Source organism: Rutidosis leptorrhynchoides, chromosome 2 (genome assembly GCF_046630445.1).
Source record: "Rutidosis leptorrhynchoides isolate AG116_Rl617_1_P2 chromosome 2, CSIRO_AGI_Rlap_v1, whole genome shotgun sequence".
NCBI lineage: Eukaryota > Viridiplantae > Streptophyta > Magnoliopsida > Asterales > Asteraceae > Rutidosis > Rutidosis leptorrhynchoides.
In genome coordinates, this window is record NC_092334.1 from 662,706,137 (window position 1) to 662,850,315 (window position 144,179).

At 34.0% G+C, this 144,179-nt stretch overlaps 3 protein-coding genes and 1 pseudogene across 5 annotated transcripts; all 4 read right to left on the reverse strand.

The window, feature by feature from the left end:
• Window positions 1–65,472: 65,472 nt before the first annotated feature.
• On the reverse strand, window positions 65,473–65,886 carry LOC139890219 (uncharacterized). Its single transcript, XM_071873116.1, has one exon. It carries the CDS (start codon window positions 65,884–65,886, stop codon window positions 65,473–65,475), a length of 414 nt encoding a protein of 137 aa, XP_071729217.1.
• Window positions 65,887–74,007: 8,121 nt separating this feature from the next.
• On the reverse strand, window positions 74,008–76,922 carry LOC139890220 (inactive leucine-rich repeat receptor-like serine/threonine-protein kinase At1g60630; annotated as a pseudogene).
• Window positions 76,923–78,306: 1,384 nt separating this feature from the next.
• Window positions 78,307–82,994, reverse strand: LOC139893876 (bifunctional riboflavin kinase/FMN phosphatase-like). 3 transcript variants are annotated; one of them, XM_071877067.1, is made up of 11 exons: window positions 82,871–82,994; window positions 81,996–82,121; window positions 81,470–81,656; window positions 81,159–81,289; window positions 80,972–81,041; window positions 80,785–80,850; window positions 80,217–80,371; window positions 79,986–80,081; window positions 79,274–79,425; window positions 79,098–79,181; window positions 78,313–78,678 (listed from the first exon to the last, which is right to left on the reverse strand). In XM_071877067.1, the coding sequence occupies exons 2-11, from the start codon at window positions 82,060–82,062 to the stop codon at window positions 78,529–78,531; spliced, it is 1,158 nt and encodes a 385-aa protein (XP_071733168.1). In that variant the 5' UTR covers window positions 82,063–82,121; window positions 82,871–82,994; the 3' UTR covers window positions 78,313–78,528. The 3 variants fall into 3 exon arrangements, with proteins under 3 accessions (XP_071733169.1, XP_071733168.1, XP_071733167.1); XM_071877066.1 differs by having other exon boundaries at window positions 78,317–78,678; window positions 82,814–82,970; XM_071877068.1 differs by lacking the exon at window positions 82,871–82,994 and having other exon boundaries at window positions 78,307–78,678; window positions 81,996–82,077.
• Window positions 82,995–107,769: 24,775 nt separating this feature from the next.
• Window positions 107,770–111,368, reverse strand: LOC139890221 (protein FAR1-RELATED SEQUENCE 11-like). The gene is made up of 5 exons (XM_071873117.1): window positions 110,409–111,368; window positions 109,746–110,186; window positions 109,446–109,645; window positions 109,086–109,257; window positions 107,770–107,817 (listed from the first exon to the last, which is right to left on the reverse strand). The coding sequence occupies exons 1-5, from the start codon at window positions 111,366–111,368 to the stop codon at window positions 107,770–107,772; spliced, it is 1,821 nt and encodes a 606-aa protein (XP_071729218.1).
• Window positions 111,369–144,179: the final 32,811 nt, after the last annotated feature.

Below are 144,179 nucleotides of genomic sequence, written 5' to 3' on the forward strand. Positions count from 1 at the left end.
GATGAGTACATGACAAGGTTTTATAGTGATCTTTCAGAGAGATTTAAGTCAAAGAGCAATAAAATTGCTGGTAAGCTTACTACTAATGTGGTGAAATATAAAAGGTTCCCCAGTAACGATGGCGAAAAGACAACGTATATATCAAGGTTATAATAAGGCTACTCCGGATGAAAAGTCGAAGTTGTCTTTTTGGAGCTGTGATAAAATTCGCTATTTTGAAAAGGGATTGTAAAGTTATTTTGGGTAATAATAATGCTAAAGGATCTGACACGGATACGTGTTGAACCTTTGCTTAGGTTCAAGTGTCCTTCGAATGCATATCTATATGCATATATTCTTCGTATGTATTGTGTGATTGGTTCATTCTCTCGATTGTTCCTTAGTTAAGATGTTTTCAAGAATTTTGAAGGGTTTAGATGCAGGTTGTCATTGTCAATATCCGTATAATGAATTCGTCGTGAATCTTGAATGATACGAATATCTTTATGAGTTCTGTGAATGAAAGTGATGTTCTAGTATAGTTTGAATTTAAAGTATGATTTTGAAGGATGTAGGAATTTAAGATTGATGGAACTTCTTAAATCTTGACTTGGATTTTGATCTGTCAAAATCAGAATAATTAAATTGGTATGGAAAATGGTTGTCTTGAATTTTGTGAAATGATGTATATTACTATGAAAGGAGAGAGTATAATTAACGATTGTCGAAACATCATTGAAAATATACAGTGTAACATATTAATGTGAACTTAAGTATTTCTCGGGTATTACCTACCCGTTAAAATAAAATTTCACAAGTAATATTTTGTACAAAAGAATTTTTATTACAGTCTTTATGAAAATATATGTATGTATATTTTCTTCAGATGTAATATGAATTTAATGAGTTAATATTATATTAATCTCATATGGTTTACGGTTGGAACTAGAAATGAATAATCCCTAAAACTTTAGAGATTACATAATCGCCGTGGAAAATTTCTTCAACGTAAATGAAATAATGAATTAATACTTCATCACTCATTATTGTTGGTATCCCTCAGTGCCTGTGGTGCGTATGATGTTGATGCTCGTAATGCGGCTTGTGATGTTGAGGCTTGTGATGTTGTTGGTAATGCTGCTGCTGGTGCTGGTAGTGGTTTGATGTGAGTATAGATGATGAGAATTTGTTTTGTTTTGTATTGTGAAAGAAGATGTTTAAAGTTTCTTGAATAAAAAGAGAGGTCACGAGTTTTATAAAGGGAATGAAATGATGTAGGATGCACTTGCTAATGAAGTTTTGCTTTTCATGACAGTAATTTTTTTTACTAAATAATTCACCATGCAAGATACGGAGTAAAGGTCGGATAGCCTCAATAATATTAGTAATATTATACTCGTTGCGGCATATCCTGGAAAGGAGAGAGAAAATGGTGTTACGAACGGGTTCATCGGTAAGTGCCTCATGTTCTTCACCAAGAGGGCAATGTGGTGGATGGAAGGGATCACCTTCTTCTTATCTCCAATGATTAAGTAGACTACGAACTCATCCCCAATTCATCCAAAATAGATGATGGTTAATTGGTTGATCCATTCCGGTCACACTGCTTTCGGAGCTCGAGTGAAATTCCATATCGGAATTCATAGGACTTGAACTAGTGGAGAGTTCCATTTCGTACGATTGAATAAAGGATTTTTCGATATGAAATGATTTCTGGCTATCGGATGGTATTATAATTACATAGAATATCTATATATATAGAGCAAAAGATTTCATAGATTACGGAGAAATTTACGGAATATGTTAGGCAAAGTTTACAGTAATGAAAACGCTAAGATATGAATTAGAATATACGCTAAAATATGAACTTTGTCTATACACTATTTATGCAATCAATGCAGTAAGATGTGTCTAGACTAGAATGATAAGCATGTAATTTTCTAAGGGTGATAAGCAGATGATTTCCGACTAGAAATGATAAGCAAAACTTTTGACATGCAGTTAAGGTCGAAGTCCAGACTCACTAATGCATCTTAATAACTATCCGTTAGACACACTAATGTAAGACATGGTTCGCTAAGACCACCGCTCTGATACCAACTGAAACGACCCGTCCATATTACTATAAACGCAGTACGTTCTCATTGGTCCCATAGCGAGGTATTTGACCTCTATATGATACGTTTTAGAAAATATTGCATTCGTTTCATAAAAAGCACATCATTATTATACATAATGCATGTTTTAAACAAGTGGGCAATTATTTAAGAAATAATCCCCAAAATACATCGGTTTCCAAATACTACACACGTGACGTAACAGTCGAATATAATACATGACAAAGGTTTTATTAAATGCAACACTTTATTTAAATAAAAGTATGAGACTCCATGCACAGCTTGCTCAGATAATGCAAAGCGGAAGACTTTCTTAAGGACATGAGAATAAACATGCGTAAACAGTTAACACAAAGGTTGGTGAGATATATAGGTTTATCATCGATATAAATATAGACCACAAGATTTCATAGTTATAAATATATGTACACTCGCAAGTGTATAAAAGTATTCTATAAGTTGTTGAGCGCTTCGGTAACCATACTTAACCATTAATGTGGCATATTCCCTTTATTATGAAATCTCCCTACACTGTACCAAGTGTAGTAAAAACGAAATACTATGCAACCGTTTACGATACTAGAGCGAATAGCCCGGTTGGGGTTGTCAAACCTGATAGATCTATCAATAGGATTCGCGTATACATGTTCTTACAACATGTAAATATTAGTTACCAAGCTATTAGGGAAGATATGCAAAGTGGTACAACTCAACGTAGAATATATTTTAAGTACTTGTGTCTATGGCGTAAAACATAAAATGCATGTACTCTCATCCCAAAATATTTGTAGAGTTTAAAAATGGGACTATATACTCACAGTAGTAGAAGTATATTAATAATAAGTTTTCAACTTATTAGAAATATGACCGTCGTCCTTGGATTCACGAACCTATAACAATAATAACGATTCATATAATAATACGACATATGAATAAAATAAAGCAAGTTCATAGAATACTTATATAATAATTTTTAACATTTTATGTTAGTAGTCCATTATTAGTAGTCCTTTGTTAGTAGTCCGAAATAGTCCGAAAAATCCAACAGTCCAATAATCGGTATATATATATATATATATATATATATAATCTTAGAATTACCCCACGACGTATTGTATACGTATTGTCTTTGTATTAACCCAGAGACGTATTGTATACGTATTGTCTTAGAATTAACTAAGACGTATTGTGTACGTATTGTCTTAGGATTTATCAAAACGTATTGTATACTTATTGTGTTAGGACGTACCAAGAATATTATTATACATATATACAATCACAGAATTAACCAAGATTATAATATTTTATTATACTACTGATAACATGTCCAAATATATATAGGATATAGGAAAAGTTAACAAGGATATGGTTAATATAGTTTTTATAATATAAATTTCGTCGATACAACGTTAATTTTAGCAGATATTGTTTTGCTCGCCAAATATTCATTACAACTCCGTTTAAAGTGAATCAAATTGCTATGGATTCATTAAGAAGTAAATTTTACATAACCAATTCGAAAATTTCATCCCAAGTAGTAATTTTTAGAGCTTTACCCTCTTTTTGTGTTGGTAGACAGATTTGGAAAAATCTCGGCATCCACCCAATATATGATTTTTGATAAAATACTTACACTTTGTCTAAAATCATGAAAAAAATACTGGAAGTCTTATTTATATATATTAACATATTTCCAAAGTCTTAGCCTCGAACTCAAAGTCTAAGATAGGTTTTTAATTCCCAACCCAAAACAGCCTGCTTTTTACCGAATGGAGATTAAAGGATATATGTTAAGTTTCAAGGTGTTCTTCATATGTACAAGGTATAAGTTCTTATATTAACTTAATATAACATCATAATACATATAAGTAAGTGTTATTAGAGTTAAGTTAGAAAGATTAGATTAGTTTTTCAAACAAGCTTGGTGTTCACCAAAACAAGTTCTAGTTTTTACAATTTTTATAAGTATAATAAGATAGCAACTATACAAGGAATTGAACAAGGATTTTGAGAAGTATTTTACCTTGATTATGAAGAGGAAATTTGCTGAGATTAAAGTATGATATGAGAGCATTCTAGTGTGTGATTTTAGTTTAAGAAAATGTGGAGTAAAAATGAGTTAAAATGGTCCTTATTTATAAGCTTATAATTTTGGCTTTTAGTGAAAATATCTAAGATAAGTTAAATTGTATTAAGTCATTCATGACATATTAAATTGATTAGGTCATGGATGACATATTACACAAATAATTGCAGATTTCTATTGGTATATACCAATAGTAAATACTTCTAGAAGCAGTGTATAATACGGGTAAAAATACCATATGAATGCGAGTAGAATTCTTTGAGGAAATTGAACAGAAATACGAGTATAGCTATCCTTTATATGTATTGGTATATTATAAAGTGTATTCAATACTTGTAAGGATGTATTTACACTCGTAATACATTATATATAAATACATTTTAACATAAGTTAATTACGTCGTTTAAATAGTAATATATATATTGTTTGAAAACTCTTTAAATTAGTAGTATGAAAATATATATATAATACTTTGTTAATATACTTAATGAGATATTTAATTATCATATTTTCAATTTAAATATATATAAATTCATATATATACACAATAATTAAACAATTAAACAATTAAATCAAGTTACGACGTTCGTGAATCGTCGGAATAAAAGGGTGACCAAAAGCTTGTGTAAAACTCTTTTCGGAGGTTCAAGATTTATTAAAATTCATTGCTTATCAAGTCAGAATTATATAAAGATTAAGTTTATATTTGGTCGGAAATTTCCGGGTCGTCACACAAGGCTTAAATCAAAATGGGGACGAGTTGGGTGAACGACTCGTTAAAGAAGGTTAGTACGTGTAAATAACTTCAAAGTGTGTTTTATGATTGGTGTGATTGTTTTTAATGTACAATAGTTTGGTTTGTATCTTTAACTAATTTGGTAATGGTTGTGGTTGTAAAAACACCGTTGCATTTAGTATTATTTGTGTGGTTTGTTAATGTGTGCAGCTTGATTGAACTTCAAAGACTGACATTAAGTTCAGCAACATTTGATATTATGATACATGTCTAATGCTTATTGCGGAATGAACGATGCTCTTATGCTGGCAGTAAGTTCAGCGGCATCCGTCTACATGTTCCACAATTTACAGGTTAAAAATTTGAAAATTTCTACAATCACCCTATCACTTTGCCCTCTAAATTTAATCCTTTTTCTGATTTCATGCAATCAGGGCCTTGCATGATTTCAAGTGTGGGGTGGGGGATAGAAATTTATCGGGATTTAGTTTTACAACACTTAAGGCTTTTATACTTCAAATTTTAAATTTTTTTCGAGTTGCCTTAGAAGCAAACATGTCCAAGAACCATTTTACATACATTTTGTCCGAAAAAGTCATTTTAAAAGGAATGTTGATTGATGTTTTAAATTATTAATAGCCTTTGAAGTTGCACTATCATTCATTTATTTGAATGAAAATCCTACTAGTTCACTACAACTAGTAGGTCACCTGTACCAAAACGGGTGTAAACCGTGAGAGAGCGGTGATTGCATAGCTTGGTCGGAAATCGGACCTCGTGCCAGATCAAAAACCTAAGGGCGATCTTCATTGTTCAGAACCAGGGCAATGCATGCGCTCGATCACTTTGTATAACCCATAGGAGTAAAGTCTCCCAATCGACACACTTACTGATTTATTTCAGAAGTTGTAGTCCAGACCAGTTGTAGGGTGACGAAAAATCTTGAAAAGTCATTGCTAACATCGACTGGAAATCTACCAGGCCTCAACATCAAACAGGGAAACTGGTAGTCAGACTTATCTCGATGAGGGAGATCTGTCTTGTCAAATGGGGAGTGCACCATGATACACAAAATATCTGTGATTGATCAGATCCTCAGTGGATAACCTCCGAAAAGGTAAAATATCAGCTTTTAAGACTGATGAACCTCAATCTTCATGATTGATTTAATGGATTAGATGATTACCTCATGATTATCGATGATATCCGGGCGTAATGTGTATCCTCTTAAGCACATTATTTTCTTACCGACATCTCGTGATGTTAGGTATTGTGGGAGGGATTGGCTTGACCAATAGCGGGAAACCCGCACTCATTTTTCAAAATTCAGAAAATCCGACAAAATCGAAAAATGTGCCTAGTGTAAAAACTAGCATGATATTTTCAAAACCATAAAACGTTTTCATAAGGTCCTGATTTTTGTAGGATCAAATTTTTCGGATACTTTACTCTAAACTCCCAAAAATGTATATGTGTGTGTGTGTGTGTGTGTTCTCATTGTGTATATAGTGTGAGTGTGATTACAATAAAGGTGTGTTATACTTAAAGCGTGTTTTCATATAGCGTGAGTTTGCATTTCAAAAGAACATATGTGTTTCGTGTGCTTCGCGTAATTTGTGTGATGTGAGTACTCTAAATTGTGTGCGAGTGATAGAATTGCTTGAGGACAAGCAAGAGTTAAGTGTGGGGGATTTTGATATTGCTCAAAATGAACATATTTTTAGTCGCAATATCAACTCGAAACAATAAGTTTTTAATTGTAATTTTGTAATTTTGAATTGTAATTTGTATAAAATAAATAAGAGTGAAGACGGAGTGCGAAAATGAAGATTTATTCAAGAAAATGTCAAAACACAAGAGAGTACAAGTCAACTGAGCATAAGGTACACGTTAACGAAGCTTAAAAATCAGACAAGATCACTATCAAGCCAGCAACCGAACAAAGATATTGGCATTTTCACTTCAGCCACTGATATTTAAATATGCTAATAAGTTAGGCCAATGCTCCCAGTTCTTGTATTTAATTCCAAAGCTAGTCAACACAAAGGACATATAGAATAAACAAATCAAAATGGAGCAGGTTGTTGTCAAGTATTATAATACAAGATGGAAAATAATTGAAGCTAGTTACAAAAAAATAATGAAAAAGGTGAGGCCAGCATGTTTAACTTTTGCTGATATAAGTGAATCTCATTTTCACAATTGGAGAGGAGGGAGCCGAACCTTTTTTTGGGTTTTGCTGTTCGACGCACACAAATAGAAGAAAAGAAGCAGAAGAGACGATAAGGTGGACCAATTTAATTGTTTGTAAGGAATTAATTCTCTGTTGGTTATTGTTCAACAATTATTTTTAGTACTTATATTTTAAATTTTAATTCTCTGTTTATCACATTAGTTAAAATTATGTACTTTGTTAATTTGATTGTTTGTTCAATTAAAATAATTGTTGGGTAATTCCATAATGTTTGTCTAGATTAATAACCAAGGTATTGGATGTAAATTATTGATTGTATGTATTATGTGTGATAGTTTTAAGCTTGAATCAAGAACATGCTTATTGATGTTAAAATCATTTGTATCTAGTTAATTGATATGTTGTTGATAAAGAGAACTCTTGTAGATTTATCATATTGATTTACAATCAACTTGTCTTAGATTGATTGTTTACTAAACCGGACCAAGGGGGTAAATTAGATCCAAACGATTAAACGATATAGGGATGAATTGTATGCAACGAACGTTTGTACAATTGTTAATAACTATGAACATTGAAGTCAATTTTCAAACCTTAGAACTAGCTAAGTTATCCGGTTACAAATACAAGAACTATAGTGAAAAGGGAACCCTTGATCTTGTAATTGTGTTTGCGTGTTTACTAAAGAGAACTCTTGGTGAATCTAATAGGTAACTTACACACATAATCATTCAATCGGGTCTTAATAACAAAAACATACATCCAATACCGAGGGTAAAAGATCTAGATGAAAATTTCGTCTCTTTGATCTAAATCAAATTATCTTACTTGCTTTATTGACAATTGTTTAAAACCAAAAATACCAAAAACATTTCTTTTACTTGTAAACTAGAACTTGTCTTGATTAGCCCATCGTAAAAGGGCAAAACCAAATTATCTTGTACCTTTAGTTTCATTTACTTAGTTAATCATAATATAGTTTCTAATTATAGTTTGACTCATACAACTGTCCTTGGAACGATACACGGACTAAACCATTATCTATACTACTATACGATCGGGTACACTGCCCGTAGTTGTGTAATAGTTCTAATAACCGGTATTTTTCCTAATATAAATTATATACCTGATTCTGCACATCAAGGACCTTTCGGACAGACTTACTACTTGCATACTTTTCATAGCGACTTTTACCGCACATTCACTGTGAGTTATTGCTTCCCTTTTTACTTTACTATTTTTGGGACTGAGAATACATGCGCTTTTTATGTTTTACATACTAGATACGAGTACTTCAACTTTATATATGTGTGGGTGACATAATGGCACAAAGATTCCCCTTAGCTCGGTAATGTTTAACTATTAATTCGTGGGTAAATTAAGAAAAGTCTCATGTATTCACTGGTCGGGTTTTACCCGCGACGGGTAGTATATACCCACGACCCGCCCACGACCCATAGGCGGGTATAAAATTTTACCCGTACCCGTGCCCGCGGGGTAAGATTTAATGTTTTTACCCGCCCGTCGCGGATCGGGTACCTTCAGGTCACGGGTTTTTCTCACCCGTTGCCATCCCTAGTAGACGCGAATATTAGATATGGATCCATAGGGTTTGACATCCCCACTCAGGCTAGTCGCGCTAGCATTCAACGGGTGTTTAATACTTCGTAAACTTACGCACTTGACAGTGTACTTTTAGGGGGTGATATTACTTGTTAAGTTAGTTACCGGGTGCCCACGGATAAGCATATACTTTTCATACTGTTTTGAATACGAAATCTCGTGGTCTACATTACATTACTGATTACAAACAAACTATAGCTCACCAACATTCGTGTTGACTTTTTAAGCATGTATTTCTCAGGTTCTTAGACGTTGTTGCTTCTGCTGTTAGACTTGCTATTAATGTCTTGGTGTTATAGACTTGTTGTTACAGACTCGATGTGTTAGACTTCCGCTGCATTACTTAGAGATGTCTCAATCATAGAACTTTTACTTTGCATTCACAACTTATGTTACATTTGAACAATGGATTTGTAATGACCTTTGTGTCACGTACTTATGTTAATGCTTTCTATTCGTAGAAGCACGTTATCTTTGTAAAACATTTGACGTTGGTAAAGACGTCACCTTTTCATGAATGCAAACCTTATTTTAAAACAGCATGTAGTATTGTACCGTGTAATGGACCTGTTGTTGATGATCCGTACACGTTGATTTTGTACGGGGCGTCTCATTTGGTATCAGAGTATTGGTTGTAGGGAATTAGGTTGCATTAGTATGTCTTGACCGAGTCGAGTAGGATTCACTAATAGGACTAATCTACAACTTGCTCGTTTACTTGTTTCTGCGAAACTGCTGCATGCTACTGTTATATATTACTGCATGTTACTGCTTATTACTACTGCATGCTACTGTTTACCCGATACTACTGCATGACACTACTATCTACTACAGTTTTGTGTACTGCAATAGACTACCTAGGTTCTTGTTGATGCTGTTTGTTGCTACATGTCTTCTATCCGCTGTACCGACTTGGAAAATTTACCTTTCCAAGTTCAGATGTTTTTCTGAACCCTCTTCCCACTCGTCTAACCCTAAGAACTAGTAATGTAATCCACCTGTTACTACCATTCCACAGTTCCAGAGATCGAAACATTACTTCACGCAATCTAGGAAGAGTACCCCTTGGACTATACGCCTACTAAAGTTGATCCTCGGAGGAGGAGATATGTGAGGATTTGTCAGAGTAACCGCACCTCGCCCACCCCCCGAGCTCACCCTAATTAGCCACGTACAACGTATGAACATTAGAAGGTTGTTCAGTTTCCGCAAGTTGACCCTTATCCCATACGCTTTCATGACCGTCGCTTATCTCTTTCATTCTTCACCACTACTCGGCGATCTAACGACATTTCTGGACTTAGGTCCCTAGCACTCTTAGGCATTGGAGAAGTCGGGAAGGCATCTCCTTTCACAAGGTCAGAGTGTCTTCTACTGATGCTCAGCCATACCCAAAGACTTGGGAGTCGCCTCAAGACATATCGTATTACTAATTGCTACACGTACAACTCGACACGAGACCCAGATTGAATTTCTAGAAAGGAACCTAACGACATTACCTGAACCCGGACATTTTGAAGAAATTTCGAGACATTTAGGCATTGATGCATGACTTACGGAACCTACGCACCCACACTGAGAAACCGTGATATTAATTATGTAAATTTTGTTTTGAGATAGCATAGATAAAGCACCGTTAAATGAATTTGAGTAGAACTTGAAGTGATCACGTTACATTGACCATATGGAGTGATATTGGAATGAACGTACGATTTAGTACAATATAATGATACCCGGCCAGCGTGATTATATTGAAGTAAATCATGCAGAAGTTCCAATGTTACTACATAAGGAATATGAAGTGATTAAACGAAAATTTTGGTAGGAACCACTTAAGTATACGCATTATGGTCTGTTAGAGGTAGGGAAAGAATAACCACGTAGGCCAGATACTGTACAAGAAGGGCCTTGATTGCAGAATTGATAACCCGAAAATTTATTATAGATATAGACACTCTGGACACTTAAGGAAAAAGTTCTGAAATAGGAAAAACTTTGGACTTACTTGCGGTAGAGCAATCGTTATCTCAGCTATGGAGACTCACATGGATCCTGATTTTAGTTAGGGTACGTTTCGTCACAACGTTTTATTGTCTCGGAGTTGTTTAATACTAGAGCGATAGAAACCTTATATCTAAGAATCTTAGTGTTATGACTAATAATCCATTAACAACAATGAGAGTTAAGTATTTTATAGGACAAGCTAATGGTAAGCTGGCAGAGATAGAGGAATAATTTAAGGTAGTACCTTAAAATTAACAGGTGGGTCATTTGGAGATGACCTCATGTCAACAAAACTTGGAAGTTTTAAAGTAGTAGTGGAAAGAATTAGTTACCTACGCACAAGCAGATGTTATTTGAGAAGATTGATAGAATTTTTCTCGTTAGTATAATAAGATTTGGTTGGAATTGTGACAACCCGAAAATTTTCGACCAAATTTAAACTTAATCTTTATATGATTTCGATACGATAAGCAAATTCTGTTAATTTGAATCTCAAAAATTTTGAACTATGTTCATGTATTCATTTAACCTCGACCAAATTCTGATGACTCACGAACGATTAATTAAATGGATAGGAATATATATATATATATATATATATATATATATATATATATATATATATATATATATATATATATATATATATATATATATATATGTATATGTATATATATATATTATAACTTGAAAACCTGAACAAAGTATCTAATGTATAATACTTCACATTAAACGTAATTATTTTTAATATATTCATCGACGGAATTAAAAGATAATATCAAACGATTTAATTAAACAGATATTTTGTTAGCAATTATCAATTCCATAATTATTGTGATATCATTATAAGTCTTTATTATGAGGTCCACGTTGATTTGATAAATCGTTTCTTTTAACAATATTCGAAATAAATGGTAAAGTGATCTACAAGTAGGAACAAAGTGTCAAATAACGAAAAATAGACAAAAGTTAGTGGAAAACTGAATATTCGATTGATCTATTTTCAAACGTACAGATTATATATTCTTGAATGATAATATATATGTTTTATAACGTGATAAAATATAATATAAACTTAGATTTAAAATGATTTGTTATAAAGACTTAATATATTATTAAATATATTTTAATATATAACGAGAAGGTAATTTAAAGAAGCAAATGACCAGAACACTCGAACGTACAAGATACACTTTAGGTAATATAGTTATTGGTAATGTAAGTCTATATTTTGACAAAGGTACACGTCGCCAAACGTAAAGTACAAGTTATTAAAACATACGAAGTAACGTTCGAAAATCCAGAACCGGGATATAAGTCAAGTGACAACGTACAAGTAATCGGAACTAAAATTAAAAGTCACCTTTACACGAGAATATAATATAATATATATAATGGATATAAATTATATATATTATATATATAATTATAAAATTATGTCGACGAGCTAGATAACAAAACATGTATGAGCTGGAAATCCATCCCATGCGATCGCATGGGAAATGGTCTTGGAAGCCATGCGATCGCATGGCAGCCTTGTCCAGGACACATCTATAAAGCTCGATCATTTTTCTGCGAATCCATTCATCCCTCTCTCAATCTCTCTGCTCTATATACATACATATATTATTATTATTATTATTATTATTATTATTATTATTATTATTATTATTATTATTATTATTATTAAGATTAATATTATTATTAATCTTATTATTATTATCAGTAGTATAATAATTATTAGTATTATACATAAAATACTACGACGAAGTTATGTCCAAATGATTTCAAAATGATTTTTTTCGAGCGGGAAAGAGCTAAGGAAATTATGAGTTATAGCTAAGGAGGTGATGGGTATTATTCGGGGGTATTGCTCGTGAGATCAAACTAGTGTTTATCATTTTCGTTGCGTCTACGTACTTTCCTGCAATATTGAATCACAATATTGATACGTGAGCATTCATATCTTATCTTTTATATATTAATAGTGTATCCATGTCTAGTGCTCGAGAATATATGTTTATGTATGCTTGTATGCTTTAATTTGGTCGTTAGATAGTTTATGATGAATCACGAATTTGATACATATGCTACTGATATAAAGTATATCATATGCATGTCGTTGAAAAGCTATCGAAAAATTAATAACTTTTCATTTAGAAATCGCGTGATTTCGATGAACGAATTAAAAGATATTGTCAACTGAATTATGTTTGACGTTAATTGAAATTGTGTTTGAAACTGCAAATTAATATTTAAACAACTTGTCTATGAGATTGATAAATTGGATTTTTAGATATTACTAATCGGGTAAATGAATTTCTATATAAGGAACGTCTCATTTTGTTGAACAATTGTCAAAGTTGACTGTCTTATCATGTTTTAAAGCTTTATAAACACTATAATCTGATTTTACAAGTATTGGAAAACTATGTGAAATAATAAAATATTTTCGATTGCCATGATAATTCAAATATAATATAGCTCCTGAAATAAATAATATTTTGAGTTTGATAAACTATAAATTCGTTCAATTATCAAGACTTATACTATGTTAATATAATAAACATGTATAGATTTAAAGATCATATTGGGTCAGGTTGACTTTTGAGATGAATTTTGTTAACTTTTGCATGTCGGTCTCGAGCATTAGGATTGTGATACACTATGACCTGACCTAGCTTGTTAGACATGTATGGACCAACGTTTCTGGATGAAACAACTGAAATCTTATGATCCACCTTTATATACAGATTATGCGCAATATTAAAACTATGAACTCACCAACCTTTGTGTTGACACTTTTAAGCATGTTTATTCTCAGGTTCCTAGAAGTCTTCCGTTGTATGCTTATACGTTATACAAGCTATGTGCATGGAGTCATTCATGCTTTATTCGAGAAAACTTTGCATTCACAAAATCATCACCATGTATCTTATTTTGACTGCATTGTCAACAGATGTAGTATTGTAAACTAGTATTGACGGTGATTGTCTATATGTAGAAATCATCAGATGTCAAAAACCTTGGAATTAGATATTCATTTATGGTGTGCCTTTTCAAAAGAATGCAATGTTTACAAAACGTATCATGTAGAGGTCAGTACCTTACTGTGAAATCGATGAATGATGTATTCGTCCAAATGGATTTGGACGGGTCATCACAGGAATGAACCTTAAGATTAACCTAACACCCATCAATCTGGCAAGCTCAATGCAATAGTTGGAATGGGCTGGCTTTCAAGGATGAAAGCGAAAGTTATTTATAGTGAGAAGATTATTCGTATACCTCGCGAGAATGGTGAGCCATTAATAGTTTACAGGGAGAGATGTAACCCGAAGTTGAACCTTATTAGTTGCATGAAAAAGGGGCGTTTTGCTATTCTGGCGCATGTGAAGAAGTTAGAAACTGGGGAGAAAAGCGTGGATGATGTACGAATTGTGAACGAATTTCCTGACGTCTTTCCAGAAGAATTATCGGGATTACCCCCACCGCGATCAATGGAGTTTCAGATTGATCTAGTGCCAGGAGCTGCACCAGTAGCTCGCGCACCTTATCCACTTGCACCTTCTGAACTGCAAGAGTTCCAGAGTCAACTGCAGGAACTGCTAGACCGTGGATTTATTCGACCGAGTTCATCGCCATGGGGCGCACCTGTTTTATTCGTGAAGAAGAAGGACAGATCTTTCCGCATGTGTATCGATTATCAAGAGCTGAACAAGTTGACAATCAAGAACTGGTATCCCCTTCCCAGGATTGATGATCTATTCGATCCGCTGCAAGGATCCAGCGTTTACTCCAAGATCGATGTGCGGTCAGGTTATCACCAGTTGAGGGAGAAGGAGAGTGATGTACTAAAGACTGCGTTTCGAACTTGTTATGGTCATTATGAATTTCTGGTGATGTCATTCGGTTTAACCAATGCACCTGTCGTGTTCATGGATCTTATGAATCGAGTATGCAAGCCGTACCTAGACAAATTTGTTATCGTATTCATAGACGATATCCTAATCTATTCCAAAAGCGAAAAAGAACATGAGCAACATCTTCGACTCGTGCTTGAACTCTTGAGATAAGAGCAACTCTATGCCAAATTCTCCAAGTGTGAATTTTGGTTGAAGGAAGTCCAATTTTTCGGTCATATTGTGAGCGATCAGGGTATCAAAGTCGATCCTGCAAGGATCGAAGCCATCAGCAAGTGGGAAACCCTCACTACTCCTACTCATATCCACCAATTTTTAGGCCTCGCCAGTTACTATCGTAGATTCATCGAAGGTTTCTCTTTGATTTCGCGTCCTTTGACCGCGTTAAATTACAAGGGGAAGAAGTTCGTTTGGGCAACTGAGCAAGAGTCGGCATTCCAAACCTTGAAGCAGAAGTTAACCACCGCACCTATCTTATCCCTTCCCGAAGGCAGTGATGACTTTGTTGTATATTGGATTGCCTCCCAACAAGGTTTTGGGTGTGTATTGATGCAACGGAAGAAGGTTATTGCTTACGCCTCCCGACAACTAAAGATTCACGAGCGAAACTACACGACTCACGATCTCGAACTTGGAGCCGTCGTCTTTGCGCTCAAACTGTGGAGACACTATCTTTACGGAACCAAGAGTACTATCTTCACCGACCATAAAAGCCTCCAACACATATTTGATCAGAACCAACTGAACATGAGGCAGCGATGGTGGATCAAGACGTTGAACGATTATGATTGTGAACTTCGCTACTATCCTGGAAAGGCAAATGTTGTAGCCGATGCCTTGAGCCGAAAGAAGAGAATGGTACCTCTTCGTGTTCGTGCCTTGAACGTCACCATTCACACGAATCTCAATAGCCAAATCCGGGTAGCCCAAGATGAGGCTCTCAAGGAGGAGAATATTTCTCAAGAACGTTTGAACATTCTCGTCTCTCGATTCGAGGTTAAGGAAACTGGACTCCGATATTTCGCCGGAAGAATTTGGGTGCCTAGTTATGGGGATTTACGAAGCCTTATTCTAGACGAAGCCCACAAGTTAAGGTATTCAATTCATCCAGGAGCTGGTAAGATGTACCATGATCTCAAGGAGCAATATTGGTGGCCAAACCTTAAGAAGGATGTTGCTACTTACGTTAGAAAGTGTTTAACTAGTTATAAGATCAAAGCCGAACATCAGAGGCCATCCGGGTAACTTCAGCAACCTGATATCCCACAATGGAAGTGGGAAGGAATAACGATGGACTTCATCATGAAGCTACCGAAAACGGTAGGCGGTTACGATACCATCTGGGTTATTATTGACCGCCTTACCAAATCTGCTCACTTCCTAGCTGTAGTGACCCGAAATTTTCCATGTTATATATATTAAATGAAATTGTTATTTACATGATTAAGTGTTTCCAACATGTTAAGCAATCAAACTTGTTAATACTTGATTAATTGAAATAGGTTTCATATAGACAATTGACCACCCAAGTTAACCGGTGATTCACGAACGTTAAAACTTGTAAAAACTATATGATGACATATATATGATTATATATATAGTTAACATGATATTATGATAAGTAAGTATCTCATTAGGTATTTTAACAATGAGTTATATACATAAAATTGAGTTTATTGAATTAAGAAACTCGAAACGGTATATATAACGATTATCGTTATAACAACGTCTTACTAAATACATATGAATCATATTAAGATATTGATACACTATGTTTAATCAATGAAAATGATAAGTAAACATGTCATTAAGTGTATTAACAATGAACTACATATGTAAAAACAAGACTACTAACTTAATGATTTCGAAACGAGACATATATGTAACGATTATCGTTGTAACAACATTTAACTGTATATATATCATACTAAGATATATTAATATATCATGATATCATGATAATGTAATAATTTAATATCTTATTAGATATAATAAACATTCAGTTAACAACATTTAACATGATCGTTAACTTAAAGGTTTCAAATCAACATTTACATGTAACGACTAACGATGACTTAACGACTCAGTTAAAATGTATATACATGTAGTATTTTAATATGTATTCATACACTTTTGAAAGACTTCAAGAAACTTATCAAAATACTTATACTTAACAAAAATGCTTACAATTACATCCTCGTTCAGTTTCATCAACAATTCTACTCATATGCACCCGTATTCGTACTCGTACAATACACAGTTTTTAGATGTATGTACTATTGGTATATAAACTCCAATGATCAGCTCTTAGCAGCCTATGTGAGTCACCTAACACATGTGAGAACCATCATTTGGCAACTAGCATGAAATATCTCATAAAATTACAAAAATATTAGTAATCATTCATGACTTATTTACATGTAAACAAAATTACACATCCTTTATATCTAATCCATATACCAACGACCAAAAACACCTACAAACAATTTCATTCTTCAATTTTATTCATCTAATTGATCTCTCTCAAGTTCTATCTTCAAGTTCTAAGTGTTCTTCATAAATTCTATAAGTTCTAGTTTCATAAAATCAAGAATACTTCCAAGTTTGCTAGCTTACTTCCAATCTTGTAAAGTGATCATCCAACCTCAAGAAATCTTTATTATTTACAGTAAGATATCTTTCTAATACAAGGTAATACTCATATTCAAACTTTGATTCAATTTCTATAACTATAACAATCTTATTTTGAGTGGAAATCTTACTTGAACTTGTTTTCGTGTCATGATTCTGCTTCAAGAACTTTCAAGCCATCCAAGGATCCTTTGAAGCTAGATCTATTTTTATCATTTCCAGTAGGTTTATCCACAAAACCTGAGGTAGTAATAATGTTCCTAACATCATTCGATTCATATATATAAAACTACCTTATTCGAAGGTTTAAACTTGAAATCACTAGAACATAGTTTAGTTAATTCTAAACTTATTCGCAAACAAAAGTTAATCCTTATAACTTGAATTTTAAAATCAACTAAGCACATGTTCTATATCTATATGATATGCTAACTTAATGATTTAAAACCTGGAAACACGAAAAACACCGTAAAACTGGACATACGCCGTCGTAGTAACACCGCGGGCTGTTTTGGGTTTGATAATTAAAAACTATGATAAACTTTGATTTATAAGTTGTTCTTCTAGAAAAATGATTTTTCTTATGAACATGAAACTATATCCAAAAATCATGATTAAACTCAAAGTGGAAGTATGCTTTTCAAAATGGTCATCAAGACGTTGTTCTTTCGACTGAAATGACTACCTCTTACAAAAATGACTTGTAACTTATATTTCCTACTATAAACCTATACTTTTTCTCTTTAGATTCATAAAATAGAGTTCAATATGAAACCATAGCAATTTGATTCACTCAAAACGGATTTAAAACGAAGAAGTTATGGGTAAAACAAGATTGGATATTTTTTGATTATTGTAGCTACGGGAAATATTGTAACAATTCTATACAAATCATATCCTAGCTAACTTATATTGTATTATACATGTATTCTAATATATTATGTAATCTTGGAATACCATAGACACGTATGCAAATGTTTTGACATATCATATCGACCCATCTATATATATTATTTGGAACAACCATAGACACTCTATATGCAGTAATGTTGGAGTTAGCTATACAGGGTTGAGGTTGATTCCAAAAATATATATACTTTAAGTTGTGATCTAGCCTGAGACGTGTATACACTGGGTCATGGATTGATTCAAGATAATATATATCAATTTATTTCTGTACATTTAACTATGGACAACTAGTTGCAGGTTACTAACGAGGGCAGCTGACTTAATAAACTTAAAATATTAAAATGTATTAAAAGTGTTGTAAATATATTTTGAACATACTTTGATATATATGTACATATTTGTTATAGGTTCGTGAATCGACCAGTGGCCAAGTCTTACTTCTCGACGAAGTAAAAATCTGTGAAAGTGAGTTATAGTCCCACTTTTAAAATCTAATATTTTGGGATGAGAATACATGCAGTTTTATAAATGTTTTATGAAATAGACACAAGTAAATGAAACTACATTATATGGGTGAATGATCGAAGCCGAATATGCCCCTTTTGCTTGGTAACCTAAGAATTAGTAAACCGATCTACTAATTGACGTGAATCCTAAAGATAGATCTATTGGGCCTAACGAACCCCATCCAAAGTACCGGATGCTTTAGTACTTCGAATTCGTTTTTATCATGTCCGAAAGATTTCCCGAAATGATAGGGGATATTCTTATATGCATCTTGTTAATATCGGTTACCAGGTGTTCACCATATGAATGATTTTTATCTCTATATATGGGATGTATATTATGAAATCTTGTGGTCTATTATTATGATTTGATAATATATAGGTTAAACCTATTACTCACCAACATTTTTGTTGACGTTTTAAGCATGTTTATTCTCAGGTGATTATTAAGAGCTTCCGCTGTTGCATACTAAAATAAGGAAAAGATTTGGAGTCCATGCTTGTATGATATTATGTAAAAACTGCATTCAAGAAACTTATTTTTGATGTAATATATTCTTATTGTAAACCATTATGTAATGGTCGTGTGTAAACGATATATTTTAGATTATCATTATTTGATAATCTACGTAATGCTTTTTAAACCTTTATAGATAAAATAAAGGTTATGGTTGTTTTAAAAATGAATGCCGTCTTTGAAAAACGTCTCATATAGAGATCAAAACCTCACGACAAAATCAATTAATATGTAACGTTTATAATCAATATGAACGGGACATTTCAGTTGGTATCCGAGCGTTGGCCTTAGAGAACTAGAAATTTGCATTAGTGTGTCTTATCGAGTATGTTAGGATACATTAGTGATTCTGGACTTCGACCGTGTTTTCTTTAAAAACGATTGCTTGACACTTTTGTTGGAACCTATATATTATTAACATGTAAATATTATGTGGTATATTAACCTCTTAATGTGTTTGATATTGTGTGATAGATGTCTACCACTAGTACAAATTCTATCGACTCACCTAATAATAATGAAGAGTCGAATATACTTTGGGAAGATTCACAAATTCTCGGAGAGGAACCGGAAGAAGAGGAACCAGAAGAGGAGGAACCGGAAGAGGAGGAACCGGAAGAAGAAGAGGTTCCGGAGGAAGAAATATTGATACCTATTATAAATCGATTAAATAAAAGAAAATCCTCAACCAACGGACCAAAGTTAATAATGGTCAATGGTGTTTCCGTCGAGGAAGCAAAATATAGGGAAGATTACCAATTTTCGGATGAATCGGATCCCGATGAGGATTCCGATGATGTTATAGAAATTACCTCGACCCAATTTAATAAAGCGAAAGAAAATAATAAGTGAAAAGGTATAAAAATAGAGAAACCCGATTCCAACCCCGATGAACTTTATATGTATCGGCAACATCCGTATTTCCTAAAATGTAACAGTGACCCGGGAACCTCTAAACCACCAGGTTTTCCTAAACCATTGTGGGAAACGACGGCTCGTATTAGAGGAACACCATATATTCCTAGAAAATTAGGAAAACGAACCAAGTCCAAAGAAGAAGAAACCAGTGATTCAGATTAGAGGGTTGTAATCATGTTATATATTATATGTATTGTAGTGTGCTTGTACTTTTATGTTCTATGTAAAAATTGCTTGTATTGTTTGTTAATTATCTTTTATGAATCTAATCCTTGTCTATTTTATAGTATAAAAACAAAATGGACGTTAAGGGTAGACAACTGAATATTTTAGAAGATCTACCAGAGGATATGATTGAGGAAATCTTGTCTAGAGTCGGTAAGAATTCATCAGCACAATTAATTATGGCAAAATTAACATGTCAAATATTTGAAAGACTTTCCAGAAATGCCTTAGTTTATAAAAGGCTTTCCTTTTATAGGAGGGGTATCTCACATTGGGGAGACCGTAAGTTACGCCGTGTTTTCTTTAAAGCGTTAAATGCGGGGAACCCAAATGCAATTTTACGCTACGGGTTAAGAACCTATTTTGACTCAACATATCCCAACATAGGATTTCATGAATTAGAAATAGCTTCTAACATGCAACATAAAGAAGCATGTTATGCTTACGGGTTAGTGATGTTCGCTTCTTACCAAAGTGAGAAAAAGAACATCGGATTGCAACTTTTAAATAAAACCTTCCCACAAGTGACGGATTCAGTAGTTGGGGTAAGAAACAAGGTTTTTAGATTATTATGGGGCTGTTGTACATTATGAAACCCTCGTCCTTTTGACGACATTACAACATGCTGCCTAGCCAATGGTCATAACGGTTATTTTCCACAAGACCAAGGATGGGAAGTCTTCTTATTAAAACCAGAATGCATGACTTGTTTCTGGACTTATGAACTACGTGTCTTTATTTCCTTTGCTAAACAACTTGCGTATTAACTAGGTTTATCTTCAAAAACTGTCCTGTATCAAAGTGTACTATATTTCATGTTATATGTAATATAGCGAAGTTGTAAGTTTGAAGAATATTTGTATGTGATATATTATTATAATTAATTTTTGTGATATATTATTATAATTAATTTTTCATATGGAATTGTAGCAGTTGAATTGTATATTAGCTACTAAGTATGAACTTAACGGGTAGGTAGTACCCGAATTTAAACTTATAAAACGCTAATATGAACAAAAAGCTTTTATAAATGAGTTCATATTATGCTACGAAATACAATTGACTACTCTTAATATTCTGTATGATTAACTCGATTTAGTTGGCTATTTTGAAGGAAATGGCACCGACTACTCGACACACCATGAATATGAGCGAAGAGGAATTTCGTATCTTTCTTGCTGCAAACATAGCCGTAGTACAGGCTGCGCTACATACCAAAAATAACTCTGAATCTAGCAATGCAGCTAATGGCATAAGAAATCATGTAGGATGCTCCTACAAAGAATTCACTGCCTGCAAACCTTTGGAATTTGATGGAACCGAAGGACCAATTGGATTGAAACGGTGGACCGAGAAAGTCGAATCGGTGTTTTCCATAAGTAAGTGAACTGAAGAGGAAAAAGTTAAGTACGCTACGCCTACCTTCACAGGTACTGCGTTAACGTGGTGGAACACCTATCTTGAATAGGTAGGATAAAATGCTGCTTACGCACTACCGTGGTCGGCATTCAAGCAATTGATGAACGAGCAGTACTGTAGTGACCCGAAATTTTCCATGTTTATATATATTAAATGAAATTAATATTTACATGATTAAGTGTTTCCAACATGTTAAGCAATCAAATATGTTAAGACTTGATTAATTGAAATAGGTTTCATATAGACAATTGACCACCCAAGTTGACCGGTGATTCACGAATGTTAAAACTTGTAAAAACTATATGATGACATATATATGATTATATATATAGTTAACATGATATTATGATAAGTAAGTATCTCATTAGGTATTTTAACAATGAGTTATATACATAAAATTATGTTTATTGAATTAAGAAACTCGAAACGATATATATAACGATTATCGTTATAACAAAATCTTACTAATTACATATGAATCATATTAAGATATTGATACACTATGTTTAATCATGATAAATGATAAGTAAACATGTCATTATGTATATTAACAATGAACTACATATGTAAAAACAAGACTACTAACTTAAGGATTTCTAAACGAGACATATATGTAACGATTATCGTTGTAACGACATTTAAATGTATATATATATCATATTAAGATATATTAATATATCATAATATCATGATAATATAATAATTTAACATCTCATTAGATATAATAAACATTGAGTTAACAACATTTAACAAGATCGTTAACTTAAAGGTTTCAAATCACCATTTACATGTAACGACTAACGATGACTTAACGACTCAGTTAAAATGTATATACATGTAGTGTTTTAATATGTATTCATACACTTTTTAAAGACTTCAATACACTTATCAAAATACTTCTACTTAACAAAAATACTTACAATTACATCCTCGTTCAGTTTCATCAACAATTCTACTCGTATGCACCCGTATTCGTACTTGTACAATACACAGCTTTTAGATGTATGTACTATTGGTATATACACTCCAATGATCAGCTCTTAGCAGCCCATGTGAGTCACCTAACATATGTGGGAACCATCATTTGGCAACTAGCATGAAATATCTCATAAAATTACAAAAATATGAGTAGTCATTCATGACTTATTTACATGAAAACAAAATTACACATCCTTTATATCTAATCCATATACCAACGACCAAAAACACCTACAAACACTTTCATTCTTCAATTTTATTCATCTAAGTGATCTCTCTCAAGTTCTATCTTCAAGTTCTAAGTGTTCTTCATAAATTCTATAAGTTCTAGTTTCATAAAATCAAGAATACTTCCAAGTTTGCTAGCTTACTTCCAATCTTGTAAAGTGATCATCCAACTTCAAGAAATCTTTTTTATTTACAGTAAACTATCTTTCTAATACAAGGTAATACTCATATTCAAACTTTGATTCAATTTCTATAACTATAACAATCTTATTTCGAGTGGAAATCTTACTTGAACTTGTTTTCGTGTCATGATTCTGCTTCAAGAACTTTCAAGCCATCCAAGGATCCTTTGAAGCTAGATCTATTTTTCTCATTTCCAGTAGGTTTATCCACAAAACCTGAGGTAGTAATGATGTTCATAACATCATTCGATTCATATATATAAAACTATCTTATTCGAAGGTTTAAACTTGAAATAACTAGAACATAGTTCAGTTAATTCTAAACTTGTTCGCAAACAAAAGTTAATCCTTCTAACTTGACTTTTAAAATCAACTAAACACATGTTCTATATCTATATGATATGCTAACTTAATGATTTAAAACCGAAAAACACGAAAAACACGAAAAACACCGTAAAACCGGATATAAGCCGTTGTAGTAACACCGCGGGCTGTTTTGGGTTAGTTAATTAAAAACTATGATAAACTTTGATTTAAAAGTTTTTCTTCTGGGAAAATGATTTTTCTTATGAACATGAAACTATATCCAAAAATCATGGTTAAACTCAAAGTGGAAGTATGTTTTCCAAAATGGTCATCTAGACGTCGTTTTTTCGACTGAAATGACTACCTTTACAAAAATGACTTGTAACCTGTAATTCTGACTATAAACTTATACGTTTTCTGTATAGATTCATAAACTTAAGTTCAATATGAAACCATAGCAATTGGATTCACTCAAAACGGATTTAAAACGAAGAAGTTATGGGTAAAACAAGATTGGTTATTTTTGCTTGTTGTAGCTACGTGAAAATTGGTAACAAATCTATATTAATCATATCCTAGCTAACTTATATTGTATTATACATGTATTCTAATATATTATGTAATCTTGGGATACCATAGACACGTATGCAAATGTTTTGACATATCATATCGACCCATCTATATATATTATTTGGAATAACCATAGACACTCTATATGTAGTAATGTTGGAGTTAGCTATACAGGGTTGAGGTTGATTCCAAATATATATATAGTTTGAGTTGTGATCTAGCCTGAGACGTGTATACACTGGGTCGTGGATTGATTCAAGATAATATATATCGATTTATTTATGTACATCTAATTATGGACAACTAGTTGTAGGTTACTAACAAGGACAGCTGACTTAATAAACTTAAAATAGTAAAACGTATTAAAAATATTGTAAATATATTTTGAACATACTTTGATATATATGTACATATTTTTTATAGGTTCGTGAATCGACCAGTGGCCAAGTCTTACTTCCCGATGAAGTAAAAATCTGTGAAAGTCAGTTATAGTCCCACTTTTAAAATCTAATATTTTGGGATGAGAATTCATGCAGTTTTATAAATGTTTTACGAAATAGACACAAGTAAATGAAACTAGATTATATGGGTGAATGATCGAATCCGAATATGCCCCTTTTGCTTGGTAGCCTAAGAATTAGTAAATCGATCTACTAATTGACACGAATCTTAAAGATAGATCTATTGGGCCTAACGAACCCCATCCAAAGTACCGGATGCTTTAGTACTTCGAATTCGGTTTTATCATGTCCGAAGGATTTCCCGAAATGATAAGGGATATTCTTATATGCATCTTGTTAATGTCGGTTACCAGGTGTTCACCATATTAATGATTTTTATCTCTATGTATGGGATGTATATTGAAATATGAAATCTTGTGGTCTATTATTATGATTTGATAATATATAGGTTAAACCTATAACTCACCAACATTTTTGTTGACGTTTTAAGCATGTTTATTCTCAGGTGATTATTAAGAGCTTTTGCTGTTACATACTAAAATAAGAACAAGATTTGGAGTCCATGCTTGTATGATATTATGTAAAAACTGCATTCAATAAACTTATTTTTGATGTAATATATTCTTATTGTAAACCATTATGTAATGGTCGTGTGTAAACGGTATATTTTAGATTATCATTATTTGATAATCTACGCAATGCTTTTTAAACCTTTATAGATAAAATAAAAGTTATGGTTGTTTTAAAAATGAATGCAGTCTTTGAAAAACGTCTCATATAGAGGTCAAAACCTCGCGACGAAATCAATTAATATGGAACGTTTATAATCAATATGAACGGGACATTTCAGTTGGTATCCGAGCGTTGGTCTTAGAGAACCAGAAAATTGCATTAGTGTGTCTTACCGAGTTTGTTAGGATGCATTAGTGAGTCTGGACTTCAACCATGTTTTTTCTTCAAAAACGATTGCTTAACATTTTTTGTTGTTGGAAACTATATATTTTTAACATGTAAATATTATGTGATATATTAATCTCTTAACGTGTTTGATATTGTGTGATAGATGTCTACCTCTAGTACAAATCCCATTGATTCACCTAATAATAATGAAGAGTCGAATATATTTTGGGAAGATTCACAAATTCCCGAAGAGAAACCGGAAGAGGAGGAACCGGAAGAGGAGGAACCGGAAGAAGAGGAACCAGAAGAGGATGAATCAGAAGAGGAGGAACTAGAAGAAGAAGAGGTTCTGGAGGAAGAAATATTGATACCTATAGTAAATCGATTAAATAAAAGAAAATCCTCAACCAACGGACCAAAGTTAATAATGGTCAATGGTGTTTCCGCCGAGGAAGCAAAATATTGGGAAGATTACCAATTTTCCGATGAATCGGATCCCGATGAGGATTACGATGATGTTATAGAAATTACCTCGACCCAATTTAATAAAACGAAAGAAAATAATAAGGGAAAAGGTATAAAAATAGAGAAACCCGATTCCAACCCCGATGAACTTTATATGTATCGACAACATCCGTATTTCCAAAAATGTAACAATGACCCGGGAACCTCTAAACCACCAGGTTTTTCTAAACCATTATGGAAAACGACGGCTCGTATTAGAGGAACACCATATATTCCTAGAAAATTAGGAAAACGAACCAAGTACGAAGAAGAAGAAACCAGTGATTCAGATTAGAAGGTTGCAATCATGTTGTGTATTATATGTATTGTAGTGTGCTTGTACTTTTATCTTCTATGTAAAAATTGCTTGTATTGTTTGTTAATTATCTTTTGCGAATCTAATCCTTGTCTATTTTACAGTATAAAAACAAAATGGACGTTAAGGGTAGACAACCGAATATTTTAGAAGACCTACCAGAGAATATGATTGAGGAAATCTTGTCTAGAGTCAGTCAGAATTCATCAGCACATTTAGTTATGGTGAAATTAACTTGTCAAACATTTGAAAGACTTTCCAGAAATGCCTTAGTTTTTAAAAGGCTTTCCTTTGATAGGTGGGGTATATCTGTAACAGACAGAAACCCGGGCTAGTTGTAAGTTGTCTATCTTACCCTTAGGGTTTGTGCTTAGTCTTAAGTGCTTTTATTTTAATTATTTTATTAGTGTTTTATTATAATTGTGTTGTGACCAGTTTGTGACAAGGGTCCCAGAACAGGTTTGTTTATTTTATTTGGACCTCGTTTGGGCTACCTAATCTTGTGCGAAAGATTTTAAATAACTGGTAAATACCCGTGTGTGATGGGGTATGGGATTTTAACCCCAAATAAGTGTCTAAGAGCTGCTCATTTATCTCATATCCACCTTCTCTCTAAAAACACCCCGTACCTAACTTTCACCTCATTGAAAACCCTAATTTGATTTTGTGAGCGTTTGGATTAATTGAAGTTAGCAATCGATTCCTTGTGTTCTTGTGATCATCTTAAGGTAAGTATTACAAAGATTTATGTATTAATCTTGTTGGAAATTGGGTTTTGGGTGTAAATGGGTTTTTGATGAATTTTGAACTTGAATCTTCATATTATGTGTTTGTATGTGTTAATTGATGTTAGAAATAGGTTGTATATATGTTTAGTAGCTTCCATGTGCTTAAAATTTGATCAAAATCGCTCAAAAATTGAGTTTTTGGGGAAAAATGTTTGAAATCAGCGTTTTTTGTTCGAAACCCAGTTGCTACAGTACCTGAATTGCTACAGTGTCACTATTTGCTACAGTACCGAGTTGCTACAATGTCACTATTTGCTACATTGTTCGGTATTTGCTACAGTGCTACTATTGCTACAGTACCGAGTTGCTACAGTGTCACTATTTGCTACAGTACCGAGTTGCTACAGTGTCACTATTTGCTACAGCCCCGAGTTGCTACAGTGCCACTATTTGCTACAGTACCTTTTATGAAATTGAAACGGACGTAACTTTCAAAACGTAACTCCGTTTTTGATGAATAAACTATCGTTAGAATCGTAATAAAGAATAATTTTTAATGGTGAACTTTTAAGAAACTAGATCAAACTATTTTTGGGCCGAAAAAGGAGTTTTAGTGTATATGTCGTGTTTTGCACGCACCTGTATGCCATTATTGAGTGGAGTCATGATGTAGACTCATAAAATATGAATATATGGTGTTATGACCTAGTTAATCGTATGAAATGATTATATTATTTATTGGATATGTATATTAACTTTGTTTGTGTTGTTCTCAGGTTATAAGGACAAGGAGGAAGCTCAGAAATAATAACTGAGCAGTTGGTGGTAATTGATGAGTGGGTCTATCTCCGGATAGAGTTTAAGTAGCATATCATGCTACTGTGGTTGACTCTTTTACCATGCATAGTGTAGAAATTGTCATGTTAGAATAATATAGTATGCCTGATGTTGTATGTGATTTATGTGTACACTGTGTGAATGGCACCAGTCGGGCTTAGGGAGACTGGGGACTCGAGACCGTGCCTAGGAGAGGTTAGAGTCCGTATGAGATCAACCGTGCCTAGGGGAGGTTGGGTCCATAGGCTACTGATTGTGGAGTATAGTGTGAATGATGCATCCCCTGTATCTGGATAACTATACTGTGAATTGAGTAGCAGGGACTATCGGTAGACTAAAGTCCGATCAGCTAGGAGTCGTGTGCTCGTACAAGCCGCCGATCCTCGTATTGTCTTATTGTATGCTAGTTGGTAGTAGCATGTGTTGTTGTTAGTATATAGCTTGTGTGTGACTTAAGCTATATCTGTTAGATAGATTCCATTCACTTAGCGGTGCGCTAATCCCCCACATATTCTTCCCTTGCAGGTTTAGGTACTGCTAGTCGGGATGGGTGCTGTTGCAGAAGACATGTTTGACAACCCAACTATGATGTGGACTTTTGTATAAATAATGTTTTGTGATAACGTAACACTGTGGTGTAAACTTAAACTTAATTACTCAGATTAATGTAATGACACGACTAATAGTGTGTTTGTTAATAAAGTCTTCCGCTGTGTATTTAAAAAAAAAATGGCCGGTGTTACAATATCACATTGGGGACACCGTAAGTTACGCCGTGTTTTCTTTAAACCGTTAAATGCGGGGAACCCAAATGCAATTTTACGCTACGGGTTAAGAACTTATTTTGACTCAACATATCCCAACATAGGATTTCGTGAATTAGAAAGAGCTTCTAACATGCAACATAAAGAAGCATGTTATGCTTACGGGTTAGTGATGTTCACTTCTTACCAAAGTGAGTAAAAGAACATTGGATTGCAACTTTTAAATAAAACCTTCCCACAAGTGACGGATTCAGTAGTTGGGGTGAGAAACAAGGTTTTTAGATTATTACGGGGCTGTTGGACATTACGAAACCCTCGTCCTTTTGACGACATTACAACATGCTTCCTAGCCAATGGTCATAACGGTTATTTTCCACAAGACCAAGAATGGGAAGTCATCTTAGTAAAACCAGAATGCATGACTTGTTTCTGGACTTATGAATTACGTGTCTTTATTTCCTTTGCTGAACAACTTGCGTATTAACTAGATTTATCTTCAAAACTGTCCTGTATCAAAGTGTACTATATTTCCTGTTATATGTAATATAGCGATGTTGTAAGTTTTGAAGAATATTTATATGTGATATATTATTATAATCAGATTTTCATATGGAATTGTAGTAGTTGAATTGTATATTAGCTACTAAGTATGAACTTAACGGGTAGGTAGTACCCGAATTTAAACTTATAAAACGCTAATATGAAGAAAAAGCTTTTATAAATGAGTTCATATTATGCTACGAAATACTATTGACTACTCTTAATATTCTGTATGATTAACTCGATTCAGTTGGCTATTTTGAAGGAAATGGCACCGACTACTCGATACACCATGAATATGAGAGAAGAGGAATTTCCTACCTTTCTTGCTGCAAATATAGCCGCAGTACAGGCTGCGCTACATACCAACAATAACTCTGAATCTAGCAATGCAGCTAACGGCGCAAGAAATCGTGTAGGATGCTCCTACAAAGAATTCACTGCCTGCAAACCTTTGGAATTTGATGGAACCGAAGGACCAATTGGATTGAAACGGTGGACCGAGAAAGTCGAATCGGTGTTTGCCATAAGTAAGTGTACTGAAGAGGACAAAGTTAAGTACGCTACGCATACCTTCATAGGTACAGCGTTAACGTGGTGGAACACCTATCTTGAACAGGTAGGACAAAATGCTGCTTACGCACTACCGTGGTCGGCATTCAAGCAATTGATGAACGAGCAGTACCGTCCTAGAAACGAAGTCAATAAACTCAAGGCAGAACTTAGAGAGTTAAGAACACAAGAGTTCGACGTTACCACATATGAATGACGATTCACAGAGTTGTGCCTATTGTGTCCGGGAGCATTCGAAGATGAAGAAGAGAAGATCAACGCGTTTGTAAAAGGGTTACCAGTAAGGATTCAAGAAGACGTGAGTTCACACAAGCCCGCTTCTATACAGAAGGCAAGTCGAATGGCTCATAAACTCATAAATCAGATTGAGGGAAGAATTAAAGAGCAGGCGGCCGAAGAAGCCAACACGAAACAACTCAAGAGGAAGTGGGAGGAAAACGGTGACAAGAGTCACCAGTACAACAACAACAACAACAACAACAATTACAACCACAATCGCAACAACTATCCCAACAACCGCAACAACAATCGCAACAATAACCGCAATCCTAACAATAACTACAACAAACATCCCAACAACAACAACAGCTACAACAACCGTTTCAACAACAATAACAATCCCAACAACAGCCTCAATAACAACAACGGCAACAAAAACCAAAAACAGCCATGTCATAGGTGTGAAGAAAATCATCAGGGGTTTTGCACGATATTTTGCAACAGGTTTAAAAGAAATGGTCATAGCGCGACAAAGTGTGAGGTCTATGAACCAAAGTTTAACAGAACTAAAGGAACAAATAATGTCGGAACAAGTAATGCCGAAACGAATAGTGTCGGAGCAAGTAATACCAACGCTGTTTGTTATAAATGTGGAAAACTGGGCCACATTATTAGAAATTGCCCGAATCAAGGGAATACTAATGGGCAGGGCCGTGGAAGAGTTTTCAATATTAATGCGGCAGAAGCACAGGAAGACCCAGAGCTTGTTACGGGTACGTTTCTTATTGACGATAAATCTGCTTATGTTTTATTTGATTCGGTGCGGATAGAAGCTATATGAGTAGAGAATTTTGTGCTAAATTAAGTTCCCCATTGACGCCTTTAGATAGTAAATTTTTACTCGAATTAGCAAACGGTAAATTAATTTCAGCAGATAATATATGTCGGGAGAGAGAAATTAAACTGGGGGATAAAACGTTTAAAATTGATTTAATACCAGTCGAGTTAGGGAGTTTTGATGTAATAATTGGCATGGAATGGTTGAAAAAGGTGAGAGCAGAGGTCGTTTTTTACAAAAATGCGATTCGCATTATGCGTGAAAAAAGAAAACCTTTAATGGTGTACGGAGAAAAGAACAACGCGAAATTAAATCTTATTAGTAGTTTGAAGGCGCAAAAACTAATAAGAAAAGGTTGTTACGTCATTCTAGCACACATCGAGGAAGTTAAACCTGAAGAAAAGAACATCAGTGATGTTCCCGTCGCAAAAGAATTTCCCGATGTATTTTCGAAAGAATTACCGGGATTACCCCCACATCGATCCGTTGAATTTCAAATAGACCTTGTACCAGGAGCTGCACCAATAGCTCGTGCTCTATACAGACTCGCACCCAACAAAATGAAGGAATTACAAAGTCAGTTACAGGAACTTTTAGAGCATGGTTTCATTCGACCAAGCACATCACCATGGGGAGCTCCTGTTTTGTTTGTTAAGAAGAAAGATGGTACATTCAGGTTGTGTATCGACTACCGAGATTTGAACAAACTTACCATCAAGAACCGCTACCCACTACCGAGAATCGACGACTTATTTGATCAACTACAAGGCTCGTCTGTTTATTCGAAGATCGATTTACATTCTGGATATCATCAAATGCAGGTGAAGGAGGATGATATTCCAAAGACTGCTTTTAGGACGCGTTACGGTCATTACGAGTTTATGGTTATGCCGTTTGGATTGACTAACACACCAGCTGTGTTCATGGACCTCATGAACCGAGTGTGTGGGCCATATCTTGACAAGTTTGTCATTATTTTCATCGATGACATACTTATTTACTCGAAGAATGATCAAGAGCACGAAGAACATTTGAGAAAAGTTCTAGAGTTGCTGAGAAAAGAAAAACTGTACGCTAAGTTTTCAAAGTGTGCATTTTAGTTGGAAGAAGTTCAATTCCTCGGTCACATAGTGAACAAAGTAGGTATTCAGGTGGATCTAGCAAAGATTGAAACCGTTGAAAAGTAGGAAACCCCGAAAACTCCGAAACACATACGCCAGTTTTTAGGACTAGCTGGTTACTACAGAAGGTTCATCCAAGACTTTTCCAGAATAGCAAAACCCTTGACTGCATTAACGCATAAAGGGAAGAAATTTGAATGGAAAGATGAACAAGAGAAAGCGTTTCAATTGGTAAAGAAAAAGTTAACTACGGCACCTATATTGTCATTACCTGAAGGGAATAATGATTTTGTGATATATTGTGACGCCTCAAACTAAGGTCTCGGTTGTGCATTAATGCAGTGAACAAAAGTAATTGCTTATGCGTCTAGACAATTGAAGATTCACGAATAGAATTATACGACGCATGATTTGGAATTAGGCGCGGTTGTTTTTGCATTAAAGACTTGGAGGCACTACTTATATGGGGTCAAAAGTATTATATATACCGACCACAAAAGTATTCAACACATATTTAATCAGAAACAACTGAATATAAGGCAGCGTAGGTGGATTGAATTGTTGAATGATTATGACTTTGAGATTCGTTACCACCCGGGAAAGGCAAATGTGGTAGCCGACGCCTTGAGCAGAAAGGACATAGAACCTATTCGAGTAAAAGCTATGAATATAATGATTCACACTAACCTTACTACTCAAATAAAGGAGGCGCAACAAGGAGTTTTAAAAGAGGGAAATTTAAAGGATGAAATACCCAAAGGATCGGAGAAGCATCTTAATATTCAGGAAGATGGAACCCGGTATAGGGCTGAAAGAATTTGGGTACCAAAATTTGGAGATATGAGAGAAATGGTACTTAGAGAAGCTCATAAAACTAGATACTCAATACATCCTGGAACGGGAAAGATGTACAAGGATCTCAAGAAACATTTTTGGTGGCCAGGTATGAAAGCCGATGTTGCTAAATACGTAGGGGAATGTTTGACGTGTTCTAAGGTCAAAGCGGAGCATCAGAAACCATCAGGTCTACTTCAACAACCCGAAATCCCGGAATGGAAATGGGAAAACATTACCATGGATTTTATCACTAAATTGCTAAGGACTGCGAGTGGTTTTGATACTATTTGGGTAATAGTTGATCGTCTCACCAAATCAGCACACTTCCTGCCAATAAGAGAAGATGACAAGATGGAGAAGTTAGCACGACTGTATTTGAAGGAAGTCATCTCCAGACATGGAATACCAATCTCTATTATCTCTGATAGGGATGGCAGATTTATTTCAAAATTCTGGCAGACATTACAGCAAGCATTAGGAACTCGTCTAGACATGAGTACTGCCTATCATCCACAAACTGATGGGCAGAGTGAAAGGACGATACAAACGCTTGAAGACATGCTACAAGCATGTGTTATTGATTTCGGAAACAGTTGGGATCGACATCTACCGTTAGCATAATTTTCCTACAACAACAGCTACCATTCAAGCATTGAGATGGCGCCGTTTGAAGCACTTTATAGTAGAAAGTGCAGGACTCCGATTTGTTGGAGTGAAGTGGGGGATAGACAGATTACGGGTCCGGAGATAATATAAGAAACTACCGAGAAGATCATCCAAATTCAACAACGGTTGAAAACCGCCCAAAGTCGACAAAAGAGCTACGCCGATATTAAAAGAAAAGATATAGAATTTGAAATTGGAGAGATGGTCATGCTTAAGGTTGCACCTTGGAAAGGCGTTGTTCGATTTGGTAAACGAGGGAAATTAAATCCAAGGTATATTGGACCATTCAAGATTATTGATCGTGTCGGACCTGTAGCTTACCGACTTGAGTTACCTCAATAACTTGCGGCTGTACATAACACTTTCCACGTCTCGAATTTGAAGAAATGTTTTGCTAAAGAAGATCTCACTATTCCATTAGATGAAATCCAAATCAACGAAAAACTTCAATTCATCGAAGAACCCGTCGAAATAATGGATCGTGAGATTAAAAGACTTAAACAAAACAAGATACCAATTGTTAAGGTTCGATGGAATGCTCGTAGAGGACTCGAGTTCACCTGGGAACAAGAAGATCAGATGAAGAAGAAATACCCGCACTTATTTCCAGAAGATACGTTAACACCTCCAACTGCTTAAAATTTCGGGACGAAATTTATTTAACGGGTAGGTACTGTAGTGACCCGAACTTTTCCATTTTTATATATATTAAATAAAATTGATATTTACATGATTAAGTGTTTCCAACATGTTAAGCAATCAAACTTGTTAAGTCTTGATTAATTGAAATAGGTTTCATATAGATAATTGACCACCCAAGTTGACCGGTGATTCACGAACGTTAAAACTTGTAAAAACTATATGATGACATATATATGATTATATATATAGTTAACATGATATTATGATAAGTAAGTATCTCATTAGGTATTTTAACAATGAGTTATATACATAAAATTGTGTTTATTGAATTAAGAAACTCGAAACGATATATATAACGATTATCGTTATAACAACGTCTTACTAATTACATATGAATCATATTAAGATATTGTTACACTATGTTTAATCATGATAAATGATAAGTAAACATATCATTAAGTATATTAACAATGAACTACATATGTAAAAACAAGACTACTAACTTAAGGATTTCGAAACGAGACATATATGTAACGAGTATCGTTGTAACGACATTTAATTGTATATAGATCATATTAAGATATATTAATACATCATAATATCATGATAATGTAATAATTTAACATCTCTTTAGATATAATAAACAATGGGTTAACAACATTTAACAAGATCGTTAACCTAAAGGTTTCAAAACAACACTTACATGTAACGACTAACGATGACTTAACGACTCAGTTAAAATGTATATATATGTAGTGTTTTAATATGTATTCATACACTTTTGAAAGACTTCAAGACACTTATCAAATTACTTCTACTTAACAAAAATGCTTACAATTACATCCTCATTCATTTTCATCAACAATTCTACTCGTATGCACTCGTATTCGTACTCGTGCAATACCCAGCTTCTAAATATATTTACTATTGGTATATACACTCAAATGATCAACTCTTAGCAGCCCTTGTGAGTCACCTAACACATGTGGGAACCATCATTTGGCAACTAGCATGAAATATCTCATAAAATTACAAAAATATTAGTAATCATTCATGACGTATTTACAAGTAAACAAAATTACACATCCTTTATATCTAATCCATATACCAACGACCAAAAACACCTACAAACACTTTCATTCTTCAATTTTCTTCATCTAATTGATCTCTCTCAAGTTCTATCTTCAAGTTCTAAGTGTTCTTCATAAATTCTATAAGTTCTAGTTTCATAAAATCAAGAATACTTCCAAGTTTGCTAGCTTACTTCCAATCTTGTAAGGTGATCATCCAACCTCAAGAAATCTTTCTTATTTACAGTAAGATATCTTTCTAATAAAAGGTAATACTCATATTCAAACTTTGATTCAATTTCTATAACTATAACAATCTTATTTCGAGTGGAAATCTTACTTGAACTTGTTTTCGTGTCATGATTCTGCTTCAAGAACTTTCAAGCCATCCAAGGATCCTTTTAAGCTAGATCTATTTTTCTCATTTCCAGTAGGTTTACCTACTAAAATTAAGGTAGTAATGATGTTCATAACATCATTCGATTCATACATATAAAACTATCTTATTCGAAGATTTAAACTTGTAATCACTAGAACATAGTTTAGTTAATTCTAAACTTGTTCGCAAATAAAGTTAATCCTACTAAATTGACTTTTAAAATCAACTAAACACATGTTCTATATCTATATGATATGCTAACTTAATGATATGCTAACTTAATGATATACGCCATCGTAGTAACACCGCGGGCTGTTTTGGGTTAGTTAATTAAAAACTATGATAACCTTTGATTTAAAAGTTGTTCTTCTGGGAAAATGATTTTTCTTATGAACATGAAACTATATCCAAAAATCATGGTTAAACTCAAAGTGGAAGTATGTTTTCCAAAATGGTCATCTAGACGTCGTTCTTTCGACTGAAATGACTACCTTTACAAAAATGACTTGTAACCTGTATTTCTGACTGTAAACTTATACTTTTTCTGTTTATATTCATAAACTTAATTCAATATGAAACCATAGCAACTTGAAACACTCAAAACGGATTTAAAACGAAGAAGTTATGGATAAAACAAGATTGGATAATTTTTCCTGTTGTAGCTACGTGAAAATTGGTAACAAATCTATATTAATCATATCCTAGCTAACTCATATTATATTATACTTGTATTCTTATATATTATGTAATCTTGGGATACCATAGACACGAATACAATGTTTTGACATATCATATCGACCCATCTATATATATATTTCGGAACAACCATAGACACTCTATATGCAGTAATGTTGGAGTTAGCTATACAGGTATGAGGTTGATTCCAAAATATTATATATACTTTGAGTTATGATCTAGCCCGAGGCTTGTATACACGAGGTCGTGGATTTATTCAAGATAATATATATTGCTTTATTTTCTGTATATCTAACTGTGGACAACTAGTTGTAGGTTACTAACGAGGACAGCTGACTTAATAAACTTAAAACAGCAAATCGTATTAAAAATATTGTAAATATATTTTGAACATACTTTGATATATATGTACATATTTGTTATAGGTTCGTGAATCGACCAGTGGCCAAGTCTTACTTCCCGACGAAGTAAAAATCTGTGAAAGTGAGTTATAGTCCCACTTTTAAAATCTAATATTTTGGGATGAAAATACATGCAGTTTTATAAATGTTTTACAAAATAGACACAAGTAAATGAAACTACATTCTATGGCTGGATTATTAAACCGAATATGCCCCTTTTTAGTCTGGTAATCTAAGAATTAGGGAACAGACACCCTAATTGACGCGAATCCTAAAGATAGATCTATTGGGCCCAACGAGCCCCATCCAAAGTACCGGATGCTTTAGTACTTCGAATTCATCATGTCCGAAGGGAGTCCCGGAATGATAGGGGATATTCTATATGCATCTTGTTAAGGTCGGTTACCAGGTGTTCACCATATGAATGATTTTTATCTCTATGTATGGGATGTATATTGAAATATGAAATCTTGTGGTCTATTATTACGATTTGATAAATATAGGTTAAACCTATAACTCACCAACATTTTTGTTGACGTTTAAAGCATGTTTATTCTCAGGTGATTATTAAGAGCTTCCACTGTTGCATGCTATTATATGGACAATATTTGGTGTCAGCATGCTTGTATAATATTGTTTAAAACTGCATTCGAGATTTATTTTGTTGTAACATATTAATATTTGTAAACCAATATGTATTGGTAGTGTGTAAGGGTGGTATTTGTTAGATTATCATTTCTGGATAATCTAAGTGGTGTCTTGTTAACCTTGTCGATAAAATAAAGGTTATGGTTTATTTTAAAAACGAATGCAGTCTTTGAAAAATGTCTCATATAGAGGTCAAAACCTCGCAACGAAATCAATTAATATGAACGTTTATAATCAATATGAAAGGGACATTTCAGTTGGTATCCGAGCGTTGGTCTTGGAGAACCAGAATTTTTATATTAGTGTGTCTTACCGAGTTTGTTAGGATGCATTAGTGAGTCTGGACTTCGATCGTGTTTTTCTTCAAAAAAAAAACGATTGCTTAACTTTTTTGTTGGAAACTATATATTATTAACATGTAAATATTATGTGATATATTAATCTCTTAACATGTTTGATATTGTGTGATAGATGTCTACCTCTAGTACAAGTCCCATCGACTCACCTAATAATAATGAAGAGTCGAATATACTTTGGGAAGATTCACAAATTCCCGAAGAGGAACCGGAAGAAGAGGAACCGGAAGAAGAGGAACCAGAAGAAGAGGAACCAGAAGAAGAAGAGGTTTCGGAGGAAGAAATATTGATACCTACAGTAAATCGGTTTAATAAAAGAAAAACCTCAACCAACGGACCAAAGTCAATAATGGTCAATGGTGTTTCCGCCGAGGAAGCAAAATATTGGGAAGATTACCAATTTTCTGATGAATCGTATCCCGATGAGGATTCCGATGATGTTATAGAAATTACCTCAACCCAATTTAATAAAGCAAAAGAAAATAATAAAGGAAAAGGTATAAAAATAGAGAAACCTGATTCCAACCCCGATGAACTTTATATGTATCGGCAATGTCCGTATTTCCTAAAATGTAACAATAACTCGGGAACCTCTAAACCACCAGGTTTTTCTAAACCATTGTGGAAAACGACAGCTCGTATTAGGGGAGCATCATATATCCCTAGGAAATTAGCAAAACGAACCAAGTCCGAAGAAGAAGAAACGAGTGAGTCGGATTAAAGAGTTGTAATCATGTTGTGTAATATATGTAATATAGTGTGCTTGTGCTTTTTTGATAAATGTAAAATTGCTTGTATTGTTTGTTAATTATATTTTATGAATCTAACCCTCGTCTATTTTTACAGTATAAAAACACAAAAGGGACGTTAAGGGTAAACAACCGAATATTTTAGAAGACCTACCAGAGGATATGATTGATGAAATCTTGTCTAGAGTCGGTCAGAATTCATCAGCACAATTAGTTATGGTGAAATTAACTTGTCAAACATTTGAAAGACTTTCCAGAAATGCCTTAGTTTATAAAAGGCTTTCCTTTGATAGGTGGGGTATATCACATTGGGGAGACTGTAAGTTACGCCGTGTTTTCTTTAAAACGTTAAATACGGGGAACCCAAATGCAATTTTTCGCTACGGGTTAAGAACCTATTTTGACTCAACATATCCCAACATAGGATTTCATGAATTAGAAAGAGCTTCTAACATGCAACATAAAGAAGCATGTTATGCTTACGGGTTAGTGATGTTCGCTTCTCACCAAAGTGAGAAAAAGAACATCGGATTACAACTATTAAATGAAACATTCCCACAAGTGACGGACTCAGTAGTTGGGGTAAGAAACAAGGTTTTTAGATTGCTACGAGGCTGTTGGGCATTACGAAACCCTCGTCCTTTTGACGACATTACAACATGCTGCCTAGCCAATGGTCATAACGGTTACTTTCCACAAGATCAAGGATGGGAAGTCGTTTTAGTAAAACCAGAATGCATGACCTGTTTCTGGACTTATGAATTACGTGTCTTTATTGCCTTTGCTGAACAACTTGCGTATTAATTAGAATTACCTTTATAGCTGCCGTGTAGCAAGTTATTATGTGCTATATTTCATCATATATGTATAATAGTGGTATTGTATGTTTGTAAAATATTGTATAAAAGTTTGAACGCGAAATATTATTGTAATAAGTTTTTCATATAGAATCGTAGTAGTTGAATTTTATAATAGCTACTAAGTATGAACTTAACGGGTAGGTACTACCCGAATTAAAACTATAAAATGCTAATATGAAGAAAAACCTTTTATAAATAAGTTCATATTATGCTACGCAATACTATTGACTACTCTTAAATTCTATATGATTAACTCAATTCTTTTGAGCTATTTTTTGAAGGAAATGGCACCGGCGACTCGTCAAAATTTGAACATGTGCGAGGAAGACTTCCGTGTTTTCCTTGCAGCAAACATAGCCGCAGTACAGGCTGCGATGCAAAATAACAATAAATCTAGATCTAGCAGTGGAACTAATTCCACAAGAAATCGTGTAGGATGCTCCTACAAAGAATTCACTGCCTGCAAACCCTTGAAATTTGATGGAACCGAAGGAACAATTGGATTGAAACGGTGGAGCGAGAAGGTCGAATCGATGTTTGCTATAAGTAAGTGTACTGAAGAGGACAAAGTTAAGTACGCTACGCATACCTTCACAGGTACTGCGTTAACGTGGTGGAACACCTATCTTGAACAGGTAGGACAAAATGCTGCTTACGCACTACCGTTGTCGGCATTCAAGCAATTGATGAACGAGCAGTACTGTCCTAGAAATGAAGTCAATAAGCTCAAGGTAGAACTTAGAGAGTTACGAACACAAGGATTCGACATTACCACATATGAACGACGATTCACAGAGTTGTGCCTATTGTGTCCGGGAGCGTTCGAAGATGAAGAAGAGAAGATCAACGCGTTTGTAAAAGGGTTACCAGTAAGGATTCAAGAAGATGTGAGTTCACATGAGCCCGCTTCCATACAGAAGGCAAGTCGAATGGCTCATAAACACATAAATCAGATTGAGGGGAGAATTAAAGAACATGCGGCCGAAGAAGCCAACACGAAACAACTCAAGAGGAAGTGGGAGGAAAACGGTGACAAGAGTCGCCAGTACAACAACAATAACAATTACAACCACAACAGCAACAACAATCGCAACAATAACCGCAATCCTAACAATAACTACAACAAACGTCCCAACAACAAAAACAACTACAACAACCGTTTCAACAATAATAACAATCCCAACAACAACCTCAATAACAACAAACAACAGAAACAACCATGCTTCAGGTGTGCAGAGTACCTTCCGAATGTGTTTTGCACAACAGTTTGCACAAAGTTTAAGAGAAGTGGTCATGGCGCGGCAAAATGTGAGATTTATGGACCAAAGAACAACAAAAATAAAGAAACAAATAAGGTCGGAACAAATAATGTCGACGTAGTTTGTTATAAATGTGGAAAATTGGGCCACATTATTAGAAATTGCCCAAACCAAGGGAATACTAATGGGCAAGGCCGCAGAAGAGTTTTCAATATTAATGCGGCAGAAGCGCAGGAAGACCCGGAGCTTGTTACGGGTACGTTTCTTATTGAAAATACATCTGCTTATCTTTTATTTGATTCGGGTGCTGATAGAAGCTATATGAGTAGAGATTTTTGTGCTAAATTAAGTTGCCCATTGACGCCTTTGGATAGTAAATTTTTACTCGAATTAGCAAACGGTAAATTAATTTCAGCAGATAATATATGTCGGGATAGAGAAGTTAAACTGGGGGATGAAACGTTTAAAATTGATTTAATACCAGTCGAGTTAGGGAGTTTTGATGTAATAATTGGCATGGACTGATTGAAAAAGGTGAGAGTAAAGGTCGTTTGTTACAAAAATGTGATTCGCATTATGCGTGAAAAGGGAAAAGCTTTAATGGTGTACGGAGAAAAGAACAATGCGAAATTAAATCTTATTAGTAGTTTGAAGGCGCAAAAACTAATAAGAAAAGGTTGTTACGTCATTCTAGCACACATCAAGGAAGTTAAACCTGAAGAAAAGAACATCAGTGATGTTCCCGTCGCAAAAGAATTTCCCGATGTATTTCTGAAAGAATTACCGGGATTACCCCCACATCGATCCGTTGAATTTCTAATAGATCTTGTACCAGGAGCTGCACCAATAGCTCGTGCTCCATACAGACCCGCACCCAGCGAAATGAAAGAATTACAAAGTCAGTTACAAGAACTTTTAGAGCGTGGTTTCATTCGACCAAATACATCACCATGGGGAGCTCCTGTTTTGTTTGTCAAGAAGAAGGATGGTACATTTAGGTTGTGTATCGACTACAGAGAGTTGAACAAACTTACCATCAAGAACCGCTACCCACTACCGAGAATCGACGACTTATTTGATCAACTACAAGGCTCGTCGGTTTATTCGAAGATTGATTTACGTTCTGGGCATCATCAAATGCGGGTGAAGGAGGATGATATTCCAAAGACGGCTTTTAGGACGCATTATGGTCATTACGAGTTTATGGTTATGCAGTTTGTGTTGACCAACGCACCAGTTGTGTTCATGGACCTCATGAACCGAGTGTGTGGACCATACTTTGACAAGTTTGTCATTGTTTTCATCGATGACATACTTATTTACTTAAAGAATGACTAAGAGCATGAAGAACATTTGAGAAAAGTGCTAGAGTTGTTAAGGAATGAAAAACTGTACGCTAAGATTTCAAAGTGTGCATTTTGGTTGGAAGAAGTTCAATTTCTCGGTCCCATAGTGAACAAAGAAGGTATTCAGGTGGATCCAGCAAAGATTGAAACCGTTGAAAAGTGGAAAACCCTGAAAACTCCGAAGCATATACGCCAATTTTTAGGACTGGCTGGTTACTACAGAAGGTTCATCCAAGACTTTTCCAGAATAGCAAAACCCTTGATTGCATTAACGCATAAAGGGAAGAAATTTGAATGGAAAGATGAACAAGAAAAAGCGTTTCAATTGTTAAAGAAAAAGTTAACTACGGCACCTATATTGTCATTACCTGAAAGGAATGATGATTTTGTGATATATTGTGACGCCTCAAGCAAGGTCTCGGTTGTGTATTAATGCAACGAACGAAAGTAATTGCTTATGCGTCTAGACAATTGAAGATTCACGAGCAGAATTATACGACGCATGATTTGGAATTAGGCGCGGTTGTTTTTGCATTAAAGACTTGGAGGCACTACTTATATGGGGTCAAAAGTATTATATATACCGACCATAAAAGTCTTCAACACATATTTAATCAGAAACAACTGAACATGAGGCAGCGCAGGTGGATTGAATTGTTGAATGATTACGACTTTGAGATTCGTTATCACCCGGGGAAGGAAAATGTGGTAGCCAACGCCTTGAGCAGAAAGTACAGAGAACCCATTCGAGTAAAAGCTATGAATATGATGATTCACAATAACCTTACTACTCAAGTAAAGGAGGCGCAACAAGGAGTTTTAAAAGAAGGAAATTTAAAGGATGAAATACCCAAAGGATCGGAGAAGCATCTTAATATTTGGGAAGACGGAACCCGGTATAGGGTTAAAAGAATTTGGGTACCAAAATTTGGAGATATGAGAGAAATGGTACTTAGAGAAGCTCATAAAACCAGATGCTCAATACATCCTGGAACGGGGAAGATGTACAAGGATCTCAAGAAACATTTTTGGTGGCCGGGTATGAAAGTCGATGTTGCTAAATATGTAGGAGAATGTTTGACGTGTTCTAAGGTCAAAGCTGAGCATCAGAAACCATCAGGTCTACTTCAACAACCCGAAATCCCGGAATGGAAATGGGAAACATTACCATGGATTGCATCACTAAATTGCCAAGGACTGCAAGTGGTTTTGATACTATTTGGGTAATAGTTAATCGTCTCACCAAATCAGCACACTTCCTGCCAATAAGAGAAGATGACAAAATGAAGAAGTTAGCACGACTGTATTTGAAGGAAGTCGTCTCTAGACATGAAATACCAATCTCTATTATCTCTGATAGGGATGGAAGATTTATTTCAAGATTCTGGCAGACATTACAGCAAACATTAGGAACTCGTCTAGACATGAGTACTGCCTATCATCCACAAACTGATGGACAGAGCGAAAGGATGATACAAACGCTTGAAGACATGCTACGAGCATGTGTTATTGATTACGGAAACAGTTGGGATCGACATCTACCATTAGCAGAATTTTCCTACAACAACAGCTACCATTCAAGTATTGAGATGACACCGTTTGAAGCACTTTATGGTAGAAAGTGCAGGTCTCCGATTTGTTGGAGTGAAGTGGGGGATAGACAGATTATGGGTCCGGAGATAATACAAGAAACTACCGAGAAGATCATCCAAATTCAACAACGGTTGAAAACCGCCCAAAGTCGACAAAAGAGCTACGCTGACATTAAAAGAAAAGATATAGAATTTGAAATTGGAGAGATGGTCATGCTTAAAGTTGTACCTTGGAAAGGCGTTGTTCGATTTGGTAAAAGAGGGAAATTAAATCCAAGGTATATTGGACCATTCAAGATTATTGATCGTGTCGGACCAATAGCTTACCGACTTGAGTTACCTCAACAACTCACGGCTGTACATAACACTTTCCACGTCTCGAATTTGAAGAAATGTTTTGCTAAAGAAGATCTCAATATTCCGTTAGACGAAATCCAAATCAACGAAAAACTTCAATTCATCGAAGAACCCGTCGAAATAATGGACCGTGAGGTTAAAAGACTTAAGCAAAACAAGATACCAATTGTTAAGGTTCGATGGAATGCTCATAGAGGACCCGAGTTCACCTGGGAACGAGAAGATCAGATGAAGAAGAAATACCCGCACTTATTTCCAGAAGATACGTCAACACCTCCAACTGCTTAAAATTTTGGGACGAAATTTATTTAACGGGTAGGTACTGTAGTGACCTGAAATTTTCCATGTTTATATATATTAAATGAAATTGTTATTTACATAATTAAGTGTTTCCAACATGTTAAGCAATCAAACTTGTTAAGACTTGATTAATTGAAATAGGTTTCATATAGACAATTGACCACCCAAGTTGACCGGTGATTCACGAATGTTAAAACTTGTAAAAACTATATGATGTCATATATATGGATATATATATATATAGTTAACATGGTATTATGATAAGTAAACATATCATTAAGTATATTAACAATGAACTACATATGTAAAAACAAGACTACTAACTTAAGGATTTCGAAACGAGACATATATGTAACGATTATCGTTGTAACGACATTTAATTGTATATATATCATATTAAGATATATTAATACATCATAATATCATGATAATGTAATAATTTAACATCTCTTTGGATATAATAAACAATGGGTTAACAACATTTAACAAGATCGTTAACCTAAAGGTTTCAAAACAACACTTACATGTAACGACTAACGATGAATTAACAACTCAGTTAAAATGTATATATATGTAGTGTTTTAATATGTATTCATACACTTTTGAAAGACTTCAAGACACTTATCAAATTACTTCTACTTAACAAAAATGCTTACAATTACATCCTCATTCATTTTCATCAACAATTCTACTCGTATACACTCGTATTCGTACACGTACAATACCCAGCTTCTAAATGTATTTACTATTGGTATATACACTCCAATAATCAGCTCTTATAAGCCCTTGTGAGTCACCTAACACATGTGGGAACCATCATTTGGCAACTAGCATGAAATATCTCATAAAATTACAAAAATATTAGTAATCATTCATGACTTATTTACAAGTAAACAAAATTACACATCCTTTATATCTAATCCATATACCAACGACCAAAAACACCTACAAACACTTTAATTCTTCAATTTTCTTCATCTAATTAATCTCTCTCAAGTTCTAAGTGTTCTTCATAAATTCTATAAGTTCTAGTTTCATAAAATCAAGAATACTTCCAAGTTTGCTAGCTTACTTCTAATCTTGTAAATTGATCATCCAACCTCAAGAAATCTTTCTTATTTACAGTAAGATATATTTCTAATATAAGGTAATACTCATATTCAAACTTTAATTCAATTTCTATAACTATAACAATCTTATTTCGAGTGGAAATCTTACTTGAACTTATTTTCTTGTCATGATTCTGCTTCAAGAACTTTCAAGCCATCCAAGGATCCTTTGAAGCTAGATCTATTTTTCTCATTTCCAGTAGGTTTATCCAAGGAACTTGAGGTAGTAATGATGTTCATAACATCATTCGATTCATACATATAAAACTATCTTATTCGAAGATTTAAACTTGTAATCACTAGAACATAGTTTAGTTAATTCTAAACTTGTTCGCAAATAAAGTTAATACTTCTAACTTGACTTTTAAAATCAATTAAACACATGTTCTATATCTATATGATATGCTAACTTAATGATTTAAAACCTGGAAACACGAAAAACACCGTAAAACTGGATATACGCCGTCGTAGTAACACCGCGGGCTGTTTTGGGTTAGTTAATTAAAAACTATGATAAATTTTGATTTAAAAGTTGTTCTTCTGGGAAAATGATTTTTCTCATGAACATGAAACTATATCCAAAAATCATGGTTAAACTCAAAGTGGAAGTATGTTTTCCAAAATGGTCATCTAGATGTTGTTCTTTCGACTGAAATGACTACCTTTACAAAAATGACTTGTAACCTGTATTTCTGACTATAAACTTATACTTTTTATGTTTAGATTCATAAACTTAAGTTCAATATGAAATCATAGAAACTTGAAACACTCAAAACGGATTTAAAACGAAGAAGTTATGGGTAAAACAAGATTGGATAATTTTTCTTGTTGTAGCTACGTGAAATTTGTAAAAAATCTATATTAATCATATCCTAGCTAACTCATATTGTATTATACATGTATTTTAATATATTATGTAATATTGGGATACCATAGACACGAATACAATGTTTTGACATATCATATCGACCCATCTATATATATATTTCGGAACAACCATAGACACTCTATATGCAGTAATGTTGGAGTTAGCTATACAGGGTTGAGGTTGATTCCAAAATATTATATATACTTTGAGTTGTGATCTAGCCTGAGGCTTGTATACACGAGGTCGTGGATTAATTCAAGATAATATATATTGCTTTATTTTTTGTACATCTAACTGTGGACAACTAGTTGTAGGTTACTAACGAGGACAGCTGACTTAATAAACTTAAAACAGCAAAACGTATTAAAAATATTGTAAATATATTTTGAACATACTTTGATATATATGTACATATTTGTTATAGGTTCGTGAATCGACCAGTGGCCAAGTCTTACTTCCCGACGAAGTAAAAATCTGTGAAAGTGAGTTATAATCCCACTTTTAAAATCTAATATTTTGGGATGAGAATACATGCAGTTTTATAGATGTTTTACAAAATAGACACAAGTAAATGAAACTACATTCTATGGCTGGATTATTAAACCGAATATGCCCCCTTTTTAGTCTGGTAATCTAAGAATTAGGGAACAGACACCCTAATTGACGCGAATCCTAAAGATAGATCTATTGGGCCCAACGAGCCCCATCCAAAGTATTGGATGCTTTAGTACTTCGAATTCATCATGTCCGAAGGGAGTCCCGGAATGATAGGGGATATTCTATATGCATCTTGTTAAGGTCGGTTACCAGGTGTTTACCATATGAATGATTTTTATCTCTATGTATGGGATGTATATTGAAATATGAAATCTTGTGGTCTATTATTATGATTTGATAAATATAGGTTAAACCTATAACTCACCAATATTTTTGTTGACGTTTAAAGCATGTTTATTCTCAGGTGATTATTAAGAGCTTCCACTGCATGCTATTATATGGACAAGATTTAGTGTCAGCATGCTTGTATAATATTGTTTAAAACTGCATTCGAGATTTATTTTGTTGTAACATATTAATATTTGTAAACCAATATGTATTGATAGTGTGTAAGTGTGATATTTGTTAGATTATCATTTCTGGATAATCTAAGTGGTGTCTTGTTAACCTTGTCGATAAAATAAAGGTTATCGTTTGTTTTAAAAACGAATGCAGTCTTTGAAAAACGTCTCATATAGAGGTCAAAACCTCGCAACGAAATCAATTAATATGGAACGTTTATAATCAATATGAACGGGACATTTCAAATATGAGTTGATAAATAGAGTTTTATCATCATTGAGTAATATGGATAAAACAATTCGATTAATCGAAGAGTACGAGTGAAGCTATCACAAAAGATTGAGATAGAGATTTAACTTTTGACGTAGTCACGGTGAATTTTCAGAAATCAAGGAATTTAAAGAAAATCTTCGAAATCTAAAAGATTTGATTCTTCGGCGAGTAAGGAAATTAAGATCTCTATAATTAAATACGGTGATCTGCCTCGATTACTCTGTCTGATATTTCCAATATAAATTAAACTCTTCCGTTCCATTATTCTCACCATTCCTATACTTTCTTTCTTAGTTCATACATCCAAAAGATGGTGAAAATGCTTAATCCCGTTCTAATCCTTGATATTTTTCTAATTATCATTTCTTTCATCCTTCTTTTCAATCTTTCACCAGAAAATTCGTTTACTTCTACTATTACCTTGGGGTGATACTATCGTGTCTTTATATTGCTATTCGTATTAATATCCACGGTTTGAAACCGCCATGTTGTTATTGGGCTTTATATTTTCTCTTATAATTTGGAGCTCTTTTTTTATATTATTCTATTCTCGACCCCTAGTAAAACGAGTAATGGTCCAGAATTCGTAGGTATGAAGTTTTGAATTATCATAATATGCAAAGTAGAAAGAAAAGGTAGTAGCTCGATTTGATTTGTTAAATTACCAGAATATCCAGAAAAGACCGAATCATCAAGAAAATATTTTCTTGATATTTTTGAGGTTAAATAGAATACAAGAGCCGTGTAACATGGCACATGATGATGTTATGATCTGTGAATCATCACGTTCCATTTAGAATCTCAACACGACTTACTGTAATATAATTACGTTGATCAAATTGTCATTATATTATACTAACTCATGCTTCAGTTCCCAACGTTACTTCAAAAACATTCATAATTTAAACTCTAAAGTTTACAGAATATAGAAACTAAACAGTTTCCTTTATGATGTAACACTGATAGTGCGAAGGGATAAATGATTTCAGATAAGAATAGTTATGAAAATATCTTTAGAATTATCAAAGATATTTATAATGAAAGATTTAATGATATCTTAGAATATCTAAGATCAGAGGATGATGAAGAATATTATCCGCAAGGGTTTTAGAGTAAGGAGAAAGGTATTCGTTAATGACTTCAGCAGATACTAAATCATTTGAATTCTTTGAAGGCAGGTTTATTCTTTGTGATTTATCCACAGTCTCCTTCATAGTTTCGCATAATCTGCTTTTCGGTACTAAATTTTCTATTGAGCATTTCCAACACTCCATTCTTTATCATCATACTTTTGACTGTTAAGGTCGTTTATAGTTTTTGCTGCTTCATCAGCATTTTTAACCTTCAGAGTATTAATCCGCAGACTGGGTGCTTATCAGAGTTTCAGAATGGAAGATCATAATTCTAAGAGATAAATATTATATGCATACATATAATCTGTTGAAGTAAAAACGCTGCTAGATTTCAAAATACTGATTGCTAATTCCCGGTAATTGGTATGGCAATTCTCGTTATAAGATACAGATGAATATATGATAGGGTTTCGATAAAGATAATGATTTTTCGAAAAGTTAAGGATCAACTAAATTGTTGGTAAGTTTACTGCTAATGTAGTGGGACATAAACGGTCTCCGGTAACGATGATGAAGGGGTAATCTTTATAATAAGGTTTATTCAAATGAAAAATTGAAGTTGATTTGCTGGAGCTGTGACAAAATTGGCTAATTTGAAAAAGAATTGCAATGCTATTTTCGGTAATAACAATGCCAAAGGAGTTAGCACAGATACGTGTTAAACGTTTACTCAGGTTCTGAGTGTTTTTCAGGTGCATGACTATATGCATAAATCTTTTTTTTCCGTAGATGAGGTGCGGTTGGTTCATCATCTCGATTGAGGTGTTTTCAAGAATCATGAAAGGTTTGAACGCAGATTGTAATCGTCAAGATACAAATGAGGTTTAAGATGAAACCAAAGAATTGTATAGTTTCATATGTTATAATCAATATTTTAATTCATTTTAATTGTCCAATGTTATTAGTCCACAGTCGATAGTCCACAGTTGACAGTCCAATAATTCATATATAGTTTAACATATAATATTCGAATTAATTAATACGTATCGTGACCCGTGTACATGTCTCAGACTCGATCACAACTCAAAGTATATATATTATTTGAGAATCAACCTCAACCCTGTATAGCTAACTCAAGCATTAATGCATATAAAGTGTCTATGGTTATTCCAAATAATATATATATATATATATATATATATATATATATATATATATATATATATATATATATATATATATATATATATATATATATATATATATATATATATATATATATATGCGTCGATATGATATGTCAAAACCTTGTATACGTGTCCCGATTAAAGTGCGTAAAATAAATAACAGAAATTAAATGACGACAGATAAAATTGCGAGAATATAAATTGCGATAAATAAATTGCGATAAATAAAATGTAATCAGTTAGCTAGGAACAGTTAGCGTGGATTCTTAACAAATTTCTTCTCATAGTTAAATCATTTGTTTCTAACAAATTTTATTTTGTCAAATGTTTTCTTCATTATGCCACTTGTTGAATTCTGATAAGTCAAAATCCAAATATAAAATTGAATGAAAATGGTTATTCTGTGGTGAACAGATTCGTATATATGTGGGTGTAAGTAGGATAGTAAATGACCGTTGAATCAGATTCAAAGAATGTACAGTGTAACTTATTAATGTGAAATCTAAATATTTCTCGGGTATTACCTACCCTTTAAAATATTTTCACCATTAACAGTTTGTACAAAAAAAATTTTTTATTACAATCTTTATGAAAATATACTTGCATATATATTTTCTTCAGATGAAATCATGGATTTAATGAGTTAATATGATATTAATCTCATTTGCTTTTCGGTTTGAGCTAGAATAAGTAATCTCTAAAACTATTAGGAACCACATATTCTTCGCAGAATATTTCTTCAATGAAGTTATGGATCAATACTTCATCGTTCATTGTTGTTGGTACTCCTTGATATCTATGGTGCGTATGATGTTGATGTTCGAAGTATAGATTGTGATGTCGAGGCATGTGAGATGCGGATGTTGCTGTTGGTGGTGGTACTGTTGGTGCCAGTGATGTTGCTGAAGCTGGTACGTTTTGCACCATATTTTTTCAAGGCTACAACTCGGGTGCGAAGCTCGTTAATTTATTACTCCGGGATGATTTTCGGTAGGAACGAGCGAATGAATAAGGTTTTGAATATGAGATAGTATATAATCGTGACGAGTTAAACAGAAAATGAGGCTGAAAATGGTATTACGAACAGGTTCGCCGGTAAGCGCTTCAGGTTCTTCGCCAAGAGGTGAATTCGGTTGGTGGAAGGGATCACCTTCGTCTTGCCTCCAATGATTAATTAGGCTACGAACCCATCAGATGAATTGGGGATGGCTGATTCATTCTGGTGACATTGCTTCTGAAGCTTAGGTGAACAGCTGTCGGGTTCCGTAGAACTTGAACTAGTGACGAGCTCCATTTCGTACGATAGAGTAAAGGATTTTTTGATATGAAATGATTTTCGAATATTGGATGATATTCTAACTACATAGAATATCGATATATATAGTACTAAAGATTTCGTATACTACGGAGGAATTTACGGCATATGTCAGGCAAGTCTACAGTAACAGATGCGCTAAGATATGAATTATCATATACGCTAAGATATGAATTTTGTCTATACACTATTCATGCAGTCAATGCAGTAAAACGTGTCTAGACTAAGAATGATAAACAGGTAATTTTTTACACAAAATGATAAGCAAAACTTTTGACATGCAGACACGGTCGAAGTCCAGACTCACTAATGCATCTAAACAACTATCAGTTAGACACACTAATGCAAGACCTGGTTCGCTAAGACCACCGCTCTGATACCACATGAGACGACCCGTCCTAATCCATAAGGACGAATACAATAACATATGATTACATTGCGAGGTATTGGACCTCTATATGATACATTTTACAAACATTGCATTCGTTTTTAAAAGACAAACTTTCATTACATCAAAAGTTGACAGCCATGCATACCATTTCATAATATATCAAACTATTAATGACTTAATAATATTCTTGATGAACTCAACGACTCGAATGCAACGTCTTTTGAAATATGTCATGAATGACTCCAAGTAATATCTCTAAAATGAGCAAATGCACAGCGAAAGATTTCTTTCATACCTGATAATAAACATGCTTTAAAGTGTCAACCAAAAGGTTGGTGAGTTCATTAGTTTATCGTAATCATTCATTTTCATCAATTTAATAGACCACAAGATTTTTATTTCCATTTCTCATAAATATCATGCATGCAAAAATTATTCCTATGGATTGAACACCAGGTAACCGACATTAACAAGATGCATATAAGAATATCCCCTATCATTCCGGGACATCCATCGGACATGATAAAACAACATCGAAGTACTAAAGCATCCGCAACCATGGATGAGGTTTGTTAGGCCCAATAGATCTACCTTTAGGATTCGCGTCAATTAGTAGATCGGTTTACTAATTCTTAGGCTACCAAGCAAAAAGGGGCATATTCGGCTTCGATCATTCAACCATAGTATGTAGTTTCAATTACTTGTGTCTATTTCGTCAAACATTTATAAAAAACAGCGCATGTATTCTCAGTCCCAAAAATATATATTGCAAAAGCATTTAAAAAGGGAGCAAATGAAACTCACGATACTATATTTTGTAGTAAAAATACATATGACGACATTGAACAAGTGCAGGGTTGGTCTCGGATTCACGAACCTATATCATTTGTTTATTTATTAATATACATAATTGTAATCGAACAAATATAAATTTATTTGTTATATCCTTTTTATATTAATAATATAAATATATGTTTCATGTATTCATTTTGTATATAAAGATATTAATTTTTGTTATGTAATATCTATTAAATATATCCTTATATATATATATATATATATATATATATATATATATATATATATATATATATATATATATATATATATATATATATATATATATATATATATATATATATATATATATATATATATATATTATTTGTTTGTTAAAAATAGTAATACTATCATAATTTTAAAAATGACAAAAATAATAATAAGGTTAATACTTGATATTACTAATAAGGGTAATAATGTTAATAATAATTCTATAAATGATAATAATAGTGATATTAATAATAATACTTGTGAAAATATTAATTTTATTATTAATGATAGTTATAATACTGATTTTAGTATTTTACATAATAATACTCGTGATAATACAAATAATAATACTTATGTTAATATTAACAGTTCCATTATTTAATAAAAGGTGCTAATACTAATATTTACGAAAATGATAATAATTTATATTATAAACCTATCCATGATAATAATATTATAGTTTTGAATTTAACAAATATATCATAGTTACTACTTATAATAATAATAATAATAATAATAATAATAATAATAATAATAATAATAATAATAATAATAGATATAATAATAGATATAATACTTATAATTATAATGTTAACAACAATTATGGTACTTATAATAATAACTATAATACTAATTATAATATTAATTCTAACAATAAAAATAATCATAATGATAACAATATTAATAATGATAATAGTGATATTACTTATAACTATGATAGTACTAGTAATAATTATAATACCAATGTTAATTATAATTCTAATAATAATCATGACAATAATAATAATAATGATAATAATAATAATAATAATAATAATAATAATAATAATAATAATAATAATAATAATAATAATAATAATAATAATAATAATAATAATAATAATAATAATAATAATAATAATAGATGTAAAATAAGAATGTATACCCTCAAAGCTTTTCTAAAAAGAATGCCCCAGACGAGGCTCGAACCTCCGACCTCTCGTTAACCAGACAACACCCAAGACGACTCCTCCATTCTCGTTTTTCTGATTTAATATCTAAATCAAATATATTTACTTATGTTTTCCGTTTCATCATCATCTTCATCAATGAACTAACATCATCATTCATCCTAATACCCATCTAACTTGTACAGATTATTATTATGATCATAACACCATCATCATCAGTATAATTAACGTCATAAAATACCAACATCTAAACTCCAAATAACCATGAAGCCCATTAATATTTAGAATAGCCCAATATCATAGTTCATCTTAAAAGTTCAAAATGATTAAGTCTCTAATTATGTTGTTGGGTTTTGTGGTACAGCTCGATCAATCACAGGGAGACATCAACAAACGTAGCAACACTTGAACAGTTAAATCATCACCTTCGACATCTTGCTGCAACATTATCATCATCGATTTTCATCAGTTTCCTTACCATCAATTACCATCGAGCATAACTATCTTAATTATTATCATGATTATCACTATTATCATCCCCATTTATAATCATAATCATTCATTATTAACAAACCTCATCGTCATATCTTTTATAATCATCTCATCATGATTATCGTTATTGTTATTACGCCTCATAAACATTATCATCAACGTTTATTATCATCATTTACATAATTCTTAGTCATAATACTTAGTTTAAGAACAATTACATGTGTTGGGTGGGAGCTTCGTTCGAACACAGGAACCAGCAAACATCTCCATCGAATAACTTGGTTATGGAATTTGTTCTTGGCTCATCAAAAGCCCAAATGATCAAAAGTCCCGACTATCAAAATAATTGGCCTAAGATAAATAGATGGTTGAGTGTGATCTGGTATCATTCGGCCTAAAAAATAAGGCAGCCACCAAAAGTTTCATGAGTTGGAAAGTAACAGCAAGAAAGAAGGAAAAAATAATAATAAAAGAAACGAGATAGGAAGGTGTGCGTGTATTATTGTCCTTGACTGGCTCCACCGAAATCAATTAACAATAATATTAGATCACCAAGTTGCATAATTAGGTATCCCTTTTGGTACTTGTCGGCTAAAGAGAGAAAAAAATAATATAGAAAAATGCAACACCTTTGTCATTTTTATCCCATTTCATTCTCATCATGAATGTAAACAGAAACTAGGTAACAGTCGGACATAAGCTGCATGTAGCAGTATAAACAGTTTCATAGCAACTTGTTGTGGTTGGCTAAGGTGGTGATGAAGATTGTTTGTACGAAAGTAGTAGTATGCTTAACTGAAACAGAAAGATATATGTAATATCAGAAGGAGGTAGAAGCAGATACATACTTTTTGTATTGGTGGTTAAGCAGCAATGGTGAAAGGCAAAGGTGATGGAAAGTGGTGACTTGTGGTGGGTGTTGTTTATTTCGGTGGTTCATAGTTGCAGGACAGATAGCATACGAGCAACAGCAAAAATGGGTTTTGTTTGAAGATGGCAATGGTGGTGAGTTTAGTGGTGGTTTCGATGGTGTTTGAGGGTGGCGTATGGTGGTGTTCATGACAAAGATGGTGCTTGAGGTGGTGGTGGTGTGATGATTGGAAAAAGTGGCCGGGTTGTTGATCATGGTGTCGGGTTTTATGTGGTTATTTTTATATCTAGTATGTAATGTAATATGTATATGTATAGAGAAGATGATGATTGAGAGGGTGTGGGTTGTGTGATTATTGAAAACAGAAACTCTGAAAGTAATATTGTTTCATTTGGTGTATGTAAGTATAAAAGAGTTGGTGAGTGATTGACAATCAAAAACAGTAAGTTCAATTAAGCACAGTGTATCTCGATGTGCATGAATCTGACTTAATATAATTGTGAGGGAACATATGAAAGCAACTAGTAACAATATATGATAGCAGCCCTTATAAATTGACATAATTCGTCGACATATATACTAGCATACTATTTCGTACTCCGTTGTTAATTAGTGGCGGATATAATTAATCAGAAGAATCCCAAATTTTTATTTTAATTATATTTATTCATTCTAGTCATTATGGTGAAAAATTGGGTCATTAATTTATTAAATAAAATTTACATCAAATGTCCCTCTCGATTCAGGGTAAAATATAAAAAGTGTTAAAACTCAACAAATAGTTCCTAAATACATTTTTAATAAGCCTAAAATTTATAGAACTCATTTTCGTATCACCTTTTATTTTAAAATTACATAAGTTTGAATTTAACTTGCTTAATATCAATCAGATCATCAAACGAGTATTACAGTCATTTCATATTTATTTTTAATATACTTTTTATATATAGATATATTTTAAATAATAATTATTATAATATCCTATTTTTATTTTATTAATTTTTTTAATAACAACAACATTTAATACTACCAATTATATTTCGAATTATTATTTATATATACATACACACATATTTATTTACAATTAATTGTTCGTGAATCGTCGAGAGCAGTCGAAGGTCAATTGAATATATGAAACAGTTCAAACTTTTTGAGACTCAACCTTACAGACTTTGCTTATCGTGTCGGAATCATATAAAGATTAAGTTTAAATTTGGTCGGAATTTCCGGGTCGTCACAGTAGAGAGGTGATCATCGCAACGTGCGATTGAGCATCCTTCTTGATTAAGACACATAATTAAAGAAGAAAATGTATAAGTAGACATCAAGCTCAACTTAAACAAATGACCTTTGTTTATTTTGTAGGTTCTTCGGTCACTATGCTAGCATTACGACATATAAATCAAACTAGGGTTTCCTTGTAGGAAGCTTCATGGCTAAGACCACTTGTAGTGTGAGTGGCGTTTCTTAATCATGTTTTTGCTTTTTGCACTTTTTGATGAGTAGGACATGTTGTTTTTTTAGTGGAGTGGTGGTGGTGTTAGTTTTTGGTGTTTCTTTCCGAGTGAATGCTGAGGTGATATTTTATTTTTCTTTTTTCTGTTTTATTTATTTGTTTTATCTTATTTATATTTTTTAATAAATAAAAATAATAAGAATAATAATATCATTTTTTTTAAATGACAAACTTCTATTTTTTAAATTGACCAACGACTATATTTTTTTTTTCCTATAAATACTCCATTTCACCAACTTCAATTCACACTTCACATTTTCTACAAATTCTAAACTTCTAAAACTCTCTCAATTGTTCAAAATGAGTCTGTTGAATGTTGGTTTACAAGTTAATCGGGAAGTGATGAATTATCAATCTTGCTGGCAACGAGAGTATTTCATTGATGTGCGCGAGTATGACTTATCGAAGTTGATTGAGTTTCTTAAGGAAAACCTACCTTTGTTTTTCAAACATGTTTGGTATTTCAAAAAACTCAATGTTCCCGCCTCGTGTAACAACCCAACATTGATTTACCAAAAACACGACACAAAAAAAAAAAAATTCTGTGACTGCCCATCTGGACGGCGTCCAGAAATCGGGATGGCGTCCAGCCTTTACAACTGGGACGGCGTCCCAATGAACTAAAAAGTACTGATCAGTTTTTGTTTACACGCGAGCGAAAAACTCGCTCCCCGACACTTTTCAACGAAACCATTTTCACAATATGACATATTAAGTAAAACTAAGATATTGCCACCATAAAAACAAGTTTTACAACCCCGGGCTCACAATGACCCGTTTTACAAATAAAGTAGCAGTTTCGACCCATTTATCTCTTTAGACGGATTAGAACTCTACAACCCAACCCGATACCAAGAGCATAATCCCGACGACTACCAAAACCCCCATCCGCGTCCAATTATCCGAAAGCTACCCCATCAAGCCCAACCGCTCCTGCACGTCTAGTCTAACAACTAGCTAGCATCAATAACACAATACCTGTAAAAAGGTAAACAACGAGAGGGGTAAGCCGAGGCTTAGTGAATGCAATAATTATACACATACATATATAATATACCTACTTGCAAACACTTACTCACATACCGCATACATGCTAGCAACACAATTAGCTTATCATCACAATTACAAGCTATAACCTCCAATAATCAAGCTAGCATAACAAAAGCATATATAATATGAACAAATATAATATGCTTAAGCTACAACACAAATAACCATGGTTAACCAATAGTACAAGGGAACGGCGCTCGCGAAAACGCCATCGGTGTTCATAACATCCGTTAGGGCACTTAACACCTCGCACCACTAACCCCTAAGGTGGCACCTTAACACCTCGGCACATCACCCCGAGTGGCATCTTAACACCTCGATGCAACACTCATTATTTTACGGAGTGGTGTCTTAACACCTCGACACTACACTCCTAGGTGGCATCTTAACACCACGATGCTACACCCGAGTGGCATCTTAACACCTCGATGCTACACTCTTCACGTGAAACGTGGTGTCTTAACACCTCGACACTACACATTTCACGCTACAACAAATAGATACATTATATACCTACGCATATAATTATTCCACTCACCTCGAATTGCCCGCACAAGTCATAAACGTAAATCGCCTCCAAAAGCAACCGAGCAAACCTTTTACCTATAATACGCATATAGATATACAAACAATCAACATACATTCTCTACGAGAGAATTCGACTTCAACACCCTTAACCAAGGGTTTACACCTATCACCACAAACCGCCCATTTAGACACATAAAGTGGACTTCACCAATTACCACTACGGGTGGTAATTCCGACCCATCCAACAAGTACAATTTAATCAAAATTGCTTATCATCCAATTAATCCAAAATTAAAGTCATTACCAAATTTGATCCATCTAAGTCAACCCATTTTGACATAAGTCCCAAAAACATCTTTAATCACTAACGGCTAGTGACTAACTTTCCAAAATACCATTTAACACTTGAATCAAACATTTATATACTTGGTTCATCAAATCTTGACCCATAACTTAGTTTGACACCGAATCAAGCTTACTTGACCCAAAATACCCATTCGACCCATTTTGCCCTAGATTAGGGTTTACACCCAAAAATCAAGTCAACACAAGTGTTCTAAGGTTTAACTAACACATGCAAGGTCCAAACTAACGATTCCATCAATTGAAACCCTAAGTCACCAATTCGGGTTTACATACATGAATCTTCCCCAAAAACCCCCAAACTTCACAATAAATGGGTAATAACTCTAACTAGCACAAACTTTAACTCAAACAATAATCTTAACAAAGAAATTCGGATTTAGAGCTTACCAACACTACCACCACGTAGCCGTGAACGAGGTGAACAACTTTAACTCTTGAGACCCGACCCAAATCACACTTCTTCTTCTCCAAATCCCCAACTCTCTCTCGCTAGAACCTCTCTCTCTCTCACTAGGGTTTGATGAGAGTGTTTGAGAAGGTGAAATGGGGATAAGAATGAGAGTGGATCAGTTTTAATGGCTCAAAACCGACACCCAAGTGAAAAGACTCAAATACCCTCTTTTAAAACCTTTAAAATACAGCTGCTGGCCTGTCAGGCACTTTGGACGGCGTCCAAAATGGCCGGACGGCGTCCCACCCTTCATTCTTGGACGGCGTCCAAAAAGCTTGGACGGCGTCCTAACCTTCATTGTTGGACGGCGTCCCAAAATCTGGACGGAGTCCCAATGAACTGAGTCTGAAACTGAACTTGTTTTGGTCGTAACTTTCAAACCGTAACTCCGTTTTCGACGAATCAAATATCGTTGGAAACGTAATGAGATTTACTATCCAATGGTAAGGTTTTAGAACATCAACTCCAACTTTATTTGGGGTCCAAATATACACTTACATGCCTCGTATTTCGAATGACGCTCGAAATAACGTGTAACTGAAAAACGGGTGTTACAACTCTCCCCCACTTAAATTGGATCACGTCCTCGTGATCCGCACAAACACTAAAAGTTAAGCACTTCTCCCACGAACATTTCCGCTTCCAACGCGGAGTCACACAAGTAGTAAACTCATCCGAATCCTCGCTTCGTGCACTAACGCATCATAATAAAACAACCGTACTTCACAATCGTCCTAAAAGAAGGACAATTCACCGGCAACCATCGTCGTCACACCTCACGATTCCTACAAAACACAACAAAGCCCGTCATCCATAACTATATCGCCCTATGCGATCTTCTAAATTCACTACGCTGCGAACCAAGTCTTACATTAATCCAAATCGAGAAGGATTCATGCTTCCTTAAAATTTCGTACTCATTCGGTTCATAACCGTACTACTCGACCGATCATTCCTGAATATTCTTTAGGCCAAGAACCAAACTCCCTCCGGCTCTACACCGGATCATTCCTTCAACGAAAAAAATTTTAATAACCCCGCAATAACACTTAAGAAGCACTACTTTCCCGCCGATCGATCCACACACGACTATACGTCACTGGATTAATCCAGGACGACAATAATACACCACGAATTAGACGAAACATCAACACATCGTCATAGGGTTTCTCCTCTGAACCATACAATACGGCTTCCTAGTACTAGCATAGAAGCTATTCGTATACCAAAATCCCGTCAACGGCGAATCATCATCACAAAATTTCCGCAATTCGTCACACGACTCACAAAAATATTCACCACGCCGGGTGAACTTTCCTACCTAGACCGTCCGTTAAGGATGGTCTCAACATTTCAATGCAACTAACAGTCGCATCACTAAGGAGCACACTCTCGCAGACAAACAACATCTGCATGTCTCGATGTGAGACAGTCAAAATCGACACTCTCCGCCTCACATTCGTCCATAAAGTGGAATAATCCACTAACAATCTCCACGATTGCGTTTCCCGACAGGGAAAATACGTTATTCGCCACGATATCGAACTCATTCTCATTCAATTATACAGTCCGGGTTTCATGACAACCCAGATTTTTTCACTACGGGAGCACTCGCAACGACACTTCATTCTCTCACTCCGGGATCTCAAACTTCACATTTGGTCTCATACCGCACATTGGTACTACACGACCACCTTACATAGTAAGTCTTACACTTCCTTCGATCCCATCATCACAATCTTCACGCATAACATTCCAGAGTTGTAACTCACAATCGTAAAGCACGATCTCGAGTCGACATTAGCAACCCATCACTCTTCCTCGTTAGGAACTCTGAATACCTATTGAGGCTTAGCACGGTACGCTCCGACATTTCACTATACATAACACCACTGGAGTTTTCCTCGGGCAACAGTAAAAACTCCCCCACTTAGGATTTATCTCCCTATTCTCACCGCCAAGATGATAACATCCCGCGGAATTGTAATTCCACGTCACACCTGACCATTCTCACCGTTGGTCATAAATATCAATTCACCGCCAATTCGCTTTAGGCTTTCAGAGCCAACATGCACAATCACTTGAGACGTCATACACGCGATGAATTCGCACCTTCATACCACAATTCACAACTAACTACCTTAATCGTTCGAAAAGCAAACTCCACCAAAGTCTTACATATGCCTCTAAGCCTAGGCATATGTCACGCCGCTTACTTAGTCGTGATTCTCAGTCGAGATCACCCGACCATCCACTTGACGAATCGTTATCAACAATTGCTCACTCTCATGGAGAAGAGTGACCAATTCTGACACCATAATTGCGTCCACCACAATGTCAACACTTCATCAAAACCCTTCGGACTAACCGACCATTAAGTCCGTCACCGGCTCACCGGTCATCTTTACCCGTCTATCACTTGAGAGCAACAAGATTTGCTCACCCGTCACTTCATAAGAAGTATTCATCACAATGCTCTTAAACTTCGACTTTTGCAACCGTCGAATTACCATCACCCGTCGATCACTATTATAATCTCCGATGCTTCCAAGGGTATCTCACGGGCACCCTAAGCACAAAGTGATCACACCACTATCGGAGTTGAACATCACACTAGCAGGTATACGAAGGCACCTGACGCAGTGTCATGCAGACTCCCACCACAATCAAATGAATTTTAGAAAATCGATCTTTAGGTTCCATACACCCGATGTCACCCATCTCTCTATAATAATGACCCGAAGTCATACCTACCCGACAACCTTACGATTTATTGTCTTATCGAAAGTTCCTAGCGATCACACGTTACCCGCAGTTTCCACAAGGCCAAACGGTATAGCCTAATGAGGCCCTTCATCTAACACAAGGAGATGCTCGGGGATACCAAGTCTTACACCCTTCTACATCTCGATAAAACCACTACTACAAGGGATATTCCATTAGGAATGTTACCCTATAATCTACAACACTAACGCAATCAACATTACACGGGTCCCACTCCCATGAGTTTAACGACCCGAAGACTCCTCGATTCGCCAATTCCAAGGCGACTCACAACAAGAATCCTAACACGATTCTCTAACCACACACTCTACCGAGTGTAACTCAAAACTACAATCATTAGACTTGTCGCATTCCATTACGGAATTCAAGTCCTCATCGCACACACGCAAGTGTAAATCGGTCATCTTAGTTACGATGGGTAACTAAAACCAATTACAATCTCAATAATGCACCCACTACTTAGGGTGGCTAAGCACGCACCAAACTTGTGAGTTGGCTCACTCACTTAACTAACCGAATCCATCGTAACACTTCACGACTCGCAACGAACCCGATGCGACTACAAGCACATCACCCGAGACAACTATCACTTAAGAACCAATAAAGATTCCTCATTTATCCCGAATCTACCCCAACCATGCCACGTTTCCTCCGTTCGGTACTCGTCATGTCATGCTTGATGTCAAGATACACTTTCGTAATAATGGTGATCGGTCACTATTACAAATGCGTACCTTACCATTTCCACATGGTCACGCAAAGTACTTTACCCGGACTGACGCAACATTCACACAAAATAACACGCGATAACTCCTAGTACCCGAATGACCAAAGTCCTTACCGTGAACTTGATCACTCAAAACCGCCAAACATACGAATCTCCCCAATAGATTCATCCCTAGGATACCGCACAAAAGATACATGTATATATACACCTATATACAACATAATAATAAATATACCCAAGTACACCGCAATAACAAGTCATCCTACAGCCTAGGTGACTATCACTAAAACAACGTCCCCGTTCGCCTACTTACCTTAGGCACTAGCAATCTAAGGCACTAATTTACACGCGAAATAAGGCCCCACATAATCCCACATTGGACAAGCACTAGTCCTAGTTAGTCACCTACTCTAAGGCACTAACAAATCTCAATCCGACCCGTACTCCTACAAGCCCCGCAAATAACGCACAATCGCCAATAAGTCTAAGACTAGGCACATATCCCAAGGTCACCTAATTCCCTTAGACTATGCTCTGATACCACTTGTAACAACCCAACATTGATTTACCAAAAACACGACACAAAAAAAAAAGATTTCTGTGACTGCCCATCTGGACGGCGTCCAGAAATCGGGACGGCGTCCAAGGATTTGGGACGGCGTCCCAATGAACTAAAAAGTACTGATCAGTTTTTGTTTACACGCGAGCGAAAAACTCGCTCCCCGACACTTTTCAACGAAACCATTTTCACAATATGACATATTAAGTAAAACTAAGATATTGCCACCATAAAAACAAGTTTTACAACCCCAGGCTCACAATGACCCGTTTTACAAATAAAGTAGCAGTTTCGACCCATTTATCTCTTTAGACGGATTAGAACTCTACAACCCAACCCGATACCAAGAGCATAATCCCGGGGACTACCAAAACCCCCATCCGCGTCCAATTATCCGAAAGCTACCCCATCAAGCCCAACCGCTCCTGCACGTCTAGTCTAACAACTAGCTAGCATCAATAACACAATACCTGTAAAAAGGTAAACAACGAGAGGGGTAAGCCGAGGCTTAGTGAATGCAATAATTATACACATACATATATAATATACCTACTTGCAAACACTTACTCACATACCGCATACATGCTAGCAACACAATTAGCTTATCATCACAATTACAAGCTATAACCTCCAATAATCAAGCTAGCATAACAAAAGCATATATAATATGAACAAATATAATATGCTTACGCTACAACACAAATAACCATGGTTAACCAATAGTACAAGGGAACGGCGCTCGCGAAAACGCCATCGGTGTTCATAACATCCGTTAGGGCACTTAACACCTCGCACCACTAACCCCTAGGGTGGCACCTTAACACCTCGGCACATCACCCCGAGTGGCATCTTAACACCTCGATGCAACACTCATTATTTTACGGAGTGGTGTCTTAACACCTCGACACTACACTCCTAGGTGGCATCTTAACACCTCGATGCTACACCCGAGTGGCATCTTAACACCTCGATGCTACACTCTTCACGTGAAACGTGGTGTCTTAACACCTCGACACTACACATTTCACGCTACAACAAATAGATACAATATATACCTACGCATATAATTATTCCACTCACCTCGAATTGCCCGCACAAGTCATAAACGTAAATCGCCTCCAAAAGCAACCGAGCAAACCTTTTACCTATAATACGCATATAGATATACAAACAATCAACATACATTCTCTACGAGAGAATTCGACTTCAACACCCTTAACCAAGGGTTTACACCTATCACCACAAACCGCCCATTTAGACACATAAAGTGGACTTCACCAATTACCACTACGGGTGGTAATTCCGACCCATCCAACAAGTACAATTTAATCAAAATTGCTTATCATCCAATTAATCCAAAATTAAAGTCATTACCAAATTTGACCCATCTAAGTCAACCCATTTTGACATAAGTCCCAAAAACATCTTTAATCACTAACGGCTAGTGACTAACTTTCCAAAATACCATTTAACACTTGAATCAAACATTTATATACTTGGTTCATCAAATCTTGACCCATAACTTAGTTTGACACCGAATCAAGCTTACTTGACCCAAAATACCCATTCGACCCATTTTGCCCTAGATTAGGGTTTACACCCAAAAATCAAGTCAACACAAGTGTTCTAAGGTTTAACTAACACATGCAAGGTCCAAACTAATGATTCCATCAATTGAAACCCTAAGTCACCAATTCGGGTTTACATACATGAATCTTCCCCAAAAACCCCCAAACTTCACAATAAATGGGTAATAACTCTAACTAGCACAAACTTTAACTCAAACAATAATCTTAACAAAGAAATTCGGATTTAGAGCTTACCAACACTACCACCACGTAGCCGTGAACGAGGTGAACAACTTTAACTCTTGAGACCCGACCCGAATCACACTTCTTCTTCTCCAAATCCCCAACTCTCTCTCGCTAGAACCTCTCTCTCTCACTAGGGTTTGATGAGAGTGTTTGAGAAGGTGAAATGGGGATAAGAATGAGAGTGGATCAGTTTTAATGGCTCAAAACCGACACCCAAGTGAAAAGACTCAAATACCCTCTTTTAAAACCTTTAAAATACAGCTGCTGGCCTGTCAGGCACTTTGGACGGCGTCCAAAATGGCCGGACGGCGTCCCACCCTTCATTCTTGGACGGCGTTCAAAAAGCTTGGACGGCGTCCTAACCTTCATTGTTGGACGGCGTCCCAAAATCTGGACGGAGTCCCAATGTACTGAGTCTGAAACTGAACTTGTTTTGGTCGTAACTTTCAAACCGTAACTCCGTTTTCGACGAATCAAATATCGTTGGAAACGTAATGAGATTTACTATCCAATGGTAAGGTTTTAGAATATCACCTCCAACTTTATTTGGGATCCAAATATACACTTACATGCCTCGTATTTCGAATGACGCTCGAAATAACGTGTAACTGAAAAACGGGTGTTACACCTCGCTACTTGAAGATGACCACGATTGGTTTGCTTTGGTAGGCGAGCCTTGGTACGTTATGAAACACTTAAGCTTTATATCGAATATAGGGATGAAAGCGAAAATATTGTTGACAGTGATCAAGAAGTTGTACCTGAATCTCCAAAAGGGTTTCAACAATACGATCTTCGCGATTATGAAGATTGAACAACGTGTATGTTGAAGATATCCGTTAGGAATTAATGTAATCATTTTAGGAACTATGTTGTTGTTCTGTGTAGTAAATAATGTAATCGTTTAGGAATTAATGCAATAAACGGCTGTATTTTAAGTAAGGAATCACAATATAAAAAAAAAGTGCATCAATTTAAATGACTAAAACATTAAAATTACACAATTTAAATACAAAAATACATAACAAATTATTCATTATTATTAGCGGTACGAAAGTAAGGTGATAAGTTCCAAACGTGTTCGGTTAAATCTGCCTCCAACTGTTTGTGAACTTGCATAACTCTTATTTCCACAACCCTTGCATCTCGATCTCTCAAATTCCTTTCTAACCGTTGTGGTGGGTTCCTTTGTATCATTCTTTCTTCTCTCCGTCCAATCACAAAACCGTTGTTTTCTTGAATCATGTTATGTAACACAATACAAGCATACACATGTATTCTAATTTTATTGAAGTCTATAGATCTCGTCAGAGTTTTTAACATTGCAAATCTACCCTGTACTACTCCAAATGTACGCTCAATATCTTTCATTGCACTTTCTTGAAACTGTTTAAATTTTTTACGTGGTTCGTCAGTTGGATTATTGGGCGCTTTAACCAACATAGCTCAATCTAGGTATATACCATCACCTAGGTAATACCCTCTATCGTAGTGACGCCTGTTTACATCAAATGATAAAGGTGGAGCAGTTCCATCTTTTATAGTGTTGGACAATGGTGAAAAATTTAAAACGTTAATGCTGTTGTTCAAACCTGCCATACCAAAAAATGCGTGTCATATCCACAAATCTTGTGAGGCGACTGCTTTAAGCATATCAGACGGACCTTTTTGATCACCTCATGTGTATTGTCCTTGCTAAGCAACAAGACAATTCTTCCACTCCCAATGCATACAATCAATACTATCATGCATACCCGGTAAATCATGGTTTTGTGTGTGAAAATTATAAAGTCTAGCAATATCTTCGGTAGTTGGTTTTCGCAAATACTGTCTAGCAAACAAATGAAATACGCATTGACAAAAGTTTTCAAGACATAAGGCAGTCGTTTTCTCACCAATTTTTATAAAAATCGTCAAACAAATCGGGTGTAGTTCCATACACCATTTGACGTATGGACGTTGTACACTTTTAGAAAATCGTCAAACTTTGACAGCCGGTTGCATCAGGATGATCGGAAAATACATAAAATAATCAGGAATATCGGTACTAATCAAGGTTGCAAAAGACGTGAGACGGGGTCGAGACGGTCAAGTCCTAAAAAGGTCGAGACGTTCGAGACGGGGTCGAGGCGGGGGTCGAGACGGACGTTGACCAAAGTTGACTTTTAAATATATAAGTATAAAAATGCATATATGTATACATATTTTAAAGCTAAAAACTTTAATTAATTAATTTGTACCCATAATTGCTATCGCTGTTAATTTAATACAAAAAATTCAAACTAAAATACGATATATTTTACCGATTTTCTGACTTTTCTGAATTTTGACCGACTTTGACCCGATTTTTTTTCAACTTTGACCCGAATTTTGACCGTTGACCGTCATATTAGTCGGTTTTCTTCGAGACGGGACGGACTAGTCACCAAACCGTCGAGACAGGCGTCGAGACGGCTCGAGACGGGGTGTTTTGCAACAATGGGTACTATTAAAGTTAGATATACCTTCGACAATTAAGAGAAATAACTGACGACTCATTCGGAAACGTCTCTTAATTTTTTTTTTCCGGATACACCGGTGAACCCGCAAAATAATCATTGTATAACCTTATAGCCTCATCTTCACGATCCCTAGGAATATAAACCCGAGTTCGAGGGACTCGCGAACTACTAGCCTCTCCATCGACTTCTTTTTTCGTTAAACTATTAACAAAACTAATAATTTTTTCATCATCGGAATCATCAATAAGAAACTCGAGCATCTTGAATGCTTTATCCATTGTAAACAAATTAAAATTGTATGTTGTATGTAATTTGATAAGAAAATAAGAATGAAAGTAGGATTTGTATGTATAAAATTAAAATAGATTGGTAATATATATATATAGAAAAATAAAAACTGAATTTTTTTTTATTTTTTTTTTTATGTTCAACGGCTACAATGGTGCCAACCACCTAGACTAGGACACGTGGAAGAAAGACCCGTTTGTTGCCTCGTTTCATTCGAACGGGTGCTCCACAAACGCCTTCAAGAGACGCAACATTACGGTTGGGTGTGACGTTTCTTGAGCTCCACGTGTGCGAGCTGAGGCGTTTTTTGCAACTGTTACAAATGGTCTAATGGTTGGTCCTCATCCCTTACCATAAGGACCAACCATCTACTTAAGTATGCTTTTGCCATCGCTCGTTCAATATCAACACATCCTCATGTGGACGTGTATTTTTGTGGACGTGTATTTTTGCTTCTTTTCACTTTAATTTTTTTTTGACAAAAGTTAGAAATATAAATTGGTATATAATAATTAGTATATAACTTGATATTTAATTAGTTAGTCCATAATTAGTATTTTAATTGAGATTCATTGTATAAATTGTTGATGAGTAACACGTATCACGGCATTTACAGTAAGTTCCAATTAGTAAGTCCTAGAATGTCATGTCTACTTAAATCCTAGAAATATCACCTTAAAAATAAAAAAAAAGAGCAAGTCCTAGAATATCTCCAAAAGCAGTGAAAATGGAATTCCGGGTTCTGAATATGAGATTGCACTAAATATATTATGAACCGTGAAAGTCAACCTCCTTTTCAAACTTCATTTAAATTTAAATATCGAACGAGCTTCAAGCATGAGTCATGGAACAAACACGTTTAGCTAAAACCTACAAACTAAATTAGTGTTCAAATCTTGTCAAGAACGTAGTCCAAAACAGTATCTTTCAACGTAACAATCGTCAAAATCTTTGTATTCCAAGTTTCGCTTTCGCAACAGCACAAGCGCACGACTTAAGGATACTTATCGAAAGATTACAAATGTACATTGGCATTGACTATTCGGTTGTGGGCGTATTTGAATTCATCTATAACATAATTTCTAATTTTGGACGGCAATTTGTTTCTCAATATTTTGTCATCATCTATGTTGTTTTTGGACGGCTATTTTTCATTCCTTTTGCTGGTTACATCTTATAGATGGTTATTTTTTTTTTATTTTTTTTGAAAGGCAAGTATTTACGAAGAGAGAATTGAATTGTGTATCATTTTTGAGCATCTGTCAATGGAAGGAACCGAACAAGGATTGACTTTGTTATACTATATTAACCCAAAAGACCCTGTTTTGTGGTTAAAAGCTGTACTTTGTTGTTCTAATTTAGAAAGAGACATCATTAAAGACCGAGTTTGGTTTGAACGTATTGTTGGGGGTCAAAAACGTTTCAATGTAAAAATGTATTCGATTATAGAATATTGATTTAGTATGCCACGTGTGTATAATATTAACTTCATAGTTATTTTTGGAGATAGACATTTATCCAAAAAAGAAAATTTTCGTTCAAAAAGAAAAAATTCGGCTCAAATATAGTGCTTAGTTTAATACCTAGCATAGAAACATGTATAAAAAAAGTGATTATAGTTTGCGAGTTTGCATTGAATCCATTAAAGAATCACTAGCTTAGCAATATCGAGGTCCTTCGTTCTATGGGTATTTATTACTTCTCTTTTTAGATGCCCCGAAACAGTAATCAATGAGATCGAGAATATTCGAGCATCATTTTTTTGGTGTAGTACGAATGATAACCGTAAGATGCATTGGATCCGTTGGGATCAAGTCTTGGCATCGTCAGAAAATGGTGGTCTTTCTATCGGAAGCATTCGTGCCTTTAACCATGCATTGCTACTTAAGTGGATTTGGCGGTTTATCGTAAATCGAGAGTCTAATTGGGCAGTGCTGATTCAAGTTATATATGGAAGAGATGGAGGTTTGCAAAATAACTTAAGAGGCTCTGGTGTATGGTCATCAATTGTAAAATTATATATAAAATTGAAAGCCTCAGGTTCTATTCAACGGAATACGTTACGGGTGAAAGTGGGAGATGGTCGATCAATACGTTTTTGGAAAGATAATTGGAGAGGTAACGAAACTCAAGAATCTAAATATAGTCGTCTCATGCGTCTTGATGTGAACCCCAATTGTTTGTTAAGTGATCGGTTAATTAATAATACATGGACATGGGAATGTGCCAGAAATTCTATTGGTCCTCGGAATATAGCGCTTCTACAACAGTTAATAAATGAAATTGGGCAATGTTCTATTCGTGAAGCTACTAATACATGGGAATGGATTCTTTCTAAAGATGGTATATTCAATGTATGCGACACACACACACACACACACACACACACACACACACACACACATATATATATATATATATATATATATATATAATTGATGACATTATTTTACCGTCCACAATTATCGATGTTAAATGGGCCAAACAAATTCCTAAGAAGGTGAACATCTTTTTATAGCGCTTAGCTTGGGATATAACACACACACACACACACACACACACACACACACATACATACATACATACATACATACATACATACATACATACATACATACATACATATATATATATATATATATATATATATAAAATTGATGACATTATTTTACCGTCCACAATTATCGATGTTAAATGGGCCAAACAAATTCCTAAGAAGGTGAACATCTTTTTATAGCGCTTAGCTTGGGATAGATTACTGACTAGACTAAATTTTTCCAAACGTAGAATGGAGATTGAAGAGATTAGGTATCCCATTTGTGATGGCCGGATCGAATCAGGGGATCACTTGTTTTTCGGATGCCAACTTGCATTGGAATTATGGTCTAAAATCCGCATTTGGGTCGACTTAAATATCCTGATTTTTCAGTCATGGTCGAACTGGAATTCTTGGCTCACGACCATCCACCTCACGGTGGATTCTAATACTCGATTGTATGCGATTGTTGGATGTCTTCTTTGGCATATATGGAGGTACAGGAACGGAGTGCTATTTGGATCGTCTCGGTTAAAGAAAGATTTACTTTTTGACTCTATTAAAAATTATGTTTTTAATTGGCTTATTAGTAGAAGCAAATGTAATCTCAATTGGAACACTTGGCTTGTAAAACTACTGTAATTGTTGATCCTCTTCCTCTAGTGCCTTACTAGGGGGAGTGTAGTTTTTTAATAAAAATTTTGCAATTCCAAAAAAAAAAAAAAAAACGAGGATGTTGGTTCAAGTTTTGAGGTGGCTATCTGTATATATTCGTAAAATAATTCGTATAGCGTGCATGAGTTTGTTTTTAATAAAAACAGTTTGGATTCAATAATAAAATTAGTTTATACTTAATTCTTCCCAACTAGTTTTCGAACCCTCGCTTCGCGCTGTGGGTTCGGTTTTCAATGTATTTTATTGCGTTTAATTTGTAAAATTATTTCGTGGCTAACGATGATGTCGTTGAAGCTCAACTCGAGTCGAACTAAAAGGTATAACCCGTGAAAGATTTAAATGTTATTTTAAATTAACATTATAATATATGTGCATCTCCACGTTTCGCTATGGAATTGTCGACTTTTAAAAATTGAACGTAAAATCAACATGTATGAAAGTACATGTTGATATAATATATCATATATATCTACTAAATTCTTTTTAACGAATAAAATAGTATTACTGACACTTATAACGAGAACAATACATTAATATAAGGTTGTTTGTTACGCAAAGCACCTACTAGCGTGGGTTGCTTTGTTGGCAAAAATCAACGACAACAATTTTCTGTTATGGGGAGTGGCCCAAACAATTTTTTGGCCGTATGTTGTATTTCCACGAAAGGAACAACTTACGTTGCTTGCTTCTGATTAGTTAATTTTCATTATTATTTAATTTAATTATTTTATCCTATTAACCATATATACTAAAGCTACGATTGGTGTTGCTATTCATAAGTATATTTCGTTAACTCATCACAACACTTCAAACAAACATTCAAATTTACACCGCCACTTCGTAAAAAAAACTCACACAACCAATCTATTCCCCCTCCTATAACAAATAGTCTAATGAGAATATAATTAGTGATACCGACCTTTTATATGACTTGAGCGAGTATAGTTAAAAAATTCAACCAACTTAATCAACCCAATATAGTGTAAACACATACTCCATCCGTCTGAATATAAGCATTCACATTTCCATTTTATTTGCCATAAATAAGTATACACTTTCGAAGATAGGCAATTCCTTTACCTTATTACCCCTATATCACTTATAGTGCGTCTGTTGACACCATTACCATTAAAACGATGTACAACGCTTCTGATGAGCGTTCATGGGGCGTTTAGGAGGGACGTTCATGGGGTGTTTAGGAGGGACGTTCGTTGTAAAACATCCCCTAAAGGCGACCTCATGTGCACAACATATGTGGATGGACTTTTTGTGTGTGAATAGGGAGAAATTTTGAAGCCCCGTTCTCATTACTTTGTAATGCCAAATTTGACCCAAGTTCAATTGGGCCTATTCTTATTACCCAATTTTTTTATTTTGGCCAATTATAATTGGGCCTGATCTCATTATTGGAATTTGATTGTAGAAGTACGTTTATATAAACCGTTGGCTAAGTATATTAGTATCTCTAATCTATTTTTGTATCTAACCTATCAATAGTTTTTTTTTTTTTTTTTTAAAAAAAAAACTGTTAGGATCACCCAGGAGACTTAACCACCTATGAGTTCATCTTCTACACAGTTATACCCACCCACCAACTGCGTGCCCAGGAGAAAACCCGCACCAATCCCATACAGAGCATGGACGGTAAAACCCCCATCCCCTTTACCCCCAACGTGATGTGGGAAAGGTGACATGGGTGGAACTTCATTACAGAGATGACATTGTGGATTAATATGTAGCCAACGGGGGGTCGAACTCCTGACCTCCCCTAAATTAATCGGGACCAACTTCTATCAATAGTGTTTAACTACATTATGGAATCGATAACTAAAATTAAACAATACTTTGAGACTATGTAAAATAACTAAAACAAGGGAAGAAATTAAATTAAAGTAATCACCACTAAGTTCGGATTTTGATAATATCATATGTATATTTTATTATTATAATTTGCAGTGTTTTAAATCGTATATACATGATATTTGTTTAAACTCTCATTCCAATTACGATTGCTTTATAATTCACGATCGCCTCTTTTATATTTAGCTACTGTTTTGCAGTTTTAGCATTGGGCTTTGTTGCAACATTGTTGTTGGGACCTTTGGGCAACTCCAACAAATCTACAACATAATTGGGGGTTGAGGTACAGACAACCCTCTCATGTATGCATTGAAAAAACTTTATAACGTGGTCCCTTCTCTTTAGAAGTAATGAACCGACTTTTATGTTTTCTAGGGGATGTCTTGTGAAACGAACCTTGACCTGCATTCGAAAAACGACCTTATTTATTTTTTTATTTTTTTAAAAAAATTGCTGTCTGACATCAGGGGCAATATTCGGTATAATAATCCAACCATAGAATGTAGTTTCGCGTACTTGTGTCTATTTTGTAAAACATTTATAAAGTTGCATGTATTCTCATCCACGTGACGCCCCAAAATTTTACGCAGCGCGCAGTACGACTGAAATCAGACATCAGCAACAACTTCAACTACTGGTCCCAGTTCACCTTATACTGCGTGGCACGCTGACAAACTACGCAGCGCGCAGTAACGTAGGCATCATACCTGCACATTTTGAACAATATTGACACATTTCCAAAACACACAAGTTATACACCAAATCACCCATTTCAACGTCGAATCTGTTTGACATCAAAATACAACCAATGTAACACGACATTTAAAATCTCATGTAGTTTACAACCTCTGGTATTCGCAATAGCAATATACTACTTCTGAGGATGCATGTAGAAGAATTACATGAGGCTATGTTTGGCAACTTACAACCCATTTGACCTGATTCCTTTTTATGTATTTTATTTAGTCAATTTGACCTTTACGGAATATATGTAACCTGTATCGACCCGTTTATTAGTAGACGGGTTGAGAATCCACAAATACTTTGCATTAATGAAATTCTAATATCTGCATTTTGGTTGTGTTATCTTTGATAACTAACAGACAATGATGTTCACCAATTGAACCAGATGGATATGAAACAAGAGCCTGGTTGTTGGTGAAGGATTTTTTTTTACCCATTTTTAAGTTCCTCCAAGTATAAAGTAAAATCTAAAAGTCAATGGGCAACAAGTTCACTCTTTGAGTTTATGGTCCTCAAAAAACTAGTAAATAGGTACACTATTGGGGTTTTTTTCTACCAAACTGTATTGATTGCCTATTTGGATCAAAACCCAAAATAAGATAGTTTGTAGAACTTCATTTTCGAAAAGCCAAGAATGTTTAGCTTGCTACTTACCTCAAAGTGTAACCATAAAAGAACAATGTTCCTATTGTATGAGTGATGATTAATTAGCAAAGGGGATGTAACCATTTTCTCATTTTTTTTTTTTTTTTTTTTTTTTTTTTTTTTTTTTATACAAGTGGTAATTTTGGTTCATTTACTTGTGTATTGGTAGATTCCTGTTGTGTAATCTCAAAATGGGTCATATTAAACATGTTCAAGTCTAAAATGTTTAGGTCATGACCTTTTTTGACCCATACAAAAATTGTTCCTAGAGCACATCAGCACAACATGATATTAACAAATTAAAGCTACACACAATCATATGCTCTGATGATAATCTCTTGGCACACTTTGAACCGTATCCGACCATCTTCCAGGTGAATGGTCACTGCTATTCGAAGATAAACGAGTTGTTTCCGTTCTTATTTCCATAATCATCCGCAATACCTCTTTCATCACGGGCCGGCTCTCCGGATCCATCGATACACAAGCCATTGCAATTTTCAAAAGAGCTACAAATTTCCCACTAGACTCACTTTCTTCCTCTCTTAGGCACTTGACCCATGAAACAAGGTCCGACCCATTTTCTGAAACAAGTTCCTGAGACGGATATTTGCCCGTTAGGAGCTCTAATAGAAGAACACCGAAGCTGTAGATATCAGCTTTTTGGGACAGTGGTGTTTGGAAGCCACGACACTCGGGGGCACGGTAGAAGCACGAAAGTTCACTTGATTCGTCAACAGAGTTGGGGTTTTTTAACGATATGAGGCCGTAATCGGTGAAACAAGATTCAAAATCAGAGCCCAAGAGAACGTTGGACGATTTAATGTTTCCATGGATAAGGCCCGGCTTTTGGTGAATGTTAACAAGTCCTGTAGCCAAATCCTCTGCGATTTTAAGGCATGAAGTCCAGTGAAGAGGTTTGCCTCGAACTGATGTTTTCGACCCTGCATAAACAGATCATAATCCAAAACTCATACATAGCAAATAGTTAACAGTCAAATACTCCGTACCTCATAATAACATTGGATACAATTATTACTGATAATGGAGCACAATGTATCATAATGCATCAATTTATTTATTTTATTTTTTTTTTGAAAGGTGAGGTTGGTGGGGATTGAACCTGAGTCTCCTTTGGAGATTCCCAAGCACCCAACCACTCAACCACCCATTTGGGGTTATGCATCATTTTTTAATAATTACGAGACTTACAGCTAACATATACTCCGTCTCACTACAAAGATGTACTATTGACTTTTCAAGACTTCTTCTAAACCTAACTGTGATGTTAGAGTCGAATTGTGCACTTTTTGATGAAAAGTGAGTTTTTGACTGTGACTGTATTTGACCTCCGTTAACCCTGATTGTCAAATTTTTGTGTCAAATATTTGTAGGGTGACGTGATAAAATCTTGTTAGAAATTGGATGAAAAAAATAAATAAATAGCAAAAATATATTAATTATAAAGCATGATGGGTTGGTTAAATTCGCACCCTTCCGTCAAAAATTTGACTGACGTCCCTTTGTGTTAAACTTTAATGCCCGTTAATGGCGTCAGGGACGTCAAAACCCATTCCACCTCATTTGACAGGTAAAATTGACGCTAAGATAGATCGACCATTCCACCTCATTTGACAGGTAAAATTGGCGCTACGATAGATCGAGTCTAACACAAAATAAAATATTTATAGTAAAAGTTGATAAAGAAAAAACTTTGAAAAGTCAATAGCAAATTTGACAAACTAGTTTTTTATTCCGTAATGAATTTTAACGCCAAAAACTTTTGTGATGAACGATATACCGTGAATGAGAGAAAACAGACTGCCATTAGGGAAATAATCGAACACCAACAATCGTTCTCCTCTAGACTGAAAATAGGCTCGTAGTGGCACCAAATTCTTATGGGGAGTGATTCGTACACCACCTATTTTTAGCCGTACACCACCAAACATGCTTTACAGGGTTGTACAGTACAACAATGTAAAGCATGTTTGGTGGTGCATGGCTAAAAATAGGTGGTGTACGAATCATCACCCAATTCTTATGCCTCAACTTCCAAATCATGTCCACGTGTCTGCAAAACTCATCAAGATTGAGCCACGTGACGTCTTTTAGCCTTTTAACAGTCACTATAAACCCAGTTTCCATCACAGCTTTATACGTACTCCCCATTGTACCTCTTCCAAGTGTCTCAGCCGACGCTTTTAATAAATCATCCAACTGATAATTCATCTCCGTTGTACCTCCATCGCCACAAAACACCAACATCCGTCCGCCACCACCATTTTCACCGTCCCATGAATGCCGACCGTTCTCACTCCCTCCGCCGTCTGCTGCCGTCGCCGGCGGTGGTGATTTTGTTTTTATAACTCCGGCACGCCCTTTTTTGTTTTTCTCTCCATTTCTCAAGATTAGTATCAAAAAAGTGATCAAAACACATAAAATTGAAAACTCACCAATAAAACCGGTGATTATTGTTATAATCTTTATGACCCGTTGACGGTTGTATGATTTTCCGGTGACCGGGGTAATTGCCGGAGACGGATTTCCGGTCATCGGAGAAAACCCACATGAAATGCCTATGGGTTCGCCGCATAAGTCAATGTTACCGGAAAATGAGGTTGAGCTGAACTGTAACAAAGTTCCGGTCGTCGGAATTTCGCCGGAAAGTTGGTTGTCAGACAGGTTTAGGTATTTAAGAGTGGTTTGGTTTAAAGGTGGAATTTTTCCGGTGAAATTGTTGTCATTTAAGTAAAAAATGTACAATCTTTGTAACTCCACTAATGAATCAGGAATGGGCCGGAAAGATGGTTACCGGAGAGAACAATGGTTTTGAGATGGTGGAGATTGGTGAGAGACGCCGGAAACTCGCCGGAAAACTTATTGTAAGAAAGATAAAGTGATTTAAGATTGGTTAAGTTAGAAAGATCAGGTATTTGACCAGAAATCGAGTTTTGTTTTAAACTTAAAACACGAAGTTGATCCAATTGGCTAATTATATTTGTATCTAATGTGCCACTTAAGTTCTTATTTTCAAGAACAAGTTTTGATACTTTGTTATTTAAGCATTCTTTAATACCTTCCCATTTGCAAAATTCATTTCCTTTCCATTGTAACAAATTTGATGGATCGATTGACGATTTTAATAGTAGAAGTGTGTCTTTATCACTACATAACACACATTGTAAAAGTAAAGAAAATAGAAGAAAGAAAGTAGCTTTGTAATGCATTATTTATTCATATAATCTTGACAGGAAATTGGGTTATCTTTGGTTTTTCGTAAAGTTGGAAACAAAATTAAAGAGGTTTTGATTACTTCATTTGAAGCTTTTTATTTACTAAAAATCAAGGGGAAATGAAAGATTTAACTTTTTTGGATGTAGTTTGAGTTGGCAAAGATTTGTTGAGAAATTCAGTGTCGTTATATACAGTAATGGGTTTGGAGTTTAAATGAAAAGAAGCATTTTTGCGAATGAAACATGGAAAATAGCATGGAAACATGATTGAAGCAAGAACCGGCGAATTGCTACTGTTGTTGAAACGGTGAAATGATGCTGACAAATGGTTAAGAAAATATTGTGTGTGTATGTGTTGTTTGTTATGGTAATGTACAAAAAGTTGAGTGGGTGTCCATGTGATTTCCCCATAACCAATACCCATTTATTGATGTGATATGGTGGGCTCATCCTTGAAAGAGGAAATATGTTCATGGAGATTTTCGCGTCATTCGATAATATGACAATACGGTTGGTTGGTGAAAGCGTATCGGGTGATGGATTCGTTAAGATGTTATATTACAAGATTGAAAATCAATTCAGGAAAAATTCTTTTAAATAGACGGTCAATAAAAAATTGAAAAGGGAAGGTCCTCGAAGTTAATTGTTATGGTGCGTCATGTGTTTTCTTCGGTTGGTTCCGTTCCTTGTATTTCCGTCCATTATTCGGTTTCTTGCTCGGTTGGTATCATCATTCCTTGTGTTTGGGGCTGAGGTTGAGGTCGTGAGTTCGAGCCTCACTCAGTTCATCCTCTTAATTAATATGTCTGAAATATAAAGCTTCAAATATGGAGCTTCAGATTGACCTCAAGGGGGTTTTCTCTCGGTTCCATTCATTATTCAAACAATATCCGCTTGCCCCTCAGGATGGTTTAAGGATCGGGTTCCTGCAATGCGATTTGAGTTTCCTCCTAAAAACGCATGTGTGCGTGGCAAATGATCATGAAGGTGGTTCATACCCCCTCTGGGTAATGCCAACAACTTGCATTTCAAAAAAATATATGTTTGTATAAGTTTTTATCGGGATGTTAAGAATACTCAATTATAGTTAGTTTTTTTATTTACTTGGTTGCTTTTTAAGCGTGAGTTTTCCCGTTTTACCCCCTTATCCTTTTGTATTTTCTGTTAATGATGTTTTTCTTTTGAAACGAAATCGTTTCTATACGAGTATTTCTCTTCTTAAAAAAATAAATAAATAAGTAGAAACTTTAAAGAAAGGAAAATTTATATCCTGGACCAGTCAATATAACTCCGTACTAATCTAAGCAGTTTTTATGGAAGTGAGAAAATAACAAGGGATCCAATGCAAATGTCCACCAATGAATCTCATTGAACAAGTTCAATATATTTCTTTAAACTAGTATTCACTTATTTATTTTATTACTCAATATTAAAGATTATATAAAAATGGATGGTGAAAGTATTTTTACACGTTTTTAAGTTTAAATTGAAATGGTGTTTCGAAGTATACCTCACCATCAAATCATAAGTGGTACACATACGTGTATGTTTATATTAGGAGTCTGCTCAAACTAATTTTTGGAAGCAAATATAATCAATGTCACAAATGACTATTGTGACCAAGTGCAATGCTTTTGAAGTGTGACTCATCTTTGTACTTGGCGTATAAAGGAAGTTCCAGTGCATTCTCAGCAATTTTACCATCTTCGTGTATTTTTGCAACAAGGCTTTCGAGGGATGAAAAATTTGCCTGTCATTGTCCAATCATAACAATCGTAACTTGTAAGTGACACTCGCAAATATATAATTGCTCCTTACGAATTAGATTGTTGTAATCCTTAGTGTTATAAATAGGTTTTGATGGTGCTATGAGACAGTTTTTTTTGGATATTTTTGTTTGAAGATCTGCGGACCACGTTTGTAAAGAAAATGTGGCCTAAATGTCGGCACTTAGAAACATATTTCTAAGTCTGCGAGTTGACGGACAGAATAAGACATTTTATCTTATGTCTTGAGGGGAAAAAACAGCGTGCAGTAAAAACGTATGCGAGCGCGCGGACATAGGACATAGGACATAGAAATAAGACATAATAATATTTACAAACTGAAAAACAAACGACACCATAATGTTTTCTATAAGAGAAATTATTCAAGGCGAAGGGGGCATACCTCGGGCCGAATATAGCCAACAATAACAAGATCCAACTGCTCACCATAGAAATCCTCATCAAACTTATGAAGCAGCCATGGTTCCTAAATTAGTAAAGGGAGGATTAAAAAAACATGGTTTAGAAACTGATGATTTGAAGATTTTATTAGGTTTAAAAAGTTGCTAATAAACTCACTATGGTCTTTTCGGTGTTATTGAAGTATGGGTTCCAACCAATGCTCATAGCCATCTTGTAAACACCACGGGTAGATAGTTTGGCCCAACCAAAGTATACACCGGCCGGATGTTCAGATACGACAGTTGCATACCCTTCCACTGACAAATTAGCTGAAACATTAAAGAGAGTCGTGATCATTAGAACTTCAATGTAGTTAAATTTCCAAACCATAGGTCTTTTAAAAATTTGAGGATTATCGCAAGCAGAGCTTCGACCGATTAACTTGGGGTCCGCCAGACTCGAGTACGAGCTAATTATGATTGCAAGATAGATAGCTATTGAGATGGCAAATTTGAGCCAGCACTTATAAAATGTGTAGATTCGCGTTATGTTTTATCTCTAACAGGTGAACTAAATTAAAAAAATAGTTTAAAAGGAGACACGACAGAACAGGTTGAAAGTCGCGTGATGTGTATTTTCAAACAAAAACATAATGTTATTGACAAAATAATTTATTAGCAAAGGAACAGAGTTTTAGTAATTAATATTTTATACCATTTTCTTTGTAAAACAAGTAAATATATTCAAAATAAGTGTGTTTGTGCAAAAGTGTTTTGGACATGTAAAACTAACTAACCCATTTTGGCCGATTACCAAACCTACATGACCTGTCCAATTTCCCACCTCCGCAGAGCAGAGACATAATTACATCATAAAAAATAGTAGGAACCTGTTGGTATTCCAAGAACCTTTGAGCCACGACCATAACCTTTGATGACGGGACCGCCAATATGCCAAGGTTCTAAGGGTAACGTACCATCTATCCCTGAAAGATTTAAACAACAAATGTCATGAAGATGACTTACAGTATAGTTGTAGACTAAAGCTAGCAAAAAACAAGACAGAGATCGAAATTAAGTGAATATACGGTAAAAAGAATTAGTCAGTGAGAGATATTTACAATCTTCAAATGGAGGGAGGCCCCACTTTTCAGGACGTAAGTCAAGGAGCGAATTGATCACTTCGTCTGCCGTAGCATAAAGATGAGGCTGCTTTGGAATAGATGGAACGGCAACCACTTCCATTTCAGCAGCTTTAGCAGCAGTAATACCCGGTCTGACATGTAACAAATCATTGTTACTTAACTTATGTAAAGGAAATAGTTTGTAAGCCAAAAAAAAAAAAAAAAAGTTTGCTTGAAGATCTTCAGACTGATAATATTTCAACTAACATAGCAGTTGTGTACGTCAATGGACTGTATTGTAACTTAGATAAATAAAAGGGTGAACGCAATATAGTTTTCTGAATGATATTTGGCTCTTCTGTACAACATAGGAGATCTTAAAGTTACCACTGAAATCAATGGTTAGTAATGGTTCCACAAACCATTTGATTACTTTGAGTGATGCAATATCTAGGGACCTATAACCTATTTCAACTGCCACTGGACAACGAAACAAAAGATACCAAAATGAAATCTAACTACCCGAAATACAGTTTAAAAGACATCAGTTCTTTAGCTAACTCACAGTGAATCTTCGATGACGAGACACTCAGAAGGATCAACGTTTAGCTTCTTGGCTGCTTCTAGGAATCTGATAAAGGAAATATGTACAATAGCAGTTTAACCCGAAAATCATATATCTTGAACAAACAAAAAGCGAGGAAAAAAACACACACAAATAAGCCAGATCAACTCAACATGATTCATCTTACATTTCAGGAGATGGCTTGCCTGATTTTACTTCATCGCCAGCAATAATGACTGAAAAGGACTCTTTCCAAGCTGCAAACGGTAACTAGTGAGATAACAACTCAAAACTGGTAAATGACATCTATTTAAAAATCCATGGTGCAAGCATAACAAATTTGACGTGTTTACCAAAGATAAATTTTCACTTACTAGGATGATAGCTTATCTTTGTTTCAATGCTATCTCGTGGAGAGTTGGAAGCCAATGCCATTTTCACTCCGTGTCCTTTCAAATGTTTAACCAAACGATAGGCACCTGGTAGCGCTTTAAGTTTGCACCATCTAACAATTTGAATTTGAATAGCATAACATAACATAATCAGATCAGATACTAAATGATAGAGATTGTCTAAAAGTAGATACTCCCATTCAACTTAACTTTTCATAACTTGGTTATTATATCATATAATCCAAAATTTTGCTAAACAAATGAAAAGTAACAACAAGAATGGGGTTAATTACTGATCAGAGAACAACGGAGTAATTTCAGATAGCAGGTCTTCTTTTGATAAAGGAAGTTCATAATCTTCCACAATAGCAGCTGCAGCTTCTATAGGCGTTTTCCCAATAATCTTTAAAGCCTCTCTCCCATCCCATTTCTTCTCGTACTTAACCAAGTGAACTTTCAAAACTTCACTCACGATGCCATCTGTCATAGTTGGCAGATTTCATATAACAACATTGAAGTTCATAACGAGCACACAATATTTTTAAATATCTTTAACTATTTAAGAAACTTGTCATTCTAAAGAAAAAGTACAAAGTCCACATCTAAAAGAAAACTAATACTATACTATACATATATACATTTTACAATTTACCAATATGCTCAATAGATGTATCCATGATCGGGGGAGGGGTGAAGGGAAGTAATACAATAAACTGAAAATTTATTATTTGTTTTTCAGTAGAATCTTAAGCTCCGACTACGCATCTGAAAACAAAGATAAGTATACAAATCAAAGACATTCAAGAAAATACAATTTACCAGTATTTACGAGCGTTCCATCCAAATCGAGAATCACACACGAAACCAGTTTCCTTATACAATTCATTATCCAAATTTTCAGGAGCAGGCTCTTCCACAAGATTCTAGTGTTGCACTCACAAAATTCTGCAACAGCAATTCACAAAGCTTAAACAAGTAAAAAAAAAAAAAACAATATATATATATATATTGAATCATTTATGACAGCATTATAAAGATCACCACAACAGAAAGTCATAAACTAACGGTACTACCCATAATCTGAAGTCACGTATTCAAGGTCTGTTTGGGTAAAGGCCTAAGGTAAACTTCCTTCACCCCGTACGAGCTAAGCGAAATTGACAGAAACCGATAAGAACATTTTTAACAGCTTATGAGCATACCTACTTGAGTTTGTGGGCTATAATAAGCCATAAGCTGAAGCTTAAAAGCTCATAAGCCGCCGAAAGTGAATTTATACCAAAACTGAGCTTATAGGCTTTTCCATAATTCAGTAAGACCATAAACCGTATAGAAAACTAACCCGGACACGAATTAATCAATATATAGATATATATATAGATATAGATTCAATTGATATTTACAGGTAATTTAAAATTAAAATTAAGGTCCGGATAAAATTCACTAGCGCAATTCATCAAATACCTATTGTGCGTTATAACAAGTAAAGCAATTAAGCTCTAAAGTATTGAAACCGATCATTTAAATGCAAGCATCAAATGAATCTAATTGTTAGGGTTTGACACATAGAAATTGTACAAATTCATACTTCCGAATTAAAAGAAACTTGGAAAGAGAATGCAAAGAGTTAAACTAACGCAATTACTACTGCAAGAAGTATAGGAAATTGATGATTAACGATGGCGAGGCCGTACGTCGCCGGAGTTGCCGTCTGTGACGGCCGTGAAATCCGACTGATAAAACAAAACGGTTATATTGGAAAGAATGTTGTGCTTAGGGATGGATCCACCGATTGATAATAAGACCACCAGTTATGGTGTATTACGTAAATGGTGTAGGTTGATGTGCGGGTGTGGTGATTATTCTTTTCTTTTTTCTTTTTTTCTTTTTTTCTTTTTTTCTTTTACGAAGTTACAGTTGTGTAAGTTAAAGTATGGTTGAGAGGTGTAATGTTAATTTGTAAAAATATAATTGGTATATTGGGTAAAACGGGAATAAAAATAGCATATCAAACTTGGTTAAAAAAACAATCAATCAAAATCACTTACGCTAATTACTTCTTACGTTGAAAACACACTCATATTTCAGTCATGCTCCAAACTCACGCTCCGTAGCACCAAAATGTGGTGTGGTTTTTTGTCTCATCATCAACCCATGTCGTGGGTGTATACCCGTAACGCATGGTCTAAGAATGAATATGAACATTAATATGTGTTTTTTCTGAAAAGGAAACTCATATAACAAGACACAATTATCAACCGATAAAAGATCACACAAACCTATAAATAACGAGAGACGAAACTCGGACTCAAACTAAACAAATTAAACGAATCTAAGAGCTGAGACCATCAAATAAACTAAACTAAAAATACACAACAAAATACATGTACATGAGAACTTAACCCACATCAAGTCAAAGACAACAACCAAAAGCAACAAACAAGAAGAAATGCAAATATGAAGAAATAAAAAAAAAACAAATGAACAAAAGTGGACAAATTAAAGGATGAGAACATGTAGTGAATATGTATATGGATAATTAGTAAATATGAAATGGATGAGAATTAAGGTTGGTAAAAAAATTGTACTCGATGGGAAAATTCGAAACTTGATGTATTAGATCAGGTTTGGGCTTGGGTTGGGTAAATGGCTTTAAGGCCAGGTATGGAGATGGTTTTTAATTTTTTTTACAGGTTTGGGTCCGGGGGTGGTTTTAGACACAAACTCGATTAACCGGCCCATATACCCGAAAAAGAACCAAATTCATATACCGGGTCCCTAAACCCGATAATCCGGCCCCTAAACTCGATTACTCGTCTTGTATACCATATTACATGGCTCGTATACCCAAAAAATACTCGACTGCCCGTGAAAAATCCCGTTTACCCGATAGTTCGTAAGTAAATGGGGAACCCGGATACCCGTGGAAAAACCCGTTTACCTGCTAGCTAATAACTAAATGGGGACCTAGCACATCCGGGTCCGAGTTTAAGACGAGTTTTTTAATTGGGTTTGGGTCTGGGATTACCCAAACCCGACCTGATATCATCCCCAATGAGAATTTACATTCATAAAATATATTCATTATCACCTGAAATACATGTATACATAAATACATATAATACAAATATATAGATTATGGATAATGCATATACAATTAATTACTTTGAGAGACTCAAGACGTGAATATGAAAAAGCAAACGTGATATTCAACTTTTCTTTTGTTGCCTATTTTTCCACTAATTACTCATTAAATATCAAATAATTTAATTTACCAAACACTTATAAATCTGATTATTTTATTATATGTTATCAAACTGCTTAATCAAAGTCAAACACCATTAATGGATAACATGTTTTGCTATAGCTGATTATTTAATTATAGTTATCTAAAACGCATAATTAAGTTTCAAAACGTAAATTCAAACATCTAACGACCCGTCAAAATCGCTATTGACGCGGTACGTTATCTACGGTCCCACAGCGAGGTTTCGACCTCTATATGATACGTTTTGATAAAACATTGCATTCATTTTTTTTTTTTTTTTAAAAAAAATACTTTCTATACATAGAAAGTTTACCAAAATATAGACATATCCCAAATATATATGACAACTTATACAAAATGACTAAATCATCAATTTATTTAATAACAAATTATAACAATAATATTTGAATGCAATGTCTTTTTGAAAATATGGCATAAAAGACTCCATGCAGCACTTTGAGCAAATAGCAAGCAGACAGCGGAAGCACTTTTGAAAAACCTGAGAATAAACATGCTAAAAATGTCAACCAAAAGGTTGGTGAGTTCATAGGTTTATCATAACAACAGTTATCAATAGTTTCAATAGACCACAAGATTTCATAATCATAAACATAATACACTCGCAAGTGTATGTAAAGCATTCTAAGTGGTTGAGCACTTGGTAACCATACTTAACATTTAATCAACGTCGCATATTCCCTTTATTATGAAATCTTACTACACCGTACCAAGTGTAGTCACCAAAACGAAGTACTGTGCAACCGTTGAATACTGGTCGTCCAGTCCGGTTGGGGTTGTCAGGCCCGATAGATCTATCAACAGGATTCGCGTTTACAATACCTCATGTAAATAGTAGTTACCAAGCTACAGGGAAATATGCCAGTGGTACAACTCAACGTAGAATATATTTTTAAGTACTTGTGTCTATTTTGTAAACATTTATAAAAGCAGCGCATGTATTCTCAGCCCAAAAATATATATTGCAAAAGCAATTAAAAAGGGAGTAAATGAAACTCACCTATGTAGCCCAATAAACAATTCACGTAGATGTAACCAATACTCGGAATGCAAGTAACCGTAGACCTCATCCTAAAGAATATATGTTGGTTAATAAATGTCTAACAAGCTAGGTCAGGTCATAGGGTTCGTATAGTCCTATTGCTCAAGTCCGACTCATAAATTTAGCAAAATTTAGCAAAAGTCAACAAAAGTCAACGCAAGTCAAAGTAAGTCAAATGTAAGTCAAACGCAAGTCAAACACAGTCAACATGATTAACACAAGTCAACAACCGCATAAAATTACACAAGTAGGTCAATTAGTCAAACATAGGTCAAACTTAAGTTATTCATTTTTACTTAGAAAAATTTATATTATTTACATATATGTATTTTTTAGTATTTTGCAGCTGATTCCGGGTCCCACCAAATTTGATATAATACCTTAGGTCATGACCATTGGAAAGTATGTCATCCCACCTTTCTATAGACAGTTTATTTGACAAAAATGGAGTTACGGTTTTAAAGTTATGGCATCGCGAAAACAGCCTCCCGAAACATAAACTGCTGATAAAATGTACTGCTGATAAAATGCTGTGTTCAAAATCAGCAACAATTAACCATTTTCATGCTTGTTTTAAACTTGTTTAGCCTCAACAAAATCATACATATAATATATCGTTTTAAAGCTTGTCGTAAATACTTTCAATACCAAATAATAGTTTTTATCCAAACTTAACTGATTTCAAATTACAAGTCCACAAAGTAGGCCCAGGAGTCATTTTTGACACTTAACCAAGACTAAAAGTCAGCCCCAACATCTTGTTTTCATGCTCGTTTTAAACTAGTTTTGACTCGACAAAAATCATACATATCTTATATCATTTTGAAGCATCTCATATCTAATTTCTGACCCAATTAATAGCTTTCACCATAACTTAATCATTTACAATTTACGAGCCTACAAAGTGAGCACGAGAGTCATTTTGACACTTTCACTAAAATAATAAAAAAAATTCCATTGACAACTCAAATTCCAAACTATAATACTTGAGCATGTAAAAATCATGTCATAAGTTTAAAAATGATATTTTAGACGTGTTACATACCTTTGATCCTCAAAATTTCGCATATTGGTCAAAGTAGACACGTATGACCCAAATGGGTCATAAATACCCATTTTGACCAAAACATGCCAAAACTCATTTTTAAAACATTACAATCTTCAAACTTACTTAAATTGATATATCAGACGTGTCCAAGTTGACCGTTTCCCATTTTGACATTTTTAGGCTCAAACGGGTCAAGTGTCCAAACGGGCGGTTTAAATTACATAGTTTATACTTATACAAAATTACCACTTTAGAACACACCACACTATATGAAATAGTTAATATAAGTGTATTAAGTTTATAACAAAAAGTCTCAAGTATCTAATATTGGTCATTATTTTTATAACACGAAATACCTGCAAAAACACAAGTTTAAAACGCGGTTTACAGCAGCAACTTCTGTGATTTCTAGAAAAATCACCGCAACTCCAAATCAGTCACCGCCAATTGGAGATGCGGCTTTTTTAAGTGAAGAATCTACAAAATAATTCCCATAACCTGGTACGACCCAGATCAGACCCAGTTACAGAAAATATTAACAGTGGTTCGTGCAGTTTTCAGAATTCAAACAGCATTTTTATTAAAATGTACCAAACTTTGAACGAGCGTATAGGGTTCAAGAAAAATTGAAATGACCCGATTCTTGAGTCTAAATTCAATAGCTTTTCGACGTCTACAATCCTATCAACCCAGGTTTTTAATTACACCTCGTTAACCATGTCAAAAACGTACTTTTTCAGCCTATCCGAAAGGTACCTTATTCTAATCCTAACTTTTGACTCACAAATCGAATCCGCGCGATATCTAAATGAAAACTTAATAATTTTTTAAGCTCTACTCAAATATCATCATGTCAAGAACAGATTGTAAACTCAAATTTTCCAGAATCTCAATTTCAAAAACGAATTTTCAAACCGAATTCAATTAATCATAACTTTTGATCTAGAAATCGAATTCATGCAATATCTATATGAAAAATTAACTATTTTTCAAGAGCTATTCAATTATATAACTTTTATATACTGATTATAACATATTCATATCAGTATCATACAATATAAAAACGGGATTTAACAATAATTCAACAAACGATCATATTATCGACTAAAATCAAGCATACAAACATGGACTTGAGCACTAGACACTATATCCACCCTAATATGTAACAAAAACATGAAAACCCAAAATTTAGAGTTTTTGAAACTTACTCTAATCAAGAAATTGTTGGTATAGATGTGCAGAGCTCTTCGAGAGGAATGCGAATATGTAAACAATTTTATGATCAATCGATTTCTTGAAGGTGTTCTTGAGGATGAAAGATTGATGATGATGATGAATAGTAATGGGTGTTCTAAAGGAGGAAGAATGTGTGTACATGTGTGTCTGATGAAATGAATTTGGATCGGGTATATAATTAGATTAGGTAAGTCACGGGTTTTAATTAGGTAGTCACGGGTTATACTATATAGTCACGGATTATAATTAAATTTTTATCCGCTAGCTAAAATCCAATGTATTTTATCTTAATATGATTCAAGAATTGGTTAATTTTATATTTATAAAAATTATATATATCTATATTGTTTGAAATCTTTTAAACTCTTGACGTCATACCTAGTTTGTGTGTTTCATAAAATACTTATTTATTATATTTTACATTAAATAAATATTTGTCCTTTATTGAAACATGAATGTTTAAACTAATTTTTCTCAAGTTTAATTTAAGAATATCCTAATTAATTAAAATGATTTTTAAAACTTAATTATTATATAAATTATTATTTAAAATAAGTATTCATACGTTTCGTTGTCTGAAAAGACATTTTTCCTGGTTTCACTAACCTTAGTGTTTTAAAAAGAATATTAAAAAGTAGTATAAAAATTTCTTACAACCTAGATCTAAATTGTAACTAGAAATAGATATGAATCTAGTGATGTTGAAATTCAATTTAATCATTTATTATATATTTTTATTTATCAGTTTATTATATATATATATATATATATATATATATATATATATATATATATATATATATATATATATATATATATATAAAGTATTTATATATCTTTTATAAGTTAGTAGTTTCAATTTTTAACTTTATTATTACTAATCTTCAAAAATTTCTAGTGATAAATTAACACATATCAAAAGTAGTCTGTTCTTAAATATATAAAAAAAAAATTAGCTTGGAAAAATCATTAAATTTAATAAATGGTTGTTAAGTTTTTAACTGAAAAAGTCGGTTTATTACATTACCTACCCGTTAAAGAAAATTTCGTCCCGAAATTTTGGTTGGTGCGATTAAACTGCGTTTAGGAAACAAGTGAGGATAGGAATGTTCGTCTTGACATAGTAAGACCGAGAATCTTGTAGTTAAGTATGAAAGTTGGGCAAAACGAGATCATATTTCTTTGATAACGAATACCTTTGAATAAATGGTTCGGAGTGCAAGTATGATATAACAAAGATGAGAAGGAAATTACGTGTGATTCAAATGATGTCACGTATAGAGTATCAGTATATTCAGATGTCAGTAGAGAAAATAAAGGGATCATGTAACATGGTACATGGTGAAGGTAAGGTTGATCAAGTTTTACCCCCATCACGTTCCATTAGAACTTCCGCATGACTTACTGTAATATAATAACATCGATCAACTGTCATTATATTACACTAACTCATGCTTCCATTACAACACTACTCCAAAATATTTATGGATATAAAACAAGTGTCGTTTTCCAGAATTTATAAATCAAAATAATTTCAAAAAGGGGTGTACTAAAAATAGTACGAGAATATAATATTTATTAATAATATTGTAAGGGTAATGACGTAAGAATGTCTTTGAAACTATTGAGAATCTTCGTGAGTCGGAAAAGACTTCTTCCGAATCACAATTCGAGATGTCCGGAATTTCTGAATCGAAGCACATAAGCACATAACACAAATGATATCTATAAAGTTATATAAGTAATAACTCACGTAGGAATGTCGGGAATTTCAAAAGTCCTGAATGACGCTTCCTGGATTTTCAGTAACCGGGGTGTTGAAAATGAACTCGCTTGAGCATGATGAAAGGACCCGTCCTAATCCACCTGGACGAAGTCATCAACATTTGGTCCCATTGCGATGATCAGCTCCAAGTAATGTCCTTATATTGAGCAAATGCACAGCGGAAGACTTAATTCGTACCTGAGAATAAACATGCTTTAAAGTGTCAACCAAAAGGTTGGTGAGTTCATAGGTTTATCATAACAATCATTTCAATACGTTAATAGACCACAAGATTTCATAATCATAAACATAATACACTCGCAAGTGTATGTAAAGCCTTCTAAGTGGTTGAGCACTTGGTAACCATACTTAACATTTAATCAACGTCGCATATTCCCTTTATTATGAAATCTCACTACACCGTACCAAGTGTAGTCACCAAAACGAAGTACTGTGCAACCGTTGAATACTGGTCGTCCAGTCCGGTTGGGGTTGTCAGGCCCGATAGATCTATCAACAGGATTCGCGTTTACAATACCCATGTAAATAGTAGTTACCAAGCTACAGGGAAATATGCCAGTGGTACAACTCAACGTAGAATATATTTTTAAGTACTTATGTCTATTTTGTAAACATTTATAAAAGCAGCGCATGTATTCTCAGCCCAAAAATATATACTGCAAAAGCAATTAAAAAGGGAGCAAATGAAACTCACTTTTGCCTTGAAGGTATTTAATTCGACTTGGTCTCTGATAGATATCACGAACCTAACCATATATATAATATATCAACATATTTTATTTTTAAGTAATCGTTACATATATATATATACTTTTAATACTTTTAATATTTTCTTAGTCCGTAGTTAGCAGTCCGATATTAGTGGTCTACAATTAGTTGCTTAAATAAAATAAATAAAGACCCCATCGTATTCGTATTGATCAGAATTAATCTCGACCCATGGTACCATGTTGTCAAATGACGTGTTGCGTACATAAAGTACCGTGTTGTCAAATGACGTGTTGCGTACAATCATGAGGTCTTATGATTAATCTTCTCGTGTTGTTTACGAGTGGTCCTGAAATATATAAAATCAAATCATAAGTAATTATATATAATATATCATATTAATTAGAAAAGATATGATTAATTTACTTTTTCTCCAAATATTTTCGTAGCTAAACTAGCTTCGGATACCCAATCTTGTTTTAGTCGTAGTTTCTTCATTACAACTCCGTTTTTGTTGGTTCAACTTGCCACTTCCTTGGATCGAGTCAAATTTTAAGAATATGAACTGAAAATACCTTAGTTTGTATTCAAAATCATAGGTTATAGGTCAAACTTTGGTGAAACTTATGAAAGTGATCATTTTCCATCATAAAAACAACATTTAATGATCATTTTTCTAAAAATACTTACACTTTGAGTTAAACCATGAAATTTTTATGTGTTAACATATTCATAAAAAATATCATTTTTTCAGAACATGAACTTCCAATTCAAAGTTCAAGACGGTTTTTAATTATCCAACCCAAAACAGCCCCTGGTTGCACTCCGATGACGTAGATTCATTTTTTAAGATGTTCTTTGTAAAACCAAGTTATATCTTGTTAGGTTAGCATATAATTATGATATATTACAGGTCTTAAAGTGTTTTAAAAGTCAAGTTAGAAGGATCTATTTAGTTTGCGAACAAGTTTGAAATCATTCAAACTATGTTCTTGTTGTTAAAATTTTATACCACAAAATAAGATAGCTATATGAATATGAATTGAATAAGATTATGAACAAGGTTACTACCTCAAGTTACTTGGACAAAGTTACTGCAAAAGATAAGAAATAATCTTGGAATCAAAGAGTGGTGGAGTTAGATCAAAAGGTTGGAAGTAAACTTCTTCAAATGGGTGGTTATTTTGATATGTTCTTGAAAGAGTTTTCTTATGGTGTTTAAGGCTTGTAATTGAAGCTAAATGATGGGTAAAATGCTTGGAGATGATCAAGTATGAAGTTAGGAGTATTTTGAGAGAGGAATGAGGGTGTAGGTATGAGAAAATGGAGTGAAGAAATGGTGTTCATTTATAAAAACGTTTTTAGTTTATAAAGAAAGAAAAGGATTCCTAATTTTATTATCTTACTAATAATTCATACTACTTGATAAATTCTAGTTACCTCATATCTAGGGCAGTAATAATGTTGATTAGGATGTTGATTTGATGTGTATATGCCAATAGTAAATATGTATAGAAGCTGGGTATGATACGGGTACATATACCCTAGATATACGTATAGAAATCTTGAGGAAACGGAACGAGAATTCAAATATAGCTATCTTTTGTGAATATACTTATATTGTTTTATGTATTTAAGTCCTTAAAAAGTAATTAAATACATTATATATACGATACATGTATAAGCATTATAGATTATAAGTATATATATCAAAGAATGTTACGTATAGTTATCATTTTGAAAACTTAAGTTAGTAGTTTCAAAATATACTTATAACTCATTGTCATTAGTACACAATGAGATGTTAAACCATCCTTAGATCATGATAAATATATATAAATACATATATATACACAAACGTATAATTATCGTATGTTATATAGTTTGTGATATCATCGGTCATATTGGACGGTCAAACGTTGTGTAAAACTCTTTTCAAAAACACAAGTCTCAATAATTTGGATTGCTTATCATGTTGGTACGGTTTAATTTATGTAAATATTAAGCTCATAAGTATAATTTGGTCAGAAAATTCCGGGTCATTACAGTACCTACCCGTTAAAGAAATTTCGTCCCCGAAATTTGATAGAGGTTGTAATGGATAACAATAAGAAGGTTTTCATGACAAATATAAGGTGATAATGGAGTTTTATCATCATTGAGTAATGTAGATAAAACTATTCGATTATGCGAAGAATATAAATGAGACTATCGTCAAAGAGTGAGATGAGTAAAATATATTCGTCTTAACCGATGACGTAGTTATGATTGATTTTCGGGATTTAAAGAGAATCTTACGTAATAAGATTTGGTTCTTTGGTGATTAAGGAAATCAGGATCTTCTTTGATTATATGCAATAATTTGTTTCAATTGCTCTGTCGGATATTTCACTATAAATTCACCCCTTCGTTTCCTTATTTTCCACGACTCACACCTTCCATTATTTCTCCTTTAATTCTTACTTTAAAGCATTCATCAATATGCTCCATCCAGTCCTGATTCTTGATATACTCCTAACTTTTATATCTGTCATTCTTCTTTTTCATCTACCACCAGAAGAATCTATTTACTTCTACTATACTCTTGTGTTTATAGTGTTTCTAATTCTCCCGTGTCTCTATATTGCTATCTGCATCGATATACACGGTTTGTAATTTCGGGGTTATTATCGAAGTTTATATTCTTCATTATTTTTCGGAGCTTCATGCTTTCGTTTTCTCTTCCCGACTTCGATTCAAGCGAGTAATGGTCCGGAATTCGTAGATATAAAATTCAGAATGAACATAGCTAATGCTCTAAGAAGAAAATGGTAATAGAACGATTTTGATTTGTTAAATTACCAGAATATCCTGGAGAAGACCGAGTCATCCTGAAAAATATTCTCTTGATATGTTTAGAGATTAGATAGAATGTAAGAGTCGTGTAAATGGCACATGATGACGGTACTGTGAATCATCATGCTTCATTAGAAACTCAGCATGACTTACTGTAATATAATGACGTTGATCAAGTGTCATTATATTATACTAATCCATGCTTCAGTTCCCAACACTACTTCAAAACATTCATATTTTAAACTCGAAGGTTTCAGAATTTAGAAACTAACACAGTTTCTTTTATGTTGCAGATATTACGGAGAGATAAATGATTTCAGATAAGAATAGTTGTGAAAATATCGCCAGAAATATGGAGGATATTTATAATAGAACATACGAGAATATCTTAGAATTTCTAATATCAATGGATGATGAAGAAGATTTGTCTGTGAAGGTTTAGGATGAGAAATAAGATGTTTGCTAACGATTTCAGCAGGCACATAATCATTTGGATTCTTTGAAGGCAAACTTATTCTTTGTGATTTGTCCACGGCTTTCTTCATAGTTTCGCATAATCCGCTTTTCGGTACTAAATTTTCTATCGATCGTTCCTAACACTCCTTTCTTTATCATCAAACTTTTAGCCATTAAGATCATCTACAACATGCTGCTTCGTCAGCATTTTCAAAGTTAACTGATCTGGGTCATCGGTTATCAAACCGAGGTAGTTTCAGGAGAATTGTGTTTTTAGAATGATTAATCGCTGATGGTAATATTGTGGAATATAAAAGGTTCCCCAGTAACAATAAAGAGTACGCATATATATCGCGGTTATAATAAAGTTATTTCAGATGAAAAGTCGGAGTTGACTTGCTGGAGCTGTGACAAAATTAGCTACCTTGGAAAGGGATTGCAAAACGATCTTCGGTAATAACAATGTCAAAGGAACTAGAACAGATACGTGTTAAACGTTTACTCAGTTTCCGAGGGTTTTTCAGGTGCATAACTATATGCATCAATCTTTTCTTCCGTAGATGAAGTGTGGTTGGTTTATCCTCTCGATTGAGGTGTTTTTAAGAATCATGATAGATTTGAACTCTGGTTGTAATCATCGAGATACAATGAGGTTTAAGATGAAATCAAGTGGCAATCTTGAAGAAATGTTTAGTTTCATATGTTATAATCAATATTTTAATTCATTTTAAATGTCCAATGTCATTAGTCCACAGTCGATAGTCCACAGTAACAGTCCAATAATTCATATATAGTTTAATATATAATATACGAATTAATTAATACGTGTCGTGACCCGTATACGTCTCAGACTCGATCACAACTCAAACTATATATATTATTGTAGAATCAACCTCAACCCTGTATAGAGAACTCGATCATTACTGCATATAGAGTGTCTATGGTGATTCCAAATAATATATATAGATGCGTCGATATGATATGTCAAAACATTGTATACGTGTCCCGATATTTAAAGTGCGTAAAATAATTACAGAAATTAAATGACGATAAATAAAAGTGCGATAATTAAATTGCGATAAATAAACTGCGATAAATAAAATGTAATCAGTTAGCTAGGAACAGTTAGCTGGAACAGTTAGCGTGGATTCTTAACAAAAAATTTCATAGTTAATTTGTTTGTTTCTAACAGATTTTATTTTGTCATATGTTTTCTTCATATACCACTTGTTGGATTCTGGGAAGTCAAAATCCAAATATGAAATTGAATGAAAATGGTTATTCTGCAGTAAATGGATACGTATATCGGTGGTTGTAAGTAGGATAGTAAATGACTGTTGAATCAGCTTCGACGAATGTACAATGTAACTTATTAAGATGAAATTTAATTATTCCTCGGGTATTACCTACCCGTTAAAAAAAAAATTTTCACCATTAATATTTTGTACAAAAGAACTTTTAATTACAATCTTTATGAAAACATATATATTTTCTTCAGATGAAATCATGAATTTAATGAGTTAATATGATATTAATCTCATTTGCTTTTCGGTTTGACCTAGAATAAGAAATCTCTAAAACTTTTTGAAACCACATATTCTTCGCAGAATATCAATGAAGTTATGGATCAATACTTCATCGTTCATTATTGTTGGTACTCCTTGGTATCTATGGTGCGTATGATGTTGATGTTTGTGGGACAGATTATGATGTCGAGACGTGTGATGCGGATGTTGTTTGTTAGTGGTGATGATGGTATTGTTGATGTTATTGATGGTGGTGATGATTATGCTGCTGGTGCTGCTGCTGGTGTTTGCAATCTTCGCACCATGTTCTCCAAAGCCGTCAGGCGAGCGCGAAGTTCGTTAACTTCTGCTAGCACACCGGGATGATTGTCGGTTGGAGCGAGCGAATGAACAAGATTTGTAATATGGGATAGTATATAATCGTGACGAGATACTCTAGAAATGAGAGAGAAAATGGTGTTTCGAATAGGTTCGCCGGTAAGTGCTTTAGGTTCATCGCCAAGAGGACAATTTGGTGGATGGAATGGATCACCTTCTTCTTGTCTCCAGTGATTTAGTATATTACGAACCCATCCCCAATTCATCCAGAATAGATGATGGGAAATTGGTTGATCCATTCCAGTGACGCTGCTTTCGGAGCCCGAATGGAAATCCATATCGGCATAACTGTCGGAATCTGAAGAATTCGAACTAGATGCGGAATCCATCTTGTATAATGGGGAAAATGAATTTTTGGTATGGAATAGATTATAGGAGTTAGATTTGGTACTCTTCAATACATAATTTACATATGTATATATAATACCAAAATCCCGTAAATTACGGAGAATCTTTGAAAAGATATCAGTCAAAGTTCGCAATAATAGATATGCTAAGATAAGAATTCGTCTATACGTTATCAATGCAGTAAATGCAGTAAAACGTGTCTAGACTTATGAATGATAAGCAGGTAATTTCCTAAGGATGATAAGCAGATGATTTTTGACTAGAAATGATAAGCAAAACTTTTGACATGTAGACACGGTCGAAGTCCAGACTCATTAATGCATCCTAACAACTACAAGTTAGACACACTAATGCAAGACATGGTTCGCTACGACCACCGCTCTGATACCAACTGAAAGGACCCGTCCTAATCCAACCTGGACGAAGTCATCAACATTTGGTCCCATTGCGATGATCGGCTCCAAGTAATGTCCTTATATTGAGCAAATGCACAGCGGAAGACTTAATTCGTACCTGAGAATAAACATGCTTTAAAGTGTCAACCAAAAGGTTGGTGAGTTCATAGGTTTATCATAACAATCATTTCAATATGTTAATAGACCACAAGATTTCATAATCATAAACATAATACACTCGCAAGTGTATGTAAAGCATTCTAAGTGGTTGAGCACTTGGTAACCATACTTAACATTTAATCAACGTCGCATATTCCCTTTATTATGAAATCTCACTACACCGTACCAAGTGTAGTCACCAAAACGAAGTACTGTGCAACCGTTGAATACTGGTCGTCCAGTCCGGTTGGGGTTGTCAGGCCCGATAGATCTATCAACAGGATTCGCGTTTACAATACCCATGTAAATAGTAGTTACCAAGCTACAGGGAAATATACCAGTGGTACAACTCAACGTAGAATATATTTTTAAGTACTTATGTCTATTTTGTAAACATTTATAAAAGCAGCGCATGTATTCTCAGCCCAAAAATATATACTGCAAAAGCAATTAAAAAGGGAGCAAATGAAACTCACTTTTGCCTTGAAGGTATTTAATTCGACTTGGTCTCTGATAGATATCACGAACCTAACCATATATATAATATATCAACATATTTTCTTTTTAAGTAATCGTTACATATATATATATATATACTTTTAATACTTTTAATATTTTCTTAGTCCGTAGTTAGCAGTCCGATGTTAGTGGTCCACAATTAGTTGCTTAAATAAAATAAATAAAGACCCCATCGTATTCGTATTGATCAGAATTAATCTCGACCCATGGTACCATGTTGTCAAATGACGTGTTGCGTACATAAAGTACCGTGTTGTCAAATGACGTGTTGCGTACAATCATGAGGTCTTATGATTAATCTTCTCGTGTTGTTTACGAGTGGTCCTGAAATATATAAAATCAAATCATAAGTAATTATATATAATATATCATATTATGTAACGATCGGTCCAAATCCATATGGACGAACACGTCATTCATTGATTTCAGTTGTTTCATCCAGAAATGTTTATCAATAGATTATATAAAAGTGGATCACAAGATTTCAGTTGTTTCATCCAGAAACGTTTATCAAAAGATTATATAAAAGTGGATCACAAGATTTCAGTTGTTTCATCCAGAAACGTTTATCAAAATATTCTACGAAATTGAGCACCCTGGTAACTAAACTTTAACGTATATATAATTTGTACCCTTTGTATAATCATCTTAATAATACACGCAAACCAACGTGTACGCTTCTCAAATAGCATACGTCCGTTAAAAGGCTAGTGCTCTAGCTCGGACGGGGATATCAAGCCCTATGGATCCATATACTACTACTCGCGCCCACCAGTTCTTATAACTGGCAGTTACTAGTTACCAAAGCTAAGGAATTTTCGGTTCAAACTCAGTGTAGAATTTAGTATGTACTTGTATCCATTGTGTTTAAAATAAAGTGCATGTATTCTCAGCCCAAAAATATATTGAGTAAAAGGGATCATATGAAACTCACGCATATAAATATTGTATATCGGTTAATAAAGCATTTGCATGTATTCTCAGCCCAAAAATATATGTAAAAAGGGATCAAATGAACTCACGCATATAAATATTGTATATCGGTTAATAAAGCATTTGCATGTATTCTCAGCCCAAAAATGTAGATTGCAAAAGCAATTAAAAAGGGAGCAAATGAAACTCACGCATATAAATATTGTATATCGGTTAATAAAGCAGTTGCATGTATTCTCAGTCCAAAAATATTTAAAGTATTTAAAAAGGGATACTATAAACTCACACAAATCAGTTTTAGTTTTTGTGTTCATTTCATAAAACAGCGCATGTATTCTCAGCCCAAAAATATGTATAAAAAGGGATCAATGAAACTCACTGTTTAATATTGATATACAATATTGTAGGAAAGCATGTAGACGCATCGGAGATAATAAACACGAGGTTTAATTCACAAAAATACCCCCGAACATTACCCATAACCTCCTTAGCAATAACCCATATTTTCCTTAGCTCTAGCTCGCTCGGAAACTCGTTTTGAAAATTACTTGGACAGTACTCCGTCGTAATATTTTATGTACATTATTATTTTTGTATCGCAAAAATAATAATACTAATAATAAGATTAATAAGATTAATAATAATCTTAATAATAATAATAATAATAATAATAATAATAATAATAATAATAATAATAATAATAATAAATATTATACGGAGTAATATATATTTGTGTATGTGTGTTTGATTTTTCATTCGAGCAAAACACCTGAATTTATAGTACCTGGCCTGGAATCTGGAGTCATGCGACTCGCATGGAAATGGCCTTCTGGCCATGCGACTCGCATGAGGACCAGGGACAGCTCACATTGTTTTGGCTCCTAGCTTGTCGACATAATATAAAATAAATATAAATATAATATATATAATTTAAATTAATTAATTATATATTATATTAAATTCACGTGCATAGTTGACTTGTAATTTTTGTTCCGATAAGTCGTACGTTGTCACTCGACTTATGTCCCGGTTCCGATTTTTTTGAACGCCCTTTCGTACGCTGAGAAAACTTGTACTTTACGTTTCGTGAATCGTACCTTTGTCAAAATATAGTCTTAAATCATCCATAAAATATACCACTGTAGCAAAGTTACTGTAGCAAAGACAATTTTTACTGTAGCAATTCACTGTAGCAAAGTCAATTTCACTGTAGCAAATAGTGATTTTCGAAAACACTGTAGCATTTTGAGTAATGTGGCAATTTGAAAACACTGTAGCAAATTAGTGTTTAACTGGTTCATCTTAAACGCTTTAGTTAACTTATCTAAATATCAATTGAATCAATAAACGAATGTTACTATCGTTTATTATATATATGTATATATATCTTTTTAATATACATAAATCAGTTTTTAAATACACATTGGAAGTTATTTGTAAATAAATTTTAATAATAAATATTTCAACTTATCATATACATTCAAATAGATATTTAAACCAATAAGTTTAATGTACGGTATCAAACAATTAATACATTGTTACCTTTTCATGTTATAGTATATATGTATCTATTTACATATAATTGTTCGCGAATCGTCGAAAACAACCGAAGGGTATTTAAATATATAAAAGTAATTCAAAAATTTTGAGATTCAGTTTTACAGACTTTGCTTATCGTGTCGGAAATGTTAATCATACAAAGATTAAGTTTAAATTTAGTCAAAATTTCTGGGTCATCACATATTAATTAGAAAAGATATGATTAATTTACTTTTTCTCCAAATATTTTCGTAGCTAAACTAGCTTCGGATACCCAATCTTGTTTTAGTCGTAGTTTCTTCATTACAACTCCGTTTTTGTTGGTTCAACTTGCCACTTCCTTGGATCGAGTCAAATTTTAAGAATATGAACTGAAAATACCTTAGTTTGTATTCAAAATCATAGGTTATAGGTCAAACTTTGGTGAAAGTTATGAAAGTGATCATTTTCCATCATAAAAACAACATTTAATGATCATTTTTCTAAAAATACTTACACTTTGAGTTAAACCATGAAATTTTTATGTGTTAACATATTTATAAAAAATATCATTTTTTCAGAACATGAACTTCCAATTCAAAGTTCAAGACGGTTTTTAATTATCCAACCCAAAACAGCCCCCGGTTGCACTCCGATGACGTAGATTCATTTTTTAAGATGTTCTTTGTAAAACCAAGTTATATCTTGTTAGGTTAGCATATAATTATGATATATTACAGGTCTTAAAGTGTTTTAAAAGTCAAGTTAGAAGGATCTATTTAGTTTGCGAACAAGTTTGAAATCATTCAAACTATGTTCTTGTTGTTAAAATTTTATACCACAAAATAAGATAGCTATATGAATATGAATTGAATAAGATTATGAACAAGGTTACTACCTCAAGTTACTTGGACAAAGTTACTGCAAAAGATAATAAATAATCTTGGAATCAAATAGTGGTGTAGTTAGATCAAAAGGTTGGAAGTAAACTTCTTCAAATGGGTGGTTATTTTAATATGTTCTTGAAAGAGTTTTCTTATGGTGTTTAAGGCTTGTAATTGAAGCTAAATGATGGGGAAAATGCTTGGAGATGATCAAGTATGAAGTTAGGAGTATTTTGAGAGAGGAATGAGGGTGTAGGTATGAGAAAATGGAGTGAAGAAATGGTGTTCATTTATAAAAATGTTTTTAGTTTATAAAGAAAGAAAAGGATTCCTAATTTTGTTTTCTTACTAATAATTCATACTACTTGACAAATTCTAGTTACCTCATATCTAGGGCAGTAATAATGTTGATTAGGATGTTGATTTGATGTGTATATACCAATAGTAAATATGTATAGAAGCTGGGTATGATACGGGTACATATACCCTAGATATACGTATAGAAATCTTGAGGAAACGGAACGAGAATTCAAATATAGCTATCTTTTGTGAATATACTTATATTGTTTTATGTATTTAAGTCCTTAAAAAGTAATTAAATACATTATATATACGATACATGTATAAGCATTATAGATTATAAGTATATATATCAAAGAATGTTACGTATAGTTATCATTTTGAAAACTTAAGTTAGTAGTTTCAAAATATACTTATAACTCATTGTCATTAGTACACAATGAGATGTTAAACCATCCTTAGATCATGATAAATATATATAAATACATATATATACACAAACGTATAATTATCGTATGTTATATAGTTTGTGATATCATCGGTCATATTGGATGGTCAAACGTTGTGTAAAACTCTTTTCAAAAACACAAGTCTCAACAATTTGGATTGCTTATCATGTTGGTACGGTTTAATTTATGTAAATATTAAGCTCATAAGTATAATTTGGTCAGAAAATTCCGGGTCATTACACATGAGAAGGCTTGTAATCAAAAGGAGAAATACTTTCTCACCGATAGTAATAATAATATTATATTAATGTCAGAATATGCACATAATCACATATAAGTATAACGACACGGTTCTAGACTAGATCACTAATGTATCCTAACGGTCCAGGTTAGACACATTAATGCACCTAATTCCCTAGAACCAACGCTCTGATACCATCTCTAACGACCCGTCAAAATCGCTATTGACGCGGTACGTTATCTACGGACCCACAGCGAGGTTTCGACCTCTATATGATACGTTTTGATAAAACATTGCATTCATTTTTTTTTTTTTTTTTTAAAACATACTTTCTATACATAGAAAGTTTACCAAAATATAGACATATCCCAAATATATATGACAACTTATACAAAATGACTAAATCATCAATTTATTTAATAACAAATTATAACAATAATATTTGAATGCAATGTCTTTTTGAAAATATGGCATAAAAGACTCCATGCAGCACCTTGAGCAAATAGCAAGCAGACAGCGGAAGCACTTTTGAAAAACCTGAGAATAAACATGCTAAAAGTGTCAACCAAAAGGTTGGTGAGTTCATAGGTTTATCATAACAACAGTTATCAATAGTTTCAATAGACCACAAGATTTCATAATCATAAACATAATACACTCCCAAGTGTATGTAAAGCATTCTAAGTGGTTGAGCACTTGGTAACCATACTTAACATTTAATCAACGTCGCATATTCCCTTTATTATGAAATCTTACTACACCGTACCAAGTGTAGTCACCAAAACGAAGTACTGTGCAACCGTTGAATACTGGTCGTCCAGTCCGGTTGGGGTTGTCAGGCCCGATAGATCTATCAACAGGATTCGCGTTTACAATACCTCATGTAAATAGTAGTTACCAAGCTACAGGGAAATATGCCAGTGGTACAACTCAACGTAGAATATATTTTTAAGTACTTGTGTCTATTTTGTAAGCATTTATAAAAGCAGCGCATGTATTCTCAGCCCAAAAATATATATTGCAAAAGCAATTAAAAAGGGAGTAAATGAAACTCACCTATGTAGCCCAATAAACAATTCACGTAGATGTAACCAATACTCGGAATGCAAGTAACCGTAGACCTCATCCTAAAGAATATATGTTGGTTAATAAATGTCTAACAAGCTAGGTCAGGTCATAGGGTTCGTATAGTCCTATTGCTCAAGTCCGACTCATAAATTTAGCAAAATTTAGCAAAAGTCAACGCAAGTCAAAGTAAGTCAAATGTAAGTCAAACGCAAGTCAAACACAGTCAACATGATTAACACAAGTCAACAACCGCATAAAATTACACAAGTAGGTCAATTAGTCAAACATAGGTCAAACTTAAGTTATTCATTTTTACTTAGAAAAATTTATATTATTTACATATATGTATTTTTTAGTATTTTGCAGCTGATTCCGGGTCCCACCAAATTTGATATAATACCTTAGGTCATGACCATTGGAAAGTATGTCATCCCACCTTTCTATAGACAGTTTATTTGACAAAAATGGAGTTACGGTTTTAAAGTTATGGCATCGCGAAAACAGCCTCCCGAAACATAAACTGCTGATAAAATGTACTGCTGATAAAATGCTGTGTTCAAAATCAGCAACAATTAACCATTTTCATGCTTGTTTTAAACTTGTTTAGCCTCAACAAAATCATACATATAATATATCGTTTTAAAGCTTGTCGTAAATACTTTCAATACCAAATAATAGTTTTTATCCAAACTTAACTGATTTCAAATTACAAGTCCACAAAGTAGGCCCAGGAGTCATTTTTGACACTTAACCAAGACTAAAAGTCAGCCCCAACATCTTGTTTTCATGCTCGTTTTAAACTAGTTTTGACTCGACAAAAATCATACATATCTTATATCATTTTGAAGCATCTCATATCTAATTTCTGACCCAATTAATAGCTTTCACCATAACTTAATCATTTACAATTTACGAGCCTACAAAGTGAGCACGAGAGTCATTTTGACACTTTCACTAAAATAATAAAAAAAATTCCATTGACAACTCAAATTCCAAACTATAATACTTGAGCATGTAAAAATCATGTCATAAGTTTAAAAATGATATTTTAGACGTGTTACATACCTTTGATCCTCAAAATTTCGCATATTGGTCAAAGTAGACACGTATGACCCAAATGGGTCATAAATACCCATTTTGACCAAAACATGCCAAAACTCATTTTTAAAACATTACAATCTTCAAACTTACTTAAATTGATATATCAGACGTGTCCAAGTTGACCGTTTCCCATTTTGACATTTTTAGGCTCAAACGGGTCAAGTGTCCAAACGGGCGGTTTAAATTACATAGTTTATACTTATACAAAATTACCACTTTAGAACACACCACACTATATGAAATAGTTAATATAAGTGTATTAAGTTTATAACAAAAAGTCTCAAGTATCTAATATTGGTCATTATTTTTAAAACACGAAATACCTGCAAAAACACAAGTTTAAAACGCAGTTTACAGCAACAACTTCTGTGATTTCTAGAAAAATCACCGCAACTTCAAATCAGTCACCGCCAATTGGAGATGCGGCTTTTTTAAGTGAAGAATCTACAAAATAATTCCCATAACTTGGTACGACCCAGATCAGACCCAGTTACAGAAAATATTAACAGTGGTTCGTGCAGTTTTCAGAATTCAAACAGCATTTTTATTAAAATGTACCAAACTTTGAACGAGCGTATAGGGTTCAAGAAAAATCGAAATGACCCGATTCTTGAGTCTAAATTCAATAGCTTTTCGACATCTACAATCCTATCAACCTAGGTTTTTAATTACACCTCGTTAACCATGTCAAAAACGTACTTTTTCAGCCTACCCGAAAGGTACCTTATTCTAATCCTAACTTTTGACTCACAAATCGAATCCGCGCGATATCTAAATGAAAACTTAATAATTTTTTAAGCTCTATTCAAATATCATCATGTCAAGAACAGATTGTAAACTCAAATTTTCCAGAATCTCAATTTCAAAAACGAATTTTCAAACCGAATTCAATTAATCATAACTTTTGATCTAGAAATCGAATTCATGCAATATCTATATGAAAAATTAACTATTTTTCAAGAGCTATTCAATTATATAACTTTTATATACTGATTATAACATATTCATATCAGTATCATACAATATAAAAACGGGATTTAACAATAATTCAACAAACGATCATATTATCGACTAAAATCAAGCATACAAACATGGACTTGAGCACTAGACACTATATCCACCCTAATATGTAACAAAAACATGAAAACCCAAAATTTAGAGTTTTTGAAACTTACTCTAATCAAGAAATTGTTGGTATAGATGTGTAGAGCTCTTCGAGAGGAATGCGAATATGTAAACAATTTTATGATCAATCGATTTCTTGAAGGTGTTCTTGAGGATGAAAGATTGATGATGATGATGATGAATAGTAATGGGTGTTCTAAAGGAGGAAGAATGTGTGTACATGTGTGTCTGATGAAATGAATTTGGATCGGGTATATAATTAGATTAGGTAAGTCACGGGTTTTAATTAGGTAGTCACGGGTTATACTATATAGTCACGGATTATAATTAAATTTTTATCCGCTAGCTAAAATCCAATGTATTTTATCTTAATATGATTCAAGAATTGGTTAATTTTATATTTATAAAAATTATATATATCTATATTGTTTGAAATCTTTTAAACTCTTGACGTCATACCTAGTTTGTATGTTTCATAAAATACTTATTTATTATATTTTACATTAAATAAATATTTGTCCTTTATTGAAACATGAATGTTTAAACTAATTTTTCTCAAGTTTAATTTAAGAATATCCTAATTAATTAAAATGATTTTTAAAACTTAATTATTATATAAATTATTATTTAAAATAAGTATTCATACGTTTCGTTGTCTGAAAAGACATTTTTTCTGGTTTCACTAACCGTAGTGTTTTAAGAAGAATATTAAAAAGTAGTATAAAAATTTCTTACAACCTGGATCTAAATTGTAACTAGAAATAGATATGAATCTAGTGATGTTGAAATTCAATTTAATCATTTATTATATATTTTTATTTATCAGTTTATTATATATATATATATATATATATATATATATATATATATATATATATATATATATATATATAAAGTATTTATATATCTTTTATAAGTTAGTAGTTTCAATTTTTAACTTTATTATTACTAATCTTCAAAAATTTCTAGTGATAAATTAACACATATCAAAAGTAGTCTGTTCTTAAATATATAAAAAAAAAATTAGCTTGGAAAAATCATTAAATTTAATAAATGGTTGTTAAGTTTTTAACTGAAAAAGTCGGTTTATTACAAAACACCCCTTAGAAAGAATAAATAATCATGAAGAAACAATTAGTAGATGATGCTCGTCATAATCCTAGTAATTGTTAGAATTAATCGGTAGAAAGAATTATCATTTCTTCCATCTATTTTTTCCGACGAAAAATAGGGAAATTAAATTATAACATATCGGGAGATGTAGTTGAAATATAATAGTTCGAGACCGTCTTATTTAAAGATCTAACGATCTCCGTGACTGCAATTGAGCGACCCTATTGTAAAGAGTTGTGATAAATCCACCACAATTATGATAAATCCACCACATGTATGATTTAACAAGTTGTATTGTACAACTTCTTAATGAATACTTGTGGTGGATTTATCAAAATTGTGGAGGATTTATCATTACCCTATTGTAAACCATCACCATTGAATTATTTTACCAACAAACGGCAACCAAACCTACGAAGTAACAATACCACATCGACTCAATCTTACAACTATTGAGCGAACCTAGCATCTGAACCATACCATCTAAAACCCTAATCGCAAACACTACCACACTGTACATCTCAACGTAGACGAGGGCCCGAGAACAAGCGCAAAAATCAATGGAGTCGACAAAGGAATCACCCAAATACACCTAACAAACACCAAACTTCTAACACAGATATGTAAAAATCGAAAAGTGGATAGATGGTGGAATCTCGACCGAAAAAGTGAGATCTGTCACCGAGAGAGAAAACAAAAATGTGGATGCCAAGCCATCCTTAACGCCACCATCTAACCATCAACAAATCCTAACAAATCACTGTGAAAAAGTTTGATAAGAGTGTACCTTTAAGGAGGAAGGCAGCGACACCAAGAGATAAAGTTGCTAGAGTTAGCCACTAGCGGGGAAGCGACGACAGTAGGTTTAAAATAGAATGTTGGATAATAAATGAGTGAAGAGTACACTGACATGACACCATTAAAGTGAACAAACCAAATCCGACGACCATGAAGTCGTCGGATAAATTGTCATCACGCAACAACAAATTCAATATAGCAAAACATCCAACACCACACAAACCACCAAAGATGTAAATGCTCGAAATAAAGTCCAAAATGAAAAAGAAACATCCAGTGAACATTTGCCAACAAAGTGAAAAAGGACGGGAAATGAGAGAATCGATGATTTGTGAAGCAACACGACTAAACTGTGCTCCCAACCCTACGCACAGCTGCAGAGAACAATGGGAGGCCCACCCCTTTCATCGTCTGCAACCGACTATGGAAGAATCACAACTGGCCAAATAGCTTTACAACGACGTCGAAATATGAGAAGAGAAGATGGAGAGAAAGAAAGATCAAAAAGGGAAGAAATGATAGAGTCAAAGAGGCAACTCACGATGCCATCTGTCATAGTTGGCAGATTTTATATAACAACATTGAAGTTCATAACGATGCCATTTGTCATAGTTGGCAGATTTTATATAACAACATTGAAGTTCATAACGAGCGCACAATATTTTTTTTAATATGTTACTATTTAAGAAACTTGGCATTAAAAAAAAAAAAAAAAAGTAGAGTCCATATATAAAAGAAAACTAATACTATAGTGTACACATGTACATTTTTTTTAGCAGCCAGTACGAGATCACCCAGGGGACTTAACCACCCACGCGTTCATCTTCCGCAGTTGCATAACGTGCCCCCAACTGCTGCCCAGGAGGAAACCCGGCCCAATCCGAAGGGCATGGGCGCTAAAACCACCCCCCCCCCCTCCCCACTGCCCCCGCAACGCGATTTGCGTAAGGCACCCTTGGGTGGAATTCAAGGGTAACGGGGCAACCTTGTGTGCAATGTTGCAGCCAACGGGATTCGAACTCCTGACCTCTCGCTAAGAGAGGTAGGCCACTGCCACACGAGCTACAACACAAGGTTTACATACGTACATTTTACTAATATGATCAGTAAATACCTCCATGATCAAGGGAGAGGTGATGGGAAGTAATACAATAAACTGAAATATTATTATATGTTTTTAAGTAGAATCCTTAAGGTCTGACAATGCATCTGATAATAAAGATAAGGATGCAAAACAAATGCATTCAAGAAAATACAATTTACCAGTATTTACAAGCGTTCCATCCAAATCTAGAATCACACACGAAACCAATTTCCTTATACAATTCATTATCCAAATTTTCAAGAGTAGGCTCTTCCACAAGATTCTAGTGTTGCACTCACAAAATTCTGCAACAGCAATACACAGGTTAAACAAGTAAAAAAAGAAACAATATATTGAATCATTTATGACAGCATTATAAAGATCACCACAACAGAAAGTCATAAACTAACGGTACTACCCATAATCTGAAGTCACGTATTCAAGGTCTGTTTGGGTAAAGGCCTAAGGTAAACTTCTTACACCCCGTATGAGCTAAGCGAAATTGACAGAAACCGATAAGAACATTTTTAACAGCTTATGAGCATACCTAATTGAGTTTGTGGGCTATAATAAGCCATAAGCTGAAGCTTAAAAGCTCATAAGCCGCCGAAAGTGAATTTATACCAAAACTGAGCTTATAGGCTTTTCCATAATTCAGTAAGACCATAAACCGTATAGAAAACTAACCCGGACACGAATTAATCAATATATAGATATATAGATATAGATTCAATTGATATTTACAGGTAATTTAAAATGCCCCCATGGCATTGGATAAATGATCATTAATGACTGAATATTCCTTTTCAATAAACGTTTGGAAATTGCAGCCATGGTTATTGATTTGATCGGTGCTCGGATTCTATTTAAGAAGGATCTTCTTTTTGCATTTGTATTGTATGTTGTTACATGTTGGGCTGATTGTTTTTTATTTATGGGGTTTTTTATGGGTTTTGTTCGTAAGGCCTTTAATGTTGTGATATGGGCTAACAAGCCTCCACTCACATTGTATCATTTATTTTCACTTTTTGTGAAAAAATTTAATACATTCGGTTTTTTGCCAAAAAAAAAAATAAATAAATAAAAAAAATAAAAAACTACTCCTTATTAATTATGCTTTTTCTCTTTTTCTATTTTACCTTTTCCAATTTTACTTGATTACCTTTAGTTAATACATATCCCAATCTCAATATACAAACTTGACTAACGGCTCATAATAATTCTATTATTTTATATCATGAATATGAATATTTGATACGATTTTCAAACAATAAATCAATGAATATTTGATACTGTTTCCCAAACATTAATCCAAACTAAGCACACAAGTTATGCAAAAGCTAATTTTAAATTACGATAAACTTATAATAATGTTTAACAATCAAAGCTCAATAAGGACATAAACTTAATATTTATAAGAAAAAATGGGATTAGAGTCTTCATCTTCTACCATAATTTTCTTCTTTTTGGTGGTGTGTCTTGAAGCAATTTCGTTGTCACCAACAAGCTGATCCCTTTTAGAACACGTTGTAAAATAATGACCAACTTCTTTACATATTTTGCAACGTCTTACTTGTTTTACCAATTCCTTCCCCCCTTTAATCCTATTGTTATCTTTTGGACGTCCTTTCGTTTTCGATATCGGAGGGCACTGAACCAAATCTATCACATGTTCATCAGTATGTAGAAGTGACACATTTTCAAATGATGCTTCTTGTGTATTGGAAACTCCTTTACGACTCCATCTAGAAAGCAAATATGTAGCAGGAATGTTGAAACAATCCTTGTGAAGAAAAACCTTTAAAATGTGACGACATAATATGCCAACAAACTCAAAGTTTTTGCAACTACACTTGGCAACCTCACCATCCCAAATGACCTCATGAGTTTTACAGTTTTACTATGTATTGCTAAGTGATGCTTAACAACAAACTTTGTACATGTTTCCGGCTTAATTGAATATTGAATTGCTAATCCAAACTGGACTTGAAATTTCTTAAACGCATATGGAGATAAAAAACGATGAGCTTGCTCCTCTAGGGGTGATTGTGACCTCAATTGAGATCCCCTATATTTCTCCAACATAATATCTTGCAATTGTGTTTGTTCAGCATCTTCTATTGCAAAATCAACCTGAAATCCAAGTCATCGAGAATTATAATACGATAAAAGGATTTATATTTTAAGTAAATAAAACACATTAAATTTATATAAAATTACTAAAACTACTTACTTGTTTAATAAATTGAAGTAGAAGAGTATTGGAAGATAAAAATTTCTTTACAAATGCATTTATACTTTCGGATCTTCCGGTTGTGGTCATGCCGCCAAAAAAGAACTCTCGAAGATAAGCGGGTACCCAAAATGTCTTGACACGGTACAATCCGATTATATGTTTATTTTCCCTCAAATTGTACTTTGTGATCACGGATGGCCATTGTTGCTCACACTCATCAATAGTGTCCAACTTGTATAAGTTATAAAATTCCGAGCACCAACTTGAATAATCACTTCTGAGGGTTGAATTGAACCAACTACTAAACTTATTAGTGATGTGCCAAATGCAAAATGCATGTTTCGTTGAAGGCATCTCTTTAGAAATTGCCTCTATAATGCATTTATCTTGATCCGTTAAAATAGTCTTTGGCGCCTTTGTCATATGCAAAACAAATATCTAGAATGAAAAATATTTAGTTAGATGATAATAAATGTTATCTATCAAGTTAAATAAAATACATAAATATCGTTGTGTTGTATATCATTATATTCTATATACTTATTTATTTTATGACAGTAACATACTCATTATATTTGGAATAGTATATTTTTATACTTTATCTATGGTAATGTATGAAATTAATTTGCTTTAAAAAGAATAGTTGACATAAAATATTACCTTCATGAGCCATTCAAATGTTTTTGTTGTCTCATTACGTAGTAATGCACAACCAAACAATATAGTCCTTCCATTATTGTCAATGCCCACAAATATGCCAAAAGGCATTTCGTATGAATTCACTTTGTATGTCGTATCAAATACCACCACATCTCCAAATGATTGATACCAGTCAAAACAATGAGCAAGAGACCAAAATATATTTTCTAATTTATTCTCATCATCAACGGTAAATGCATATTGAAACCTAGAATTTTCTCTTCTACTTTTTTGACAATATTCTAAAAGATCTCTTGCATCATTATGGGATTTTTTTTGAAAAACTTTACCAAAAAGATTACGAACATCCTTACTAAGAAAATCGAGTTGTCCGTGTTTTAGATTTTTCTCAAGCTCCATAACACGCATAATTTGCTTAACTGACAAACCACCTTCTCTAAGCATGATTATGCGTTTCTCATCTTCGTTTGTTATACTACGAAATGATGGAAGAAAAGGTACCTCCTCGGTAGATAACAAATCATGATGATGCTCTAAAATAAAGCTAGTGACTTGCCACTCTTTAGGACAAATTTCATTTATTTTTCTCAATTTTATTCGCATATGAGCCTTACATTCACATTTAGTGGTACCTCGATTTCTTTGTTGTTTAGAATGATCTACAATCTTAGGCACGGGCTTTCCTTCACGGTGACAAAAAAAATCACGCCGTCTTTTTTCTCCATTCTTGTTATCGAATCTTCCTTTTCGAACTGAGAATCCATTTTCTTTTGCAAACTTTTGATAAAATACAAAAGCTTCTTCCTCGCTAAGAAAACATTGACCAACAAATGGTTCATAAACAATTTCATTCATACTTGTAACATTTTTATCAAAAGTAATTTCACTTTCATCAATATTACTGCTAGTGTATGTCTCCGTAGGAGTTTGATTTAAATCGAAAAAACATTTCTTATGCATCTTTTTTATCACAAAGATGAATGTCTTGTAGAAATGTAATAAAAATACGATAATATATAATATTCATTGACATGAAATGTATTAATTACACAATCAATCTTAATATCTATTTTCTTATTGTAGTACGTAAAGTATAGTGATACATATATTTAGCTTGTATACTCTAGAAAATCATGAAATATATCTTTTTAATGCATTCATAATGGTACGATTAAAATGATATATTCATATAATATATTTACTTGATACTCATAAGAAGGTTTGAGATTGAGACTTTTGTATTAAATTGAAGGATTGACATTGACATATATTTTGTTATGCACTGTAAAATGGAAACAAGAGAATAGTATTATATGAGACGTTAGTTTGTATATTGAAATTGAGACTATGTATTAATTAAAGGGAATCAAGTAAAATTGGAAAGGGCAAAATAGAAAAAGTGAAAAAGATTAGAGCATAATTAATAAGGAGAAGTTATTTGAAAAGAAATATTTAGCCATTAATGACAATTTATCCAATGCCATGGGGGCATTTTATAGCATTTCCCTATTTAATTTAGGTCCGGATAAAATTCACTAGCGCAATTCATCAAACACCTATTGTGCGTTATAACAAGTAAAGCAATTAAGCTCTAAAGTGAAACCGATCATTTAAATGCAAACATCAAATGAATCTAATAGTTAGGGTTTGATACAGAGAAATTCTATAGATACATACTTTCGAATTGAATGAAAATTGGAAAGCGAATGCAGGGAGTTAAACTAACGCACAGGGCCGGTCCTGTCATTTTTGATGCCCGGTGCGTAAATATAAGAATATGCCCCTTTAATTTTTGTAAGCAAATAGTACTATTATACTACGTATATAAATATAAGTATAAAGAAATGGTTATAACCTTGTGTTAAATTTTATGTTTTATTTAACTGAATATTTGTTATAATACATACATTTATAGAAGAATATACACTAAAAAAATATAACTTTACTTCAAGTCAACTTGCAAGGTTTATTAATACATGCTACATATGTTCTATTGGGAAATATTTATTTAAATCTTTAATTTTGTTTGAAAACCAAGAGCTAAAACTCAGCCTTTGGATTAAAATAATCAATGGCTAGAATTAAAATCAAATGTGATTTGGCGGATCCATCACATGTGATTGTCATGACAATCACATATGATTGTAAGATCCAATCATATGTGATTGTATGATTCTCAAACAAAATTAAGAATTCAAATAAATATTTCACTTATTCTAATTTGTAAAAATATCACGGTAATATTAATATATTCATTCAATTAAATTTCAAATATGCTTATATATTAATATTAAAATATTTTTTTATTAATTTATTAATTTAAACTATATCTTTTAGTCTAGATATAAATTGACACAAACTAAATAACATACAAGTACATTATATTGTCATATTTTATTTTGTATTACAAGTACAAAAGTGTTCTTTAATTCTTTAATATACTCACATACAGTCCTACTCGAATATAATTACAATAATGGAGTATTAATAAAAAAGTTTTAAATAATAAAATCTAAAGAGACGGGTTAATATGTAAGTTAGTATAATAGTAAAGGGGTAAGTAGCAAAAAAATTAATTGATCATGTCAGGGAGTCACCTTCCCCAAAATTCTCTGCAACATCCTAACCCCATAAAACCTAAATGAAGCTTTTAAGTTTGCGTCAAGAAACAAAAATTAACCATCTAAACATACTATATATATAAGTGTCATATAACATAATTAAATTGTTCAAAACTCGATTTTTACACACTTACATATCTCAAATCTGTAAAAACTCAAGAACAACCATTGAACACATGATGCCCTCTCTTTCATGATGCCCAGGTGCGGTTGCACCTCCAGCCCCACCCCAGGTTCGGCCCTGCTAACGCAATTACTACAGCAAGAAGTATAGGAAATTGATGATTAACGATGGCGAGGCCGTACGTCGTCGGAGTTGCCGTCGGTGACGGCCGTGAAATCCGACTGATAAAACAAAACGGTTATATTGGAATGAATGTTGTGCTTGGGGACGGATCCACCGATTGATAATAAGACATCAGTTATGGTGTATGTGTATGACTGTAAAGCATGGTTGTGACATAATAAAAACTAGTCCGGCAGCTCGCGCGATGCAGCTGGGACTTTCAGCCTACATGTTCATATTTTACGTAGCGTTGTGTATGTACAGAGAGAGAGAAACAACCCATGTGTTAAAACTCGTTTCGATGTCGGTGTAGTTAGCGTTTTTAAAATGGTATCCGTTTCGGACGTAGTTAGTCTCGTTTTGTTCGTAAAATTATTTTAAGTTTAATGGTAGTAGCGGTAAAAATTAATTTGTAATGAGTAGTACGGTAGGGCCCATTCAAGTTTAAGGGTTTTTTTTTTTTTAAATTAAAAACTGAAGTTACGCTTTTAACCCCTGCATAATTTAAGAGTTTAAGATAATTGAGGGGGGTAAACTGAAAATTTGTAGTGTGAATGGGGGCTTTTAAACGAAAAAAAAAACATGAGAACGACCGAGAAGCCCCTCTTATAGTATATTTAAAATAGATTGTGTGGTGTGGTGTGGTGATGTCGTGTGCGGGTGTGGTGATTTTTTTTCTTTACGAAGTTACGGTGGTGTAATTTGTGCAAGTTAAAGTGTATTAAACTTAGTTAAAAAACAATCAATTAAAAATCACCCATGCTCATTACTTCTTACGTTGAAAACTCATTTACGTTTTAATCATGCTCCAAACTCACGCTCTGTAGCACCAAAATGGGGTGTGGTTTTTTGTCACATCATCAACCCATGTTGTGGGTGTATACACGTAACACATGGTCTAAGAATGAATATGAACATTATTATGGATTTTTTCGAAAAACAAACTCATATAACAAGAGACAATTATCAATCAATAAAAGGTCACACAAACCTACAAATAAAGAGAGTCGAAACTCGGGCTCAAATCAAACGAACCTAAGAGCTGAGACCGTCAAATAAACTAAACTAAAAACACACAACAAAATACATGTACATGAGAACTTAACCCACATCAAGTCAAATACAACAACCAAAAACAACAAACAAGAAGAAATGCAAATATGAAGAAATAAAAAACAAATGAACAAAAGTGGACAAATTAAAGGATGAGAACATGTAGTGAATATGTATATGGATAATTAGTAAATACGAAATGGATGAGAATTAGGGTTGGAAAAAAAATTGTACCCGATGGAAAAATTCGAAACTCGATATATTAGATCAGGTTTGGGCTGGGTAAATGGCTTTAAGGCCAGGTGTGGAGATGGTTTTTTTTTTTTTACAGGTTCGGGTCCGGGGGTGATTTTAGACACAAACCCGATTAACCGGCCCATATACCCGAAAAAAGAACTGAATCCATATACCCAGCCCCTAAACCCGATAATCCGGCCCCTAAACTCGATTACTCGGCTTGTATACCCTATTATATGGCTCGTATACCCAAAAAAATACTCGACTGCCCGTGAAAAACCCGTTTACCCGATAGTTCGTAAGTAAATGGAGACCCGGATACCCGTGGGAAAACTCGTTTACGTGCTAGTTAATAACTAAATGGGGACCTGGCACGTCCGTGTCCGAGTTTAAGACGAGTTTTTTAATTGGGTTCGGGTTTGGGATTACCCAAACCCGACATGATGTCATCCCCAATGAGAATTTACTTTCATAGAATATATCCCTTACCACCTGAAATACATATATACATAAATACGTATAATACAAATATATAGATTATGGATAATGCATATACAATTAATTACTTTGAGAGACTCAAGACTTGAATATGAAAAAGCAAACGTGATATTCAACTTTTCTTTTGCTGCCTATATTTCCACTAATTACTCTTTAAATATCATATAATTTGATTTACCAAACACTTATAAATTTGATTATTTTATTATATGTTATCAAACTGCTTAATCAAGTCAAACACCATTAATGGATAACATGTTTTGCTATAGCTGATTATTTAGTTATAGTTATCTAAAACGCATAATTAAGTTTCAAAACGTAAATCCAAACACCCCTTAGAAAGAATAAATAATCATGAAGAAACAATTAGTAGATGATGCTCGTCATAATCCTAGTAATTGTTAGGATTAATCGGTAGAAAGAAGTATCATTTCTTCCATCTATTTTTTCGACGAAAAATAGGAAATTAAATTATAACAGATCGTGAGATGTAGTTGAAATATAATAGTTCGAGACCGTCTTATTTAATGATCTAACGATCTCCGAGACTGCAATTGAGCGACCCTATTGTAGAGAGTGGTTATAAATCCACCACAATTATGACAAATCCACCACATGTATGATTTAACAAGTTGTATTGTACAACTTCTTAGTGAATACTTGTGGTGGATTTATCAAAATTGTGGAGGATTTATGATTGCCCTATTGTAAACCATCAGCATTGAATTATTGTACCAATAAACGGCAACCAAACCTACGAAGTAACAATACTACATCGAATCAATCTTACAACTATTGAGCAAACTTAGCATTTGAACCATACCAATTTAAAACCCTAACCGCAAACACAACCAAACTGTACATCTCAACGTAGATGAGGGCCCGAGAACAAGCACAAAAACTAATGATTTCAAGTTGACTATCACCACCGTAAACCACAACCAAGACTCGACAAATGAATCACCCAAATACACCTAACAAACACCAAACTTCTAACACATATATGCCAAAATCGGAAAGTGGATTAATGGTGGAATCTCGACCGGATAAGTGAGATCTGACACCAAGAGAGAAAACAAAAATGTGGATGTCAAGCCATCCTTAAAGCGACCATCTAACCATCAACAAATCCTAACAAATCACTGTGAAAAAGTTTAATAAGAGTGTACCGTTAAGAAGGAAGGAGGAGGAAGGCAGCGACACCAAGAGATAAAGTTGTTAGAGTTAGCCACTACCGGGGAAGCGACGACAATAGGTTTAAAAGAGAATGTTGGAGAAGAAATGAGTGAAGAGTACACTGACATGACACCATTAAAGTGAACAAACCAAATCCGACGACCATGAAGTCGTCGGATGAATTGTCATCACGCAACAACAAATTCAATAGATAAATACATCCAACACCACACAAACCACCAATGCTCGAAATAAAGTCCAAAACGAAAAGGAAAAATCCAGTGAACATTTGCCAACAAAGTGAAAAAGGACGGGAAAATGAGAGAATCGATGATTTGTGAAGCAACACGACCAAACCATGCTCCCAATCCTACGCACAGCTGCAGAGAACAATGGGAGGCCCACCCCTTTCATCGTCTGCAACTGACTATGGAAGAATCACAACCGTCCAAATAGCTTTACAAGGACGTCGAAATATGAGAAGAGAAGATGGAGAGAAAGAAAGATCAAAAAGGGAAGAAAGAATAGAGTCAAAGAGGCAACTTTTCATGGCTATAAAAGTAAATCAGATGTACGAAACTATTGAAGTTGAAAAGAAGAGAGAGAACTTGATGTGGGCAGAAACGTTGTATTGTACATATACTAATCAATTTTTTTTCACTAATAATATCATTTCCATATATACCTGAAACTACGAAGTGGAAAGGTATAGAGTATTATGATAGGCAATAGATAACAATTAGGGCATGTAAGTAACTAGAGGGGGGTGAATAATTACTTAAAACGATTTTTTAAAAAACTTTTTCGATGATTAATAAGATTTGAACAACACTTGATCACATCAATCAACTCAAACCATTGTGTGGTGTGTTTATGTTTGTAATAGTACGGAATGTAAAGTAAAGAACATAAACACAAGGATTTATAGTGGTTCGAGTAGATGTTAACTAATCCACATTAATCCACTCCCCGATTCACTAATCGGGATTTTTTGCTTCACTAAGCACCTTTCTCCAAATCTGGTGGAGATATGATTTACAAGCCTTGTACTTCTCCTTAGACAACAAACCTAATCATTCTATCCTTTTGAAAGATTACCTCCAACTTAGATCAACTTGTCTTCGCCTTGGACAAGTATTAATCTCCAATGAGATTAATCAACTTCCTAGTTCCCTTTAAGGAAGAAGATAGCTAAGCTAGCATATGCTTCTAATTACAAAGTACAAAGACCCACTATTTTCTAGTGATGACAACCCTAAGACAATTCTAAGGATTATTACAACACTATGCAAACTTACAAAGATAAGAATTAGAAAGTAAGTTTACATACACCCCTTTTATAATCTATGAGATTATAAAACTTCTCTTGCTAATCACAAACATATGTATGAATGTTATGTTCTTGTGATTCTCTGATGATTTTGAGTTGTAGCGTGCAACAGGTCCAAGTCTTTAAAATTTTCCAAGCCTTGCTATTTATATGGAGAGATAAACAAGTCAGCCAAGTTTGCGGCTTGACTCACGGTCAACCGTGGGTCGACAGCACGTGGTCCAGTCCAAAAGATGTATCCGTTGTATAGTCGTTTGAATTAGTTTGGACATCACTCTTTGGACACTTTACTTCATTTAACACCTACAAAAGATACCTAACATCCTATACAAGTACTATATGCATTAAATGTCCATTTACCTTGGATGTATTGCCTTGATAGTGACTTATCATGCTCAAAGTGGAAAGTCTAACATTCTTGGATATAAGTCATGATAATCATTTGAGGAAATCTCAGCTTTGTCATAATCCTTTATTTGTAATTAACACATTTGCTAAATCTCTATTGGTCGGTCAACATGTCATTGATGACACAAACCCACTTTAATCACTAAACATGCTAGTGTTCAAATTTGAACTTGTTTGTAATTAATTAAGTGTGTTAAAGATGTCTTAACAATTTAAGAAAGTAGTAACAATTAAGCATGTTGCAAGATATCAAGTTAAATAAAGTTTAAACTAATTCATAAACTTAATTTTAGACATAAGCAAACCTATGTGTGTTAATTATCCATTATCTTTTAAGATCACTAGATTAAGACATTTTAAGCATTATCCAAGTAGCACAAGCATATATTGAAGTAGTCCAAACACTAGTTGGTGGAATCCAACTTGTAACACATAGCAAGACATGGTTCATATATATATTAAATAACTACTTAGCATTTAGCACTTGGCACATAGTCAAATAATACACATTTATTAATAGCAAATAATCAAGTAATATTCATGTAATTACTAGCAAAAGATCACTAAATAACTTAGAATTAAACACATAGTGACTACATAGCATTGAGTCAAGACTATGTAAGTTTTACTTGCAAAATGACATTTGCAAGATTAATCTACAAGTATACATTAATATCCCACACATGTACGAGGAATGAGCAATTCTTGGTTGGGACTTGGTGACCATCCTAAGAATGTCTAGATACATTTTTATGTACATGTTATCCTAACACACTTATGTGTTTTCCTTAATCAAGACTTAATAGTCATTAAGGTGTCATTAGGCGTGATTAACCAAGATTAGTGTTCTAGTGACCAAAAATCCTTTGGGTATGAAGGAGGCAAATATTCTAAGCATGTTTGAACATGTTTCATGAATTATAGATGCCTCGAAGTAGTCAAACTAAAATTTATGGAATTTAGGACAGAAGGTTCTACGGTCGATCCACGGTCAGCCGTGGAGTCAACTGTGCAACCCAGATTTCATAGATCTGGGTGCAAGTGTCATACCCCGTCCCAATCCATCTGAATGAAGTCACCAACATCTGGTCCCATTGCGATGATCGACTCCAAATAATGTCTTTAAAATGAGCAAATGTACAGTGGAAGATTTCTTTCATACCTGAGAATAAACATGCTTTCAAGTTTCAACCAAAAGGTTGGTGAGTTCATAGGTTTATTATAAAACAATCAAATTCATTATTTTGATAGACCACAAGATTTAAATGCTGCATGGTACAAATGGGCGCGAATCCTACACCCACCTGTAATGTACATGCGATATCTTTTAAATACAGTACACTTTTCTCGTGTACAAAATCCATTTTTCATAAATCTTAGTAATCGTACACATATCTCGTGCACAAAAACTAATACACATAACCTGTGTATAAAAATCATTCTCTCGATACATAACATTCACTTTTCATTCATTGCTTGGCTTGGTAACCGACCTTAACATATAATGCGCAAAAATAATATCCCCAAAACAGAACATCTCGTCTGTATAATAATCATATAAACTTTGAAGTACTAAACACCACGCCCACTATCCCTTCCGTCTAGTGAAAGTTCTGGGTGGGGGTGTTAAACCCGGTAGCTACCTTTAGGATTTGCTTGAATTAGGGCCATACCCGATTCTAATTCTTAGGTTACCAAGCAATAATAATCAGGGGAAATATGAAATGCCCCGTTCATATACAATATAAACGATTTACAAAAGTTGATTACATCGCGAGGTAATTGACCTCTATATGATACATTTTACAAACATTGCATTCGTTTTTAAAAGACAAACTTTCTTTACCTCGAAAGTTAACGGCAAGCATACTATTTCATAATACCTCCAACTATAATTGACTTAATAATAATCTTGATGAACTCGACGACTCGAATGCAACGTCTTTTGAAATATGTCATGAATGACTCCAAATAATATCTCTAATATGAGCAAATGCACAGCGGAAGATTTCTTTCATACCTGAGAATAAACATGCTTTCAAGTGTCAACCAAAAGGTTGGTGAGTTCATAGGTTTATCATAAAATAATAAAATTCATCATTTTGATAGATCACAAGATTTAAATCCTGCATAGTACAAATGGGCCCGAATCCTATACCTACCTTTAATGTACATGCAATATCTTTTAAATACAGTACACCTTTCTCGTGTACAAAATCATCTTTCATAAATCTTAGTAACCGTACACATATCTTGTGCACAAAAATAACATACACATAATCTGTGTATAAAATCATTTTCTCGATACATAACATTCACTTTTCATTGCTTTCATAGCTTGGCTTGGTAACCGACCTTAACATATAATGCGCATAATAATATCCCCAAAACAGAACATCTCGTCTGTATAATAATCATATAAACTTCAAAGTACTAAACACCACGCCCACTAGCCCTTCCGTCTAGTGAACATTCTGGGTGGGGGTGTTAAACCCGGTAGCTGCCTTTAGGATTCGCGTCAATTAGGCGTGCACTAATTCTCGAAATTAGTGATGTTCCCTAATTCTTAGGTTACCAAGCAATAATAATCAGGAGAAAAATATTCATATCAATTGTGGAAATTATCACGTCCACATAATTCAATGGTGGCAATTATCACGTCCACATAATTCATTCGAGGAATGTTTTGCTTGTGTCTATCTCGTCAAATATTTATAAAAGCATTTCATGTATTCGCAGTTCAAAATGTATTTCAAAAGCATTTAATAAAGCAGTTGTAAAAGTAGCGCATGTATTCTCAGTCCCAAAAATGTAAAGAGTAAAAGGGAATCAAATGAACTCACCATACTGTATTTTGTAGTAAAAATACATATGACTAAATTGAACAATGCTGGGTTGGCCTCGGATTCACGAACCTATATCATTTGTATATATATTAAAATGTATAATCGTATTCGAACAAGTTTATATTTCATATCTTAATTTATATATTATATATTTAATTTATGTATATATTCAAAATGATTTAATATCTATATAGTTATATTAATATATCCATATTTATTTATATACATTATTGTTTAGTGTTATATTTAAAATCAATAGTCTGTTATATGTACGTATTTAAGTGAATAATCTTAGTAAGTTTGATTTATATAGTTATATGAAATATTAATATAATTATAGTATATGTAATAAGTATCTTTTATGTACAAAATATGTATCTGTTTTAAAAAGGTAGTTTTTGATAATAATAATGATGTACTAATAATTATAATAATAACTTTATTAATAATAATACTAATAATTAGTAATAATACTAAAAATGGCGATTCAAGGGTTCATCGATTCATCAATCAAACAATCAACCAAGTACAAATCATCAATGTTTAATAAGTCGTCGATTCATCATCATCGTTCGAGCATCAATTTTTACGAATAGCAGGTAACATGATAATCTTCATGGTATCATAATTATTATCGTATCCTCCTCTTGTCATTGTTATCATTAATTCATCATCAATTCATCATCATCATCAATAGTTGTAGGTTCTTGTTTAGGTGAATTTACGAAGAGGGATACAAGAAGCAACTATGGCGATAGATCGTATTCTAACAGAAACAGTAAGCAGTAATTATTTTTAAAAGTTTCTGTTTGGGTTGTTAATTGGACTATCAGCAAACCAGGACGAGTCAATCCATTTGAAGTTTTGATTCAAGCAGATGGGTCGAACAGAAAGGTAATTTGTTGTCGGTGGTGTTAATAAGATAGTGTTTTAGGGTTTTTATTGGGTGTGGGTTCTGTGGTTTGGTTAAAGTAATAGGTTTAAATTTGTATGTGGGTGTCGAGGTATGCTCGACAGACCCAGTAATTGTAATAGCAAAACACAGTTGGTTTGGGTTGGGTCGTGTATTTGACCAAGAATAGGAGTAGCCAAAACAATTGATTTGTAGGTACAGGTGTGATCCTAGTGGATTCTGGTTTAGGTGCTTGTTGGTTGATCAAAACAGACACACATGTGGTAGTGGCAAAAATTCGAGCAGCTAATATGAAGTAGTAGTAGTTTGTGGTGGTGGTGTTTGTGTTGTTTCTTGAAACAGAAATTATGATAATAGGTATGGTGATTTTAGATGATTGAAGATGAAAATTTTTGGGTCTGTAAAACAGAAAAATAACTAGTAGAAGTTATTCGAGTAGTTGAAGGGTGATGTGGGTTAACCGATTGATTTTTGCAGGTTGTGAGGGGTGGTGAAGCTAGGGTGGCTGATAGGTGGTGTCATGGTGGTTGGTATCGTGTTGCAGAGATAATTCAAGAGAAAATGATGGTATTTGTGTTTTCTATTCTAAACTGATTATGCTCATAAAATATCATTATTGTTTGTTTCATAGATTGTTAGATGATGGTGCAGTAGCTTACTTGTGTTTCATTGTAGATATAGCAGTAGAAGGTTGTCCCATGGTGATTTGCAGTTCGATAACGGTGTTTTGGGTTGAAATGCAACAATCAGGGAAAAAGAAAATGAAGGAAACAGATAAAAGAGGTGGTGGATTGTATATTGTGTTTTCTGTTTTTAATTTTTTTTTACAAGTGCCAAAGACATAGCCTCCTATAATGATCTCAATCAGTATGTAAATCTGTTTAAAGTGATTTATTTGTATGTAAGATCTATTTGGACTTGTAACGACATTTAGACAAGGATTAATTCGATCAGTAAAGAAAATAATAAAATAAAAAGATGATGTTGATCTTCAACTAATTCTTGTTGGTTTATGAAGTGTAATCGATAAATAATTCAATCAGTAGAAACTTTAGACAAAGTGAAAGGGATTGGGATGGATTTCGTACAATTTAAAGGTTTTAAAGTCAAATAAATATTTTGTGGTGATATAACAGAATCTATTCCTATATATTTGCTATTAATAAATAAATAAGTATATAAATAATAATTTTAACACTAATAATAGTTATATAAATAATAATAATAAAATTAATAATAATGATAATAACATCATTAATTCTAATAATAATAAATATATTAATGATACTAATAATCATAAAAATGATAATTCTAATAGGTTTAGTAATAATAATCATAATAAAAATGATAATAATAATATTGTTAATAATGCTAATAATATCACTACTTATAATAATGTTAATATTATTAGTGATGACAATAATATTAATAATAATAATAATAATAATAATAATATAACAACTTATGCATATCAAATTTCATTTATATATATAAATATATATATATATATATATATTTTATAAAAATAATAATAATAATATTAATACTACAAATATCAATGTTATATTAACACTAATAATAATGAAAGTAATGGTCAGAATATTAATATAAGATTTTTAATTTAACTTGTAATTATATAATATATTAAATTTACATTTCATTAGTTATGTAATACTTAATTTTACATAATAACATTTATATATTACAATATACATATTGTATTAATTATACATAGTAATCATATATATTTATATATAGATTCATTTTAAATTACACTTAATTATTTGTATCTTATTTTACATATTTAATTCTAAATGTTAAAATTATATTTTGTAATTTCAATTTGTTATATACACTTACGTTTATGTATATATGTAACAGACTGAAACCCGGGCTAGTTGTAAGTGGACTATTTTTGCCCTTAGGGTTTGTGCTTAGTCTTAAGTGATTTTTATTTTAATTATTTTATTAGTGTTTTATTATAAATGTGTTGCGACCAGTTTGTGACAAGGGTCCCAGAACAGGTTTGTTTATTTTATTTGGACCTCGTTTGGGTTACCTAATCTTGTGCGAAAGATATCAGATAACTGGTAAATACCCGTGTGTTGCTCAGTGTGGGAATTAATCTCAATTATGTGACTAGTGTGCTGTATTTTCCTCCCCATTTCTAGAATTTTCCCACACACACCCGTACCTTCATCCCTCCCACCTAACCAAACCCTAATTCCTAAATTGTGTTCTAGAGCTCAAATTGTTCATACCATCTTGTTACTTACAGATTACTGAGTCTATCAAGGTAAGTAACATGTGTTTTTGTGTTCAATTCGTTGTTAAATTCTTGGTTTTGTGTGAGTTTTGTAAAAAACTTGAATTTGTGTCAAAACAAGTGATTTAAGTGTTGCTATGGTCAAATTGTTGTGAGTTTTGAGTCTATAACAAGTAGTGAACAAGTTGTGGTCGATTTTGGTGTTTAAGACGAGCTCTAGATCGAGATTTGAGGATTTCATCGTGAAGTCCGTAGCCTTTGTTTAGTTTCTGAGGAAGATGAACACAGTCGGCCGACTGTCGGACGACAGTCGACCGACTGAGGGTGAACCGACCGACTAGCGAGTGAACCGACTGACTGAGATTTACCTTCGGCCGATTGATGTATTACCCAATGAATCGACCGACTGGACAGGTCAGTCGACCGATTGTGTCGACAGTCGACCGACTGTAAGTGTCAGTCGACCGACTGTGTGTCCAGGTCAGAATGTTTTACCAAAGTGCCTTTTTCTAGCCGTTATGCTGCCCGTTTATATTTTGGTCTTCAGGATGTAAATTTTGAAAGTGCATAAGTGTTAAGCATGAAAATTTTAGCGGACGCATTTTTTATGAATTTGCTATAATTCGTTGTCAGTGTGTATAATCTTGATGGGAACACTATTCTAACTTGGTTTTTGCTGTTCTCAGGAGATAAGGACAAGGAAGAAGCTCAGAAATAATAACTGAGCAGTTGCTGGTAATTGGTGAGTGGGTCTATCTCCGGATAGAGTTTAAGTAGCATATCATGCTACTGTGGTTGACTCTTTTACCAAGCATAGTGTAGAAATTGCCATGATAGAATACTATCGTTTGCCTGATGTTGTATGTGTATTATGTGTACACTGTGTGAATGGCACCAGTCGGGCCTAGGGAGACTGGGGACTCGAGACCGTGCCTAGGAGAGGTTAGAGTCCGTATGAGGTCAACCGTGCCTAGGGGAGGTTGGGTCCATAGGCTACTGATTGTGGAGTATAGTGTGAATGATGCATCCCCTGCATCTGGATAACTATACTGTGAATTGAGTAGCAGGGACTATCGGTATACTCAGGCCCGATCAGCTGGGAGTCGTGTGCTCGTACAAGCCGCCGATCCTCGTATTGTCTTATTGTATGCTAGTTGATAGTTAGCATGTGTTGTTGTTGGTATATAGCTTGTGTGTGACTTAAGCTATATCTGTTAGATAGATTCCATTCACTTAGCGGTGCGCTAATCCCCCACATATTCTCCCCTTGCAGGTTTAGGTACTGCTAGTCGGGAAGGGTGCTATTGCAGAAGACATGTTTGACAACCCAACTCTGATGTGGACTTTTGTATAAATAATGTTTTGTGATAACGTAACACCGTTGTGTAAACTTAAACGTAATGACGTGACTTATATTGTGTTTGTTAATAAAGTCTTCCGCTGTGTATTTAAAAAAAAAAATGGCCGGTGTTACAAGTTGGTATCAGAGCATGGTTTGGCAGCAAATACATGAGCGTACTATGTTCCCAAACCCTGAGGCAAGTCAAACATGTCTGTGGGAGTGGGGGCTAAGTGAAAATAGGATATACGTGTGTTAGTTGTGATTGAACTAACTGTTATCCACTAAGCTTTTGTGTAAGCTGTTTTGTAGCACAGGTATGGCTGATAGAAACGCAACTGGCCCATCCAACCCCGGAACATTTAGAGCACCAGAAGAGGGTGTTGAGTCTGATGATGATCAGAGTAGTTACATCCTTCAATTAGAAAGTAAGCTAAAAGAGGCTGATGACAAAATTAATGAGCTTGAATTGGCAAGGCATTCTGGAAATGATGATACACCACCTGGATTCCCAACCGCGCAATCCCAAACGATACCTAATGTGCACCAGAACCTGTTTCAGAATCAAATACCTAACCAATATTATATGCCACCACAAAACACTTTTACTTACCAAAATCCCATGATGATGAATCCATACCAAATGCAAATGTTCCAACAACCTTACATGCAACCACCCAAAAAGTGTACTTATAAGAACTTCCGTGATTGCAAACCCTCTGAGTTCTCTGGAAGTACTGATCCGACTGTAACTCTCAATTGGTTGCGAGAAGTTGAAAGGGTATTTGAAGCGTGTCAGTGTGAACCCGAGCTGGAGGTAACATATGCTAGTAGACTGTTGAAAGGTAGGGCTATGATTTGGTGGGATTCTTTGATTTCTAGTATACCAAAAGATCAAGTGAGTATGATCACATGGGAGCAGTTTCATGGGAAGGTGTGTGAACAATATTGTAATCCATTTGATATGAACCGAATCAAGACTGAGTTTCTTGAAATGAAGATGACACCTCAAATGACGATCGATGAGGTAGTAGAGAAGTTTATGGATAAACTGAGGTTTGTACAACAATGGGTGCCAGACGAAGCGTCTCGTATCCAGCATTTTGTTAATATCATTCTGCCCGAGTACAGAACTTTTGTTAGAACAGCTACATCATTGTCTCAAGCTGTTGTGATGGCTAAGATGGTAGAAAGTGATGTTCAGGCTTCCAGAAACAGAATGTTTGGTAATGTGCTACAACAAGGTGGACAAGTATCTGGTTAATCAGGATCTAAATTTAAGAAGTCTAGTGGGTTTAAATCGAAGGGTAAAAGTGGTCAGAGTAGTACTGGATCTGTATCAGGTAAAGGGAATTGGTGTCACACGTGTCGATCTTCTCACAGTGGTCAGTTTTCTGAGGCTACAAGAAGATGCTTAAAGTGTGGTGTTGTTGGGCATGAGTCTTCAGCATGCCCGTATCCAGATAGTGTGTGTTGGAGTTGTCACAAACCAGGGCATCGTGTAATTAGTTGTCCGTCGAAGAGTGGTAGTTCCGGGGCAGGGTCAGGGGCGCGTTCAGCATCAGCTGGAGGGTCAACTGCCTCGAGTGGGCAGAAGAGGAAGAACCCTCCAACAGCAGAGGCTAGAGCTTTTCAGATGTCGGTGGAAAATGCTGTGGCAACCGACGAAGTGATCACCGGTATGTTTCTAATCAACTCAATACCTGCTCGCGTATTGTTTGATTGTGGTGCCAATAGGTGTTTTATGTCCTTATATTTCTGTGCTAAGTTGAATTTACCAGCTACTGTGTTACCCAAGCCAGTTAGTGTAGAAGTAGCTGATGGTAAGACCACACCCGTCACAACCTATGTGACTGGGGTTTGTATAGAGATCGAAGGGAAGTCTTTCCCGGTGACTTGTTTAGTGTTACCTATTCCTAGCTTTGATGTAGTACTAGGAATGGATTGGCTGAGCTCACTTAGGGCTAATATTAAGTGTGATAGGAAAATGATTACCGTTCGTTCGACCGATGGAACCCGTGTTGTAGCCCGAGGGGAGCGGGGCGGGTATAATTTTCCATTAATAACCATGATGAAAGTGAAAAAGTCGATGGAAAAGGGTTGTGATTCGTTTCTTGCATATGTGATTGATGCAAAGAAAGAAAAGAGAACAGTGGCCGATATTCCAGTAGTATCAGAATTTCCCGAAGTGTTCCCAGATGAGTTACCAGGTCTGCCGCCGGTAAGGGAAGTCGAATATAAGATTGAGTTGGTTCCTGGAACAACTCCAGTTGCAAAAGCTCTATACCGATTAGCGCCGTCTAAAATCCGTGAAATGATGTCACAGATTCAAGAGTTATTAGATCGTGGGTTTATCCGACCGAGTTCTTCACCGTGGGGTGCTCCGGTATTGTTTGTTAAAAAGAAAGATGGGTCAATGCGTATGTGTATTGATTATCATGAATTGAACAAAAGAACTGTGAAGAATAAGTATCCGTTACCTCGAATAGATGATTTGTTCGATCTGTTACAGGGTGCTTCATTCTTTTCTAAGATAGACTTACGATCCGGATATCATCAGGTTCGTGTTGCTGAATCAGATATACCGAAAACAGCGTTCAGAACAAGGTATGGTCATTATGAATTTCTTGTCATGCCTTTTGGGTTGACGAATGCGCCAGCAGTCTTCATGGATCTAATGAATAGAGTGTGTCGTCCATTCTTAGATAAGTTTGTGATTGTGTTTATTGATGACATATTGGTGTATTCGAAAACAGAGAGTGAACATGCTGAACATCTGAGGTTGGTTTTGAACTTGTTAAAACGTGAGCAACTATTTGCAAAATTTTCAAAGTGTGAATTTTGGTTACGTGAGGTGCAGTTTTTGGGTCATGTGATTTGTACCGAGGGTATAAAAGTTGATCCGACAAAGATAGAAGCGGTAATGAATTGGAATTCTCCGAGGACTCCGACTGAGATTAAGAGTTTTCTGGGATTGGCTGGTTATTATCGCAGGTTTATCAAAGATTTCTCTAAAATAGCGGGTCCATTGACTAAGTTGACTCGTAAAGATGTAGTCTTTCGATGGACTGATGAACAGGAAAAGGCTTTTCAGATTTTGAAACAGCTACTGTGTCAGGCACCAGTGTTAGCTTTACCAGAAGGTTCAGACAACTTCATGGTATACTGTGATGCATCATATGCTGGGTTGGGTTGTGTATTAATGCAAAGAGATAAAGTAATCGCCTACGCCTCGCGACAGTTGAAAGTTCATGAGAAGAATTATCCAGTGCATGATCTTGAAATGGCTGCAGTAGTGTTTGCTTTGAAACTGTGGAGACATTATTTGTATGGAACTCATTGTCTTATTTGTACAGATCATAAGAGTTTGCAATATATCTTCTCACAGAAAGAATTGAATATGCATCAGAGACGGTGGCAAGAGTTGATCAAAGATTATGATTGTGAAATTAAATACCATCCGGGTAAGGCAAATGTGGTTGCAGATGCGCTAAGTCGTAAAAAGTCAAGTGAAAATGTGAAATTCCTTCGTTTGAATATAAATTCAGATTTGATTAACAGCTTAAAAACCATTCAGGCCTGTGCTTTAGAGGACGAACATATTAAATCTGAACAAATGATCAAACGGAAAGTGGACTTAATTGATGACTCACGTGGACTAAAGACCTTAAACAATCGTGTTTGGGTGCCTAAGCTTGGAGATTTGAGGGATTTAATCATGACGGAAGCTCACAAATCCAGATTGACAGTACATCCGGGTAGTAATAAGATGCATCATGATTTGAAAGCAGTGTATTGGTGGGGAACAATGAAATCAGATATCGCCCGTTATGTCGAAAAGTGTCATATATGTGCTCAAGTGAAGGCCGAACATCAAAAACCTTATGGTTCGCTACGTCAGTTACAGATTCCAGAGTGGAAATGGGAACATATAACGATGGATTTTGTGACCAAATTACCTCGAACTCAGAAACGACATGATATGATTTGGGTAATAGTGGATCACCTAACTAAAAGTGCTCATTTTCTTGCTACTCATGAAACAGCTTCGTTAAGTGAGTTAGCTGAATTGTATGTTAAAGAAATAGTTAGTCGACATGGCGTGCCGTTATCGATCGTTTCAGACAGAGATTCCAGATTTGTGTCGAATTTTTGGAACAGTCTTCAACAGAATTTGGGTACACGTGTGAATTTAAGTACAGCTTATCATCCTCAGATAGATGGTCAGAGTGAAAGAACGATACAGACTTTGGAGGATATGTTAAGGGCTTGTGTGTTAGAATACGGTGGTTCGTGGGATACACATTTACCGTTGGTCGAATTTGCGTATAATAATTCATATCATTCGAGTATAGGGATGCCGCCCTATGAAATGTTATACGGTCGTCGTTGCAGAACACCGACTTGTTTGTTAGAAGCCGGGGAGAGACAGTTTTCAGGTCCCGAAATTGTTCAAATGACAGCCGAAAAAGTTGCAATTGCGAGAGAAAAGTTGAAAGCCGCTAGAGATAGGCAGAAAATGTATGCTGATCCGCGTAGACGTCCGGTAACCTTTAATGTGGGTGAACGAGTGTATCTGAAAGTTTCGCCGTGGAAAGGGGTTATCAGATTCGGTAAACGTGGTAAGTTAGCACCGAGATTTATTGGTCCGTTTCCGATCAGTGAAGTGTTGAATGATCAGACTGTGGTGTTAGATCTTCCGCCAGAGTTAGCCGGTATTCATAATACATTTAACGTGTGTTATCTTCGTAAGTGTAAAGTCGATGATGAAACGCAACTCCTTCCTTTAGAAGATTTAAGGGTCGATTTGAATAAGAAATTGGTGGAAGAGCCGGTCTGTGTAGTTGACCGAAAGGTGACTAAGTTGAGAAATAAAGAGATACCGATGGTGTTGATTGAGTGGAAACACAGTTTGGGTTCTAATCTTACGTGGGAAATGGAAGAGTTGATGAGAAACCGCTACCCTCATTTGTTTGACCAAGACCAGATTCCGAGGATGGAATCTCCTTAAGGGGGTGGATTTGTAACAGACTGAAACCCGGGCTAGTTGTAAGTGGACTATTTTTGCCCTTAGGGTTTGTGCTTAGTCTTAAGTGATTTTTATTTTAATTATTTTATTAGTGTTTTATTATAAATGTGTTGCGACCAGTTTGTGACATGGGTCCCAGAACATGTTTGTTTATTTTATTTGGACCTCGTTTGGGTTACCTAATCTTGTGCGAAAGATATCAGATAACTGGTAAATACCCGTGTGTTGCTCAGTGTGGGAATTAATCTCAATTATGTGACTAGTGTGCTGTATTTTCCTCCCCATTTCTAGAATTTTCCCACACACACCCGTACCTTCATCCCTCCCACCTAACCAAACCCTAATTCCTAAATTGTGTTCTAGAGCTCAAATTGTTCATACCATCTTGTTTCTTACAGATTACTGAGTCTATCAAGGTAAGTAACATGTGTTTTTGTGTTCAATTCGTTGTTAAATTCTTGGTTTTGTGTGAGTTTTGTAAAAAACTTGAATTTGTGTCAAAACAAGTGATTTAAGTGTTGCTATGATCAAATTGTTGTGAGTTTTGAGTCTATAACAAGTAGTGAACAAGTTTTGGTTGATTTTGGTGTTTAAGACGAGCTCTAGATTGAGATTTGAGGATTTCATCGTGAAGTCCGTAGCCTTTGTTTAGTTTCTGAGGAAGATGAACACAGTCGGCCGACTGTCGGACGACAGTCGACCGACTGAGGGTGAACCGACCGACTGGTGAGTGAACCGACCGACTGAGATTTACCTTCGGCCGATTGATGTATTACCCAATGAATCACTGGACAGGTCAGTCGACCGATTGTGTCGACAGTCGACCGACTGTAAGTGTCAGTAGACCGACTGTGTGTCCAGGTCAGAATGTTTTACCAAAGTGTCTTTTTCTAGCCGTTATGCTGCCCGTTTATATTTTGGTCTTCAGGATGTAAATTTTGAAAGTGCATAAGTGTTAAGCATGAAAATTTTAGTGGACGCATTTTTTATGAATTTGCTATAATTCGCTGTCAGTGTGTCTAATCTTGATGGGAACACTATTCTAACTTGGTTTTTGCTGTTCTCAGGAGATAAGGACAAGGAAGAAGCTCAGAAATAATAACTGAGCAGTTGCTGGTAATTGGTGAGTGGGTCTATCTCCGGATAGAGTTTAAGTAGCATATCATGCTACTGTGGTTGACTCTTTTACCAAGCATAGTGTAGAAATTGCCATGATAGAATACTATCGTTTGCCTGATGTTGTATGTGTATTATGTGTACACTGTGTGAATGGCACCAGTCGGGCCTAGGGAGACTGGGGACTCGAGATCGTGCCTAGGAGAGGTTAGAGTCCGTATGAGGTCAACCGTGCCTAGGGGAGGTTGGGTCCATAGGCTACTGATTGTGGAGTATAGTGTGAATGATGCATCCCCTGCATCTGGATAACTATACTATGAATTGAGTAGCAGGGACTATCGGTAGACTCAGGCCCGATCAGCTGGGAGTCGTGTGCTCGTACAAGCCGCCGATCCTCGTATTGTCTTATTGTATGCTAGTTGATAGTTAGCATGTGTTGTTGTTGGTATATAGCTTGTGTGTGACTTAAGCTATATCTGTTAGATAGATTCCATTCACTTAGCGGTGCGCTAATCCCCCACATATTCTCCCCTTGCAGGTTTAGGTACTGCTAGTCGGGAAGGGTGCTATTGCAGAAGACATGTTTGACAACCCAACTCTGATGTGGACTTTTGTATAAATAATGTTTTGTGATAACGTAACACCGTTGTGTAAACTTAAACGTAATGACGTGACTTATATTGTGTTTGTTAATAAAGTCTTCCGCTGTGTATTTAAAAAAAAAAATGGCCGGTGTTACAATATATATACATATTTACTTACAAACAATTGTTCGTGAATCGTTGGAAATAGTCGAAGGGCAAATGGTTTCATGTAAACAGTTCACAAATTTTGAAGCTCAACATTACTGACTTTGCTTGTCGTGTTGAAATCATATAAAGATTAAGTTTAAATTTGGTTGAAAATTTCAGGGTCGTCACAGTACCTACCCGTTAAAGAAATTTCGTCCCGAAATTTGATTGGGATGGTCATGGTTGACAATAAGTATGTTTTCATGACTCATATGAGCTGATAAATAGAGTTTTATTACTGTTGAGTAATAAGGATAAATTAATTCAATTATTCAAGGAGTACGAATGAAGCTATCACAAAAGAGTGAGATGAGATAATAAGAATTCGTATTAACCGGTGACGTAGTCACGGTGGATTTTAGAAAATAAGGTGCGTCTTAACTTTTGACTTTGTCTTGGTTGAATTCCGGAATTCAAGGGGTTTAAAGAAAATCTTAGAAATCTAAAAGATTTGATTCTTCAGAAATTAAGGAAATTAGGATCCTCTTTGGTTAAATGCGATAATCTGTTTTGATTTCTCTGTCGGATATTTCACTATAAATCCACTCCCTTCGTTTCCTTTATATCTTAGAGTTCCATAATTTTGTTCTCTCTTCCCGAGTTTAAGTTAAACGAATAACGGTCCAGAATTTAGTAGATATGGAGTTTCGAATGAATATGACTAATGTTCTAAGAGAGAGATGGTAATAACACGATCTTGATTTGTCAAATTAACAGAATTCAAGAGAAAAAGATAGAACTATCAAGAAATTATGTTCTTGATATGTTTATATATTAGATATAATGTAAGAGTCGTGTACCATGGCACATGATGACGTTAGGGTCTGTGAATCATCACGCTCTATTAGAAACTTAATATGACTTAATGTAATATAATCACGTTGATCAAGTGTCATTATATTATACTAACTCATGCATCAGTTCCCAACACTACTTCAAAAACATTCATATTTTTAAATTCGATTTTTTTTTCGAATTTAGAAAATAAAACAGTTTCCTTTCTGATGTAACACTGATATTGCGAAAAGATAAATGATTTCAGATAAGAATAGTTATGAAAATATCTTCAGAAATATCGAGGATATTTATTATGAAAGATACGATGATATCTTCGAATTTCTAATATCGAAGAATGATGAAGAAGATTTGTCCTCAAGGTTTAGAGTTAGGAGCAAGATATTTGTTAATGACTTCAGTAGATACTGAATCATTTGGATTCTTTGAAAGCAGGTTTAGTCTTTGTGATTTGTTCACAGTCTCCTTCATGATTTTCTCAATCCGATTTCCAGTACCAATTTTATATCGGGTGTTTCCAACACTCCATTTTTTATTATCAAGCTTTTGGCCATTAAGACCATCTATAGCTTTTGCTGCTTCATTAGCGTTCTCAAGGTTATAATAAGGTTGTTTCGAACGAAAATTCGAAGTTGACTTGCTGGAGCTGTGACAAAATTGGCTAATTTGGAAAGAGATTGCAAAGTTATTTTCAGTAATGACAATGCCAAAGAAGCTTGTACAGATACGTGTTAAACGTTTTACTTAGGTTTCGAGAGTTTTTCAGGTGCATAACTATATGCATCAATCTTTTCTTCCGTAGACGAAGTGCGGTTGGTTCATCCTCTCGATTGAGGTGTTTTCAAGAATCATGAAAGGTTTGAACGCGGATTGTAATCGTCAAGATACAAATGAGGTTTAAGATGAGATCAAGTGGCAAACTTGAAGAGATGTTTAGTTTCATATGTTATATTCAATATTTTAATTCATTTTAATTGTCCAATGTTGGCAGTCCACAGTTGATAGTCCACAGTTATCAGTCCAATAATTCATATATAGCTTAAAATATAATATTCTAATTAATTAATACGTATTGTGACCCGTGTACATGTCTCAGACTCGATCACAACTCAAAGTATATATATTATTGTAGAATCAACCTCAACCCTTTATAGCTAACTCGATCATTACTGCATTTAGAGTGTCTATGGTTATTCCAAAAAATATATATAGATACGTCGATATGATATGTCAAAACCTTGTATACGTGTCCCGATATTTAAAGTGCGTAAAATAAATAACAGAAATTAAATGACGATAAATAAAATTGCGAGAATATAAATTGCGATAATTAAATTGCGATAAATAAAATGTAATCAGTTAGCTAGGAACAGTTAGCTAGGAACAGTTAGAGTGGATTCTTAACAAAAATTTTCATAGTTAATTTGTTTGTTTCTAACAAATTTTATTTTGTCTAATGTTTTCTTCATTATGCCACTTGTTGGATTCTGATAGGTCAAAATCCAAATATGAAATTGAATGAAAATGGTTATTCCGCGGTGAACGGATTCGTATCTTTGTAGATGTAAGTAGGATAGCAAATGAATGTTGAATCAGATTTGAATAATATACAGTGTAACTTATTAATGTGAAATCTAAATATTCCTCGGGTATTACCTACCCGTTAAAATATTTTCACCATTAACAGTTTGTACAAAAGAATTTTTAATTACAATCCTTATGAAAATATATATACATATATATTTTCTTCAGATGTAATCATGGATTTAATGAGTTAATATAATATTAACTGTAGTGACCCGAACTTTTCCATGTTTATATATATTAAATAAAATTGATATTTACATGATTAAGTGTTTCCAACATGTTAAGCAATCAAACTTGTTAAGACTTGATTAATTGAAATAGGTTTCATATAGACAATTGACCACCCAAGTTGACCGGTGATTCACGAACGTTAAAACTTGTAAAAACTATATGATGACATATATATGATTATATATATAGTTAACATGATATTATGATAAGTAAGTATCTCATTAGGTATTTTAACAATGAGTTATATACATAAAATTGTGTTTATTGAATTAAGAAACTCGAAACGATATATATAACGATTATCGTTATAACAACGTCTTATTAATTACATATGAATCATATTAAGATATTGTTACACTATGTTTAATCATGATAAATTATAAGTAAACATGTCATTATGTATATTAACAATGAACTACATATGTAAAAACAAGACTACTAACTTAAGGATTTCGAAACGAGACATATATGTAACGATTATCGTTGTAACGACATTTAAATGTATATATATCATATTAAGATATATTAATATATCATAATATCATGATAATATAATAATTTAACATCTCATTTGATATAATAAACATTGGGTTAACAACATTAATTGAGATCGTTAACTTAAAGGTTTCAAAACAACACTTACATGTAACGACTAACGAAGACTTAACGACTCCATTAGAATGTATATACATGTTGTGTTTTGATATGTATTCTTACACTTTTGAAAGACTTCAAGACACATATCAAAGTAATTCTACTTAACAAAAATACTTACAATTACATCCTCATTCAGTTTCATCAAAAATTCTACTCGTATGCACCCGTATTCGTACTCGTACAATACACAGCTTTTAGATGTATGTACTATTGGTATATACACTCCAATGATCAGCTCTTAGCAGCCTATGTGAGTCACCTAACACATGTGGGAACCATCATTTGGCAACTAGCATGAAATATCTCATAAAATTACAAAAATATGAGTAATCATTCATGACTTATTTACATGAAAACAAAATTACACATCCTTTATATCTAATCCATATACCAACGACCAAAAACACCTAAAAACACTTTCATTCTTCAATTTTCTTCATCTAAGTGATCTCTCTCAAGTTCTATCTTCAAGTTCTAATTGTTCTTCATAAATTCTATAAGTTCTAGTTTCATAAAATCAAGAATACTATCAAGTTTGCAAGATTACTTCCAAGCTTTCTAATTGATAATGCTAAAAACGAACATATATTTCATAGCATTATTCCTCAAGAAAGACAAGCTTTTAGTTGCAATTGTTCTATTTAAAAGTGATATTCGTTTAAATAATAAAAGGTGAAGACAAAAGACAGATTCGACGAATTGAAGACGCAAACGACCAAAAAGCTCAAAAGTACAAAATACAATCAATGAGGTTCCAATTATTGATAAGAAACGTCTCAAAATTAAAAGAGTACAAGATTCAAAATGCAAAGTACAAGATATTAAATTGTACGCAAGGACGTTCGAAAATCCGGAACCAGGACCAGAGTCAACTCTCAACGCTCGACGCAACGGACTAAAAATTACAAGTCAATTATGCATATGAATATAATATAATATATAAATAATTCTTAAAAATTATATATATATTATATTATTATTTAAAATCGTCGGCAAACAAAGAGCCAAGGCTGAATGAGCTGTAAAAACGAACTCCGCGACTTGCGGAGTTCGAAGGCTAAAAGAACCTCGACTCGCGGAGCCCCAAAAAATGAAAATGCCTATAAAAGCCAACGCAGTTCGACGAATTTTAATATCAATATATCCATCCATCTATCTATACGTAATATTTATATTTATAATTTATATTTTAATTTTAATTTTAATTTTAATTTTAATTTTAATCCTAATAATAAGGGTATGTTAGCGAATGTTGTAAGGGTGTAAATCGAAATTCTGTTCGTGTAACGCTACGCTATTTTTAATCATTGTAAGTTATGTTCAACCTTTTTAATTTAATGTCTCGTAGCTAAGTTATTATTATGCTTATTTAAAATGAAGTAATCATGATGTTGGGCTAATTACTAAAATTGAGTAATTGGGCTTTGTACCATAATTGGGGTTTGGACAAAAGAACGACACTTGTGGAAATTAGACTATGGGCTATTAATGGGCTTTATATTTGTTTAACTAAATGATAGTTTGTTAATTTTAATATAAAGATTTACAATTGGGCGTCCCTATAAATAACCATTTACACTCGATCGGACACGATGGGCGGGGTATTTATATGTACGAATAATCGTTCACTTAACCGGACACGGGAATGGATTAATAGTCACTAGAATTATTAAAACAGGGGTGAAATTATGTACAAGGACACTTGGCATAATTGATAACAAAGTATTAAAACCTTGGGTTACACTCAGTCGACATCCTGGTGTAATTATTAAACAAAGTATTAAAATCTTGTTACAGTTTAAGTCCCCAATTAGTTGGAATATTTGACTTCGGGTATAAGGATAATTTGACGAGGACACTCGCACTTTATATTTATGACTGATGGACTGTTATGGACAAAAATCAGACGGACATATTAAATAATCCAGGACAAAGGACAATTAACCCATGGGCATAAAACTAAAATCAACACGTCAAACATCATGATTATGGAAGTTTAAATAAGCATAATTATTTTATTTCATATTTAATTTCCTTTATTTTATATTTAATTGCACTTCTAATTATCGCATTTTATTTATTGTTATTATATTTAATTGCACTTTTAATTAGCGTACTTTTTAATTATCGCAAGTTTATTTTATCGCACTTTTATTATTCGCAATTTCATTATCGTTATTTACTTTACGCTTTAAATTAAGTCTTTTATTTATTTAATATTTTACATTTGGTTTTAACTGCGACTAAAGTTTTAAAATCGACAAACCGGTCATTAAACGGTAAAAACCCCCCCTTTATAATAATAATATTACTTATATATATATTTGTATTTTTATAAAATTAAACTAATATAGTGTTAAGCTTTGATTAAAAGATTTTCCCTGTGGAACGAACCGGACTTACTAAAAACTACACTACTGTACGATTAGGTACACTGCCTATAAGTGTTGTAGCAAGGTTTAAGTATATCCATTCTTTAAATAAATAAATATCTTGTGTAAAATTGTATCGTATTTAATAGTATTTCCTTGTAAAATTTAATAGCTATTTTATATACACCTCGCATAACATCACTAATCCAATCCAAGTAATCATCTAAGCTCAAGAAATCTTTCTTATTTACAGTAAGATATCTTCCTAATACAAGGTAATACTCATATTCAAACTTTGATTCAATTTCTATAACTATAACAATCTTATTTCGAGTGAAAATCTTACTTGAACTGTTTTCGTGTCATGATTCTGCTTCAAGAACTTTCAAGCCATCCAAGGATCCTTTGAAGCTAGATCCATTTTTCTCATTTCCTGTAGTTTTATCCAGAAAACTTGAGGTAGTAATGATGTTCATAACATCATTCGATTCATACATATAAAGCTATCTTATTCGAAGGTTTAAACTTGTAATCACTAGAACATAGTTTAGTTAATTCTAAACTTGTTCGCAAATAAAAGTTAATCCTTTTAACTTGACTTTTAAAATCAACTAAACACATGTTCTATATCTATATTATATGCTAACTTAATGATTTAAAATCTGGAAACACGATGAACACCATAAAATCGGATATACGGCGTCGTACTGAAACCGGGAGCTGTTTTGGTTTGGATAATTAAAAACTATGATAAACTTTGATTTAAAAGGTGTTCTTATAAGAAAATTATTTTTCATATGAACATGAAACTATATCCAAAAATCTTGGTTAAACTCAAAGTGAAAGTATGTTTTTCAAAATGGTCATCAAGATGTCGTTCTTTCGACGGAAATGACTACCTCTTTAGTAATTGACATGTAACTTAAATTTCTGACTATAAACCTATATTTTTTATATTTGGATTCTTAAATTAGAGTTCAATATGAAACCATAGCAATTTGATTCACTCAAAACGGATTTAAAATGAAGAAGTTATGGGTAAAATAAGATTGGATATTTTTGATCTTTTTAGCTACGGAAAATGTTTAACAAATCTATACAAATCATATCCTAGCTAACTTATATTGTATTATACATGTATTCTAATATATTATGTAATCTTGGGATACCATAGACACGTATGCAAATGTTTTGACATATCATATCGACCCATGTATATATATTATTTGGAACAACCATAGACACTCTATATGCAGTAATGTTGGAGTTAGCTATACAGGGTTGAGGTTGATTACAAAAATATATATACTTTGAGTTGTGATCTAGCCTGAGACATGTATACACTGGGTCGTGGATTGATTCAAGATAATATATATCGATTTATTTCTGTACATCTAACTGTGGACAACTAGTTGTAGGTTATTAACGAGGACAGCTGACTTAATACACTCAAATCTTTAAAACATAATAAAAATGGTTATAATTATATTTTGATCATACTTTGATATATATGTACATATTTGTATAGGTTCGTGAATCGATCCGTGGCCAAGTCTTGTTTCCGAGGAAGGAAATATCTGTGAAAGTGAGTTATAGTCCCACTTTTAAAATCTAATATTTTTGGGATGAGAATAGATGCAGGTTTTATAAATGATTTACAAAATAGACACAAGTACGTGAAACTACATTCTATGGTTGAATTATCGAAATCAAATATGCCCCTTTTTATTAAGTCTGGTAATCTAAGAATTAGGGAACAGACACCCTAATTGACGCGAATCCTAAAGATAGATCTATTGGGCCTAACAAACCCCATCCAAAGTACCGGATGCTTTAGTACTTCGAAATTTATATCATATCCGAAGGGTGTCCCGGAATGATGGGGATATTCTTATATATGCATCTTGTTAATGTCGGTTACCAGGTGTTCACCATATGAATGATTTTTATCTCTATGTATGGAATGTGTATTGAAATATGAAATCTTGTGGTCTATTGTTACGATTTGATATATATAGGTTAAACCTATAACTCACCAACATTTTTGTTGACGTTTAAAGCATGTTTATTCTCAGGTGAATACTAAGAGCTTCCACTGTTGCATACTAAAATAAGGACAAGATTTGGAGTCCATGTTTGTATGATATTGTATAAAAACTGCATTCAAGAAACATATGTCGATGTAATATATTTCTATTGTAAACCATTATATAATGGTCATGTGTAAACAGTATATTTTAGATTATCATTATTTGATAATCTACGTAATACTTTTAAAACCTTTATTGATAAAATAAAGGTTATGGTTGTTTTAAAAATGAATGCAGTCTTTGAAAAACGTCTCATATAGAGGTCAAAACCTCGCAACGAAATCAATTAATATGGAACGTTTATAATTAATATGAACGGGACATTTCAGTTGGTATCCGAGCGTTGGTCTTAGAGAACCAAAAAATTTGCATTAGTGTGTCTTATCGAGTTTGTTAGGATGCATTAGTGAGTCTGGACTTCGACCGTGTTTTCTTTAAAAATGATTGCTTAACATTTTTGTTGGAAACTATATATTATTAACATGTAAATATTATGTGATATATTAATCTCTTAACATGTTTAATATTGTGTGATAGATGTCTACCTCTAGCACAAATCTCATTGACTCACCTAATAATAACGAAGAGTCGAATATATATTGGCTAGATTCACAAGTTTCTCGAAGAACCGGAAGAAGAGGAAACGGAACCGGAAGAAGAGGAACCGGAAGAAGAGGAACCGGAAGAAGAGGAACCGGAAGAAGAAGAGGTTCCGGAGGGGGGAATAGTAGGAACCACTGAAAACCGGTCAAATAAAAGAAAATCCTCAACCAATGGACCAAAGTTAATAATAGTCAATGGTGTTTCCGCTAAGGAAGCAAAATATTGGGAAAATTACCAATTTTTCGATGAATCGGATCATGATGAGGATTCCGATGAAGTTATAGAAATTACCTCGACCCAATTTAATGAGACAAAAGAAAATAATAAGGGAAAAGGCATCAAAATAGAGAAATCTGATTCCGACCCCGATAAACTTTATATGTACCGTCAACACCCGTATTTTCAATATCAAGACAATAACCCGGGAACCTCTAAACCACCAGGTTTTTCTAAACCAATGTGGAAAATGACAGCTCGTATTAGAGGAACATCATATATCCCTAGAAAATTAGGAAAAAGAACCAAGTCCGAAGAAGAAGAAACCAGTGATTCAGATTAGAGGGGTGTGAGCATGTTGTGTAATAAATGTATTGTAGTGTGCTTGTACTTTTATGTTCTATGTAAAAATTGCTTGTATTGTTTGTTATTACGAATCTAATCCTTGTCTATTTTACAGTATAAAAACAAAATGGACGTTAAGGGTAGACAACCGAATATTTTTGAAGACCTACCAGAGGATATGATTGAGGAAATCTTGTCTAGAGTCGGTCAGAATTCATCAGCACATTTAGTTATGGCGAAATTAACTTGTCAAATATTTGAAAGACTTTCCAGAAATGCCTTAGTTTATAAAAGGCTTTCCTTTGATAGTTGGGGTATATCACATTGGGGAGACCGTAAGTTACGCCGTGTTTTCTTTAAAGCGTTAAATGCGGGGAATCCAAATGCAATTTTACGCTACGGGTTAAGAACCTATTTTGACTCAACATATCCCAACATAGGATTTAGTGAGTTAGAAAGAGCTTCTAACATGCAACATAAAGAAGCATGTTATGCTTACGGGTTAGTGATGTTCGCTTCTTACCAAAGTGAGAAAAAGAACATTGGATTGCAACTTTTAAATAAAACCTTCCCACAAGTGACGGATTCAGTAGTTGGGGTGAGAAACAAGGTTTTTAGATTATTACGGGGCTGTTGGACATTACGAAACCCTCATCCTTTTGACGACATTACAACATGCTACTGTAATGACCCGCACTTTTTTCGATCGTTCTATACTTATAAGATTAATATTTACATAAATTAAACCTTACCAACATGATAAGCAATCCAAATTGTTGAGACTTATGTTTTTGAAATGAGTTTTACACAACGTTTGACCGTCTAGTTTGACCGATGATATCATGAACTATACAATATATGATAATTATACGTTTGTGTATATATATGTATATATACATATTTAACATGATCCAAGAATGTTTTAATATCTCATTTTGTATTAATAACAATAAGTTATAAGTATATTTTGAAACTACTAACTTAAGTTTTCAAAACGATAACCATACGTAACGTTATTTGACATAAATACTTATGACCTATAATGTTTATACATATATCGTATAAGTAATGTATTTAATCACTTTTTAAGGACTTAAATACATAAAACAATATAAGTGTATTCACAAAAGATAGCTATATTTGAATTCTCATTCCATTTTTCACAAAATTTCTATACGTATATCTAGAGTACATGTACTCGTATCATACCTAGCTTCTATACGTATTTACTATTGGTATATACACATCAAATCACCACCAACCAGCTCTTGTTCAATGCCTTATGTATAAGGTAACTACTTTTGTTATCTAGTATGACAATTTCACATGATTAAAAGATTTTTTCACAAAATTACAAACTTATACACCTTTTACATCACCATTTATACTCCATCCATTTTCAATTTTTGATTCATTTTTACCTCAAACCTCTAGCTAAAAACACACACACTTTTAAGAGTCTTAAACTCCATAACCATTCAGCTAATATCCATGAAGATCTAGCCATAAAAACATCACTTAATCACCATAAGAAAACTCTTACAAAAACACTTCAAGAATCCTTCCAAGAACACAAACTTACTTCCAATCTTTCATCCAATTCCATCACCCTTTTGGTTCTAGGTTCTTACTCCTCTTTTACAGCAATCTTGTCCAAGTAACTTGAGGTAGTAACTTTGTTCATAACCTTATTCGATTCATATATATATAGCTATCTTATTTTGTGGTATAAAATTTTAACAACAAGAACATAGTTTGAATGTTTTCAAACTTGTTTGCAAATTAAATAGATCTTTCTAACTTAACTTTTAAAATACTTCAAGACCTGTAATATAACTTAAATATATGCTAATTTAACAAGGTATAATTTGGTTTTTCAAAGAACACCTTAAAAACTGTTTTTACGACGTCGGAGTGTAACCGGGGGCTGTTTTGGGTTGGATAATTAAAAACCATCTTGAACTTTGAATTGGAGGTTTATATTCTGGAAAAATGATATTTCTTATGAATATGATGACACATAAAAATTTTATGATTTAATTCAAAGTATAAGTATTTTTAGAAAAATGGTCATTAAATGATATTTTTGTAACAAAAATGATTAACTTCATAAGTTTCACTAAAGTTTGACCTATGACCTGTGATTTCGAATACAAACTAAGGTATTTACAGTTCATAGTCTTAAAGAGGGACTCGATCCAAGGAAGTGGCAAGTTGAATCAACGAAAATGGAGTTGTAACGAAGAAACTATGACCAAAACGAGATCGGATATCTAAGACTAGTTTAGCTACGAAAATAATTGGAGAAAATTAAATAAATCACATCTTTTTAAAATAACATGATATTTTATATATATGTACTCATAATTTAATTTTATATGGTTCAGGATCACCCGTAAACAATACGAGAAGATTAATCATAAGATCCCATGATTGTACGCAACACGTCATTTGACAACACCGGTACTTTATGTACGCAACACGTCATTTGACAACACCGGTACCGTGGGTCAAGATTAATCTCGACCAATACATATACGATGGGGGTTTTTATTTATTTCATTGGGGGTTTATTAAACACCTAAAAATGAACCATTTAAAATTGAATTACTAACATCGAACTGCTAACTACGGACTAAGGAATTATTAAAAGTATTAAAAGTATTATAAGTATATATATGTGACGTTTGTTTAAAAAGAAAAGGTATTGATATATTATATATGGATAGGTTCGTGATATCAATCGGAGACCAAGTCAAAATTACATATCTTCAAGACGAAAGTGAGTATATAGTCCCACTTTTAAACTCTAAATATTTCGGGATGAGAATACATGTATTTTATGTTTTACGTTATGGACACAAGTAACTGAAAAATATATTCTACGTTGAGTTGTACCACTGGCATACTTCCCTGTAGCTTGGTAACTGTTATTTACAGCGGTATTGTAAACGCGAATCCTGTTG

Excerpts from the sequence above, each read along its gene's own strand:
- LOC139890219 (XM_071873116.1), bottom strand. The coding sequence starts at position 65,886 with ATGTTGGTTAAAGCGCCCAATAATCCAACTGACGAACCACGTAAAAAA.
- LOC139893876 (XM_071877068.1), bottom strand. The coding sequence starts at position 82,062 with ATGAATTGTATAAGGAAACTGGTTTCGTGTGTGATTCTCGATTTGGAT. Across the intron at positions 81,657-81,995 it reads TGGAACGCTCGTAAATACTG|ATGGCATCGTGAGTGAAGTT; the intron begins GTAAATTGTATT and ends CAACTATGACAG. Across the intron at positions 79,182-79,273 it reads ATAACACCGAAAAGACCATA|GAACCATGGCTGCTTCATAA; the intron begins GTGAGTTTATTA and ends TTACTAATTTAG.
- LOC139890221 (XM_071873117.1), bottom strand. The coding sequence starts at position 111,368 with ATGCATAAGAAATGTTTTTTCGATTTAAATCAAACTCCTACGGAGACA. Across the intron at positions 110,187-110,408 it reads CATTTGAATGGCTCATGAAG|ATATTTGTTTTGCATATGAC; the intron begins GTAATATTTTAT and ends TTTTCATTCTAG. Across the intron at positions 107,818-109,085 it reads GGAAGGAATTGGTAAAACAA|AATTTTGTGAGTGCAACACT; the intron begins GTAAGACGTTGC and ends TTGCTGTTGCAG.